Consider the following 132,215-nt stretch of genomic DNA (forward strand, 5'->3'; position numbering starts at 1 on the left):
TGGACTTTGACTGCATTGGAACATAAAAATGGGGGCCATTAATTCAAAAATCTTATATAGTAAGTCATCAAAGATAAAAACATAATTGTGAATTTATATTTAAAGCTATACTCAGAACCTTTAATTCCATTAAAAACAGTGTAGATTTTCATTATAAGTACAGCAGGTATATAAAGGTATATAATAATTAAGGCCCTGCTTCTTGCATGACTATATTTTGTTTGTTTGGTGGGGTAAACAAGCTTCCAAATAGATAACAGAACTTGTTCATTAACCAAAGGGTCGATACAAGCTGGCATCAGTTGTGCATCCCTCTCTGGGCTTGGCCTTCATTATTGGAAACCTGACTCACACACTTGTTTGATGTATTTACAGTCAGTACAAATTACTGATCTATTGCTTTTAAAATACATGTTTTAATCCACATGGCCACTGAAAAATATATACCTTTTCTCTACTTCTTTTTTGGTAGGTTTCAGGAAATTTCAAACCAGAGTGGCCCCCTAGGGCTGAACTTCTGGATTCTGAATCTGCAAATCAAAAAAGGGAAAGATTAGACTTGTGCTAATTACTTACCCCATAACAGTTTCCCCTCTGGCAGCTGATCTGGAGTATTTTGCTGTTGGGTCCTGGTACTCAATCAACAATAACTAGGTGGCATAGTCTCAGGAAATTAAATGTCAGCAGAGTGTTTGACTGGCACGGTTACAGATCGCAGAAGTGTTTCATTCATACATTAATATTGGAAAAAATTCCCTTCAAATTTTTGTCCTCTGAATACCAACATCTGCTTTACATGTTCTTCTCCTGTATATTTCCAAAATGTATTGCAGAGCTCTACATGACTAGTGACACAAGCGCATAAATGCTGTTCACCATTTTGTAAAGCATGATTATATTAACAAAATCTTATGTGCTGGTGCACATCTCAAATGACAATTGTGTCAGTTTTGCTTGTCTAGGCCTGTCTAGGCTTATCTGCTTCAGTCATCAGTTCCTGTATGACAGGAAGTTACAGCGTCTCTGTGATGGAGAAGACAGCCTTCTTGCCTTCTTCTGATATTCAATACAGAGGGTAATAGGGGTGTACTAAGGGAGAGCAGTGGAATGCTGCTATTCTTTGGTAGCTACAGTTTGGTCCATAAATATTTGGACTGTACGCCACCACAATGGATCTGAAAGGAAACAATCAAGATGTATTTCAAGTGTAGCCTTTCATCTTTCATCTGAGGGTAGTTACATCCAAATTGGGTGAACGGTGTAGGAAATACACCATTTTTATATGTGGTCCCCCCAATTTTAGGGGCTCAAAAGTATTTGGACAAACTAACATAACACTGTGTAACATTTTTTTTTGTTTTTTTGTTCCAGACTTCAGCCAGTCATTGACTGCAAAGGATTTGCAACCAAGTGTTGAAACTCACAATTTAATGAATGATTCACTATGTAACACAATTTTTGGACAGTGATACTTTGAAATTTATTTCCAATGAGAAAATGGGCGAATTTGTGTCTTTTCGTTCACATAGTCCGAAAAAAACAACATATGAATCCAAATTAATATGTATTTATACTAAAGTAATAAAAAAACAACTACAAAAGATTTAGAAGGCAGTAGTTTTTTGAGATTTATGATTATACTGTAAATTACTGTAGATTTGGATTCATATGTTGTTTTTATCTGACTTTATGTGAACTAAAAAAGAACGTAAATTTCAAAATATCACTGTCCTGGTCACAAAAGCAAAGTTTATGGGGAATAATAGCCTTTTTCTATACTTTTGAGCCATAAGCAATTAGGAAATAACACTTACTACCCAGGAACAAAAATTGTGTTACATAGTGAATCATTCATTAAATTGTGAGTTTCAACACTTGGTTACAAATCCTTTGCAGTCAATGACTGGCTGAAGTCTGGAACCCATAGACATCAACAGATGCTGGGTTTCTTCCCTGGTGATGCTCTGCCAGGCCTGCACTGCAGCTGTATTTAGTTCCTGCTTGTTCTTGGGGCATTTTGCCTTAAAATTTACCTTAGAAATCAAACCAAACCAATCAGAGAGATAGTAAAAACATTAAGTGTGGCCAAATCAACTATTTGGTACAGTCTTAAAAAGAAAGAAAACACTGGTGAGCTCAAAAACACCAAAAGGCCCATAAGACCACGGAAAACAACTGTGGTGAATGACAGAAGAATTATTTCCCTGGTGAAGAAAAACGCACAACAGTTGGCCAGCTCAAGAACACCCTCTAGGAGGTAGGCGTATCTGTGTCAAAGTCAACAATCAAGAGAAGATTTCACCAGAGTAAATACAGAGGGTTTACCACAAGATGGAAACAGGAAACAGGAAGACCAGATTAGAGTTTGCCAAAAGACATCTAAAGAACAATGCACAGTTCTGGAACAACATCCTATGGACAGATGAGACAAAAATCAACTTGTACCAGAATGATGGGAAGAGAAGAGTATGGAGAAGGGAAGGAACTGCTCATCTGTGAAGCAAGTTATAGCATTGGCATGTATGACTGCCAATGGAACTGGTTCCCTTGTATTTATTGATGATGTGACTGCTGACAAAAGTGTTTAGGGCTATATAATCTGCTCAGATTCAGCAATGCTTCAAAGTGCAGATGGACAATGACTCGAAGCATACTGTGAAAGCAACCCAAGACTTTTTTAAGGTGAAGAAGTGGAATGTTCTGCAATGACCAAGTCAGTCACCTGACTTGAATCCAATTGAGCAGCATTTCACTTGCTGAAGGCAAGAAACCCAGCATCTGGTGATGTCTATGGGTTCCAGACTTCAGGCAGTCATTGACTGCAAAGGATTTGCAACCAAGTATTGAAACTCACAAATTGATTTAATGATGATGTTAGTTTGTCCAATTATTTTTGAACCCTTAAAATGGGGGGGACCACATATAAAAATGGGTGTAATACCTACACCATTGACCCAACTTGGATGTAACTACCCTCAAATTAAAGATGAAAGTCTACGCTTAAAGCGCATTTTGCTCCATTCCTTTAAAATCCATTGTGGTGGCGTACAGTGCCAAAATGATGACAATTGTGTCACTGTCCAAATATTTATGGACCTAACAGTATGTGTGAACATAGGAAACAACATGCAAACTAAACTTGTTTTGATGTATTTATAGTGACTGATGACTGATAATTTGCTTTAAAAAAATATTTGTTTTTATCTGCATGTCCACTGGAAATATATACCTTTTTTCTTGTCTTTTGGTCCAGGTATGTCATGTGTAGAACCAGAGTGGCCCATTCGGGTGGAATTGCTGGATTTCAAACCTGCAAAACAAATAAGGAAAAAATTAGACTTGTCCTAATGACTTACCCCACTACAGTTTCCTTTCTGGCAGGTTATCTGGAGTATTATGCCATTGGGTAATAGTGCTCAATCAACAATAACCAGGTGGTGTAGTCTCAGGAAATCTCAGCAGAGTTTTTGACTGGCACGACTACATATCACAGAAGTGCGTTTCATTCACACATTAATATTGGAAAAATGTATTTCACGTATTTGTTCTTCACCCACATCTGCTTTACATTTTCTTATCCAGTAAATTTCCTTTTTTTTTGCAGAGCACTACATCACTAGTGACACAGGCACATGATAAGCATTCACCATTTCTCTGGATCTTATTTCCAAGTAACTGGTTTAATATAATCAAATCCATTTCATTTAATCAATTCATGAAGACTTACTCTGGAGATATATTTTACACATATTTTCATTGGTAAACATTTAGAGAGAGCATCTGAGAGAAACATCTGAATATCCTTCATCCCTCAAGAACCACAAGTGAACCTTGAATTAAGCTTCACTGAGCTGGACAAGTGATTCACGTACCTCCTGGGTAATTCATGTGTTGCCAGAGTTTAGAAATTGGTGCTTTAGGGTGACCTATAAACTAACTGGATTTGGTCTCTCCAGGACCAGAACTGCACTCAGCAGCCTATACCAGCACAGGCCACGTCCCACAATGGGTGCATGACAATTCATCCCCGGTAATTCGTCCCTGCGATAATTGGTCCCAGCAACAATTCATCCCCACTACAGTTCGCCCCTATAACAATTTGTCTCCGCATCAATTCGCCCCATTATTATACATTCTTCACTTGAGCATTTGTAACCATGAGTGCATTCACTTATTGTAGAGCCATAGAACACACATATGTGTATAAATAGTAGGCAGGCTATATAAATGACATTCATGACTGAAAACAAGAGACACTTCTTCATACAGAGAATTGTGACAATCTGGAACAACTCCTCAGCGATGTGGTTGAAGCTGAAAATTTGGGAACATTTAAAATCAGACTGGATAGGATCCTTGGATCACTCAGTTATTAATGGACACCAAATGAGTACGATGGGTCAAATGGCCTCCTCTCGTTTGTAAACTTTCTTATATTCTTATTTTCTTATGATTCCTGATCAATACTTGTTATTTTCTTATGTGTACATTATTATGTTTTTTTTAATATATAATTTCCTGGAGTTAAATGGTATCAGAGTAGAAATAAAAATTAGAAGACGATTAATAAGGATTTTAAATTCTAATTAGAATTGCGTTTCAATAACACGGTTCAGGGTACATGAACTAGTAGCAAATCAGACAGCAAGGCAAATTCACTCATTAATATCCAGTTAGAGTGGATCATTATTTGAATTCAGCCAAACTTAATGTAAGAAATCAATATTAATAATAATAAGACATCCACATATGCACTGAATTTAAGTGAAAAAATAACAAATTAATAATTATATTTGTCAGAAGCGGACTGACCCTCCCATATGTAAGCACTGTATTTTCAAAAGCCTTCTAATTGTTCGTTCTACTCTGATACCGTTTAACTAAGCTATTCTCAGCACCTTGGAGTATTCCAGTACATAATGTGAACTTTCATAAGTACAGCAGGTATAAACAATTAGAAAGATTCACTGACATATGGTATAAAGGATTTTCAGGAAATTTGCACAAATAAAGTTATATAATAATAAGGGCCCCTGCACTTTGCATTATTTTTTTTTCAACTGTATTTTGTTTGTTTGGTGGGGTAGACAGGCTTCCATATAGATTAAGGAACTTGATCCGAGAGGATTAATTAACTGAGGGATCGCTATAGGCTGGCAACAGATGTGCAACCCTCTCTCTCTTTCGTTGTTGCAAACCCGATTTACACACTAGATTTGATGTATTTACAGTCAGTAAAAATTACTGATCTATTGCTTTTAAAATACATTTTTGAATCCACATTGGTAGAGGCACCTTTGGCAGCAATTACACCCATGAGTCTATGTGGATAAGTCTCTACCAGTTTTGCACATCTGGACATGGCAATTTGTGCCCATTCTTCTTTGCAAAATTGCTCAAGCTCCATTATGTTGGAGCTTTCAAACCTTTCCACATATTCTCAATTGAATTGAGGTCTGGGCTTTTACTGTGACATTGACATTTTTGTTGTCTCTTGCAGACTTCAGCAGGTTTTCTTCCAGGATTTCTCTGCTGCATCCATTTTGCCCTCTATCTTTACAAGGTTTCCAGGCCCTGACGCAGAGAAGCATCCCCATACCATGATGCTGCCACCACCATGCTTCACGGTAGGGATGGTGTTCTTGCACCAAACGTAGCACTTAGTGTTGAGGCTAAGAAGCTCTATTTTGGTCTCATCAGACCATAGAATCCTTCTCCACTTGGTCTCAGAGTCTCCAACATACCTTCTGGCAAACTCTAGCCGAGATTTGATGTGAGTTTTTTTTTTTTCCAAAAAAGGCCACTTTTGTGAAGCACCTGGGCTATTGCTGTAGTCTGCACAGTGTCTCCCGGCTGAGCCATGTAAGACTGTAGCTCCTTTAGAGTTGCCAACGGCCTCTTGGTGGCCTCCCTGACTAGTGCCCTTCTCGCCTGGATACTCAGTTTTGAGGACAGTCTGATCTAGGCAGATTCACAGTTGTGCCATATTCTCTCCATTTCCATGCTCAGTGGGATATTCAATGCCTTGGAAATGTTCATATATCCTACCCCTGATTGGTGCTTTTGAAGAACCTTATTCCAGATTTGCATTGAATGTTCCTTCGTCTTCATGGTACACTGCCCAGGAAAAAATTAAGAGACCACTGAATTTTTTCTTAAAGGGGTCATGAACTGCTTTTTTTAAAATTTTGTTCTGTTCTCTGAGGTCCACTTATAATGTTATCAAGATTTTTACATCAAAAAACATCATAATTTAGTAAAGTAATAAAGTAATAGGCTATTTTCTGTGCTGTTTTGACCCCCCACATCGGAACACACCGTTTGAATAGGCGTGGCGGATTGTAGACTCTGAAGTAAATGCCCACTGGTATGATTGGCTAACAGTTTTGCATATTTAAACATTTTCAACTCCCCGTCAGTACACATGTGGAATTGTTTTGAAAAGTTCATCAATGACAAGCAAAGAAGAGCCAGGCTGAGGTTTGCAACAGACCATAAGGATTGGACCGTAGAGGACTGGAGTAAGGACATCTTCTCTGATGAGTCCAATTTTCAGCTTTGCCCAACACCTGGTCGTCTAATGGAGATGGAGACCTGGAGAAGCCTACAAGCTACAGTGTCTCACACTCACTGTGAAATTTGGTGTAGGATCGGTGATGATCTGGGGTTGCTTCAGCAAGGCTGGAATCGGGCAGTTTTGTCTCTTTGAATGACCCATAAATCAAGCCAAGTACAAGGTTGTCCTGGAAGAAAACTTGCTTCTGTTCTGTCAATGTTACCCAACTCTGAGGATTGTTTTTTCCAGCAGGACAATGCTCCATGCCATCAAAGTGTGGATGGAGGACCACCAGATCAAGACCCTGTCATGGCAAGCCCAATCTCCAGACCTGAACCCCATTGAAAACCTCTGGAATGTGATCAAGAGGAAGATGGATGGTCACAAGCCATCAAACAAAGCCGAGCTGCTTGAATTTTTGCTCCAGTAGTGGCATAAAGTCACCCAACAACAATTTGAAAGACTGGTGGAGAGCATGACAAGACGCATGAAAGCTGTGATTGAAAATCAGGGTTATTCCACCAAAAATTTATTTCTGAACTCTTTTTCAGTTAAAACATTAGTATTGTGTTGTTTAAAAATGAATATGAACTATTTTCTTTGCATTATTCTTTTTTGATATTTTGACCAGTTGTCTTTTTCTGCAAATAAATGCTCTACATGACAATATTTTTATTTGGAATTTGGGAGAAATGTTGTCAGTAGTTTATAGAATAAAACAGAAATGTTAATTTTACCCAAACACATAGGCCCTACCTATAAATAGTAAAACCAGAGAAACTGATAATTTTGCAGTGGTCTCTTAATTTATTCCAGAGCTGTAGTTTTTGTTAGAAATTGTACTGACCAACTGTGGGACCTCCCAGAGACATGTGTATTTAACCTGAAATCATGTGACACACCTTAATTGCACAGAGGTGGACTCCATTCAACTAATTATGTGACTTCTAAAGACAATTTCACCACAGCTCAATCAGGTGTGTCATAGCAAATGGGGTGATTACTTGCACATTCAAGTATTTACTGTTTTGTAATTAATTAAAAACAATTTGCAGATTATATTTTTCATTGTGATATTTTGGACATTTTCTGTGTTGATCAGTGCAAACACTGCTGATTAAATCCATTCTGATTTCAAGTTGTAACACAATGAAATGTGGAAAAGTCCAAAGAGGCAGTGGCATTTCCAGAACATTTTTAATGGGGTGGCCGAGTGGGGGTGCTGACAATGTTTCGTTCACGCTAGCGGTGGGGGCGGGTGGACGGTACTCCGTCCATGGGTGACCGCGGCGCCCTTGATCTTCGGTCGTAATTTGTTGGGGAGGCCACTGGGGGGGCCAGCCTCATTTCAGGGAGGGCCATGGTCAACCCGGGCCCACGCTAGACACACTCCTACACTCCTTTTTCCTTCTTCTTCAGTCCAGATATGTTAGGTGTCTGATCAAAGTTTTCCTTTTGGGCTGAACTGTTGGATTCCGAACCTGCAAAACAAAAAAGGAGTGTGTGGCACGGCTACTGGTCACAGAATTGCGTTTCATTCATACATTACAATTAGAAAAATGTCTTCTAATTTTCGCCCTCCACATTCAGACACCTGCTTTACATTTTCTTATCCAGTATATTTCCAAATGTACTGTATAGCTCTACATTACTAGTGGCGCGGACACATGGATTGCCTTTCACCATGTTTCTGGATATTATTTCTAAATAACTTTGTAGTACAATCAAATCCAATACATATAACCAATTCACAAACACTTGGACATATTTCATTCCCTGCAGTTCAGCAGGTGTTTTGGTAAACATTTAGAGAGCATTTGAGAGAAACACCTGAATATCCTTCAACCCTCAAGAACCACTAGTGAACCTTGAATTAAATAAGTGAGGAGTGTCCCTCCTGGGTAATTAAGGTGTTGCCAGAGTTTAGAAATTGGTACTTTAGGGTGACCTATAAACTGGATTTGGTCTCTCCAGGACCAAAATTGCACTCAGCCGCCTCTACCAGCATAGGCCACGTCCCACAACCAACCCACTACTGACAGAGAGGGGCTTCTGCTTTCCAGTAAAGTGATTTAGTATATATAACTTTAATAAAAAGGAGAAATAATATATAAAAGCACATATTTACATAGTTCCTTAGGTGTCAGTTTAAATAACCATTTAAAATTAACATTTTATACCCCAAAAGTTGGCATTTGCATGTAAAGTGACCCGAACTTTTAAAGACAAAGCAATATGTAATAATTAATTCAAATTAAATGGTGACAAATTACCTTCTGGAGGCTTTTTCTGAAACAGAGAGAAACGAGAGAAATTAACAACAGCAACACCAGGAAACAGTGACACTAGTCATACTTGTCATACACACCACTTGAACGCAGGCGGTCTATAAAGAAGTATCATCTGGCTGCTCTCGTACTATTCCTCGCTGTGTGTCCTATACTGGGCCATCTGGGTAAATTTACTACAGCCTATAATATTACATTTGATTTCAAATCAGGTGTTGTCGGTTACCTTTTTCATTTTCTAGCTTTTAGATTTGAAGGCTTTAGAACATAACACTGTCTGAGCTAGGCTTGTCTTTTGTATTTGACTCCATCACTTCTGCTCATGCATTCCTGCACTAATTGCAAAGTTTAAAAAGATGTAATAAAACACTGGAGATATTTGTTTAGAAAGACTTTGACTACATCTGTTATTCAGGATTGTAACTATTTATGAGACATAACCAATTGTACTGAAATGCAGAGTGATGCACTTATTACTACTTAATACTTTATTTTGATAAGAAAGAACAGACAATGCTTCACATGGAATAAACAGCTCAAACACTGGGCAGAACTATCAAACTACAAACATTCTACAAGTACTCTGAGAGTCCTCACCACCACCTGTAGAGAAGTCTGAAAATGTAACGGGGAGGGTTTCCATGCCAGATGCCTATGAAGACTATGGCAACATATTCAAAGCTGATTAGCTTAAAGGAGCAAAGAGGAAATTACCATTTCTAGCACTGTGTTTCACTTGAGCAAAGCCTGTAAGACCTGGCTGGCCTAGAAAAAGCATTTGTTTTTTAGGATCCTCTGCAAGACGTTTACCTTATTATGTTTTCGTAAGATGTCAGAGACCTGTTTCACAGCCTGGGTGTTGACTTCACACTGCAGTAATCCCACAGTCTCATGGAACAGACAGTCCACAGTTCCCACTATGTTTGCCCTGTTCTTCACCAGAGAGCTGCTCTCAGTCATATTGAGCTCTGGGTTTTGAGTGTGGTGCATCACCACCAGAATGGCCTTCTTATTGGCTGTGGAGAGAGAGGAAGACAATATAAACAAGACATTGGTTACTCACCATTACCAAAATGACATAATATATAGTAGTATGATCATGTTTAAATGGAAGCGCCGAACAATAGAGAAAATAAAAGGAAATTCAAATATATGTTACATGAATTCAAAAACACGTAGGCACCTTTAAATAACTGTCTGCATAAAACAAGTCTGCAAATATAAGCAAGGAGGTATGTCTTGTTTCACACTAAATCACACAATACACTGAATGGACAAACTGAACCGTTATGCATGTTGATATACACTTTGACTGTACAGTAAATAGACAGTCCTCTCATAAATTATTGTTGAAAGGAAACTCTACTTAAACACAGTATATTGAGTTGTTTTTCTCAGTTATACAGCAAATACCAAGAAAGGCAAGCATATGAAAGACAATGAACTCACCTGGAATATCCTGAATGGCTGCATCAATATCAGTCTGTATGCGAGAGGCAACAGGACAGAAGACCAGGATCACTGTGCACTCCACCATACTGCACTGTTTAAGCCTCTGATACTTTCTGATTCCCATTAAAAACTCACTCTCAGCATCATGGGTAACTCCAGTGATCTTGATATAGACTTTAACTGTGTAGGAACATAAATATTGGGGACATTCATTCAAACATTTTATAGGATAAGTCAAAGATAAAAAGCTGAAGCTATTCTCAGCACCTTGGAGTATTCCAGTACATATAGTGTGGATTTTCATTATAAGTATGACATGTATAAACAATTAGAATGATTCACTGAGGTATGATATAAATTATTTTCAAGAAAGATGCACAGATATAAAGTTATATAATTAGGGTCCTTCATTTGACTTGTTTTTGTTTTCAACTGTATTTTGTTTGTTTGGTGAGGTAAACAAGCTTCCACATAGATTAAGGAACTTGATCCGAGAGGATCCATTAACTGAGGGATTGATACCGGCTGGCAACAGATCCCTCTCTGGGCTTGTTCTTCATTTGTGGAAACCCGACTCACACTCGATTTGATGTAAAAATTACTGATCTATTGCTTTTAAAAATACATGTTTTAATGCACATGGCCACTGAAAATATGTACCTTTTTTCTTCTTTTTTGGGAGGTGTATGAGAGATTTCAAACCAGAGTGGCCCCCTAGGGCTGAACTACTGGATTCTGAATCTGCAAATCAAAAAAGGGAAAGATTAGACTTGTGCTACTAACTTACCCCAGTACAGTTTCCCCTCTGGAAGCTGATATGGAGTATTTTGCCATTGGGTCCTAGTGCTCAACCAACAACAGACAGGTGCTGTACTATCAGGAAAGTAAATCTCAGCAGAGTATTTTACTGGTATGGCTACAGATCACAGAAGTGCGTTTCATACATACAATACTACGGGAAAACATTTCCTTTCTCCTATTTTCCTATCCACTACATTTCCAAATATATTGTAGAGCTCTACATCACGTGTTGCAGATGCCTGATTAGCTTTTACATTTTTCCTGGATACAACTTTGTAGTACAATCAAATCCAATACATATCATCAATTCATAAAGACTTGAACAGCACACGCCATGTCCCACAACCAACCCACTACTGACAGAGAGGGGCTTCTGCTTTCCAGTAAAGTGATTTAGTATATATAACTTTAATAAAAAGGAGAAATAATATATAAAAGCACATATTTACATAGTTCCTTAGGTGTCAGTTTAAATAACCATTTAAAATTAACATTTTATACCCCAAAAGTTGGCATTTGCATGTAAAGTGACCCTAACTTTTAAAGACAAAGCAATATGTAATAATTAATTCAAATTAATTGGTGACAAATTACCTTCTGGAGGCTTTTTCTGAAACAGAGAGAAACGAGAGAAATTAACAACAGCAACACCAGGAAACAGTGACACTAGTCATACTTGTCATACACACCACTTGAACGCAGGCGGTCTATAAAGAAGTATCATCTGGCTGCTCTTGTACTATTCCTCGCTGTGTGTCCTATACTGGGCCATCTGGGTAAATTTACTACAGCCTATAATATTACATTTAATTTCAAATCAGGTGTTGTCGGTTACCTTTTTCATTTTCTAGCTTTTAGATTTGAAGGCTTTAGAACATAACACTGTCTGAGCTAGGCTTGTCTTTTGTATTTGACTCCATCACTTCTGCTCATGCATTCCTGCACTAATTGCAAAGTTTAAAAAGATGTAATAAAACACTGGAGATATTTGTTTAGAAAGACTTTGACTACATCTGTTATTCAGGATTGTAACTATTTATGAGACATAACCAATTGTACTGAAATGCAGAGTGATGCACTTATTACTACTTAATACTTTATTTTGATAAGAAAGAACAGACAATGCTTCACATGGAATAAACAGCTCAAACACTGGGCAGAACTATCAAACTACAAACATTCTACAAGTACTCTGAGTGTCCTCACCACCACCTGTAGAGAAGTCTGAAAATGTAACGGGGAGGGTTTCCATGCCAGATGCCTATGAAGACTATGGCAACATATTCAAAGCTGATTAGCTTAAAGGAGCAAAGAGGAAATTACCATTTCTAGCACTGTGTTTCACTTGAGCAAAGCCTGTAAGACCTGGCTGGCCTAGAAAAAGCATTTGTTTTTTAGGATCCTCTGCAAGACGTTTACCTTATTATGTTTTCGTAAGATGTCAGAGACCTGTTTCACAGCCTGGGTGTTGACTTCACACTGCAGTAATCCCACAGTCTCATGGAACAGACAGTCCACAGTTCCCACTATGTTTGCCCTGTTCTTCACCAGAGAGCTGCTCTCAGTCATATTGAGCTCTGGGTTTTGAGTGTGGTGCATCACCACCAGAATGGCCTTCTTATTGGCTGTGGAGAGAGAGGAAGACAATATAAACAAGACATTGGTTACTCACCATTACCAAAATGACAGAATATATAGTAGTATGATCATGTTTAAATGGAAGCGCTGAACAATAGAGAAAATAAAAGGAAATTCAAATATATGTTACATGAATTCAAAAACACGTAGGCACCTTTAAATAACTGTCTGCATAAAACAAGTCTGCAAATATAAGCAAGGAGGTATGTCTTGTTTCACACTAAATCACACAATACACTGAATGGACAAACTGAACCGTTATGCATGTTGATATACACTTTGACTGTACAGTAAATAGACAGTCCTCTCATAAATTATTGTTGAAAGGAAACTCTACTTAAACACAGTATATTGAGTTGTTTTTCTCAGTTATACAGCAAATACCAAGAAAGGCAAGCATATGAAAGACAATGAACTCACCTGGAATATCCTGAATGGCTGCATCAATATCAGTCTGTATGCGAGAGGCAACAGGACAGAAGACCAGGATCACTGTGCACTCCACCATACTGCACTGTTTAAGCCTCTGATACTTTCTGATTCCCATTAAAAACTCACTCTCAGCATCATGGGTAACTCCAGTGATCTTGATATAGACTTTAACTGTGTAGGAACATAAATATTGGGGACATTCATTCAAACATTTTATAGGATAAGTCAAAGATAAAAAGCTGAAGCTATTCTCAGCACCTTGGAGTATTCCAGTACATATAGTGTGGATTTTCATTATAAGTATGACATGTATAAACAATTAGAATGATTCACTGAGGTATGATATAAATTATTTTCAAGAAAGATGCACAGATATAAAGTTATATAATTAGGGTCCTTCATTTGACTTGTTTTTGTTTTCAACTGTATTTTGTTTGTTTGGTGAGGTAAACAAGCTTCCACATAGATTAAGGAACTTGATCCGAGAGGATCCATTAACTGAGGGATTGATACCGGCTGGCAACAGATCCCTCTCTGGGCTTGTTCTTCATTTGTGGAAACCCGACTCACACTCGATTTGATGTAAAAATTACTGATCTATTGCTTTTAAAAATACATGTTTTAATGCACATGGCCACTGAAAATATGTACCTTTTTTCTTCTTTTTTGGGAGGTGTATGAGAGATTTCAAACCAGAGTGGCCCCCTAGGGCTGAACTACTGGATTCTGAATCTGCAAATCAAAAAAGGGAAAGATTAGACTTGTGCTACTAACTTACCCCAGTACAGTTTCCCCTCTGGAAGCTGATATGGAGTATTTTGCCATTGGGTCCTAGTGCTCAACCAACAACAGACAGGTGCTGTACTATCAGGAAAGTAAATCTCAGCAGAGTATTTTACTGGTATGGCTACAGATCACAGAAGTGCGTTTCATACATACAATACTACGGGAAAACATTTCCTTTTTCCTATTTTCCTATCCACTACATTTCCAAATATATTGTAGAGCTCTACATCACGTGTTGCAGATGCCTGATTAGCTTTTACATTTTTTCTGGATACAACTTTGTAGTACAATCAAATCCAATACATATCATCAATTCATAAAGACTTGAACAGCACACGCCATGTCCCACAACCAACCCACTACTGACAGAGAGGGGCTTCTGCTTTCCAGTAAAGTGGCTGAATGTATAGAGCTCTAATAGAAGTAAGTAGAAATATATTGTGAGCCAGCTCACAGATCCTCCACTAGGGGGAGCTTATGGGGAGGGCTGGAAGAGACCAGGGCAAGCACTCACCCTGGAATCAGCCTTCCTTAATTAGGAGAGAACTGGGAGATTGGCTCCAGGTGTGGGTCATCAAGGGTGGGACTCAGACAGCACCTGCAGCCAATGTAATTGATTCTCTTCCCCCTCTGCTAGACCATTTAAGTGTAGTGTTCGTTTGTTTGGGAAGGGAGAGAGGAGAAGCAACCAGGGCTGCAGACTTATATTTTGGAACAGTGTTTGATTTTTGTATTTATTTTTGGTGTGTGGAGAGACTGGATATAACTTGGGACCAGTTCTTTTATTTTATTATTTCTTTTTATTTTTTTTTGTAAACCCTCCCCAGCATTTGTCATTAAAAAAAGACAAATAAAAAAATAAACCCAGCCACTGTTGCCTTCGCTCTGGTGTCTACCTCCACTGTGTCCTGCCTAGGGAGCTGTGCTTGCAGTGTGAAAGGTCACAATATAAAGAAAACATAGTTGTATAGTTTGAGTTAACTCTTTGAGTTAACATGTAAAGTGCCACTAACTGTCAAAAAGAATAAGCACTTTTTAGCACTTGGGAATACAAATAAAAAGTTGTCATATTACCTTTTGGCTGCATTAAACTTTTGGCTTAAACCTTAAACAGAAAGAAATTAGAGAAATTAACATCAGCAACACCAACACAAGATGTCATATTCTTACACCCCACTTGAATGCAGTTGGCCTATTAAAGGAGTAATTTGTATCATCTGGGTGCTTTAGTGGTATTCTTCGTCGCCTGTCCTGGTGTAGGTCAAACAGGTACATTATTTATTAAAGCCTGATTTTTCCTAATGTGTTTCTAAACTACCAGTCAATTGTTAACTTTTTCACTTTCTGTTTATTTATTTTTTTAAGATTGATTTACAGATTTTAATTCTTCAAGTATTTAAAGAATAATAGTACATTCCCATTTCTATACAGATTTAGATTAACATTAACATTTCATATCTAACTCCAAAGTATATGATACATTTATGGTGGTTAAAAAGGGTTGCTCGAAATCTATTACATATGTCTCAATGTAGACAACAAAACACCTCAGAGGGGTGAGAATGCTGAAAAACTTTCACTTTCACATCATTTCTGTTCTATAGTCCTGCATTCTACGCTTGTATTGCTTCTCAACCATTGAAAGCTTACATATTTACATGACAGAACAATGTACCTACTTGGCCCCTCTTGATTGACTGGAGTCCTGGCTTGCTTGTCTGCACTTTTCTTCTTTTGATTTGAAATTGTTGCATGAAAAACAAGACTCAGCTCCACACAGATCGCTGCTGTGTCTGTGTGAACTGCAGTGAGTCAGCCGGAACTGTATTAATGTGATACTAAGAATTAAACTGAAACCATTTTATCATGTTATTTGTTTTCTGTTTCACTAGGCTGTGTGCTGGACACATAACTTCCTGACACATTTCAAACAAATATCCTTAAAACATTTTTTTTTTTTTAAATCACCTATGTTTTAGTAATGTTGCTTCAACGTGGAAAATCAAATGACCAATTTGGATCAATTTTGCAACAATACTGCCTGCCACAACCAAACCCCAACCATACAGAAACATTCTGAATTATTGTGATAACACTGTGTTAGCTGTGATATTGTAATTTCCTATTTAGATAAAGCCCCAAAACACACCAAGAAATGTCAATATACAGTATAACTGATGGCCTCTTGTACATTATTGCTTTAATATTATTACCTAGTTTCTTAACAGACACCCTCACCCAGGGTGACTTGTTACAATTGTTACAGCATATCACATTAGTTTTACATTTGTATCCATTTATACAGCGAGGTATATACTGGAGCAATCTAGGTAAAGTACCTTGCTTAAAGGTACAATAGCTGTACCCTCCAGGACGTTGATATGGAAGGCCCATGCTGGCTCCGTCCACCTGCCTCGGACTCCACGTCCATCACAGACTGCTCCACAACCCTGCTTGGAAGCGTCTGTCGTCATAACTGCTCGGTGGTAGACTGGCCCCAGGGGCACACCGAGGATTAAACTGTGAGGGCTCCGCCACCAATGGAGCGCCTTCCAGCACGCCAGAGTAACTGTGACCTGGCATGATCGATCGCGGCAAGGATGCATCCTGAGAGACCTGAACCATCACTGCAGCGGCCTCAACTGGAGGACGCCGAGGGGGAGGGTCTGTGATGCAGCCGCTAGGAGGCCCAGCAACCTCTGGCAAAGGGACACCCTGACACAAGCTCTTAGTCGGAAGAGGGAGAGACATGTGTGTACTGAGGCAACTCTCTCTGGCATCAGTGTGGCGAGCATGGCAACGGAATCGAGGCGCAGTCCAAGGAACTGTGCCTGCTGAGTTGGCGTCAGGCGGCTCTTCTCTCGATTGACCCGAAGACCCAATTCGGAGAGGCGGCCTAATATCAGGTTTGGGTGTTCCTGAACCTGCTCCCTCGAGTGAGAACAAACCAGCCAGTCATGTAGATAGTTGAGGACGCGGACCCCCTGACAACGCAAGGGGGCTAACACGACGTCCATGCACTTGGAAAAAGTGCGTGGGGCTAGCGACAGGCCGAAGGGGAGAACAGAAAACTCGAATGCTCGGCCCTCGAAGGTGAAGCAGAGAAACTTCCTGTGCGCCTGCGCAATGGGGATGTGAAAGTAAGCATCTTTCAGATCCACCGTGGTGAACCAGTCACCGGGCTTGATGGCCTGGACATGGTGCGCAGGTTGAGCGTAACACCTTGAGGTGGTGGTCCGGTAACCTCAGATCCAAGATGGGGTGGAAACCACCATCTTTCTTGGGTACATGGAAGTATGGGGAATAAAATCCCTCGTGCTGCCCTGGCAGGGGCACTTCGCAGATTGCTCGCTTCTCCAGGATAGCGGTGATTTCAACGAGAAGCGCCGCACACTGCAACAGGTCCCTCACTCGCGTGCCTGAAACTGTAGGGAGTAGCCAACTGATATAATTTGGAGCACCCGGGGGGTGTAAGGGAGGGCCAGAGGCTGCTGGGATGCCCCAGGGCTGGGGCTCGGGTGGTGGAGGGGGTGGAGTTGGGCCGGGTCCCCTCCTACCATGACCTGCCATGGGCCGCCAGGGGCCAGGGCAGCGAGCCTGGGGGGGGCGCCTGCCTGCCATTGAGACGCTGGCGGAGATCAGCAGGTGGGCGGGGCTGTGACGTGGTCCGGCCTGTGGCCTGGACTGTGGCCTGGGAGCCACGGTTGGGGTCCTCCCCGACAGTGAGCTGCAGTAGACGGCCTGCGTTTCTGGGCTTGAGGTGCAACAGGGTACACCTGGGACAGCTGTAGGGACTGCTCCCTCTCCTGGAGGGTGCGTGTGATCATCTCCTCCACAGAGGGGCCAAAAGTGAAGCCCGGTGAAATAGGGGAGTCCATGAGGCGAGTCCTGTCCACCTCAGGGACCTGCTGTGCCTGGGACAGCCAAAGCTGATGGTGTGCCGCCACAATGGCTGCCAGGGATCGCCCTGACACCCTTGCACCCTGGTGCATCACGGTGATGACCTGGAAGTCGCGGCCAAATTACGCTAGCTGTCGGTGCCCAGACAGACGGGGCATAAGACTTCCCCACTCCAGGCCGGCAAGGTGCGCTGGCCGCAAGCGGCACAGTGGCGGGGGTGAGAGGAGCTCATCCTGAGCCGAGTGCACAACAGTAGTGTAAATGTGACTTCATGTCAAAGTGTCAGCCAGAAGTCCCGCCTTACCCAGATGCCTCATGGACTGGAAGTCCCGCCTTACCCCTGGTGGCCCTTTGAACTAGAACCCTCTCCTTCCCACCATCCCCTGGGTTTACCCTTTGACCCTCTCTAGTCAGCCATCTTGTTAGGATGACAGCCATCTTGTCAGGATGACAGCCATCTTGGTAAGGCAGTAGCCATCTTGTTAGGGTGACAGCCATTTTGGTAAGGCGGGTAGCCATCTTCTTAAGATGCCAGCCATCTTGGTAAGGCGGTAGCCATCTTGTTAGGGTGACAGACATTTTGGTAAGGGCACAGATCATCTTGACAACAGGTCGCCACTACCTCACCCTGTTGGTGTGTGTGTAATGTTTAAGAGGTTAAACTTATTATTATTTGTGTTAGGTTATATGTTTTATGAGTAGGTTTGGGTTGATACGGTGTTAGCAAAATAAAATAAATTAAATTAAAAAGAGACAATAAAAAACAATAAAGTTTTAAAAGTTTTTGTTTTTGTGACAAACAAGCATTTTACAACATGGGGCATAGTCAGAAGTAGACACCAAAAGACACCAAAAAATTGTGTACAGATATTACAGAATTGTAATCATTAATTTCTGGTTCACAACACCAACATTGGACAGAAAGAAACACTGACCTGTACTGAGTAATGTCATTCCCAGGGGCGTCGCAAGGGGGTAGGCATCCTAGGCAATTGCCTGGGGCCCCGGGCTGGTCGGGGGCCCCCAAATGGGAAAAACTCCGCCACCTCCCCCCGCTCTCACGGGAGAAAATATAATCACCGTCAGGAATTATTTTGCCTGGGGCCCCCACATACCCTAGAATCGCCTCTGGTCATTCCATATCATTTCCAACCTATTCCATATATATTCAATTAAGTCTTTCACTGTTTGCTTGAATTAATGTTCTTCTTTCAGAGTTATACCCGATTCTTGCAACAAAGGTCATCACGTATCTATTGTAAATAAAGTGAGAAACACTATAAACTTTCTATTCCTTTGGAAATACCTTATTTTTCAAACCTACAAATACATGGTGACAACTGCAAGCATGTAACACAAACAAAACACAGAAATAGGGACCACATTGCAAGGATATGATAACCAAAAATTGTATTTTACTGCAAATTTTAAATTTCATAAAATGATTGATATGACTTCTTGTTCAGATCTAGGAGTCATCTGCAAACTACAGTGACCAATGCAATCAGTCTTCAGGAAACAGCCACAGCAGACAGAAATAGGCACAACGTTGTATTTATATGACCAAAGACTGCATTTTACTAAAACCTGAAACCCTGATAAATCATGAAAAACTCTTAAGTTTTGTAAAATGGTTTATTTTACAGACACAGAAACAGATAGGCTCACCCTCAACATATTCCAACACTTACAAAAAATATGATGTAAACTTAAAGGTTTACAAGTAGCACATTATTAATCTATTAATCTATTCATGCAGCTTTTAGACACTTGTCTAATACAGAGCTAACAACTGCATTGACAGCGGGTAGCAGGGCTTAGAAAATGCTGTGCACTTTGGTTTAAAATGACTCTGTAGGCCAGGGCTTCAAAACCTTTCTCCATTTAAACATTGTCAAATTTGCCTCCAACCCCTAAAATGCTAAGGCATGTTTTTGTATCATAAACATTGTATTACTATGTACATTAATGTGGTTTATACTTTTTATTTAAGGTGTTAAACATAATTTTATCATATTTGTAATTACAAAATAATATATAAAAATAACAAATAATAATAATAATAATAATAATAATAATAATAATAATAATAATAATTCAAAGACATATTAAACAAAACTCACCCTGACTTTGTCACAACCTCAGGATGGGGAACCTCTGCTGTAGACCCTCATCCACTCTGTCAACAGTTTGTAGGTGACTTGTAACACAAAGGCAGAAACATGAAAACTCAGTCTTGGTGGGTGTTTCTGTCCAGTGGTCTGATCTGATACAACTTTCTACTACATTTCATATTCTATTAAAATAGAACAAATGAGTAGTTCATTAAAAAGTGTTAAATCTGCAACCTCTTATAAGTGTCTCTACACTACAGCCCCTCATTGCTCCCTTGCATTACAGAGCATGACACGTGCTCTTCACATTGAAATTCACATTCATGTTGATGTAGGACTCATCAACATAAAATTGTACAAAAATACATGAAATACGTAAACAATACAAACATTAAGAACAGAAACCACTTTCAATCTGACATTTCACAGTATAGAAATGAAATAATTTTGAATTACCTCCTGGCTTTCCTCAGGCTCGGAGCCAGGCCCCGTGTTGCCATCAGCGTCAGAAGCTGAGCGCTCTGTGTAAGATTCAGAGTATAGTTCAGCTGTGAGTGGTGAAGAGGGGAAATGGAGATGCAGGCAGGCAGAGTGTGTGTGAGACGGGTCTCTGTCCTGCTTGTCCTACAGAGCCTCTCTTATCTGAAATGGCACTGGACACACCCAAAGCAGCAACACCACCAGGCAACAGGTCCTTAAGAGAGGACACTGTCAAATCTAACATTCAGTAAAAAGCCACTGTTTTGACCATTTTCAGTTGAATTAATCCTCAGCATCAAATGCATTGAGACACAGCTTTCAGATGCCTTGTACTTTAAGATATGTTGTATATTTAGGATTCCCTGTTATTGCTTTAATAAAATGTTATTTTATGAGAGCAATAAGCAAAAGGGGGAACAAAGATATATAATTGAATTAATAATTTTAAGCACTCTTGCTATTAGAAATAGATCTAGTAACTGTTTAGAAAGAAATGGTTTTCTGTGAGTGTGCTAAAGAACTTCTCATATCTGTCATTACAGTGAAATAACTGGAATACATAGTATACACCTAACAATTGCTTAGAATGAAATGCTTTTCTTTATGAAATGTAAGATGAGTGCTCAAAATAATTAGACATCTATATTTCTACCTGGGCTTGATTATGTTGACAGTTTATGGCTGTGCTTTGCCATTAACCAGATTTCACCTTGTTCTCTATGGATTGGTTTCAGACCTTGATTAGCACTAGTTTAAGTACTTTACTCAGAATATGGCAATCACCATTGTTTTGTATACAGAATGATTTAGCCTGAAGGACAATAAAGCATTGGTATATAGTAGTATACTAGGCTAGCAAAAGTAATGTAGCCATGTACATAAACAACCTACAGTCTGAATTAAACCTTCTTGGATCTGTCTCACATGTACCAACTTTTAAAATCTCAATTTGACTTACTAGTAAATGACTTACAAAGTGAGAGGGATTTAACCAAAGACAAAGAACTGTCTATTTTTTTAATTAAACCTTAATCATTATCAATAAGTTGAATACCTAAACTGAGCACACTGTCACCCCCACGACAGAGCCCAGGAGATCTAGTTTATGTAGCAGGCCTACGAACCCAGTACTCAGAGTGTTTTTTTTAAATTATTATTTAAAACAGTCCTATACTTTCTCACTCTATAGTGATGTACATTAAGTAAAAAAAAAAAACACTTTGATGTATTGCATTTTTCTTCTTTTCTATGGATTATATCTGCTTAGAAATGTTCAGTCCTGATCATTTAGACAATCTCATTCTTAAACACGACCTATTCATCTAAATTGTTTATATATGGATTACCTTTAAATATATGTGTATCTCACTGTCTGTCTGTCTAAATGGAATGAGTATTTTGTACTTTATTATTTTACCATGCTACTGTAGTGTAAGGTACACTTATAAATTTCAATTAAAGAAGTGAATTTATAGTATCACCTTATCACGAATCCTGGAATCTTGTAGAGCTCAATTTCTGTAATAATTGGACGCAGACACCAATTCCAAAGATATAAATTGTCAAATTTATTCAAAACAAAGACTAAATGTAGCACTACACTAATTATACAAAAGGGAAAAACTAATTAAAATTCAACTCTAGATCAACAAATCAAAGACAAATCACTTCCGTGACCAAATCAAAGACCATGGGATCGCATATGATAACACAAATCGTTAAACAAAAAAGGTTATAAACACATTGACTACAATACCAGTTAGTAAGACGAAGGTGAGTCTCTCGTTAGTATTATTAGTCAGACATTAAATAACTACGCAGTTTAGTATTTATGTCAGGTAACTTCTCGTTATATATATATCAGTCTCATTCACGTTTAGGTGCCGAGAAAGATCCTATCATTACTTGTTACCACAATTTCCCTTAACTGATTATTATTCAATGATTAAGGATAGGCAGGGCCACCAATAATCTAATGTCTATTAACTTGTGTCAATTTCAGACTAAACAGTTAAACAGGAATGAGAAGATATTTCTCGGAGTTGACAGATTTTATTTCTAAAATTATCAACAAAACAGTTTAATGCAACACACATTAATATTTAAGAAAACTAAATGATATTACACATTCTAGAGTTATGAATCACAGATTAACATTTCTAATTGATTTCTCAAATGTCATGAATCATGAACTCCAAACTGTTAAACTTATCTGAACTTCGTCACAGAGAGGCCTCTCTGGCTTCGGGCTCAGATAACAGCACACGGCACGAGGTCCGTGTGGTTGGAACAAAGGCAGTCCGGTTCGGCTTTGTCCAAGAACTTCCACTCAGTCGATGCACCTGGAAGTTGGGGTTTCGCGAATGTAGAGTCTTTTCTAAACAGATTTTCCACTGGTTTGAAGGCTCCAAGTTTGTGCACAAAATCTTCTTTGTAAGCAGGGTTTCCACCGGAGTTACTTGAAGACAAAGTCTTTGAGGAAAGCAGGGCCCTGTTTAAATGACTGACACTTTCGTTTTCAGTCAACTTAGTTAATTGTCCAGCTGTAAAACTCCACTGATCAGGTGGGCACAGGCGGGCATGCACAGTTTCTAAAGTTCTTTATTTAATAAAGTCCTTTAAAATAATTCTTTGTACGGCTCAATCTCCTTCTCCCAGTTTAACTCTTCTGTTGCCGGCAAAGACTTGGTTGGTTTCTGGTTCCGGTTTGGGCAACAGAGCTACAGGTTGAGCTGTGGCAGCGAGTTACTGATTCAGGTGAGAGAGAAAGATAGATGCCGTGCACTACCCTTTATACGCCTGTCAGATCAATAGATGATTGGTTCTTGAGTTTGTGAGATTGGATTTTGGTTTCAGCCCCCAGTGTCCTATTGGAGGGGGGCTTGATTTATGACTGATGTCAATCCATGTCATCGTTTGGAAATGCCGGTTGGCCCGGGTTCGTAGCCCTATGTCGGGTTTCGGCTCTCGTCCATTTCAAAGAGTTTTTATTACCTACAGGCCCCCTTCCCCAGACATCTCACAGCAGGGATTCCAAACTATCTGGCCTATTCTCTGTGCCATCCTCCCAAGACTGTCACTTTGATGTAAACCAGTTCACAGCTGATGAGTTAAGGAAATCTGATAACTTTGGGGAGGAGAGGTCTTCTTTAGATCAGTTCTTCAGCTCAGAGCTAAAATGCTCTTATCAAAATACACCCAACATAACGCTACACAGTCGTTATTTTTCCTCACACAGCTGTATCATAGCAGCCGTGCATTGTCCGGGTGCTGCGGTTGCATGTAGTGCGAAATGTCTAGTGTTTCTTAAAGAAAACTGTCACAGCTACAGTGACTAGTAAATAGTGCATATTTCGGTTGCAGTTGCTTTAGTCTATGATCTCTGGTTTATTCATGATTTTTCTGGAAAACACAAAAGAAGTAAATGAAAATGCCTTACCATATTGCTCTTTACTGATCCTGTTTTCTGAGAAATGGCGGAGTGCGGGGTCTTCACAGCCAACAAAGATTCTGTGTTTAAACGAGATTAAACTCCCGCTTTTCTCCCATCTGTGAGAAGGGCTGCTCTAATACGATCCAGGTGCATCGTGTTAAAAATGCAATTGGTTTTAAAAGAGTAGACTGGAATAAAAAATGATGCAGGTTTTCCATTATGTAGAGAGGAAAAAAAAAATACACCAAAACTTCATGCAAATCCCATAATGCACCGTTTTGGGGAACACAAATGTTCCCATCTACATTAGGTGGAGTTGACTATCTAATTTACATAGAGGATATTTAGCGCCCCCTGTTGAAAAGGTCACAGTTACCAGGTCACAGTGAGCTCACGAACTCCAAATCGGATCTCCCCTTTTTCCCCCACTCTTCCTCACCTCCCCATCTCGATCCCCTTGGAATCCACCACACTCTCTCCTTCTTCTTCCACTAAAAATCTAGGAGTCACCCTCGATCCTGCGCTCTCCTACACCCAGCACATCACCACGCTGACACGCACCTGCAGATTCTTCCTGAGCAACATACACCGGATCCGTCCCTTCCTCACCGACTACTCGACTCAGCTGCTCGTCCAGTCACTGGTCCTCTCCCGCCTGGACTACTGCAACTCCCTCCTGGCCGGCCTGCCTGCATCTACTACCCGCCGCTCCAGCTCATCCAGAACTCTGCGGCTCGTCTGGTATTCTCTCTGCCACGATTCGCACACGCTACTCCACTGCTCCGCTCCCTTCACTGGCTCCCGATAGGGGCACGATTCAGTTCAAGACTTTGACCCTCACCTACCGCTGTCTCGACCACACTGCACCAAGCTACCTTCAGTCACTCGTCTCTCCATACATCCCCTCCAGACCACTGCGCTCCTCCAGTGCCAGAAATATAACTCTACCTCCTCTCCACTCTCCTTCCTCCAGAGCCACTCCTTCTCATCCCTGGCCCCTAAATGGTGGAACGACCTGCTCACTGAAGTCAAAACAGCAGAGTCCTTGACCTCATTCCGGCGCTTACTCAAGACGCATCTTTTCTTACAGTACTTGTAATAATAGTCCTTTTATCCCTGCTAGATAGCACTTCACAGTTTTTATGATGCTTCTTGCGTTCTTGATTGTTTTCCTCCTTGCTCCCTTTCCCATAACCCCTGACTGTGACCCTACATCTTGACAGCACTTTGCTTTCACCGTCCAGGATGTAGGACCTCACTTACTGTACTTGTGTAAATTGTAAATTGGAATTTGTAAAATGTATTATTTTGAATTGCTATGTTTTAGTTAAATTGAATTTGTAATGATTGATGCCTTGTACTTACTGTATTTTTGCACTTATGTTGTAAGTCGCCCTGGATAAGGGCGTCTGCCAAGAAAAAAAATTAAAATAAAAATAAAATAATAATAATAATAATAATAATAATAATAATAATAATAATAATAATAATAATAATAATTAATAATAATAATAAAAAGTCATGGACCATAATATGCATTAGATAATGAAGATGTATAAGTGTCAGCAGCTGCCTTTGTTTTTTGTTTATTCCTCTCCCCAGTACTGTGGAGAAATGTATTTAATTTCATATTACAATAATTTACTTATTTTACAGTCAAAAAGTCAGTTTTTACCATTTTGCCCAGGCACCACTAGATGCCCAGCAACAATCTGATACATCTAACCCCTTGAGCTATTCAATTTGGGTCTGTACATGGCATTTCACCCCCCATTGTCTGAGTTACAATCCTTATTTTTTTCTGGAATTGCACAAATACACCAGCCAGCAGTGAAAACGTGTATTTTCCCCTATATTTATATATTGCATATATAATGGAATAAAAATATAACTAAACAGAATAAGTAGATATGTACCGGGCACCGCAAATTATGGTTAAAAAGCAACTTAATCCTTATACTTTTATTTTAATGCGCATTCGCCGTCGTTCATCCCTCTTCGACTCCCAAAGCGCAGGTTGCGTTGTGTTGCCAGCAGATGCTGCTCACGTCACACCGGGATCCTGCCCCGCGCCTGCGCAGTGCCTCCACTCCATCACTCCCGGAGCCAAGAGAATCAGCCCAAATCAAATCGCATCCCCCGCCCCAACGCTAATCGGTGTTGTGAAACTACTGAAACATACATTATGAAAATAATAACTGAAGAAAACGTAATTAGATAGATGTTATCAAGGGAGTAGTATATACTATGTATTGTGGACTGATCAAGTTTATGTGTAAAGACTTTGACATTATCGTTTTAGCTACTTTAACTGCTGAAAAACTTTGCTTTCCACCTGTCTCCTGTCGTATCGATTTTCTGGTGGAAAATATGCCACTCATGCTCCGTTTCTCCCATCTCTCTGTATATCATATTGCTACACCAGATTGCATGAGTGTTTAATGTCAGTCATGTTTAATTGTATTTACTGGCCCTCTTAGGCGTTTACCTGTATTATAAGTGTTTTTGCCACCAGAGCACTTATCCGCCAGAGTATTTCAAAAAAGCCTTCAATAGGGGCCAAAATAGTATCCGCCGATAAACTGTTGATCATTTTGATGCGCTAAGAACAGCAGGGCGTGTCGAGCCTCCGCTGTCCTCCGTGTTGTCCGCACAGCAGCGATACAGACTCGATGTGCTGCTGCTTTGGTCTGAATCTGTGAGAAACCACGCCCATTCATTTGAATATACCAAATGGAAATGTGCCATTATGAAATAGTGCCATGAAATACTGAAATGTGCCATTATGAAATAGTGCCATGAAATACTGAAATGTGCCATTATGAAATAAAAGTGCCATGAAATACTGAAATGTGCCATTATGAAATAGTGCCATGAAATACTGAAATGTGCCATTATGAAATAGTGCCATGAAATACTGAAATGTGCCATTATGAAATAGTGCCATGAAATACTGAAATGTGCCATTATGAAATAAAAGTGCCATGAAATACTGAAATGTGCCATTATGAAATAGTGCCATGAAATACTGAAATGTGCCATTATGAAATAGTGCCATGAAATACTGAAATGTGCCATTATGAAATAGTGCCATGAAATACTGAAATGTGCCATTATGAAATAGTGCCATGAAATACTGAAATGTGCCATTACGAAATAGTGCCATGAAATACTGAAATGTGCCATTACGAAATAGTGCCATGAAATACTGAAATGTGCCATTATGAAATAGTGCCATGAAATACTGAAATGTGCCATTATGAAATAGTGCCATGAAATACTGAAATGTGCCATTATGAAATAAAAGTGCCATGAAATACTGAAATGTGCCATTATGAAATAGTGCCATGAAATACTGAAATGTGCCATTATGAAATAGTGCCATGAAATACTGAAATGTGCCATTATGAAATAAAAGTGCCATGAAATACTGAAATGTGCCATTACGAAATAGTGCCATGAAATACTGAAATGTGCCATTATGAAATAGTGCCATGAAATACTGAAATGTGCCATTATGAAATAGTGCCATGAAATACTGAAATGTGCCATTATGAAATAGTGCCATGAAATACTGAAATGTGCCATTATGAAATAGTGCCATGAAATACTGAAATGTGCCATTATGAAATAGTGCCATGAAATACTGAAATGTGCCATTATGAAATAGTGCCATGAAATACTGAAATGTGCCATTATGAAATAGTGCCATGAAATACTGAAATGTGCCATTACGAAATAGTGCCATGAAATACTGAAATGTGCCATTATGAAATAGTGCCATGAAATACTGAAATGTGCCATTATGAAATAGTGCCATGAAATACTGAAATGTGCCATTATGAAAAACATAATTAAAAAAAAATACTATTTATTTATATATTGACTCATTTATATATTTATTTTTATATTTACTTATATATTTATATATTCATTGCCTCATTTATTTATTTATTTATTTATTTCATAGCCTTATTTAATTATGTATTTAATATTTACTCAAACGGCATTCCATACTAGTTGGCTCTAATATTCTGCTGCAATATTCTATTATTATGTTGTTCAGATTGTATTCGTTTTGAATTGTTAAATTTATATGCACTTGGTTTATATACATTTTAAAGTTTATACTTTATACTTTAAATGGGGTCGTCTTAAAACCTGCCTGTAAGCGCACGGAGATCAAAGACAATAACTTTATTTTTATTTAAGTCCAGTTGGCGACAGCAAAACATGATTAATCCAGGAGATGAGCAGACACGATCAAGGACATATCAAGGTGATTTACAATACAAAGCAGTCACATCCCAGCAAACATACAACGTTGGAAATTACGTTAGCCACAACGTTATGGCAACATTGTGTGTTAGCAGGGATTTACACTGTACTTAAATGTAATTTGTGATTTCCTTTATATTATAATTGTGGGTTTGTTTTTTAAAAATACTTTGCACTGCTTGTTTGATTGTTTTATCCCTTTTTTTCTTACACGAGCCAGGATACTGATTAATAACCGTATTCTGTCTTTGCACATTAACTTGCTGCTATTATCTTGACCGGGAAAATAAAGCATTATTTTAGTAGATATGTTATATGTTAAGTAATCACGCAGACTTCCCGGCGTGTGTGTGTAATCAATAAACCTGTTATTACCGCAATTCCTTGTGTCCGAGACCGTCACAAGACCACCCGTGACATCAATACAAAGACTAATCATAATTCAACTACAGCACAGCTATGTGGTTTCTACCTATTGTCAGCATTTTAACAAATTAATTATTATGATGATTATTAATAATGAACTACTTTGCCCATGATGAAGCTGGATTGCAGATTCGCTCAGCTGTGCCACCCCAAGAATAAGAACTGGACCCCCTGGCCACCCCGTTTCACATTGTCTGGAATCGGATTCATTTTATCAAATGTAATGGGGCTAAAATAATCCCCTTACTTAAAATATGGTGTTTATATGTTTTTATTTATGTATTCTCTAATTAGTGTTATTGAAGATGTTCAATCGCTATATCTGCATATTAACCTCGCACGGGATTGTGTGCGCGGGTTTGATAAGGGAGCAGTGACTCTTGCCTACTCGAAAGACAAGTATAGAAAACCGAAATGTTTCTTTTGTGTATATGTAAAGAGGCACAGTTCATGGAAAAGTTTTTTTGGCTGTTGTAGATGGTACTATACATAAATATATATATTTTCTAGAATACGTTTTCGAGAAACAGCCTGTGGCTCAATTAGCCCATTTCTTTTTTCGATCAAATAAAAAAGGAAAAAACTGTTTGTATCTCGGTGCAGAAGGGACTGGAGACTGAAGGTGTGCCAGGATCTGGTCGCTGTTTCTGCCGAGAGGAAGAGGAAGCACGTCGCGGTCTCGGCGGTTGTTCTGGAGTTTCTCAACCCCGTCGCTGGAGCGCCAGGAGCAACAGACATGTAACTATATCTGCTAAGACACTTTATTTTGCTCAGGACATTTATTGTATTTGTATTTTCTTTAATGTAAGGGTGACATTGTGTGAACGTGATGTGTTTATCTTTGTGTTGGTGATTGGTAAACAGATATTCCACACAGGCTATATACACTGATATAGGATGACAAGAGGTACAACTGCGCAGTGAATACGAATAGTTAGGACAGAAAAAGGCGTGAAAATGGTTTAACTTGGAAAAGAGAAGTCCAAATCTCTTCAGCAAAGAAAGTTTTTTTTTCTAAGACTGTGATCAGGCTTGAAATTGTTGAGGTCTGTTAAGAGATGGAGTCGGGCCACTTCACCGTTTTGTTGGGTTTGGGGAAATAGGAGAAGATTTGTACAGGTCGCTGCCGTGTTTTCATTTTTGTTATTTTTTTATATCACAAATGTGGGATCGGAGACGGTCTCGAAGATAAAAAATCCTGTAAAACGGACTACACAAATAGTACACCGGACCAGCTCCGATTTAGAGGTACCCACTCCAGGGAGAGATTTTAAGAGCAACTGGGTTTTCTAACCTTCCCCGACATAAGTAGCGGGAATTAAATTGCTCTCGCTTATACAAAGGTGTAGAGATAATTAACACATTTATTTATTTCAATTTAGCAGCTAATTTTAAATCCCGTTCTGCCTCACAATGTCCCGGGATAGTGGGTCAGGTCAGCCCTATCAGCGCATCACAGAAGTCCTTGATAGTGTCTGCTGATCTCCCCCCTTAAGCATGTTTTGTTCTCGCCAACTGAACTTAAATCAAAATAAAGTTATTGTCTTTGATCTCCGGGCGTCACCTAGTGCCACCGGGCAGGTTTTAGGACGACTGTTTAAGGGTCAATGTTTAATAGCATTCTTTTTCATAACAAACCAATGCATTTTAAAATACACTGTGGTTAAGGTAGAGTATGATTTCATTTAATAATCGAATTAAAATTGTTTTAACACCAATCATAGTCAAACTATCGCAAACTGTTTGACATTTTTTATTTAAAGAGCTGTTTGGGAGCCAAAAGAGCCGGCTTTTTGGTGAGCTGAGCCGAACGAGCCAGCTCATTGAAAAGAGTCTGAATGCACATCACTAGTTGATAGTGAGTGAAACCACAGTGTTTACTTAACTGGTAAGAATTCCATATAACAGATTTCTAAAACATGTGCATTTTTTATTTGTTTCAGGAAATTCAGCAGCAGCAGCCTGTAGCCCAAAGCACTGCAGCGATGGATAAGATTGGCCTGGATGTGAAAAATCCACCTGCTGCTAAAGGCAAGAAGAAAACTCTGGCCAGTTTCTTCAAGGAAACCAGACACACAACACCAACAGCATCACTGTCAACCACATTTGATCCCATGGTACAGTTTAGAGAAGCAGTGGCTGCTGAACTCAACGTTTACATTTACATGCCATGTGTAGACCATGGAGAAGATCCACTGAAATGGTGGAAGTTTCACAAAATAAACTTCCCTAGGCTATGCAAACTAGCACATAAATATCTGTGCATACAAGCAACAAGCTCTGCATCAGAGAGAGCTTTTAGCACTAGTGGTAATGTATCGAATCATTGCTCCTGTCTGAAACCAGACAAGGTGGATATGCTTGTTTTTTTGGAAAAGTACCTCTCAAGTGATAAGTAGAACTTTTTAGAAAGAGAATTTGGGAGTACCAGTTGGTCATTAAAAAAACCCAAAAAAAAACAATAACAGTTGTAGTGGTTTGATTGAGTGAACCACACTTTTATGTCCAGTTTCCTTTTTAAAAGAGTTTATACAAATTATGTTACATCCTGCTTAAATGTCCCTGTTTGTTTGGACAATCTTATTTTCATGAAAATTTGTATGTTCTTATTTATTGTTCTATTTATTTTATTTAGATGTACTATTGCTACGGAGAAAATAACAAGTTTGCAGTAATGCAAAGATGTTATTGTTCTTTAATTTTGTAAAAATATTTTAATTTGAAAACACTGTGCATTTCTAGTTGTTGTTGTTGCTAGTTTGTATTTTTGAGTTGAGAAATACACATTTCAGCATTATCAGTAATCTGTGTGTGCATTTTCCTTGATAACCAAGCAAGTTGACTCATGATACCATTTGTTTATTATATCGCAATCGCAATATTGACCTCCATAATCGCAATATGACATTTTCCCCAAATTGTGCAGCCCTAGTAAATGGTTTACATGTTTTTATTATTATTATTATTTATTATTGTCAGTAAATGGCTTTAAATGTTTTTGTTTTAAATCTAAACCTTTGAAAATATTTTGTTTTAACCGAGTTGAATGTACTAAAGACACTGTTTTGTTCTGTGAAAGTTTATGAAAGACGTGTTTTTATTATAGACTTTTTTTTAGACTGTTTTTTTATTAGAGACTTGAAATAATTCTGAGACTTTATAAAGATGTTGCAAATATGTTTTTAATACAGTTGTAATACAATTTGTCTGTTTTTATACTAGACACTTCACTGTTGAAATTGTTCCACATGGAACAAAATGATTATGTGCATAATGGTTGTGTTATAGTTGAAGTAGAATAAAAAAATATGTAATCACAAAATGATCAATTTCAAACCAAACTTAACATATCAAATAAATTACGATCCATTTAGGTAATCAAAAAAATTGAGGTATGAGTATTATTTGCTTCTGTCTGTGTAGTAGAAAATTGAGACTACTTAATTTTAGTCATTCTCATCCTCTTCCTTGGGCACCCATGTGGATGCTCTTCACGTGTATTTCCATACCCCTCAATGCACACGTTGTGTAATGCTCAAGCAGCCACAATGATTTCTACAACTATGTCCACCTGAGAGTTTTGTAGTTCACGTAGCCATCACCATTTACATTTCAGCCAACCAAATGCCTGTTCAACTAATACCCTCCCTCTGCTGATCATTGCATTTCTGCACAAGTCATCATCCCTCAAGGTACCATTGTCACATTTTGGTGTGACTATGAAAGGGAAGCTGTTGCTGATGTAGGCACCGTCTCCAAGCAGTTGGTAATCCCCCAGCTTCCGTCTCCATGTAACATAGTATGGTGATACCCTGAGCATACGGGCATCATGCACTCTTCCTGGAGGCCCAGCAAAGATGTCTGTGAACCTTCCCAAGTCATCAACAATGCCCTGTAGCAGCACAGAGTAGTAGGCCTTGCGATTCATATATAATCACCCCCACTGACAGGCAGCGGCATCGCCAGGGATTTTTGCCCGGGCTGTAGCCCCAAACCTTTTGAGTGTAGCCCTGAATATAATTTTAATTTCTCGACAAAAAAAAATGTAATGTGTGTGAATGTGTGAAAGTTTTCGTAACATGCTGTAACAGTCTGTCAAAATAAATGCAGTGTCTCTAGCATGTCAGTGAACGGCTCTAGCTCTAACTAACTCTGTCTGAGTGGGTGTGGGTTTGATGAGGTCCGTGCTGAGTGACACTAGTCAGTGACAGCAGGAAGAGACTAGAGAAGAAATGGCAGAACGTAGACAAAAACAACTGGGTATTTTTGGATTTTCCCTTGGGCAGTGCTTCCGATTTGAATTGACTGGATTCATGTACATATTTGTTAAATTACTTGTGTTGCTGCATTTCCTTTCAATTTCAAAACAAGGGATTATGGGACATCATTGTTCATCAGGAAGCATTTAAAACCCTATAGCAGAGCTGCCAATAGAACTCCGAGGAGACATGGAGTTGACCAGGCCTGGGTAAGTGAAGACTACAAGGCTGAAGTGCTTGAATGACTAATATACTGTGGGAGAGAGAGCAGAAGCTGGGCTGAGCACCAAACACATTGGGGCTACTGTGCAGCTGCAAAGCAGATCATGCTCATGGTCACAAAAAACACACACCACACAGAAACATGGAAGCCTAAGGGAGACAGACAGAGGCCTATCAGAATTCCACACACACTGACAGTACGCAGACACAGACCCACAGCTGCAGACTTGGGTTGGATGGTGTGCCTCCTCTTGCCCTCAGAACAACCTAAATTTGTTGGCGAATGAACTCAACAAGGTGTCGAAGAAGTGAAGTGAAGAACACTGATATCTCGATATCATGGCACCTGTCAGTGGGTGGGATATATTAGGCAGCAAGTGAACATTTTGTCCTCAATGTTGATGTGTTAGAAGCAGGAAAAATGGGATCTGAGCAACTTTGACAAGGGCCAAATTGTGATGGCTAGACGACTGGGTCAGAGCATCTCCAAAACTGCAGCTCTTGTGGGTTGTTCCTGGTCTGCAGTGGTCAGTACCTATCAAAAGTGGTCCAAGGAAGGAAAAGCGGTGAACCAGTGACAGGGTCATGGGCGGCCAAGGCTCATTGATGCACGTGGGGAGCGAAGGCTGGCCCGTGTGGTCCGATCCAACAGATGAGCTACTGTAGCTCAAATTGCTGAAAAAGTGAATGCTGGTTCTGATAAAAAGGTATCAGAACACACAGTGCATCGCAGTTTGTTGTGTATGAGGCTGCGTAGCCACAGACCAGTCAGGGTGCCCATGCTGACCCCTGTCCACTGCCAAAAGTGCCTACAATGGGCACGTGAGCATCAGAACTGGACCACGGAGCAATGGAAGAAGGTGGCCTGGTCTACTGAATGGCTTGGCCTCCAAATTCCCCAGATCTCAATCCAATCAAACATCTGTGGGATGTGCTGGACAAACAAGTCCGATCCATGGAGGCCCCACCTCGCAACTTACAGGACTTAAAGGATCTGCTGCTAACGTCTTGGTGCCAGATACCTCAGCACACCTTCAGAGGTCTAGTGGAGTCCATGCTTCGACAGGTCAGGGCTGTTTTGGGACCTACACAATATTAGGCAGGTGATCATAATGATATGGCTGATCGGTGTGAGATTTTATATGTGCATATTGTTCTAAATTAATTACAAATACAAAACACACCTGATTCAGCTGTGGTGAAACCAATTGTCTTTAGAAGTCACAAAATTAGTTGAATGGTGTCCACCTCTGTGCAATTAAGGTGTGATTTCAGGTTAAATACACCTGTCTCTGGGAGGTCCCAAAGTTGATTAGTACAAGTCCTAACAAAAACCACATCATGAAGACAAAGGAACTGTGACAAAGCGGTTCTTTAAGAACATGCTGGAGACCAGTCTTCAAACAAAAATACTTTTAATAACTATCCAACCAAACAAAAGAAACAAGGCTCAAGGGCCTAAGCCAACCTAAGGAAAATAACTCCACCACCCAACTCAGCTACTCACACTTCACTGCCTTTCTCAATTCTACTGCCTTTCCCCAGATTCTTCCCTTTTATACCTGGTGGATGACTTGTAGATTACCACCAGGTGGACTCATTAAGGGGGAAATGGCTGGCTGAGGGTTCTGGGACATGTAGTTTTTCTGTGGGTGGCTATTTTGTTATCTGTAGTCCAATAGTTTTTAAGCAGCCACCTTTCCACAGGACACATTCCCATTAACACCTCTGCCCTCACACATCTCCCATTGAGCACCCTGCCCCTTGGATTATCACAGAACATTCAAATCAAATCTGGAATAAGGTTCTTCAAAAGCACCATTCAGGGGTAGGATATAAGAACATTTCCAAGGCATTGAATATCCCCCAGAGCACAGTAAAGACCATTATTAAGAAATGGAGAGAATATAACACAACTGTGAAGGCCATCAGGCTGTCCTCAAAAACGGCGAGAAGGGCACTAGTCAGGAAGGCCACTAAGAGGCCTATGGCAACTCTAAAGGAGTTACAGTCTTCCACAGCTGAGCTGGGAGACACTGTGCAGACTGCAGCAATAGCCCAGGTGATTTGCAAAAGTGGCTTTTATGGGAGAGTGGCAAAAAGAAGGCCATTGTTGAAAAAACCTACATCATATCTCAGCTAGAGTTTGCCAGAAGGCATGTGGGAGACACTGAGACCTAGTGGAGGAAGATTCTATGGTCTGATGAGAGCAAAGTGCTACATTTGGTGCAAGCCTAACACAGCACATCCTCCTGAGAACACCATCCCTACCATGAAGCATGGTGGTGGCAGCATCATGCTATGGGGATGCTTCTCTGCATCAGGGCCTGGAAACCTTGTAAAGATAGAAGGCAAAATGGATGCAGCAAAGTACAGAGAAATCCTGGAAGAAAACCTCCTGATGTCTGCAAGAGATCTTTAGTCTTAATTGCTGCCAAAGGTGCCTCAACCAAATATTGACTGAAGGGGGTGATTACTAATGCATTCAAGTATTTTCTGTTTTGTATTTGGAATTCATTTAGAACAAAATGCAGATTTTATTTAGCACTTTGATATTATGGACATTTTCTGTGTTGATCAGTGGCAAAAACACCTTTTAAATCCATTCTGATTTCATGTTGTAACACAATGAAATGTTGAAAAGTCCAAGGGGGTGAATACTTTTGAGAGCCACTGTAAATACAAACAAGAGGGTATTCATTTGTTTATAGTAATTTAAAAAAACATGTAGCCAAACATTTGTCACTACACCATGCAGTTACTCACATTTTTAATCCATTGAGTTGAGCTTTTTCTTTTCAAAAATCTATTCTGGATGTAGAATCACAGCTGTATTCTTCAATCTTGGTGGAATGCATGTTTGGAATCAGGTGATGGAGGGACTGGTTTGTCTGGGATATAGCTGTCGCTTTAGCATTCATACTGATAATTGATATAGGTATGTGTTTCTATTTAGGGCAAGCTATAGAGAACTACACTTCATGGTTTACTTGCACACATTCCCTTATATATTCTGTAGCTGCCTGCTCCTGGTTCCCTGCTGAAGTGGTGAAAGGGATTGTTATCTCCAAGGATTGGCAAAGGGCCCTTGCTCCTCCTGTAAGAGAGATCTATACTACGGGTCAAATGTTTTAGAACACCTCCATTTTTCCAGTTTTTGTTGAAATTTACGCAGTTTACTTTCTCAATGTACTCCAAAATTAAAGCATAGAACAAATAAACAATTGTAGATAAAAAGGAAGTCATCGAATAATTTTGTTTAACAAAATCTAACCCCTTAAGATGACAGACCCCTCTGGTTCCCTCGGAAGAGCACCAAATCCATGTGCTTCTATTTAATCCCTCTGTTTACAGTGTAATACACAACGATTTCACATAATTGGATCTGAACTTCCCTGTGTTTGATATCAAATAATATATACTGGATTAATTGTTAAGGTTGTTCTGAACAAAACAAGCCTGTTTGCAAAGAAATGTGATTGAAACTGAGTGATCTGTGACCGTCTGAATAAGACCCTCTCTCACCCCCCCCAGCCACCCCCCCCCAAGCAGACTGCTCGTTTACCTTCCCAGGCAGAGTGTGAAATATACAATGACAGCCGGGGGGTCAGCGGAACTGTAAATCGGATGTGTTTGAGAATGAAACGTGCTGGTAGCCAAGAGAATAAGCTTTCAAACTATGTGCGTATTGTAGAAATACAGTGTAACTTCTATGCACAGGACCAGCGTTGGAGGGACTCCCCATTAACACTCTTCTGGGTGTCCTCGTCTGAGGCCTCTTGATTATGTTAAAATATTACATGTTGAATATTCAGGTGGGAACTCCTTGCTTAATCTCTGCTGATACTTCTTTATATTTCCATTCCACTGATGATCATTCATGATTTCTCCTCAAGCCTTTTCAATGCTTTCAAGTTTCAATCCACAGGCAGGAGCAGTACACATAATGGGTCTGTGTATCACTTGGGAACTACTGACTACATGTTGTCATCCTCACACGGCCTTATGACAACAACAACTGACCGTTGCTACACAAATGTTGCTTCTTGACTTCATTGCCCACATACATGTTTGGCCCACAGATGTGCCCTGCAAACCAACAATGTGACTTCAGGTGAATGAATGACACACTGGTATTTGGAGACCCGGGTGCATCCTGAACAGTCTGGTGACCGCACATTAGTGACTTGGGCCATTAGCAAAAGATAGACAATACACCTGTTGCCCTCGCACATAGACTGCGTGCTGACAATTTAATGACTCTTCCTGACTCCTTGCATGGACAATATGAGGTCCAGCTGGGGTCTGGAGGGAGTGGGGAGGGAAGTCTGCATTTGATAATTTGGAGGGACTGTTGTTAATATTTCTGCTGCTCTTATGTCTCTTGTAGTGTTTCTGCTTTCTATATATTTATTGTTGTTATGTCCAATGTCTTATATTCTCAGCACCAAGAATCCAGTGTGTCTCCTGTCATAGTGTCCCAGAAATGCATACAGTTAAACCAGACTGTAAGAAATAATGATACAACCACACCCTATTATAACCCTCTACTCACACATTTTCCATTATTATATTATAGCCAATCAACACCAATCAAGCACCCACTTACACTCTGCCAAACATATCAGGTAACTGCATACGCATAGCTGATATCCACCCTATCTCAGGGATAGAGTAATGTGGAGTAGTGGTTAGGACTCTGGAGTAGAGGATTGTGGGTTCAATCACTGCTGTTGTACCCTTGAGCAACGTACTTTACCTAGAATGCTCCAGTAAATGTCCAGGTGTATAAATGGGTAAAATGTAAAATAATGTGATATGTTGTAACAATTGTAAGTCACCCTGGATAAGGGTGTCTGTTAAGAAATTGAGTAATAATAGCGATAGACAATACATAACAGGAGGGGAGGCAGATTTTTGGTTTTCGCTCATTTCTTTCGCTGTACAGACAGGAGGGACTGAAGAACTGCATTTCTTTTCCTGTGTGTTTGTGTGAACAAGGTCACTGTCTCACAGTCCTAGTCTCACAGTACTGTGCTATAGATACCTAGAAGAACAGAGTCTGATAAGAACCAGTTTTCACCAGGGTACATCACTTGATACATCATAAAAGCCCCACTTATATTAAACATTATGTATGCCTTCATTTTTCCCTGTGGGTGTTCCTGAGCAGTTGTTATATGGGTGTTCCTGAGCAGTTGGTATATGGGTGTTCTAGAGCAGTTGCAGTTCTAGGCAGAAACCGAGCTTCCACTGATCACACGACAGACATGTGGGCCCTGTTACATTTCTCTCCTGTCTGGTCTGTATAAAAATACCTTTACTTTGTAACTTATCTAAGACTGTTCTTGAGATCACGTCTCGAACACCTCTTCCATAAATTCCTCTTCATTGAAAATCTCTCTCTCAATTATTTGGACTCTTCACAAGCAAACACAAACATCTACAATCCAGCATTGACAAATGTGCTCCAATTAGCACTAGAGCACATGGTCATGCATTGCATTGCACTAGAATCAGTATATGTACTTGAGGTCTGTGAATCCAGGTATTTATTTCTATGAACTGGTGCCTTTTATTGGTAGTGAAGTTAGCTTATGTTTATTCGATTATTTTTAAATCCAGATTGTTGTTGTAGTTTAATTTATTATATAAAATATGATCCTACTTGCCATTGTCTAGTGTGTTGTTGTAGGACTGTACTTTGAGGCTGCAGTGGGGAACATTGGATGTGTGCTCTCCTCCAAATAATAAAAAATAAATCAGGTAGCATAGTCACTCTACCTTTTTTTTGGTCCACATGATTAGACGATCTGTTTTGGTACTTCCAACTGAAAAGTGATAAATTAACTATAATGCCTTTATATCACACGTAATGCCACTGAACCCTAAAATCTTCCCATTTTAATAAAATATAGCACTCTAGTCTATCTGGTGTGGTTTAATCTGCAGGGTGATGAGCTGAGAAGTACTGACTATTATTTTTCTAAAATACACAATGGTTCAGTTACAATAAACACAGTTTATAACAACACTTGATAAAACTTTCAAAGTACATATTGACAAGTACTCTGAATATTCTGAAATGATGTCTGAATATGAAGTAGGTCTAGGTTGTTGGTTAGATGCCTATTTAGTCTTTAATTAGAGCTGACATTCTGGGAATACCCACTTACATTAAAAACATTGATCACTTGCTAAAATATTATATATATTGTTAGTCTATGTGTGTAAGCTATCAGAGACCCGTTTCACAGCCTGGGTGTTGACTCCACACTGCAGTAATCCCACAGTCTCATGGAACAGACAGTTCACAGTTCCCACTATGTTTGCCCTGTTCTTCACCAGAGAGCTGCTCTCAGCCAAATCAAGCTCCGGGTTGTGAGTGTGGTGCATCACCACCAGAATGGCCTGCTTACTGACTGTGGAGAGATTAAAAGAAAATATATAGAATGGTTTACCTTTAGGAAGCAAGAGTTGGTTTCTCACAAATAACAAAATTGCAACTATCAATTATCATCAAGTTTAAGCACAGAGGAAATTCAAAAGTACATATGGGGCACCTTTATTAACAGGTCTATAAATATGTCCATAGGTATGACTTGTTTCATGGTAAATTACATGCATGATACCCATAGAATAGAAATGTTTCCCAATAAATAACAGGAAAATATATAAATAAATGCCTTCTTCCAGAAATGCAGGAACTCCAAGCTACGACAAAAAATATAGCTTTTCGAGTCCCAAGTCAGTTCTATTTGTTTCAAAGTTAAACACTGCACTGTACAAATTTGCTGTGAATTCACCAGTATATTACTGCACTTTCTACAGTAAAAACCTTAGTAATGTTACTGTAAATTTCCTGAATTTTTTGGATGCCCATTCTCTGGTTAGTAAGCAGCATTTAGCAGAAATATTTGGACATGCTATGACATTTTATACTGAAATGAAGTGTGATGCCCTGATAACTTCTGTAATTGTTTATAAAAATGGAGAATGGAAAAAGGTTATAATAAACACATCTCAAAACACTGGGCAGAACTATGAAACTACATATTGACAAGAAATCTGAATATCTTCAACAGCACCTGTAGAAATGTGTGAATATTTAAAGGGGCAGGCTTTGTAGCGCACATTACATTGAATACTATGGCAAAATATTCACAGCTGATTGGTTGAAAAGAGTGAAAAGCTGGCCAGCATAGAAAAACAAACTTACTTTGGAAAAGGCTGCTTCAATATACTGTGGAGTATATGGTTTTAAGATGTCAGAGACCCGTTTCACAGCCTGGGTGTTGACTCCACACTGCAGTAATCCCACAGTCTCATGGAACAGACAGTCCACAGTTCCCACTATGTTTGCCCTGTTCTTCACCAGAGAGCTGCTCTCAGCCAAAATGAGATCTGGGTTGTGAGTGTGATGCATTACCACCAGAATGGCCTCCTTACTGACTGTGGAGAGAGTGAGAGAAAACAACAAGAATGGTTTACCTTTTAAGTAATATTTCTGAAACAAGATATTTTCTCACCATTACCAAAATGATTGAACTTGTAGAAATTATGATGAAGTTTAAACAGTAAGCACTAACCACCGGAGAAACTTTTACCGAAAATTAGATGTCTGTTTCATGAGAAAAATTATATATATGTGTGTATGTATATATATATATATATATATATATATATATATATATATATACAGTATATATACACCGATCAGGCATAACATTATGACCACTGACAGGTGAAGTGAATAACACTGATAATCTCGTTATCATGGCACCTGTCAGTGGGTGGGATATATTAGGCAGCAAGTGAACATTTTGTCCTCAAAGTTGATGTGTTAGAAGTAGGAAAAATGGGCAAGCGTAAGGATCTGAGTGACTTTGACAAGGGCCAAATTGTGATGGCTAGACGACTAGGTCAGAGCATCTCCAAAACTACAGCTCTTGTGGGGTGTTCCTGGTCTGCAGTGGTCAGTACCTATCAAAAGTGGTCCAAGGAAGGAAAAGCGGTGAACCAGCGACAGGGTCATGGGCGGCCAATGCTCATTGATGAACATGGAGAACAAAGGCTGGCCCGTGTGGTCCGATCCAACAGACGAGCTACTGTAGCTCAAATTGCTGAAAAAGTGAATGCTGGTTCTGATAGAAAGGTGTCAGAACACACAGTGCATCGCAGTTTGTTGCGTATGGGGCTGCGTAGCCGCAGACCAGTTAAGGTGCCCATGCTGACCCCTGTCCACTGCCGAAAGCACCTACAATGGGCACTTACAGGACTTATATATATATAATCACACACACAATATACTGGTTTGGCAATATGAACAGAACAGATGTGACTATGCACTATATGACTGTAAATCCAGTGACTGGGAGTCCTCTTAGTAATTATTATAAAATGGAAACACTTTATTTATCCAACAGTGTATTGAGTTGTGTTTCTCATACTCAGCAGAGAACCCAATAAGGGAAAATGTATAAAATAAACGGAACTCACCTGGAATATCCCGAATGGCATTATCAATATCAGTCTGTATGCGAGAGGCAACAGGACAGAAGACCAGGATCACTAAGCACTCCACAATACTGCACAGTTCAATCCGTTGATATTGAGGGAGTCTGTTTATAAACTGTCACTCGGCACCCAGGGTTTTTCCAGTGACCATGGTATGGATTTTAACTGGAAAGGAACATAAAGATTGGGGACATTGAAGCAAACATCTTATACAGTAAGTCATTAAGGATTAAGAAAATAAATGCATTTATATTTAAAGCTGTTATCAGCACTTTGTATTATTCCATAGATAGAGCACATATAAACAATCAGAGCAATAAATTGAGGTATGTTATACAAGATTTCAGTAAAGATACACAGATATAAAAACATACATAGTCATTTGGTCTTTTTCAAATGTATTTCAGCCATGCAAAATGCATGGCATAATAATAATCAATAGGAATAATACATACGTTTTCTGTCCATGTGTATCTTGATATCAGATACTGATACTTTCTGAAGGATAATGCCATACATTTTGAAACATCACTAAGGACTCTAATCCTGTCTACATGAATTTGATGTTGTTTCTATATGTATACTTCTTATAGCACATCATCATTTTGATTTATTCAAATTAAGCATGCTCCATACATTAATAGGGTTTCAAGGATCACCCTTCTAATTTTCTATCTTTTCAATACACACACTGGCTTTATATTGACTTATTCACTATATTTACAGATGTAATGCAAGAATATCTATTACTAGTCCCCCAGGCTCCTAATACCATTTATCTGGATTGTGTTATTTGTGAGTGGCTTATTTAATATGGGCAGAGCCAGTTTGTATCATCAATTCAAAGAGGCTGCATAATATTTAATTCTGACCAATTCAACAGGTGTTTTGGTAAATACTATCATTTAGAATGGAAGAATTGAACTGAACAAGTGGTCGGCTTCACTCATCAGTAATTTATGTGTCCAGAGTCTTTAGAAATTGGTGGTTTAGGGTGACCTATATAACTAACTGGATTTGGTCTCTCCAGGACCAGAAATGCACTCAGCAGCCTCTACCAGCTGTGAGGTCTTCCCCCCACACTTCCTCAGTGCCCCACCAGTGACCATCATCCCCCAAATTATTAACCCAGCTTCTGACATTCCACTGCAACTTGTGCTATCATCCAATTAACATCCTCGTCACCAAGTGCACTTGTTCCATTAAGCCTCTTCCCCCATTGGTCAACACTCCCTCCTCTGTCTCCTGCCTCCCTCGGGTTCTCCAATATGTATCCCTTTGCAGCACCCAACCTGTACAAAGTCTTATTCAGTTTTAGTGTCTTTTCTGGGAATCATTGGCTCTCTAGTGTTATTCACCAGTGCCTGTTTGTATCAACCTTTGATTCCTGGATTGCCCTCTATGAACTGTTTGCCCAATTGTCTGACCCTTTGCCTGCCTCATTAACATCTCTCCTGCCTTCTCTCCATTGTTACCATTGCTGGCTCTTCCGCCCCTTGTTTGCCTGACCACTCTTTACAGCTCTGGACCTGGGTTCACCTTTCCTGTGCAATGCCTGACATCACACCAGGACAGGCCATGTCCAACAACCAACCCATTACTGACAGAGAGGGGCTTCTCCTGTCAAGTTAAGTGGCTGAGTGTATTCTGCTTTAATTTAATGTAATTTAAATGTGTATATATATAAACATAGTTACATGGTTCCACATTTTTTTTTTTTAATTCTATCATTTTATAACCAAACATGGAGATTCACATGTAAAGTTCTGCAAACTCTCAAAGAACAATGACTACTCTTTAGGAATAATGAATTCAATGAAAAAGTTGGCAAATTACCTTTTGGCCACATGACCCTACACAGAAGGAAGAGAGAAATGAACATCAGCAACACCAGTACAAGATGTCATTCTTACACCCCACTTGAATGCAGTTGCCCTATTAAACCACAAGTGATTTGTTAACATTGTCACTTTCTGGATCTTAGGTTTTAGGTAGTAAGTGTCTTTCCATGTTGACTAGACTAGGTTTATCATTCGGATATGACTATATAACTTCTGCTTATACATTCCTGCAAGAAATGCAAAGTTAAAATATATAGTTTCATTCCCATTACTATATCTATGATCTTTGTTATTTTTTATTTAGTCTTTCTCCAGGAGGAATTTTATTTTATTTTATTTTTTGATAAAATGGCAATTGACATTACTTAATATAGACATTACAGTGTACTTGCCATGTGTATTTTGTTCTGTTTTGCAGAGTCTCAGCTTGTTTCTCACTCTTTATATGAAAAACAAAAGTGCAGAAAGACTTTCACTTGCAGATCATTTCATAGTCCTGCTTTCCACCCATATTTATTGCTTCTGCATCTCAACCAATGAAATCTGAAACATTTACTTCATAGGGCACTGTTTTTACCTGGCCTTTATTCCTCTCTCTTACTGGAGTCTTGGCTTGCTGCAATTGTCTTCTTTTGCTTTGAAATGGTTTGAAAAACAAGACTGCTCTCTTCCCAGATCGTTGCTTTGTCTGTGAGTCAGCTAGACTGTATACTAATGTCATGGTCAGAATGAAACTGTAATAATTGTTATCTTTTTATTAGTAAAACACAGTACATTTTGTTTATTTTCTTATTTTGATGTTGGTTTCCACTTCACTGGAAAGATTTGTGTAAATACTGTCTGAAAAATGTTTTTTTTTAATATATATTCTATATATATCTTTTAAAAAAGGCTTTAGATGCAACTTTCACTTTCATGGCATTTATGAGAAATAGAAGCCCTTCTTGCAATGCATCAGGTAAGACTGATAACCTCTGAATCTGGGTTCAGTGTGCGAAAGGCTAAGCCTCACAAGCTGTCCCAGACATGTAGGATCTGTTACACCAACCTGTATTTTGCTCAGGACAGCTCTAGTGCCTTCCTCTGCAGCCATATAACCCGGAGAGGTGATGACACTGCGGTGACATGTAGAAACTATGTAGGCAGGTATATACCTCACATTTTGTGAAAGAAGGATTCAGTGGCTGAAAATATTCATCCCCATTGGACTTCTTCCAAATTGTGTTACATCCTGAATGTGATGCATTTAAATCTCCATGGCCTGATGTACACAACCTACCCAACACTGTTGAAGAGGTAAAATTATTTTTATTGTGAAACAACATCCATTATTCTTGGCAAAATTGTTCAAGCTCTGTCAAGTTGGATAGGGATAATTGGTGGACTGCAATCTTCAAGTCTTGCCAGAGATTCCCAAACAGATTTAAGTTCAGGATTTGACTATGCCACTGGAGGACATTCACTTTCTTATTTTGAAGCTACTAAGGTGTCGCTTTGGCAGTGTGTTTGGGGTCATTGTCCTGCTGAAAGGTGAAACTCCTTCTCCGTCTTGGGTCTTTTGCAGACTGAAGCGGGGTTTCCTCAAAGATTTGACTGTATTTAGCTTCATCCAGTTTGCCATCTACCCTTACAATCTTCCCAGTCCCTGCTGCTGCAAACTATCCCCATAACATGATGCTGCCACCACCATGCTTCACAGTAGGCTTGGTGTTACCTGGGTGAACGTTTTTTAGAAATTGCTTCCTTCTTGCCACAAAGGGCTTAATTAATATGCATATGATCATGCAAATAAATACCAATATACACAAATCAAAACATCCAAATTATAATGGAATAATTCATATCAATAAACACCAATAAACAGAGATAAAACACAAACAATTGAAAACAATCAATTACACAATTGATAGGAATAATGTACCCCTGTCACCTCCTGAGATAAATTTCTTTCCAGATTTAATCTATTTACAGGGCATTTTAGCAAAATGTGTTCTGAGGTGCAGGGTCACAGGCTGAGAACTACTGACTTTACTTTTCTAAAATAATCGACTGACAAAATATGAAATGCTGTTTGGATGAAAAGACTGAGGAGGGGACAATACAAAATCTGCATTTTAGTTGAGTAAGCCTGTTATTTTTTAAACAAGTTAAGCAAATGACATATTGGTCTCAAACAAAAACAACCTATCCGAAATAATAATTTAATGCAAATGTATGTATAATAATATTTCGGAGTGTAGGTTTGTAAGATGTGAGAGACTTGTTTCACAGCCTGGGTGTTGACTCCACACTGCAGTAATCCCACAGTCTCATGGAACAGACAGTCCACAGTTCCCACTATGTTTGCCCTGTTCTTCACCAGAGAGCTGCTCTCAGTCAAAATGAGCTCCGGGTTGTGAGTGTGGTGCATCACCACCAGAATGACCTCTTTATTGACTGTGGAGAGAGTGGAAGAAATATAAAGAATGCTTTACCTTTAATTAACATTTCTCAAAAAAACATTGGTTTCTCAATATTACAAAAAATATTGTACTTGTAGAAATTATGATCAAGTTTATATAAGTACAATAATTCACATCTGTTCATATTGCCAATCCAGTAGATTGTGTGTGATGTATATTGAAATATATGGAATGTGATGTATATATATATATATGGGACACATGTTTCAATATACATCACACACAATCTACTGGATTGGCAATATGAACAGATGTGAATATGCACTATATAACTGTAACTCCAGCGACTGAGAGTCCTCTTATTAATTCAGGTTACATGTAAACACTTTATGTATCCTACAGTATGTTGCATTGTGTTCCACATACAGATCAGAGAACCCAATAAGGGCATAAAATGTGTAAAAGAAACTAAACTCACCTGGGATATCATGAATGGCATTATCAATATCAGTTTGTATCCGAGAGGCAACTGGACAGAAGACCAGGATCACTGCACACTCCTCTATACTGCACTGTTTAATCAGCCGATACTCAGGGAGTCTCTTTAAAAACTCACGCTCAGACCCCAGGGTAACTCCAGTGGACATGATGTGAACTTTAATGGTATAGAAATGTAGACATTTGGAACATTAATCCAAACATACAGTAAGCCATTAAAGGTGAAAAACAAATGAGAATTTACACCGATAAGCCATAACATTATGACCACCTGCCTAATACTGTGTAGGTCCCCCTTTTGCCACCAAAACAGCTTTGACCCGTCAAGGCATGCACTCCACTAGACCTCTGAAGGTGTGCTGTGGTATCTGGCACCAAGATGTTAGCAGCAGATCCTTTAAGTCCTGTAAGTTACGAGGTGGGGCCTCCATGGATCGGACTTGTTTGTCCAGCACATCCCACAGATGCTCAATTGGATTGAGATCTGGGGAATTTGGAGGCCAAGTCAACACCTTGAACTCGTGATTCATCAGACCAGGCCACCTTCTTCCATTGCTCCGTGGTCCAGTTCTGATGCTCACGTGCCCATTGTAGGCGCTTTCGGCAGTGGACAGTGGTCAGCATGGGCACCCTGCAGGGGTGGCACCAGGGAGGGGCTTGGGGGTGCTGGAGCTACCCCTAGGATAGCCATAGCAACCCCCTAGCACCCCCAAGAAAATTCTGTGGTATATTTAGATTATTTGCGATGAACCACAACAACAGACGCATCATCTTCTTATGAAGACGTCTATCGGTAAGTTCATGATATTTTTAATACATTTGGCGGTTGAGGCACATATTCTGACTCCATATAGGTATCTCTATGCGATGCTCATTCATATAAAATTGTCAAAAAAAACACAGAATGGCATTGCAACTGTCGCAGAGTGGGTACTGCGTAGGCCTATGTCCGCGCGCGTGTGTATCGGTTAAATTAAAACTATGGCGACCGGCACATCAATGGGAAACCGTAAATTTTCAAAGCACCCTCGCTGACAAGTCAAGCTACCCCATAGCACCGACAAAACAAAACCTTTTGCACCGCCCCTGGCACCCTGACTGGTCTGCGGCTACGCAGCCCCATACGCAACAAACTGCGATGCACTGTGTGTTCTGACACCTTTCTGTCAGAACCAGCATTAACTTTTTCAGCAATTTGAGCTACAGTAGCTCGTCTGTTGGATCGGACCACACGGGCCAGCCTTCGCTCCCCACATGCATCAATGAGCCTTGGCCGCCCATGACCCTGTCGCCGGTTCATCGCTTTTCCTTCCTTGGACCACTTTTGACAGGTACTGACCACTGCAGACCGGGGACACCCCACAAGAGCTGCAGTTTTGGAGATGCTCTGACGCGGACGTCTAGCCATCACAATTTGGCCCTTGTCAAAGTCACTCAGATCCTTATGGTTGCCCATTTTTCCTGCTTCTAACATATCAATATTGAGGACAAAATGTTCACTTGCTGCCTAATATATCCCACCGACTGACAGGTGCCATGATAACGAGATTATCAGTGTTATTCACTTTACCTGTCAGTGGTCATAATGTTACGGCTGATCAATGTATATTTGAAGTTATTCTCAGCACTTTGAATTATGGCTGTAGGACACTAGACATACATACAGCACATATAACCAATTAGAGAGAGTAACTGAGGTATGCTGTACAAGATTTCAGTAAATATGCAGAATTAAAAAATATATATGTAATGATTTGGGCTTTTTCAACTATTTCCTGCAAAATGCAGTGCCTAATAAGAATATATAGGAATGTTTATCTTTATCAGATACTGGTACTTTCTGAAGGATAATGTCTTACATTTTGAAACATCACTAAGGACTGTAAATAATCCTGCCTGCAGGTATTTTATGTTGTTTCTATGTGTATGTCTATGTTTCTTATAGCACATCATCATTTTGAATTATTCGAATGATATGTGCGTCATACACTAATAAGATTTCAAGGATCCCCCCCTATAATTGTATTTCCAAATGTTGGAGATTTGCATATATAGTGACCCTAAATGTCAAAGAAGAGAGAAAAAAACGTAGTAATAACAAATTAAAATAAAATGTTATCAAATTACCTTCTGGTAGCAGACCCTTAAACAAAGAAATGAAAGATATTAACAGCAGCAACACCAGAACAAGATACAACATGTCATGCATTTCACACACACAGCTTGAATGCAGGTGGTTTGTTGAAGTTTTACTATATATCAAGACCATTTATATAATCATTATTGAAGAATAGTACTGTTAGCAACATACAAAGTACATTCAAAACAGGAAGAGAGTTGAGTGATCAATGTGCAAAATAAATATATATTTTGCTAGTACTTAATTGAGATATTTCCCAATAAACATTACAGACTTTTATCTTTTTTAATTATTTAAAAATAGAAGCCTGTGATAATACGTTGTCTGGCCTGCTAAAAAAAAACACTTACGCATTTCTGCAGTAGATTTAGAATACATCTTTGTAAGATGTAAAAGGCCCGTATCAACCATAACATCTCCACGCTGCTGTAATCCCTCAGTTTCAGAGCAGGCAGTCCACACCCACTGTGTTCCCTGTTCACAGGTATGCTGCTTTCAACCAAATCAAAATATTTGTTTAGAGTGTGCTGCATCACCACCGGAATGGACTCCTTATTGGCTGCTGAGAAAGTGGAAGAAAATATAAAAAGTTTTACCTTTAAGTGGTAATTCTCAAACAAGACAAATAGAACAATTTAAAGAAAGATGTATAATAATTAGGGTCCTGCATTTTATATGACTTGGCCTTATCAACTGTGTTTCAGTCATGCAAAATGCAGGGTCCTGGTTCCAATCAGTAGGAATAATACATACTTTCCTACCATGTGTATTATGTTTCAATAAACTGATACTTTCGAAGGATAATGAACATCAGTAAGTAGTGTGCTCTATGTACAGGTATTTTAGAAAATATATTAAACACATTTTGACATTATACTATTTCTAAATATATTCTGGGTAAAATATATTTGACAAAATATATTAACAATATATATATATATATATATATATATATATACAGTGAGGGAAAAAAGTATTTGATCCCCTGCTGATTTTGTACGTTTGCCCACTGACAAAGAAATGATCAGTCTATAATTTTAATGGTAGGTGTATTTTAACAGTGAGAGACAGAATAACAACAAAATCCAGAAAAACGCATTTCAAAAAAGTTATAAATTGATTTGCATGTTAATGAGGGAAATAAGTATTTGACCCCTTTGACTTAGTACTTGGTGGCAAAACCCTTGTTGGCAATCACAGAGGTCAGACGTTTCTTGTAGTTGGCCACCAGGTTTGCACACATCTCAGGAGGGATTTTGTCCCACTCCTCTTTGCAGATCCTCTCCAAGTCATTAAGGTTTCGAGGCTGACGTTTGGCAACTCGAACCTTCAGCTCCCTCCACAGATTTTCTATGGGATTAAGGTCTGGAGACTGGCTAGGCCACTCCAGGACCTTAATGTGCTTCTTCTGGAGCCACTCCTTTGGTGCCTTGGCTGTGTGTTTTGGGTCATTGTCATGCTGGAATACCCATCCACGACCCATTTTCAATGCCATGGCTGAGGGAAGGAGGTTCTCACCCAACATTTGACGGTACATGGCCCCGTCCATCGTCCCTTTGATGCGGTGCAGTTGTCCTGTCCCCTTAGCAGAAAAACACCCCCAAAGCATAATGTTTCCACCTCCATGTTTGACGGTGGGGATGGTGTTCTTGGGGTCATAGGCAGCATTCCTCCTCCTCCTCCAAACACGGCGAGTTGAGTTGATGCCAAAGAGCTTGATTTTGGTCTCATCTGACCACAACACTTTCACCCAGTTCTCCTCTGAATCATTCAGATGTTCATTAACAAGCTTCAGACAAGCCTGTACATGTGCTTTCTTGAGCAGGGGGACCTTGCGGGCGCTGCAGGATTTCAGTCCTTCACGGCGTAGTGTGTTACCAATTGTTTTCTTGGTGACTATGGTCCCAGCTGCCTTGAGATCATTAACAAGATCCTCCCGTGTAGTTCTGGGCTGATTCCTCATCGTTCTCATGATCATTGAAACTCCACGAGGTGAGATCTTGCTTGGAGCCCCAGACCGAGGGAGACTGACAGTTATTTTGTGTTTCTTCCATTTGCGAATAATCGCACCAACTGTCTTGTAGCCCATTCCAGCCTTGTGTAGGTCTACAATCTTGTCCCTGACATCCTTGGACAGCTCTTTGGTCTTGGCCATGGTGGAGAGTTTGGAATCTGATTGATTGATTGATTGCTTCCGTGGACAGGTGTCTTTTATACAGGTAACGAGCTGAGATTAGGAGCACTCCCTTTAAGAGAGTGCTCCTAATCTCAGCTCGTTACCTGTATAAAAGACACCTGGGAGCCAGAAATCTTGCTGATTGATAGGGGATCAAATACTTATTTCCCTCATTAATATGCAAATCAATTTATAACTTTTTTTAAATTAGTTTTTCTGGATTTTTTTGTTGTTATTCTGTCTCTCATTGTTAAAATACACCTACCATTAAAATTATAGACTGATCATTTCTTTGTCAGTGGGCAAACATACAAAATCAGCAGGGGATCAAAAACTTTTTTACCTCACTGTATATATATGTACATACAGGTGACAAAGGAAAAACCAACATAAAGTGTCTCAGTAAGGTGTTGGGAACCACAAGCCACCAGAACACTTTCAATGCTCTTGGTACAGATTCTACGAGTCTCTGGACTCTACTGGAGGGATGAACACCATTCTTCCAAAAGATATTCCCTCATTTGGGGTTTTGATGATGGTGGTAGAGGGCGCTGTCTAACACGTTGGTCCAAAATCTCCCATAGGTGTTCAAATGGGTTGAGATCTGGTGACTGCAAAGGCCATAGAATATGAGTCACATCATTTTCATACTCATCAAACCATTCAGTGAGCCCTCGTGCCCTGTGGATGGGGGCATTGTCATCCTGGTAGAGACCACTCCCATTTGAATGGAAATATTTCACCATAGGATAAAGTTGATCACTCAGAATAACTTTGTAATGATTTGCAATGACCCTTCCCTCTAAGGGTACAAGTGGACCCAAACCATGCCAGGAAAATGCCCCCCCAGCATAACAGAGCCTCCGGACCTCCTCACTGTAGGGGTCAAGCAGTCAGGCCTGTACCGTTCTCTTGGTGTCCCACACATGCACTCGCCCACTTGTCAAGAATATGGTGAAGGATGACTCATCTGACCATACCACTTTTTCCACATCTCTGTAGACCAGTGCCTATGGTTTTTGTACCACTGAACTCTCAAATGTGCATTTGTCTTTGTAATGAGGGGTTTATGCACTACAGGCCTACTATAATATCCTCTCTGTGTCGTTCTCGACGGACTGTTTTTGCTGACAGTCTGAACACGTCCTGCATTGACATTCTCAGTCACCTGGGAAAGAGTTGCTCTTCTGTTTGCCCTTACATATCACAGTAAAGCACGAGCATCACGGTCATTGTATGTGTGCTTTCAACCATAATTTCCAACCCTATTTACTGATGTCTTTCCCATAGATCTAAATGCAGATGTAACTTTAGCCACTGTTCCTACTGGAACACTAGCCAGTTGAGCATCTGTGACTGAAGCTCCTGCCATTCATGCCCCAATAATGACCCCTCTTTCAAAGTCACTTAGATCCTTTCCTCTTGCCATCTTCATCCAAAATCGAGGTCAACTGGGCCTGCTCAGCATTTGTATACATGCCACAGAGCATGATAGGTTGTTTATTGCTTAATTGTATCATGCAGTACACCTGCACCGGTTTCAGTTTTTATATACAAATAGAGCATTTAAAAATAATAGTCTTGTCTATATAGTGTCTTATATATTACGACTGCTTGCTGTGTTAGTTTTTTGTCCACAGGGATTTTTCCTCCATAGCAGAAGCGCTAGCAGTGGCATTAAAATCCGAGGCCCAGCTGCCTGGCCTAAGCCACGGTGTGTCATAAGAGATCTCACCCGCATGAGGGGCTCCTCCGCCGGCTTGCGCCCACACTACAGGCTGCGGCTCTAAGAGATCTTGCTCTCTCAGCTTGCTGGGATCGAGCTCTGCTATGCCTCCTCGTCCGTGTGTGCAGGCCCTGGTTTTAGGCCCTGCTTCGGCTGGTGGCCTACTACCCTCTGCTCCCTTGGACCCCAGACCCCATGCCACCCGGTGTCCCGGGGAACCCCGGCACACACAGAGTGGTTAAGCCTACGGGCTTACGCGGCACTTGTATCCTACACCCCTGTGTTTGGATACACAATGTTCTGTCCAGCAACAGCAAGGATGCGTCCGGTTGGTGTTGCAGTTCCCTCGTGTCCTTAACGTTGCCGTGTTGCAAACACCCTACCTAGGGGTACACCCCTGGTGCAAACACTGACACTGACGTTTCTTGGTTCATGTGTGTGTGCGCTTGGCCATGAGCTCCTCTTGCCCACGCCATTGCGCTGCTTGTGGCCGATACACCTTGCCCTCCTGGAGTGGGGAGGTCCTCTGCCCCGTCTGTCTGGGCACCGACATTGTGCCTTCCATTGGGAACCCGATATCGGCTTCAGTCGAGCCCCAGTAGCCCACGGGCTCTGACTCCTGGATGGAGGTATTTGAACTGTGTCTTTCCCTTCCACCGGACTATGCCTTCCAGTCAAGTACCCACGCAAGCTGCTCCTGGTCTTGCTGACAGCCTGTCGATGTGTTACCAGAGCAAAAGATCACTGCTGCTGTCCTCAGTGGTAATCACTTGAGCGAGCTATCGTGCTCCGCTGTGTACATAGTTCATTTGTTAAAAAATGTGTAGAGCTAATGTTGCCCTGCGCTAGCTGGTCTAATCAGCAGGCGTCAACTACTCCTGTGTTCCGCATGTGGTGGAGTTGGTTCCTGCACCCTGTGGTGTATATAGTTAGTTTGTATGACATTTTAAGTTGTCAGCACAGTGGAGTGCTCCACTCTGTACAGTTCAGTTGAGTAGGATGCTCTTGTGCTGCACGGAGGCAGCATGAATGTTCCTATTGCCACGCTATACATGTTGTTTTTCAGCCCAGCTACTCCAATTGATTAGCCGACTGTGTATTATGTTGATTTTCAGTTGGTCTGCAGCCCCGCTCCTGTTGGATCAGGGGTCCACTGCCATGATAATGTGCAGATGGCACACAAGTTGCTTGATTGCCTGGGCCATATATTGTGCAAGTAGATTATAGCCTTGCTCCTAGCTGTATTAGTAGAGCAGCCGGCCTGTAGCAGAGAGTGTAAGAGTTAACCTCTGTAGCCCCACTTTGTATATACTGTACTGATTGTAGACAGTTCCCTGTAAGAGCGAGACTGCGGTCCTCACTTCTGGGTGGCTCAGGTGCAGCCCTATGGGGCCCCTGAGGTTACTGTCTGGAGTTGTGTTGCCGAGGCCCCCTAGCGGTACACGTCAGGGCAGGCTCCCTTATCAGCTCACTGCCTCCACCTTTGCGACGGTTTTGTTATACAGTAACTCCTCCCCCTTGGGCAGTGCTTCCTTTTTCAGATAACCAGGGTTGCATTTGCAACCTATCGTTGCCTATCCTGTTGTAAGTCGCCTGGGTAAATTATTCACTAAAGCCTAATTGTCCTGATTTCTTTTAAAACCACCAGTCAATTGTTAACATTTTCTCATTATGGATCTTCACTTTTACGGCTTTAGAAAATAACATTCTTTCCATGTTGACTAGTTGAGGCTTATCATTTGTATATGACTATATCAATTCTGCTCAGATATACCTGCAATAAATGCAAAGATACAAAATGTATGGTTCCTTTCCCAAGACTTTGTTTATGATCTTTGTTACATTTCATTAATTTGTTTTTGTCCAGGAATTATTAACATGTTAAATATATTTTATATTAATAGATGGTTTTATTTACAAAAGTATTGAACAAACAGTAAATATGCAATCTGTAGATGTGTGAATGTGTAATATTACCAGTTGATATGTATTGCTTCTCCATTTTACCTAATGAAAGCTGAAACATTGCATTGATAAAACAGCTATTGACACGACTTAATATAGACATTACAGTGAACTTACCTCCTGGAGTTTTGGTTTGTTTCTCTGCAAAGACTCTTTCACTTTCAGGGCATTTCATATGCATTGCTTCTGCATCTCAACTAATGAAAGCTCAAACATTTACTTGTTAGGGCACTGTTCTTACCTGGTCTTTATTCCTCTTTCTCCCCTCGCTTACTGGAGTCTTGGCTTGTGGCAGATTTTCTCTTTTGGGTTGAATTGGTTTGAAAAACAAGACTTGGCTCCTCACAGATCTCTGCTGTGTCTGTGTGAATTGCAGTGAGTCACTATGTACTATGTACTAATGTCATAGTTAAAATGAATGTGAAACTGAAATTTCAATATGTTATCATGTTGTTAGGAGAAGGGTGTGTGTTTTTTAATGTTTTTAAAATTATATATTTAAAGAAAGATACACCGATCAGCCATAACATTATGATCACTGACAGGTGAAGTGAATAACACTGATAATCTCGTTATCATGGCACCTGTCAGTGGGTGGGATATATTAGGCAGCAAGTGAACATTTTGTCCTCAAAGTTAATGTGTTAGAAGTAGGAAAAATGGGCAAGCCTAAGGATCTGAGCGACTTTGACAAGGGCCAAACTGTGATGACTAGACAACTGGGTCAGGGCATCTCCTAAACTGCAGCTCTTGTGGGGTGTTCCCGGTCTGCAGTGGTCATTACCTATCAAAAGTGGTCCAAGGAAGGAAAAGCGGTGAACCAGCGAAAGGGTCATGGGCGGCCAAGGCTCATTGATGCACGTGGGGAGCGAAGGCTGGCCCGTGTGGTCCGATCCAACAAATGAGCTACTGTAGCTCAAATTGTTGAAAAAGTTAATGCTGGTTCTGATAGAAAGGTGTCAGAACACACAGGGCATCACAGTTTGTTGCGTATGGGGCTGCATAGCCGCAGACCAGTCAGGGTGCCAATGCTGACCCCTGTCCACTGCCGAAAGCCCCTACAATGGGCACGTGAGCATCAGAACTGGACCACGGAGCAATGGAAGAAGGTGGCCTGGTCTGATGAATCACGAGTTCAAGGTGTTGACTTGGCCTCCAAATTCCCCAGATCTCAATCCAATCGAGCATCTGTGGGATGTGCCGGACAAACAAGTCCGATCCATGGAGGCCCCACCTCGCAACTTACAGGATCTGCTGCTAACATGTTGGTGCCAGATACCACAGCACACCTTCAGAGGTCTAGTGGAGTCCATGCCTCGACGGGTCAGGGCTGTTTTGGTGGCAAAATGGGGACCTACACAATATTAGGCAGGTGGTCATAAAATTATGGCTGATCGGTATATATATATATATATATATATATATATATATATATATATATATATATTTGATCACAATATTAATAATATTTAAGTTTCTCCCTCTACACGGGCTCCTAACCTCGGAGTTGTATTTGACACCACCTGACATTTGAAACTCACATAAAGAACATAACTAGACATCCTTTTTTCATCTGCGAAACATTGCCAGGCTTGGGCACTGAATTCGTCATAACATCTGTTCTGTAGCAAGGTGGGCATATGCCTTGCATTTTATTTGAGGTATATTACAAGTGTGTGTATGTGTAGGACCCCAGGAACTAATGCTCTGTGAAAGAAAGATACAGTTGTGTTACAACCAGAAAAGTTTATGCATTTTAATCATATTTTTTCCCCACTTTGATTTACATAACCTACTCAACACTGTGAAGAGGTAAGATCATTTTTATTGTGAAACAACTAATTAAAAAATAATAATAATGAAATGTCTTGGTTAGAAAAGTATTCACCTCCCTCAATACTTTGTAGAAATATCTTTGGCAACAAATAGTGTTATGTCTCTACCACATTTGCACATCTGGATTGTGCTTTTGTCAAAGACCTGTATTTAGCTCCATTCAGTTTGCCATCTACTCTGACGGGCTTCCCAGTCCCTGCTGCTGCAAAGTATCCCCATAACATGATGCTGCCACCACCATGCTTCACAGTAGGTATGGTGTTACCTGGGTGAACTTTTTTTAGACATTGCTTCCTTCTTGCCACAAAGGGCTTAATTAAATAATGTGCATATAATCATGCAATTAAATACCAATATGCACAAATAATGAAGACATCCATATTGTAACAAACTGCATTCTTCGTTAGTAATGCTGCAAATAATTGGAGGGACTGCAGGGTTCAATCCCATGGAACTTTATTACAGATCACAGAAAAGCTTGGCTGGAGCAATACTAAGGCCACTGCATTGCACTACCAGACCGCCCCAACATGAAAGGAAGGCTTGTTGGGGCCCATCGTGTCGGTGTCACTATATTCTACGTGAGCATTTATAATCATGAGTGTATTAACTTATTGTACAGCCATAGAACAAACACACACATATATAGACAGGATATATAAAAATATTTTAAAATACACACAAAAATATTATTTATTATAATATATGTTTTTGAATTATACATTCATTTGAGACTATAACTCCAATAATTCAGTGGTATACAATTAATCATGACACCTGGCAGCGGCGGCTAGACGCTACTTAAAACAGGTTTCAGATTAAATTTGTATCTCTGTTGGTATAGTGGTTAATGAACAGTGCTGCAAACCTGAAGATCCATGTTCAGTCCTGATCAGAATTTGTTTTCTTATGTGTTGGTTATTATATATATATATATATATATATATATATATATAAAATGTATAATTTCCTGGAGTTAAATGGTATCAGAGTACAACAAACAATTATTAGATAATAATTAGAATTGCGTTTCAATAACACGGTTCAGGGAACATCCACTAGTAGCAAATCAGACAGAGCAAGGCAAATTCTGTCATTGATATCCAGTTAGAGTGGATCATTATTCAAATTCTGCCAAACATAATCTGAGAAATCAATAATAATAATAATAATAATAATAATAATAATAATAATAATAATAATAATAATAATAATGCATCCACATAGGCTATGCACTGAATTTAACGCTTACATGAAAAAATAACAAATGAATAAATTAGATTTGTCAGAAGGACTGACACTCCATGTGTAAACACTGTATTTTCAAAAGGTAAAAATAAAATCACTTTTTCCATCGTTTCTGTTTATGAACTGTATCATATACGTTTATTTCTGTATAATGTTGTTCATGTGCCAGGAATAAATCATATGAGCAATACATCAATAGGCAATACAGAAAATGGAAAACAACCAATAAAGCAATTGATAATAATGATCAACTTTCACCTCATGTGGATAATATATTTGTTTTTCAAGATTTAATCTATTTACAGGGCATGTAACGAAAATGTGTTCTGAAGTGCAGGGTCATATTGATAACTACTGACTTAACTTTTCTAAAATAAGTTTTTTCTAAACAAGTTAAGCAAATAACGTACTGATCTCCCACAAATATAACATAAGACTACATTAATGAAAATGCATGTACAATAATATGATTTTGGATTATATCTTTGTAAGATGTCAGAGACCCGTTTCACAGCCTGGGTGTTGACTCCACACTGCAGTAATCCCACAGTCTCATGGAACAGACAGTCCACAGTTCCCACTATGTTTGCCCTGTTCTTCACCAGAGAGCTGCTCTCAGCCAAAACGAGCTCCGGGTTGTGAGTGTGGTGCATCATCACCAGAATGGCCTTCTTATTGACTGTGGAGAGAGAGGAAGACAATATAAAGAATGCTTTCCCATTAAGTAACATTTCTCAAACAAGACATTGGTTTCTCAATATTACTACAATTAATACATGTTTAAATAGTAAGGTCTGAATAGAAGAGAGATTAACTGAAGGAACTCAAATGTATGATTAAATAAATTAATACAATAAATATGAAGCACACATTTCATTATACATGTTCACACACACAATGTACTGGTTTACCGATATGAACAGATGTGAATATACACTATATGACTATAAACCCAGTGAATGGGAGTCCTCTTAGTAATTATTGCTAAATGGAAACACTATTTATCCAACAGTATATTGAGTTGTGTTTTTCATACTCAGACAAGAACCCAACAAGAGAAAATGTATTAAAGAAACTGAACTCACCTGGAATATCCTGAATGGAATTATCAATATCAGTCTGTATGCGAGAGGCAACAGGACAGAAGACCAGGATCACTGTGCACTCCACCATACTAAACCTTTTAAGCCTCCGATAACCTGGGAGTCTCTGTAAAAACTCATGCTCTGCATCATGGGTAACACCAGTGACCAAGATATGGGTTTTAACTGGATAGAAATGTAAACATTAGGGACATGAATTCAAACAACTTATACAGTAAGTCATTAAAGGTGAAAAAATTATTTATATTTAAAGCTATTCTCAGCACTTTGTATTATTCCAGTTAGACACTGGAGATAGATACAGTACATATAAACAATTATTATTATTTGAGGTATGTTGTACAAGTAATTTCAGTAAATATGCTGAATTTAAAACAAATGAAATAATGTGTGCATTTTCAGCAGTATTTCAGTCATCAAATAATGTATTTAGTTCTATAATTTTATATCAAAATTTTGGGGGATTTGCATATAAAGTGGCCCTAACCATCAAGGGAAAAAAATTAAAAGGAAATGTTATGAAATTACCTTTTGATAGCAAACCCTTAAACAGAAAGAAATGAGAGATATTAACAGCAGCAACCAATACAAGATGCAACATGTCATGCATTTAACACACAGCTTGAATGCAGGTGGTCTGTAGAAGAAGTTTTTTTTTTTTACTAATTATATATCAAGATCTATATATAATCATTATTGAAGAACAGTAATGTTAGAAACATACAAAGTACATTCAAAACAGGAAGAGAGTTGAGTGATCAATGAGCAACTATATAAAAAATAAATGTACAGCAATCAGCCATAACATTATGACCACCTGCCTAATATTGTGTAGGTCCCAAAACAGTCCTGACCCGTCGTATGGACTCCACTAGACCTCTGAAGGTGTGCTGTGGTATCTGGCACCAAGACGTTAGCAGCAGATCCTTTAAGTCAGTGGTTCCCAAACCGGTCCTGGGGGACCCCCTACCCTGCTGGTTTTTGTTCCAACCAAGCTCTCAATTACTTAATTGAACCTTAATTGAAGTAACAATCTGCTTTAAATTGTGTAAGAAAATAGTTGTTTCTTCAATACGTTTTTTAATATAATTCTATACTTAACTTAAAACCCCTACTGTTAAAAATAATTAAAAGTCTCTGATTTAGGAAATTAATAGTCCAATTAAGTAATTGAGAGCTCGGTTGGAACAAAAACATTGGCTGCTCATGACCCTGTTGCCGGTTCACCGCTTTTCCTTCCTTGGACCACTTTTGATAGGTACTGACCACTGCAGACCGGGAACACCCCACAAGAGCTGCAGTTTTGGAGATGCTCTGACCCAGTCGTCTAGCCATCACAATTTGGCCCTTGTCAAAGTCACTCAGATCCTTACACTTGCCCATTTTTCCTACTTCTAACACATCAACTTTGAGGACAAAATGTTCACTTGCTGCCTAATATATCCCACCCACTGACAGGTGCCATGATAATGAGATTATCAGTGTTATTCACTCCACCTGTCAGTGGTCATAATGTTCTGGCTGATCAGTGTATATTTTGATAGTATTTTGAGGTACTTCCTTTTTTCTTCTTCTTCTTCAAAAGTCTTGTTTGAGAAATGGGTGTTAATTATTTAAAAATAGAAGCCTGTAATAATAAATTGTCTGGCTTCCTAAAGAAAACACTTACACATTTCTGCAGTTGATTTGGAAAAAATGTGAACCAGTACAATATCTTCACAATGCAGTCATCCTTCAGTCTCATGGTACAGACAGTCCACAGAGTCACACTATATTTGCCCAGTTCACTGTTATGCTGCTTTCAACCAAATAGAACTATTTGTTGTGAGTGTAGTGCATCACCACTGGAATGGCCTCCTTATTGGCTGTTGAGAGAGTGGAAGAAAATATATTTTAAAAAAAATTACCTTAAGTGATAATTCTCAAATAAGACAACAATAGATAGAAAGATTTAAAGAATTATATATATATATATATATATATATATATATATATATATATATATATATATATATATATAATTAGGGTCCTGCTTTTTGTATGATTTGGCCTTATCAACTCATGCAAAATGCAGGGTCCTGGTTACAATCAGTAGGAATAATACATACTTTCCTACCATGTGTATTATGTTTCAATAAACTGATACTTTCGCAGGATAATGAACATCAGTAAGCAGTGTGCTCTATGTACAGGTATTTTAGAAAATATATTTTTTTACATTTTGACAATATATTATTTCTAAATATATTTGGGGTACAATATATTTGACAAAATATATTAACAATATGTTTCCTTTCTGGAATTTTTTATCTATGTACAGGTATTTTATGGACTTGTTATGTGTATATTGCTAATACATCATCTTCATTTTGATTTATGAACATAATGTGTCCTTCCTACATTAATAGCGTTTGGAGGGCTCTACATTACTAGTTGCTCATGTGCCTTAATTGCCTTTTATTCTTTAATCCTTCTTTAATATGACCACTGGTGTCATCCATTAATAGGATTAATAAGGACTTCATATTGTATAATTCTGATCAATTCATCAGGGGTTTGAGTAAACATCATCCTTTAGAGAGCAATTGGAAGAAACACCTAAATATTCTTCATCCCTGCAGAGCCACACTTCCCTGAACTGAACAAGTGATGGGCTTCACTCATCAATAACTCATGTGTCCAGAGTCTTTAGAAATTGGTGCTTTAATGTGACCTATAAAACTTAAAACTAACTGGATTTGGTCTCTCCAGGACAAGAACTTCACTCTGCCACTTCTACCAGCACAGGCCACGTCCCACAACCAAGCCATTACTGACAGAGTGGGAAGAAATTGTTTTTGGTCTATCATTTTTAGAAAATAATATTGTCTTTCTGTGTTGACAAGGCTAGGCTTATCATTTGGATATGACTACAACAATTCTGCTCAGATGTTCCTGCAGTAAATGCAGAGATACAAAATGCACAGTTTTCTTCCGAAGACTTTGTACATTGTAATTGTTAACATGTTAAATAGATTTAATATTAAGAAGCTGTTTTAATTGACAAAAGTATTGAACAAACAGTAAATATGTAATCTGTAGATGTGTGAATGTGCAATATTACCAGTTGAGATGGAGAAGCAATACATACCAATTAATGACAGCTGAAGCATTGATAAAACAACTGTTGACGTTACTTAATATAGACATTACAGTGTACTTACCTTGTGTTTTTTTTGCTCTCTGTTTGCTGGAGTTTCATCTTGTTTCTGCACACTCTTTATATGAAAAACAAAAGGAAGAAAAACTTTCACTTTCAGGGCATTTCGGAGCTACAGTCCTCCATTGCACCCATTTATATTGCTCCTGCATCTCAACTAATGAAAGCTGAAACATTTACTTCATAGGGCACTGTTCTTACCTGGCCTTTATTCCTCTCTCTCCTCTACTACTGGAGTCTTCACTTGCTGCAGTTTTCCTCTCCTGGTTTGAAATGGTTTGAAAAACAAGACTAGGCTCCCCACAGACTGCTGCTGTGTCTGTGTGAATTGCAATGAGTCAGCCTGTGCTATGTACTATAGTCAGAATGAAAGTGAAACTGAAATTTCATTATGGTATTGTGGTATTAGGAGAAGGGTTTGGGGTTGGAGGGGGGAGGGGGTCAAAGCACAGTGCATGTGTTTGATGCTTTTTTATTTTAACTTTTTTTAATATTGGTTTCCAGTTCATCCACCACTTCACTGGTGGATGCTTGTGGTGGATAAATACATTTTCCTGTATATACAGTACTGTGCAAAAGTTTTAGGCAGGTGTGAAAAAATGCTGTAAAGTAAGAATGCTTTCAAAAATAGGCATATTAATAGATTATATTTATCAATTAACTAAATGCAAAGTGAGTGAACAGAAGAAAAATCTAAATCAATCAATATTTGGTGTGACCACGCTTTGCCTTCAACATAGTATCAATTCTTCTAGGTACACTTGCACACAGTTTTTGAAGGAAATCGGCAGGTAGGTTGGCCCAAACATCTTGGAGAACTAACCACAGTTCTTCTGTGGATTTAGGCAGCCTCAGTTGCTTCTCTCTCTTCATGTAATCCCAGACAGACTCGATGATGTTGAGATCAGGGCTCTGTGGGGCCATACCATCACTTCCAGGACTCAAGTTAGTTCTTAATGACTGTCGCTGTATGTTTGGGGTCGTTGTCATGCTGCAGAATACATTTGGAGACAATCAGATGCCTCCCTGATTGCATGGTATTGCATGATGGATAAGTATCTGCCTGTACTTCTCAGCATTGAGGAGACCATTCATTCTGACCAAATCCCCAACTCCATTTGCAGAAATGCAGCCCCAAACTTGTAAGGAACCTCCTGCAGACACTCATTTATTTACCGTTCTCCAGCCCTTTGGTGAACAAACTGCCTTCTGCTACAGCCAAATATTTCCAGTCCAGAGCACCTGCTGCCATTTTTCTGCACCCCAGTGCATAGTTGAGTCACTTGGCCTTGTTTCCACGTCAGAGGTATGGCTTTTTGGCCACAAGTCTTCCATGAAGGCCACTTCTGACCAGACTTCTCCAGACAGTAGCTGGGTGTACCAGAGTCCCACTGTTTTCTGCCAATTCTGAGCTGATGGCACTGCTGGACATCTTTGCGATTGCGAAGGGAAGTAAGCATGATGTTTCTTTCATCTGCTGCAGTAAGTTTCCTTGGCTGACCACTGCGTCTACAGTCCTCAACGTTGCCCGTTTCTTTGTGCTTCTTCAAAAGGACAGCACATCTGCCTGTACTTCTCAGCATTGAGGAGATCATTAATTCTGACAAAATCCCCAACTCCATTTGCAGAAATGCAGCTGCAAATTTGCTCCACCATGCTTCACTGTTGCCTGCAGACACTCAATTGTGTACTGCTCTCCAGCCCTTTGGCAACCTGCCTTCTGCTACAGCCATCCATCTTCAAAAGGGTGAGGGTCATGGGGAAGCCAGAGCCAATCCTAGCAGGCATAGGGCACAAGGCAGGAATAGACCCAGGACAGGACACCAGTCCATTACTGGGCAACACACAAGGCAATTCAGAGTGGCTAATCAACCTAACCCACATGTATTTGGACAGTACCCAGAGAAAACCCACACAGACACAGGGAGAACATGCAAACTCCACACAGACAGGCCACCTGCATCCTACCATTGCCAGTATGCATTTTTACAATTCTTCAATGTAAATGTGCAAAGTTCAATCTAGAAAATCAGGAACTCACAGCTTTAAGGATGCATTGTTTAATGCAATTAGTGCTATGGAGAGAGAATGAGGGAAGCAGCAATGTGGGAGATCCCAGCCAGCCAGATTGAAATGACATTTATTTATTAGTAGTAAAAACAATTAAAATACTGTGACAGTGTATTGGATGTCCCCACTGTCAGGGCTCGCATGGTTTAAGCGACACAGACACTGGAATGTGGGGAAATAAGTTTGTTTATTATTTATAGTGCTTGGTGTGCAAAACAAAACAACCAAAACAAAACCTAACTCCTTATCGAGCCTAACTAAACACAAAACGAGTCCCTCTCTATAAGCTAAACAAATAAACATGCACATACACAGCAACCAAGTTAAAGTCCATAATCCAAATTTGTTGTCAATGGTCAAAGCCATCTTCATTACTGTCAGTTTCTCTCCAAAGCTCTCCCCTACCTCCACACCACACACCCATGAAGTGGATCTGAGTTCAGTTTTATGGAGGAGGGAAGCCAGTAGATTTGTTGCATAGTGGTGACTGGTGACATAGCTCGCCTGATCACTGACTGGGTTAGGAAGAACTGTCACTCAAACCTAGTGGACCAATGGAGAGCCATGACCTACGTCTCCCTCTAAGCCGCACCCTCACGACAAAACAGTGCCAAAACTCGTAATCGAAAAAAAATAAAAGCAAAGAAACTGGCAGCGAAAGCAAAGATCGCAGCATCGCAAAGACAGGGACTCCAGTGCTCTCGCTTTAACATTATTTCCTTTCAATTATTATTTTTTTGCTTTTGATATAACTATTTTTGTTTACAATTCTGTACATTTTGCTTTCGATTGTATTATTTTTGATCTCAACATCAATTTTTTCTCAACTTTATTTTTTTGTTTACAATATTTTTAATTTTTAATTAATTACTTATGGCGATAATTTGAGCCCATAAGCTTTCACTTTCAGGTAATTTCTAAGAAACAGAAACCCTTCTTGTAAAACAGCAAGTAAGACTGGTGTCGTTTGCATTTGGGCTTAGTGCTTGAAGTGCTAAACTACAAAAGCTGAGGGAGGAGTGCAAAGTTAAAGCAAATCTGTTAATGATTTGCTTTAACTTTACACTCCACGTCTTCCGTACTAAACATCACAAGCTGTCCCAGACATGTAGGACCTGTTACACAAACCAGTATTTTGCTTAGGACAGCTCTTGTGCATTCCTCTGCAGCCATATAACCTTGGGAGGTGATGATACTGCTGTGACATTGCTTACCAAAAATAAGCTTCTCATAAATAGAAATAATACATTCTCGTAAACCATTCTGAAATGTATATACTGAAACACACATGGTATTACAAGCTGATAGAAACTAAGATTTAACACTGAACAGAGATTACAAGCTACATTATAAAACATACTATATATATTCTGAGAATATACTGTACTGAAACATATATGATGTACAAAAATTACAAGCTCATACACTGATCCAAGATATACTATCAGCTTCCTACTGTTTTAACATGATTTCGATAGGTTGCGAATGCAGCCCTGGTTATCTGACAAAGGAAGCACTGCCCAACGGGGGGGGGTAGATCTGTGCACTTCCATAGGAACCCAATCAAAACATGACTCCGTCAAAGCTGCCACTGGCCCCTGTCCCATCACTCAAACAGGTCCCTTCCCACTTCCTGTTTGTATAAAAGGTGACGCCTGCACAGGAACTTCCTCTTTTGCCAGGAGCGAGGACTCACAATCTTGCAACCCTTGGGCAAGTCGGAAGCACTGCCCCAGGGGGAGGGGTTACTGTAGAACAAAACTGTCACAAGGGAGGAGGCAGTGAGCTGATAAGGGAGCCTGCCCCGAGGCGTACCGCTAGGGGGCCTCGTCAACACAACTCCAGACAGGAGCCACAGGGGTCCCTTGGGACCACACCTGGGCTGTCCAGAAGCAAGGACTGCAGTCACGCTCTACTGGGAACTGTATACAACCAGCATGTACAAAGCGGGGCTAGAGAGGGCAACTCTTATGCCCTTCGCTTACAGTAGCAAGGCTGGCTACGCTTCTAGCGCAGCTAGGAGCGAGGCCGTAGATCTACTAATCAGAACAACTCTTGTGCCCTCTGCGTATTAACATGGCATTGGACCCTGAGCGGGGCCACAGACCCACTGTATAACTCAAATATAAATACACATCTTTTCAGTCAGAACACTGGAGTAGCCACAGCTGAACAGAACAGTAAATACAGCGCTGGCAGCAGGAACTTTCATGCCACCTCCGCACAGCACAGGAGCAAGTCGCTCAACTGGACAGTATAGAGCAGTCACTGTGCTGTAAAAAACAAACTATATACATCACGGGGTGCAGGAGGCAGTTCATGCACCTCCCGCGTAACACAGAAGCAGTTGTCACCTGCTATTGCAGCTAGATGCAGGACAAAAGCAGGCTCTACCATGCCGTGACAAATGAACTAAATACACCGGGAAAACATGGTTCAATATAGCTCAATCCAGGATGTGCTAACATGGACAGACTGGGAATAGAGGTCAGGAGCCTGAGCCCATAGGCTACTGCAGCTCGATTGAAGCCAACAACAGGTTCCCAATGGAAGGGACCGGTCCCGTAACGTAAAAACTATAGAATCGGACCAATGTGATTGGCGAGGTCCAAGCTGCAGCTGCAAAGAAGTCTGCCAAGTCTGTATATATACACTCACCTAAAGGATTATTAGGAACACCTGTTCAATTTCTCATTAATGCAATTATCTAACCAACCAATCACATGGCAGTTGCTTTAATGCATTTAGGGGTGTGGTCCTGGTCAAGACAATCTCCTGAACTCCAAACTGAATGTCTGAATGGGAAAGAAAGGTGATTTAAGCAATTTTGAGCATGGCATGGTTGTTGGTGCCAGACGGGCCGGTCTGAGTATTTCACAATCTGCTCAGTTACTGGGATTTTCACGCACAACCATTTCTAGGGTTTACAAAGAATGGTGTGAAAAGGGAAAAACATCCAGTATGCGGCAGTCCTGTGGGCGAAAATGCCTTGTTGATGCTAGAGGTCAGAGGAGAATGGGCCGACTGATTCAAGCTGATAGAAGAGCAACTTTGACTGAAATAACCACTCGTTACAACTGAGGTATGCAGCAAAGCATTTGTGAAGCCACAACACGTACAACCTTGAGGCGGATGGGCTACAACAGCAGAAGACCCCACCGGGTACCACTCATCTCCACTACAAATAGGAAAAAGAGGCTACAATTTGCACAAGCTCACCAAAATTGGACAGTTGAAGACTGGAAAAATGTTGCCTGGTCTGATGAGTCTCGATTTCTGTTGAGACATTCAGATGGTAGAGTCAGAATTTGGCGTAAACAGAATGAGAACATGGATCCATCATGCCTTGTTACCACTGTGCAGGCTGGTGGTGGTGGTGGTGTAATGGTGTGGGGGATGTTTTCTTCGCACACTTTAGGCCCCTTAGTGCCAATTGGGCATTGTTTAAATGCCACGGCCTACCTGAGCATTGTTTCTGACCATGTCCATCCCTTTATGACCACCATGTACCCATCCTCTGATGGCTACTTCCAGCAGGATAATGCACCATGTCACAAAGGTCGAATCATTTCAAATTGGTTTCTTGAACATGACAATGAGTTCACTGTACTAAACTGGCCCACACAGTCACCAGATCTCAACCCAATAGAGCATCTTTGGGATGTGGTGGAACGGGAGCTTCGTGCCCTGGATGTGCATCCCACAAATCTCCATCAACTGCAAGATGCTATCCTATCAATATGGGCCAACATTTCTAAAGAATGCTTTCAGCAACTTGTTGAATCAATGCCACGTAGAATTAAGGCAGTTCTGAAGGCGAAAGGGGGTCAAACACAGTATTAGTATGGTGTTCCTAATAATCCTTTAGGTGAGTGTATATATATATATATATATATATATATATATATATGACAGAGAGGGAGAGAGAGAGGGAGAGAGAGAGAGAGAGAGCAGTGTCCTGCACTGTTCCCTTTAATAACAATAATAGTAGCCTTTGTTACACAGAGAGGAGGAACTAACAACTATATTAATTGTTTGCCCATTTGTTTATTTCAGAGCTTCAATAAATGACAGAACAGTTTTGGAAAATTGTTGGTTCAGCTTAATGTTTATGACCACATTCCTGGGTCTGAGGTGTTACATAAGGCAAACTAAGTAAGCTATTGCACCACATTATTAATTGGGGCCTTTATCAAAAATCATTAAGCAGAAAGCTGCTAAGGTCCAACTTCAGGGACTGGCTACTTACCTCCCATCGTGGGAAATTTACAGGTCATCAGATGAAGACCTCAAACAAACTGGCCACACAGAGATGTCGGACGGAGAGATACAGGAGATCTCCTATCACCTGTATGTGCAGACTACTAAATGATAATGGATTTTAGATTTGGGATATTGGATTTTAGTCTAAATAATAATGGATTTTAGAGTTAAAATTTTAAAATTGTATATGCACTTTATTGTAACAGCAAAGTAATTCAGTGATTTTAATTACAACTGTTTTTAAGAACTTGTAATCATGCTGAAAGATCAATAAACAAACAATAAAATGGGTTTTAGCCCAAAAGTTAATTATTGTTTCAAATCTGATGTGGTGTTTCATAGTCAAATACTGGATTTTAATTTTTGAGAGAGACTACATTTGTTTTTCTTCTGTATTGCATCTACTAACAGGGCATGTCATGAAAGTTTGTTATGACATGCAGGGTCATATATTGGTAACTACTGACTTTACTTTTATAAAATAAAGAATAGACAGTGACAACATTTTTCAAGCTGATTGGCTGAGAAGAGTGCATTTCTTTATTTTTAAACAAATGATACAAATAACACAAGTATCACAAGAAGGATAAGTAACAGAATGGCTAGACATATTGACTATTTATTGGGTGAAAATAGTGAAGAGGAAACAACAAAAATAAAGTATTGCGTTTTGTTATTTTCAAAACACGTTAATCGAATAACCAAAAAATGGTTGCATTATGGTTCTGAGTATGTCTTGGAGTATAGGTTTGTAAGATGTGAGAGACCAGTTTCACAGCCTGGGTGTTGACTTCACACTGCAGTAATCCCACAGTCTCATGGAACAGACAGTCCACAGTTCCCACTATGTTTGCCCTGTTCTTCAGTTGCAAGGAGTTCCGGTGGTGCTTTTCTCCCTAACTATATAACTGAAAAACTGAAAACAATTGTAGTTTTTAAAACGATTCACCTGGATTGTATTAGAGACACTTCTCCTTAACATACTTATTATTTCAACCAGCAATTTTTTCACATGGCCTGACAAGAAGGCTTTATCTCCGAAGTGTTGTCTCTAGTAGCAGCTTCATGAATATTAATTTAACACCCCGCCCCACCCCTGCCCTTGTCCTGTGCACTTCTGTGCTGCTAAACCTGAATGTGTGTTGACATTGACCCACAGAGTCTGTGATTGCTGAGTTACACTGGTAGGAGAGACGAACAGCACTGACAGTAACACAAATATTGATTGTTGCCCATTTGCTTAATTCAGAGGTTCAATAAACTGCGACCACATTCCTGGGTCTGAGGTGTTATGTATCGCAAATGAATAATTGATTGCACCAAACTTATTTGAGGCAAATATCTGGGAATATTTGTTTATCGGGGTTGAACTTTGGCACAGTACAGTAGCAGAGTAAGACAGTGCCTCATTCACAGACACATGGAAAGACATGTAGCTCTTCATGGCATAGGCACCGACTACGCGGGGGCTCAAGGGCTTCAGCTGAGTCCCCCCTGGGATTTTGATGAGTTAGTTAATCATTCAAGGAATTAAATACTCCCCCCCCCCCCCGCCACTCTTACCAGAGAAAACAGCATCAGCATCCCTCAACTGTGGTCATAGTGGGTTTGAGTTTATAACTCAGCCCCCGCCGGGAATTTCAAAACTCAGCGCCTATGCTTCAAGGAATATATATATTTTTTTAAGACTTAGTTTTTTTGTATTGAATCTACTAACAGGGCATGTCATGAAAGTTGGTTCTGACATGCAGGGTCATATGCTGATAATTACTGACTTTACTTTTCTAAAATAAAGAATAGACAGTGATAACATATTTTAAACTGATTGGCTGAGAAGAGTGAAGAGGAAACTTTTTTTTTTTTTTTCAAAACAAATGTTCCAAATAACATATAAGTATGAAAAGAAGGATACCAAACAGAATGACTGCAATTAATGACACAAGTATAATTTTAAAGGTTGAATGATGACATATTGGAGCATAACTAGGAATATATGTTTGTAAAATTTCAGAAACCTGTTCCACAGCCTGTGTGTTGACTCCACACCGCAGCAATCCTAAAATCTCATGGTACAGACAGTCCACAGTTCCCACTATGTTTGCACTGTTCACCAGAGTACTGCTCGCAATCAAAACGAGCTCTGGGTCCTGGGTGTAGTGCATCACCACCAGAATGGCCTTCATATGGTCTGTTGAGTGGAAGAAAACATAAATAATCGTTAACTTTTAATTAACATTTCTCAAACAAGACATTGGTTTCTCACCTTTACCAAAATGATTGAACTTGTGATTGAAATGATGATGAAGTATAAATAGTTAGAGATATCAACTGAAGGAAAATAAATGTTATGCTTTATTACTAAAATGGTATATATGGGGTACATTATAAATCACACACACAATATACTGGAGTGGCATTATGAACAGATCGGAATATGGACTGTAAACTTGAAGACTGGGAGTCCTCTTAATTCTAATTAAATGCAAACTGTATTTGTCCTACAGTACTATTGTTAGTATTATTTCTTTCTTTGAAGACGCCTTTGTCCAGGGTGACTTACAAAATAGTATATTAAGTTGTGTTTCTCATACAGATCAGAGAACCCAGTAAGAGAAAATGTATAAAAAACTGAACTCACCTGGAATTTCCCGAATGGCATTATCAATATCAGTCTGTATGCGAGAGGCAACAGGACAGAAGACCAGGATCAGTGCACACTCCACAATAGTGAACCTTTTAAGCCGCCGATACTCTGGGAGTCTCTGTAAAAACTCACGCTCAGCATCATGGGTTTCTCCAGTGACCAAGATATGGCCCTCGACTGTAAAAAAATGTAACCATTGGGGACATTAATTCAAATATCTTACACAGTAAGCCATTGAATGAAAAGTCCCACTAGTTCTATAATCACAGTTGAATGCATTATTATGTGTTGTGTATATAACCAAGATACATAACACCCTTATAGATCGAGTCCATTATAAAGCAACTTAAATAACATAAATAAATAAATAATGTTTGACATCCACCATTATTTGGCAAGTTTTACATTTTAAAGTTGTTTATATGATGGACTTCATCTGGAAGAGTGCTGCGTATCTTACTTATACAGTATAACACACAAAGACACACAAAACTTATTTTAGAAATAGTGGGACCAATAGTGGGGGGGCTAGTGAAGTTATTTAATTATTTTATTCTAGTTGTATTACAGATATTGTGTTCAGGTTATTCAATCAGCTGCTGTCTTTAGGATATTAAATCAGCTGAGACCGTATAAATCTTGTGTGTTTTGGGACACAGGTATTCAGTTGAGGACTTAAAACAATGTATTTGATAACATCTCCTGCCTGAAGAACACTGACCAGCACCAATCAACACATGAAACAACAACAGTAATAAACTCAGGCATGTTAATTATCTAATTATAGGCCTAATGTATTAGGCATGTGGTTAATCTATTTGTACAACTGTATTTTAACAAGATATTTATATTCACTTCAGATAGATAGGACTGCAACCCATTGTCTGAATATCTGAAGATATAAAAAGGCTTCTCCAACTTGCATCCTTTCTTTTCTTCATTTCATGTGAGAGGAAAGCTCCAGTTTAACCTGTATTTATTTTTCTATAATTAATGTATTCTTCATCAGGGTGACTTCTTTAATATGGTCATAACTAACCAGTGTCATCAAGTCATAGAGATTTTAGAATATTTAGTTCAACAGGTGTTTTGATAAATGCAATAATTTAACCTGAGTATCCTTCAGCCACGAAGAGTCACATTTCCCTGAACTGAATAATTGACTGGCTTCACTCATCAGTAACTCATGTATCCAGGGTCTTTAGAAATTGGTGCTTTAGAGTGACCTATAAACCTATAAAGTAAAGTGGCTGAGTGTACGCAGCTTTAATAGAACATATATAATTAATTCCACACACAGATATAGTTACATAGTTCCATTTAATTGTTTTAGGTCTATACATTTATTGCCAAAACAATGAGATTTGCATGTAAAGCACAGCAAACTTAAAAAGACCAATAAGTATTTTTTAGGAATAATAAAATGAAATTCAAAGGTGGCATATTACCTCTAGGGTGAACACGTTGCATGTCCTGAATGGAACGAAATTAGAGAAATTAACATCAGCAACACCAGTACAAGATGTCATATTCTTAAACCCTATTAAAGGAGAAAATCATATAATCTGGCTGCTCTACTGGTATTAGTTGTTGCCTATCCAAAAAAAGTTGTTATTTCCTAAGACTATCTTTGTTATATTTCATTAATTAGTTTGTCCAGGAGTAATTAACATGTTAAATTGATTTTATTTTAAGCTGTTTCAATTGACAAAAGTATTGAACAAACAGTAAATATGTAATCTGTAGCTGTGTGAATGTGCAATATTACCAGTTGATATGTATTGCTTCTCCATGGCAATGGAGAACCAATGACAGCTGACACATTGCATTGATAGAACTGTTATTCACATTACTTAATAGACATTACAGTGTACTTACCTTCTGTTTTTAAATCTCTGTTTCCTGGAATTTTGGTTTGTTCCTCTGCACTGTTTATATGAAAATCAAAAGAAAGAAAGACTTTCACTTTCAGGGCATTTTGGATATACAGGCCTACATTCTAGCCATATGCATTGCTTCTGCATCTCAACTAATAAAACCTGAAACATTTACTTCATAGGGCACTGTTCTTACCTCACCTTTATTCCTCTCTCTTCTTTCTCTTACTGGAGTCTTGGCTTACTGCAGTATTGCCTGTGTCTACATGGATTGAAGTGACTGTGTATTAATATCATAGTCAGAATGAAAGTGAAACTGCATTTTTATTATGTTGTTGTTAGGAGAAGGGTTTGTGTGTGGGGGGGGGGTTGGGGTTGGGGTCATTGAAGCACTAACAGTTTTCTTAGTTTTGTTTAATTTCACTTATTTTAATGTTGATATCTATTTCACTGTTGGATTTGTGTGGTGTAAAGATATAGAAAACGTATTTAGGTACAGCTTTCACTTTCAGGTCATTTCTGAGAAACAGAAACCCTTCTTGTAAAACAGCACGTAAGACTGGTGCCGAGGGAGGAGTGCAAAGTTAAAGCAAATCTGTTAATGAAGCCTTAACAGCTTCCGTACTAAACATCACAATCTGTCCCAGACATGTAGAACCTGTTACATAAACCAGTATTTTGCTCAGGACAGCTCTTGTGCATTCCTCTGCAGCCATATAACCCTGGGAGGTGAAGACATTGCTGTGACATTGCTTACCAAAAATAAGCTTCTCATAAATAGAAATAAAACATTCGCATACACCATACTGAAATGTATACACTGAAACACACATACTATAATTACAAGCTGATAGAAATTAAGATACACTCAACACTGAACAGAGATTACAAGCTACACTACAAAACATACTATATACACCAATCAGCCATAACATTATGACCACCTGCCTAATGTTGTGTAGGTCCCACTTTTTCCACCAAAACAGCCCTGACCCATCGAGGCATGGACTCCACTAGACTTCTGAAGGTGTGCTGTGGTATCTGGAACCAAGATGTTAGCAGCAGATCCTTTAAGTCCTGTAAGTTGCGAGGTGGGGCCTCCATGGATTTGACTCGTTTGTCCAGCACATCCCACAGATGCTCGATTGGATTGAGATCTGGGGAATTTGGAGGCCAAGTCAACACCTTGAACTTGTGATTCATCAGACCAGGCCACCTTCTTCCATTGCTCCGTGGTCCAGTTCTGATGCTCATGTGCCCATTGTAGGCGCTTTCGGCAGTGGACAGGGGTCAGCATGGGCACCCTGACTGGTCTGCGGCTACGCAGCCCCATACGCAACAAACTGCGATGCACTGTGTGTTCTGACACCTTTCTATCAGAACCAGCATTCACTTTTTCAGCAATTTGAGCTACAGTAGCTCGTCTGTTGGATCGGACCACACGGGCCAGCCTTCGCTCCCCACGTGCATCAATGAGCCTTGGCCGCCCTGTCGCCAGTTAACCGCTTTTCCTTCCTTGCACCACTTTTGATAGGTAATGACCACTGCAGACCGGGAAAACACCACAAGAGCTGCAGTTTTGGAGATGCTCTGACCCAGTCGTCTAGCCATCACTATGTGGCCCTTGTGAAAGTTGCTCAGATCCTCACGCTTGCCCATTTTTACTGCTTCTAACACATCAACTTTGAGGACAAAATGTTCACTTGCTGCCTAATATATCCCACCCACTGACAGGTGCCATGAGAATGAGATTATCAGTGTTATTCACTTCACCTGTCAGTGGTCATGTTATGGCTGATCGGTGTATATTCTGAGAATATACTGTACTGAAACATATATGATGTACAAAAAGTACAAGCTCATACACTGATCCAAGATATACTATTGGCTTCCTACTGTTTTAACATGATTTCAATAAGTTGCGAATGGTTATCTGAAAAAGGAAGCACTGCCCAACGGGGAGGGTAGATCTGCACACTTCCGTAGGAACCCAATCAAAACGTGACTCTTATCAAAGCTGCCACTGGCCCCTGTCCCGTTACTCAAACAGGTCCCTTCTCACTTCCTGTTTGTATTATTATTATTATTATTATTATTATTTATTTATTGATTTATTTATTTATTTATTGATTGATTTATTTATTTATTTATTTATTTTTTAGCAGAGGCCCTTATCCAGGGCGACTTACAAAATATAAGCGCAATACACAGTGCAAGAAATACAGTGCAATTCAAACCATAATACATTTTACAAATTCCAATTTACTCAAGTGTATACAATATATGAGGTCTTACATCCTGGATTGTAAAAGCAGAGTGCAGACAAGATGTTAGGTCACAGCCATGGGAAAGGGAGCATAGGGGAAATCAAAATAACAATATGAGTACTAGTAATGCAAGGCAAGTAGTATGATAAAACATTGTAAAGTGCAATCTTACAGGAGAATGAATGACTAAATTACAAGTAGAGTCTGAAAAGATGCGTCTTGAGCAATCGCTGGAAGGAGGTCAGAGACTCTGCTGTTTTCACTTCAGTGGGAATGTCGTTCCACCACTTAGGGGCCAGAAATGAGAAGGAGCGGCTCTAGAGGAAGGGGAGTGGAGAGGAGGCAGGGTTAGTTTTCTGGCACCAGAATAATGGATTTTAGAATTAAAATATAAGATGTTAACTTTGACAATTGCAGCTTTTTAAATTGTATATGCACTTTATTGTAACAGCAAAGTAATTCAGTGATTTTAATTACAACTGTTAAGAACTTGTAATCATGCTGAAAGATCAATAAACAAACAATATAATGGGTTTTAGCCCAAAAGTTATTATAAAATTATTGTTTCAAATCTGATGTGGTGTTTCATAGTCAAATACTGGATTTTAATTTTTGAGAGAGACTACATTTGTTCTTTCTGTATTGAATCTACTAACAGGGCATTTAATTTGTTTCTGACATGCAGGGTCATATTTTGATAACTACTGACTTTACTTTTCTAAAATAAAGAATAGACAGTGACAACATTTTTCAAGCTGTCACAAGTATCACAAGAAGGATAACTAACAGAATAGTATAAAGTATAATTTTAAAGGTTGGATAATGACACGTTGATTATTTGAAGCTGATTGGGTGAAAAGAGTGAAGAGGAAACAACAAAAATAAAGTACTGCGTTTTAGTTGAGTAAAGCCTGTTATTTGCAAAACACATTAATCAAAGAACCACAAATCAGAACTATCAGAACTAATGTAAACAAAGCTAGAATGTTAAAGCTTGCATTATGGTTCTAAGTATGTCTTGGAGTATAGGTTTGTAAGATGTTAGAGACCCGTTTCACAGCCTGGGTGTTGACTCCACACTGCAGTAATCCCACAGTCTCATGGAACAGACAGTCCACAGTTCCCACTATGTTTGCCCTGTTCTTCACCAGAGAGCTGCTCTCAGCCAAAATGAGCTCCGGGTTGTGAGTATGGTGCATCACCACCAGAATGGCCTTCTTATTGGCTGTGGAGAGAGAGGAAGACAATATAAAGAATGGTTTACCTTTAAGTAACATTTCTCAAACAAGACATTGGTTTCTCAATATTACTAAAATTATTGTACTTGTAGAAATTATGATCAATTTTAAATAGTAAGGTCTGAAGAGCAGAGAGATTAACTGAAGAAAAATCAATGTATGGTTCATTTATAAAATAGTATATATGGGGCACACATGTTTCATTATACATCACACACAATATACTGGATTGGCAATAACAACAGATGTGACTATGCATGTCACAGTTCACAACACTCCAGTTCCCCACTAGATGTCACCATCACTCTTCCTTAACAGTCACTTCTCCCAGGTCCTTTCATCCTATCATTCAATTAACATTCCTGAAACCCATGTGCACTTGTTCAATCACTCTCTGCTCCCATTCACCCTGCACCTCCCAACTTGGTTTTCTGTGTCACATATAAACCCCTCACTAACCCTCTTTCCTTGTGAAGTTTTGTCTGTTTTCCCCACTACATCTCTGAGTGTTACTTCCCATGCCTTGTTATTGCCCTATTCCCTGCATCCCTTGCCTGACCTCCCGACCATGACATTGGACTTTCCTCATTACTCTGTTTGCCTGATCACCCTGTCCCACATTATAGTGATTGATTACCTCATTGTGCATTGTTAAAGAAATGTGAGATTGGGCAGTTTGTATGCCACAACAGGAAAACACCTGCTTCCATGATGGCTCCCACTGCTCAGGAAGACCACCACAAACATTCAGAAACCTGATCTCAAGACAACACTTTGGGAAATCTGTCTGTGCCCCTGCCCACAGACCTACATGTAATGCATTGTATAAAAGGCTGTCCACTTCTGCTGTTCAATAAGTCTCTGCTGAGGTAGAGTGCTTCTATGTCGGGCCCCTTCCAGGCCTGGCATGTTAACTAAATACATTTATCATCTATGCATCCAGACTGGGTTCTTCAACTATGTACTAATATCATAGTAAGACCGATAGTGAAACCATTTGGTCATGTTATAATGTTGTAGATCAGTGCAGCTGTGCTCTTTGCTGATTTTAGCCTCTACAGTTGCAGTGGTGTGTATCTGTCAAGGATCCCCTCCAAAATAAATAAATATAGCTATAGGTTGGAGCTGGGGTAGTAAAGTGACAATGGATGCACCCTTATTACCACTGTCATTCTTTAGCAAATGCTAAATATAAAAAATGCCCCCATTTACATCATCTTACCTCATCTCTTAATGAAAATTTCTGCTTCCCAGCTGAAGAGCACAAATCATGCTGCATGTGTTACTTATATTATGTAGCGAAACCCATCTTAATTCTATTAAGACAGGTTAGCCAAGAGACCCATCGTAATGCTGCAGGATTTTTTCCCTTACTGTCAACATAACAAAAATAAATGTATCCATATTTCCCATAAAGGTAAAGTATTTCTGATGCCAGATATTTGAAAAATGACAGAGGATTTTGTCGTTTTAACCTGGCTGTACACAACTCATAACTAGAGACAGAGCAAATTAAAGAGTAAAGAAAAATACAGCAGAATAAAGTTGCTGATATCTTGTAACTGTAAAAAACACACACAATTTGTATCAATTATATATGTGCTTTAAAAACATTGCACAGAGATTAAAATTAAATGAATCACAACAATTAGACATGCATTGATCGTTCATGGAGGAAAACACTGTAAAGCCTTTGCAAGCCTATATCTCTGGATACAGCTTTCACTTTCAGAGCATTTTTGAGAAGTAGAAACCTGTTGTGTGTCTCTGAAGGATCCCAGGAACTGATATATAGAGATATAGGTTATAGCTGGGGTAGTAGAGTCAAAAAGAAAAAATGAATGCAACCCTTTTACAGTTGTCCTATATATATATATATATATATATATATATATATATATATATATATTACAAACATGGCAGAGGTCCCTGTTCAATAACTAAATGCATTAGCAAGTGCATTCATAAAGAACACGAGTCTTGCTGCTATAGGAGACTGAGCACTTGTTCCAGCTTTTCCAGATGCAATTTATTTTTGAAGTACTGTGTAAAAAAAAACATGAATTTAAGAATCATATAGTTACACATAAAACAGGTCAAATACAGTTTATATGCCATTGTGTGCTTCTATGAAACCATCTAAGTTACTGTATCAACAATGACTCCTAGCAGGAACAACTAGTTTCTAGAATGATAATCTATAGGCTCTCCAGCATTCATCTCTCAAGCAATGTGATTTATTTAATTGATCAGATGGTTTAACCTCAGAAACTTAATTTGTTAAAGCACTGCAATAGTGTATACATTTTATGATTTCACTCAACACAAAGGAGTAAAAACCCTTAAAAAGTGAGTAATCCTGTTAAATGTGTCCAAAAGCATTTCATGAAGCCTGTCGAAAGCTTGCTGACGAAGAGGACAGGTTTGAATTGTGAATGTTTAAACTGAAAAACTAAAGAAAATGTGGACAGAGTATTATACTCAGGTATAATACAAGCTTCATGTCCAGAAGCTTGTGTCTACCTTAAAAATCATGAAACATTATATGATTCAAATAATCATCCAGAACAGTGTCACAGGCATGTGATTTGGTACAGCTTTTGTTTAAAATAGGAAAATGCAACAATACACGTGAAATACACACACAATTCCTTTGCATGAATAGACTGTATTTAAAATTCAATCATAGTGGTAAATGAAAGGGTGCTTTGAACATGTTAAATAATTGTGTTATTCCTGAAAACCAAAGACTTATGAAATGACATAAAACTGTTTCAAAACAGTATGAAGTAGGCTTCATTCAACAATTTTCCAATTTTGCAGTCATGTATGATATTCACCACCAGGGGCCTCACTGGCATCTAAAAATACATTATTATTATTATTATTATTATTATTATTATTATTATTATTATTATTATTATTATTATTATTATTTTATTATTATTTTTTTATTATTAATATTTTTATTTCTTGGCAGACATGGGAACATACATGGGAAAGACGTGTTGCTTTGATACATGTTTGGTGTTTAAAAACGGTTAATATAACCTTTCAGTATGCTTTATGGGAACTATGCTTTGAGCACATTTCATGTTTAAACAATGAACAGCAAAAATCTAGATAAAATGAATTAGCTAATTCACAAAACTGTGACTCCCGAGGATTGCAGTTGTGAACTCTCATGCTCTAAATACTTTTAAATGTATAAAATAGAAGACAGGAGTTTTTAGGATGTAATATTATATCTGCCCATCCTTCACATTGAGAAGAGACAGTGGTCTATATATCAAGTCAAAGAATAACCTCATAGAAACAAATCTTTAGTCCCATGAATGATTAATAAAAAAGTAAATTGCCTCCAAGAACTTATGAAGGAGGTGTCTGAAACTGGCTGGTATTACACTGCATTATAGAACTTGATTGTTTAGGCAGTATTTCTAAACTTTTAACAAAGACACATGTACAAGAAACTCACATTTAAAAAATGTTGTCCAATAATAGTAATAAAAATAAAAAGTAAGAATGTTTTCAGATGCATTCCAATAAAACAATCTCTCTTGCACAGTTTGATGCGTTTCAGCAGGGGGGTGCACAGGGCCCCTGCCCTTTACCATGGCACTAGGAATAGATGGACCAGTAGATGATGTTGAAGAGGATGTAGGCACCAGGGAAGATAACACGGGAGTACTTGTCAATGGCGTGTGTGTCGATCCACATGCTCACGTAGCCCCGTGAGTTTTTCCTTCTGCCTGTGGTCCGCTCATCTCCCAGTGCCAGCTGCACTAAAATCCTCTCCTGCTTATCCCCGTTCTCCGGCATGCCGTAGGTCCCAGTGGTGTTGACATCCATGTCGCTGTAGCTGGTGTCCAGCATCATTTGCCGGGGGTGTGCGATGCCACAGGTGCAGGGAAGCTGTGCCAGGAAACAGTGGAGTGTGTTACCAAGGACTGGGCAGCTCAATCAGACTACATTGATGGTACAGTTACAGGAAATTACTGAGATCTCAGTCTGTTAACCTTTAAGAACTGCTATGTATTATTTACAGATTAGGGACTTTGCAGTCTAAATGACAATTATTTTTTATTTTGTATTTAATTTTAGGTGACATCCCTGTTTTTAAGTTTTTGAGACACCCCTAAACGGCTAGTCAAGCAATTCCAAAAATCACAGTTTTATGTGTTTACAGTGAGGGAAAAAAGTATTTGATCCCCTGCTGATTTTGTACGTTTGCCCACTGACAAATAAATGATCAGTCTATAATTTTAATGGTAGGTGTATTTTAACAGTGAGAGACAGAATAACAACAAAAAAATCCAGAAAAACGCATTTCAAAAAAGTTATAAATTGATTTGCATGTTAATGAGGGAAATAAGTATTTAACCCCTTCGATTTAGTACTTGGAGGCAAAACCCTTGTTGGCAATCACAGAGGTCAGACGTTTCTTGTAGTTGGCCACCAGGTTTGCACACATCTCAGGAGGGATTTTGTCCCACTCCTCTTTGCAGATCCTCTCCAAGTCATTAAGGTTTCGAGGCTGACGTTTGGCAACTCGAACCTTCAGCTCCCTCCACAGATTTTCTATGGGATTAAGGTCTGGAGACTGGCTAGGCCACTCCAGGACCTTAATGTGCTTCTTCTTGAGCCACTCCTTTGTTGCCTTGGCTGTGTGTTTTGGGTCATTGTCATGCTGGAATACCCATCCACAACCCATTTTCAATGCCCTGGCTGAGGGAAGGAGGTTCTCACCCAAGATTTGACGGTACATGGCCCCGTCCATCGTCCCTTTGATGCGGTGCAGTTGTCCTGTCCCCTTAGCAGAAAAACACCCCCAAAGCATAATGTTTCCACCTCCATGTTTGACGGTGGGGATGGTGTTCTTGGGGTCATTCCTCCTCCTCCAAACACGGCGAGTTGAGTTGATGCCAAAGAGCTCGATTTTGGTCTCATCTGACCACAACACTTTCACCCAGTTCTCCTCTGAATCATTCAGATGTTGATTGGCAAACTTCAGACAGGCCTGTACATGTGCTTTCTTGAGCAGGGGGACCTTACGGGCGCTGAAGGATTTCAGTCCTTCACGGCGTAGTGTGTTACCAATTGTTTTCTTGGTGACTATGGTCCCAGCTGCCTTGAGATCATTAACAAGATCCTCCCATGTAGTTCTGGGCTGATTCCTCACCGTTCTCATGATTATTGAAACTCCACGAGGTGAGATCTTGCATGGAGCCCCAGACCGAGGGAGACTGACTGTTATTTTGTGTTTCTTCCATTTGTGAATAGTCGCACCAACTGTTGTCACCTTCTCACCAAGCTGCTTGGCGATGGTCTTGTAGCCCATTCCAGCCTTGTGTAGGTCTACAATCTTGTCCCTGACATCCTTGGACAGCTCTTTGGTCTTGGCCATGGTGGAGAGTTTGGAATCTGATTGATTGATAGCTTCTGTGGACAGGTGTCTTTTATACAGGTAACGAGCTGAGATTAGGAGCACTCTCTTACCTGTATAAAAGACACCTGGGAGCCAGAAATCTTGCTGATTGATAGGGTATCAAATACTTTTTTCCCTCATTAACATGCAAATCAATTTATAACTTTTTTGAAATGCGTTTTTCTGGATTGTTTTGTTGTTATTCTGTCTCTCACTGTTAAAATACACCTACCATTACAATTATAGACTGATCATTTCTTTGTCAGTGGGCAAACGTACAAAATCAGCAGGGGATCAAATACTTTTTTCCCTCAATGTATATGTGTTATGGTGTATAAGTAAAATACAGTCTATCATATAAGCAACTTTGAAAAATTAAAAATTTAAAAGTTACCAAATAATGGCAAACTTCAGCATGTAAGCTCTCCCAGTTAATTTGTGTGTGTCATATCATAACATCCTGGAAAGCTTGTCTTCCCCAGGACAACTATTATCAAGTCAATGCAGTGTATGTGTTCACAAGGTTAATACTAACTCCCATTCCAGTACAATCTACACAAATTAATTTGTTTTGTCTTTTGCAATAACAAGGGTTGTTTAAGATAAATGGCCACCTACAAGAAAAACTAATTGTATGTAGATTTGTGTAGATTGTAACGGAACTGGAGATATTATTTACCTTGCAAATATACACACTGTGTTGACACATCTGAATGAACTGAGATAGGGTACATGCTGAAGTTTGACGTCTGCCATTATTTGATAAATTTAACTTTTACATTTTTAAAAGTGGCGTATATGATAGATTTAATCTAGAAAAGTTGTATGCATACACTATAATATCACATAAAGATGCATAAAACCCACATTTTTGGTTTTGCGTGCACGTTTCCCTTCAAATCTGAGCAAACCATGCTTGTTGGGGGAAAATGGTATCTAACATGGAGGAAAAAAAATCTTTTGCGTTTGCCCTTCCCTAATGAAATTAAATTAATTGTAACTGAACTGATACCTTAGTAATAGCAATCTGTAATAGCGGAGAGCATAATCTTGTATTGTCCATAAACATTGCTTTTGGCTAAACTTAAATATGATCTAAGCTATGTTCACTCCAAGTAAATCACCTTCATTCACGTTACACCCCTGGATTACAAAAAAATGAACTTCTATGACAATCAATAGAGAGTTACGGCTGTTACTGGTACACTCTAGACTTGGGGGTCACTGGTGTACAAAATAAACATTAAAAAACATTATTGATGCCAATTAAATTACTACAATGATAGATCGATAGAATAAGCTTTTTCAGACTCTGAGCAATAACCATACCGGTGGTAGAACAACTGCAATCAAGAGAGATTCCTTCTCAGGGGAGGAGTGTAATTCAGCACTCGCACACAGCAAAACAAATGCATGAAACAAAAACACACATACAAAAAAAAAAACTTCTGAAATGATTACTTAATTTAACCCCAGCACAACAAAATAATCTGTCCACTACAAAGTATGTACTAAATGTAATTTTAATTGGGCAGGGGTAGGAATCAGTGACAGTTTTCAGTAATGCTTCTGTGTGTGAAATTCCTTAGCGTGGAATCTAAAAAATATCAACAATTTCTCGGGTATGTAGAAGATTGTGTTTCGTATTCAATTGTGATAATGTGTAATTCCTTGAAAAAAGGATGCTGCTGTAAAAAATTATCTGCTTTTGAGAGAAATATTGTATTCAGTTATTTAATACAGTGTTGTAATTTTATAGTTTGTTATTTAGGTTTTTCTACCCAGTTAACAGCATATTGTTCAGTGTTTGTAAAATAAAGCCCAGCTGTTATTCTGTGACTTTGGTGAATACATGAAAAAAAAAGTGTTTTTCTATCAATCGCCGTTTCGGTATCGAGTAGTGTGATACTAAACCCAGTTTCCATATCAAAGTCATAAATTTAGTATCGGGACAAAACACTACTTCCCTCACACTTGATTGTCCCTCCTAGTGCTCATCTCTCATAGACCTACCCGGTCTCGTAACTTCCTCTCCTTGCGCTCCTGCACGGTGGTCAGGTAGTTGACAGCCGCGTACTCCAGCACAGAGAGGAACACGAAGACAAAGCTGACCCAGAGGTAAACGTCCACAGCTTTGATGTAGGAGACCCTTGGCATGGAGGCGTTGACCCCAGTGATGATAGTGGACATGGTCAGCACCGTGGTGATACCTGCACACAGCCAGGATGCAGCAATCATTTACACGGGGCCTCTGTGGCACACATGAGCTTGTGACCAGTCAAACATGGAGAGTGATTTTATGTTCTTAATTCCCCATCAGCTACAATGAGGTGGCTCTCAATCTGTTCACTTTAATACTTATTTTTAAGACATTAACTAGGAAAAGGACAGTATACACACTATACTTCAATGACTAGAAATGGGGGAGCAAATTTGATTCCTTATTTGCCAGAACACCGTCATTAAACTGCTCCATCTCACTGAGATGTGACGTAGCTCCAGCTTCGGGGGGAGGCTTTAACTGCTGCACTATATGCCCTAAAACTCTCATCTTAAAGTGTGTCTCACCTAGTGGGACTCTAGCAGGCACAGCCCTGCGGTCGATCCAGAAGGACACCCAGGACAGCATGACCATCAGAGTGGCAGGGAAGTAGGTCTGGAGCAGGAAGAAGAAGATGTGGCGCCGCAGAGTGAAGGTAATGTACAACCGATTGTACCAGCCTGAGGGGAAACCAGGAGAAGACACATATACTTCCAATATGAGCAGGTTCCTTTTCATTATTATTTCTAGATGTGGAGAATTGATTTGTTGTTTCTTGGGGGAAATATTTCGTAGATCTTTGAGCAGCTTGCAAAACTTTTGTACAAAAGAAACTACCATATTTGTCCTGTTCCCTTTTTATAATAAGTGTAAAAGGTTCAGGTGATTAATTATGAAAATATTGCCTTTTTACAATGAGGATGTCTTGAGCATTCCTTTATATTCTTCTCAGAACTGTTCACATTTTATCTCATGTGGTAACTTCACTATTTATGAATGTATTTTACTTCGAAGAGATCCTCTGTGTTGTTATCCTAACAACAAATTATACCCGTGCTGCTGTAAAAGGCCAGCTTCGTGGTTGTGTGGAACTTCTGAATGAGGAACTGGGACAATGATATCCTCTCGTCCGTTTTGAGAGACTCATTCCCTTTCTTCCAGTACAGCATTAGATCATCGTCAGTGTAGGCATCTGCAACAAACAATGTGTTTCAGATTTCACTTCAGGTGGCAAATCTCACTTCATAAATAATTTATAAACAGACCTATTAGCACAGAATTATAAATACAAAAAATGGAAGTTATGATTATGAAGTGGGAACAAACATGTTTGTATATAAGTTCTTAATGACATACTAGTTAATCAGTCATTCATTGATTAATTAATCAAGTCAGTTAATAGCTGGTTATTCACAATCTATTCATACTTTATAATCATGCTTCAAGTTATAAAAAAATTATACATGTTATTTGCAGCTTTGATCTAAAGTGTTACCAAAATCGCTTTATTAATTTCAAAAGGCATTCATTAGTTAATATTTATGTTAAAATAATAGCAGCACCATTAACAACAATAATAATAATACAAAATATTTGAAAGTAAGGCACATGAAACACAGTGAACTCTTACAGCTCTCAATCTCTAAGGAACAGGTCTGGGTGTCCAAAGGGAAGCGGCTCAGGTCCATGCTGCACATTGCAGTGACTGTAACCCTGGGTGAACAGAGCAGTGTTAATGTGGCCACAAAGAGAGGACTTTACAAAGGATCGTAGCAGGGCAGCAACACGAAGAATGTTGTGTCACTGAAGTTGAATATACTCACCACTGTGCTGATCTGGCTGCAGTTAGGTTTACGTTCTCGAAACCACATAGACTTCTATTTGCCACATTGCAAGACATATTGCCACATTATCCATAGTGTCCTGAATGATTTCAACATTACAACAAAATGACCAAAGAATTGCTGTGAGACACCTTGAGAACAGGTCAGTGCCTTGGCTCCCCACCAGAGGGGCGGAGACTGAGCTCATCTAGAGGTGGGTCCACATATCCACTGCGAGATTAGAGACCGTGTTTACCAGTTGAGGATTCAATGTCCAGTCCCCACGTCCCAATACGCCTACAGTTACTGACATGTAGTTCTTTTAAATGGAAATGACTTGGGTGGAAGCAACTAACATTTCAAACATGAATTCATGATCACAGATGCAGGTAAATGTAGATCCAGTGCACCAGGTGGCAAAACATCCCATATTGTTTCCCAACAGTCATTGCTCCTACTACACTGAAATATGATTCACCCTCCCCATAAAAAAATACACAGGAGACAGCTGGTATGCACTGATTGGTCCCACAAAGTATCACCAAGAAGTAAATCTAGTCCTTTTTAGTGAAAATATCAATCAGCTACTCCTTATGCCAGTGCAAAGGCCCAAGGCACCCATTTAAGAAGAGCAGGGATTAGTTTTTGATTGAATAAAATGCTTGGGGTAATCTCTTAAAGCTAATTAAGTCATGGTCCTCCCTGGAGAATGTGTTGTAGTAAGACAAGGCCTTCCACTAGATTTGTGGACACTCGGGCATGCCAGCTGAGAAGTCGCTCAAGTCGCCACAGCTAAGTATCACTTTTTCTCTCGCATTTCCTAGTTCAGTTAAGTTACATTGATTGTTTACGTGGTTTGTTGTTTAGCTACGAATTGCATATCTTGCACCTGTTTTGTAGTAAGAGCAGCGACTGTTTGTTAGTGAATTTAGCCAGTTACTTAGCGCACTCGACACGCCCTGTATGCAATCAGAAGCGTTACACTGTAGGCTGTGATTTGTTTAGGAGTGACCACACTGCACCAAGCTACCTTCAGTCACTCGTCTCTCCATACATCCCCTCCAGACCACTGCGCAGAGTCAAAACAGCAGAGTCCTTGACCTCATTCCAGCACTTACTCAAGACGCATCTTTTCTGACAGTACTTGTAATATTAGTCCTTTTATCCCTGCTAGATAGCACTTCACAGTTTTATTATTATGCTCCTTGCGTTTGCTCCCTTTCCCGTAGCCTTTGACTGTGACCCTACATCTTGACAGCACTTAGCTTTCACTGTCCAGGATGTAGGACCTCACTTACTGTACTTGTGTAAATTGTAAATTGGAATTCGTAAAATGTATTTCTAATTACTATGTTTTAGTTAAATTGAATTTGTAATGATTGATGCCTTGTACTTAACTGTATTTTTGCACTTTGTTTTGCACTTATGTTGTAAGTCGCCCTGGATAAGGGCATCTGCCAAGAAATAAAAATAATAATAATAATAATAATAATAATAATTTGAATATGAGTGTCAGTTGATATATCTGTATATTAGTATCAGGGACGGCTTGCATTGATGGTTATAAGTGTCCCTTGTTAGAAAATATAAACACATAAAAAGGTGTTTTCTTGTGGACTGTGCAAGTATTTCACACCTAAATGTCCTAATAACATGACAGCCATGCAACAGTATCATATCAGATTACAGATATGACACTTTAATGGCATTCCAGTGCTGTCCTCCCTTGTTCAAAAAGGACACCACTGGTTGGGTTGAGCCTTTTCAAGTAGGTTTAGTTTAGTTATATGAGGGTATTGTTTCGAACCGTTGCAGCATCACTTAAATGAGATATCTGGGTATTGGTCAATCGCTCCCAGCAAAGTCAATTTGTACAGTTCAACCTTTTCAGATGTCTGACACACATTTGATTTCTGTTGACAAAACCCCTTCGTCTGCTAAGTATGTCTTAGAAGATTTTTCAAAATGTGTTTCACTGCACAGGTCAACAGGTCAGGCAGGAGAAAGGTAATTACACATTTTATGTAACCAGAGAATTGTGGGTGCTTGCCTTAAGTCCCTGGAACATTGTAGCACTGTTGTTAATTGCTTTGATTAAAAAACACCCAAATGTAATTGCAGCAGGACACACTTCTGTTCAGGATTGTATTATATTCAGCTCTGACAGCACTGCTGTTTCTTTCTACTGAACGCATATTCTGTATACAAAAATAAAATGATCAGAGAGGTTCAATTTAATATGCACTAGTTTCAGATAATGGTGAACAATTTAGAAGTAGTAGACATTTAACTTGTAATAAAGAGTTATAAAAGCAGGTATAAATTCATGTTAAGCACTAACAGGCCTATTCGTACTGTCAAATAGCTTTCACCATGAATAGTGTCTTTAGAACATAAGCCTAAACACTGCGGAGGGGAAAAAAACACTGTATGGAAGTATTATGAATGACAGTAGGTATGATCAAAGATAAGTGGACCTCATCAGTACAGTCATCTAGCCTCCAAGCTCTTAGATTAAATGTATATATGATAAATATGATAAACATATTTTATACTAAAACCAGTTTTCAGGTATTGGTTTCATACACTGTTCATTGCATGGTAGGCAATATCAAATTTCTTTTTCAAAGCACTGTGGATTGCTGTTAATAATTGCCATACATACAGCTCTGGAAAAAATTAAGAGACCACTCCAAGTTCAGAAATCAATGTTAAGTGGTCTCTTCACTTTTTCCAGAGCTGTATTTTGCTGATGTAATATAATTTCCCCCGTAACCCAGTTCTATTCCATACAGTTTTATTTTGATGGGTCAATTAGAATAAAGGCATGTTCATTTTATTCCCCCTTGGGTGGTAGTTATTGCCAGTTTTATGTATGAAAATGTATGGCCTACAGTCTTTCAAGACATATCATGTTGAAGTCTTAAAACAACAAGCAAGCAAGCACCCCAGAAATAAAATTAAAAGATCACCTCAGGCTGTAGAGCACCTTGCCGTCTGGGTACACTCGCAGCATCACGTTGTCTGTGGTGGTGTCATGGATGAAGGATCTTTTGGAATGTACAAAGAACATGTCTGGTACCCAGATCTTCTTGACCAGCCTGCCATCAAAAGTCATGCTCTGGTTGTTGCTGCTCGGGAAGGATAGCCGCTCGTCCTTCCAGTAGTGCCTCAAGTACAAGGTCATCGTGAAGTCCTGCAACAAGCAACCACCATTTAACTTCGGCACTCGGCTGGACAGTGCAATCATTACCGTCCAATGCAGCATACATTATGTACACGTATTAAGATTTCAGAAAGGGAGTCTTCTGAGATAAACCACCTGCCCACCCAGGCCTTTAATTTTACTTGCAAAACCGAGCCTCAAGTTTTCTCTATCCGCTTCTTGTTTTTCCATAAAACAAAAAACTAACTAATCCCGAGAGAAGCACTGTGTCTCTGTGAGGATCTGTATATACTTTTCTTTTTTCATCACTGGACACTGTACTACATACACTTCAGGATTTATATGACATGCATATTCAAAACATCATGAGAACAATAGTCACTTGTGCAATCTTTTTGTTTGTTATTAAACTATCAGAGTATTAATGGGGATTAAGAGTTCAGGTAAATGTACTCAGACTAAATGAAATATTACTTTGTGGTCCATTTAAGCTGTGGGCATGAGGAGGTAGGTCATGGTCACTTTATCACTTTAGATTTATTAGGTATAGTCTAGAAGGGTATAGTAGGCAATATATAGCAATTTTTTAACTACTGCCAGAAACCTAAACAACTGCTATGCATGTATTTTAATTCAAATTGCTTTACCATATCAACTTCAGAGATGGTATCAAGGCTTTCAACTTGGACATCCACTCCAACAGGGATTGCAGGTCCTGTAATAAAAATAATATAATAAAAACACAAAAACAAAATGTATGTGTATTAATAATAGGAACACTGTACATAAGTGGCCAGGACTCCTCATAAATGAATTTATCATCTCACACCTTTGAGCTCTGGTGTTGATGAGGTAACTTAAATCAGATGATGTCAGAAAGTTTTTTAATTGTATAGCCATAAGATCCTGTGTTGTTTCATAAGATTAATTTAGGAACATAAACAGCTCATAGGATTGTGCACAAATAATTATGTTTTTATAAGCAGTATAATAGCTTAAAGAAAGCATGACAAGAAAAAATAGGATTTTATCTAAACTGCTGAATGATGCAACATGCTTTTGTGTTCAGGAGGACCCTGGTGTTTTCTGCTGAAGATTTGGTTGGAACAATCAATCTGCTAAAAATATTTCTGTACACGTCAGCACTAAACTGTTTCTCAAACAGATGGTGTAATTATTTGTTGCTCAGAGAAAATAAGCACTCATAAGTAAGTAAACAAGCATGGAGCTCACTTCTTAAAAGCCTCTTTAAGTCACTTCTTAAAAGCACTCAATCATCACTAACAATCGGTTCATTATCATCTTGCACTTTTTACAATTCAATTATATGTGTATAGATTTCTAGCTGCCCAGTAAGAACTTGATTTCATTGAAGAAAGTGGCTCTGAAATTTGTCACTTAAGTTTGTGAACAAAACTATATTTCATGGCTGTGTTTATTTTTAAATGTATTCCTGTCATCCTCAGTGGGTCAGTATGGATCATAAACTCTTTACGGTTTCCTAGAAATGGGATGATTTCCAAACAGTTTTTGTATCTATTCGCTTGTTTATAGTTTTTGTTTCTCTTTTCCCTACAAGCTCATCAGGGTAGATGTAAAAGAGGTCACCAGGGTTATTTTGTTGGGATGACAACAGCAGAACGATGGGTATTCCATACAGTACATAGTGCACATTTGATTATAAACTGCAGATTTGTACTTTCACCCATGTTTTTTTTGCTCAGTCTTCCAAGATCACTTTTGTGTGTTTCAAGACTGTGCTGGATTTGCAAACATCTTTCAATCTGTAAAGTAAAACACATTACTGTGTTCACTAATCCACCAGATCATAAGGAACCATATTTCCAATAATCCTACTCTGCACAAAACTACTCCCCAATCCCTAAATAATAAAAATCATCATAGTGGAATTAATTAAACACAAAAAACTGTACAATCCATGTCTTTTAATACTAAATTAAAAGTGTAAGATATGTGGAAAACAAGACTGTTTTCCTATCTGTGAATCAGCATTGCAAAAGAACAGGCACCCAGATTGTCTAACAGTCCTCGTTCTCTTGGGTTCACAGCTTCCAGAATCTTTTGATTAGGCTCGTAGATTAAGCAACTGTCTTGGGGATTGGAGTAGAGGACAGTGAGTGATCATGTGATCAGAGCAATGAGGTCATGTTAGCAGAGCTTTCCAGAAATGTAGGAGTTGCTTTATATACACACAGTGGTACTACCGTTGAAATATTAAAGTACGGTAGTTTAATAATGAACTTTTGCTATAAGAAGGTAGCAAAAAAAGAATGACATTCAGTCTCTTGTATTGTGGAAAAGCAGTGGAAGGATAGAAACTCTGGAGACTATGGCTTTGGGTCTCAGAAATGTTCCACTAAGTATGGTGACTCTATAGAGATGTTATTAATGGATTTATTTCACTGTGTAATACCATAGAAAACACAAACTATTTAAGATTCATCCAGGAGAAAGCAATAAAGACAACCACAACGATGGCAGCACACAATCTTTCATGTAAGCGGCTGTATTACCTCCAAAACCGGGTCTCATTGTAAAGTCATGGTCATCTATTCGTAGCAGTTGTTCAGATTTTGTCAGCGGAGATTTTGTGATATCTGGACTTCTTTTCAGGATGGGGCTGCAATGAGAAAAATGCCTATATTTTGTGGTGCTGTTATAATAGTGTTTCTTCAGCCAGTAAATAATGTATTTTTTTAATCCTTCAGCATAGCTCTAAATTAGTGGTTTTCATTTTAAGTATCTAAACCATTTCCAGTTATGAATATTTCATTATTGTTGATTTCCAAAAGCTTGCCAAAACAGCTTAGAGCTCCAGAAAGTGCTACAACTCTATACAGGAGAGCCAAACTAACCTGCTTAGAAGATAATATTCACCAGGGTTGAGCGAGTTAGTGATCGTAGTATCGAACATGTACACAAATGTGTCACTGCCCTAGTATCATGGCCAAGCTGTCCAAATTGTCCTTAATATTTTATTTAGATAAATGTAGGGTTAATTAATAAAATATGTTTCTGTTCTGAATTAGGAGCTTTGTCTTATGACCTTTTCAACCTCAAGAATCATTAAAATCCATGGTCCTAAAGCTGAATATATTAAAATTCAACATGCTGCGTTAAATAATTTAGATATGTCCTGGCTTGCAAAAAAAAACTTTATTTAAAAAAACTTGACCTTAAAATATTGTCACTCACCTTCCTGGTTTATGAGACCCTCCTTCGTGTTTTGGAGTTTCTCTCCTGGACCTGTGTCCACTGTGGACAGACAGGGACAACAGCAAGTAAGTGAAAAATCACCTCCCTATTTTGACTCCAGTGTCACCTAGCTGATAGTTTGTATACATTCCAAAGACAAAGTTAAAAAGCTTGTATTTTTTCCTATACAAACTTAATTTAAAGTGGTAAGATCCTAGAAGTATATTATAATATATCATGGTTTAACCAAAGTCAAGAGAAGGAAGTCACAGTGAAGTCATAGTGAGGTATGAAGTTATAGTGAACAATATATCACACCATGGACAAACACAGTGTAGCATATGAAATATAAGGTATAACTCTAATGAAAAGCATAAGGAAATTATCACCAAATTACTCTGCACATTTAGCATGGTAAACTGAAGGGGAGGGTGGGCATTGCATAATTGACTCCCTCTTCCAACCTTATCTGTAGGTGTGATGCCATTGTCCTCCAAGGCCTCTTTGGGATTATAATAGTTCTCCTGTTGGAACAGAGATTGCTTAACATCAAGAAATAAACTTTCATCCAGATGCAATAGTAGGTATACAGGGATATTTACCATTTACCACTTTAGAAACCATTTTCAGCTTTTATGATAGGCCAGTATATGTATATGTGCTCTTATATTCTGTAAGTCGCCCTGGACAAGGGCATCTGCTACGAAATACAAAATAATAATAATGTATTAATTAGTAAGTATCATTCAAATATTTAAAAGTTCATTATAGTCCATATGAAAGGAAGCAATGGGGCTTGTGCAACTGCAATTCGTGGCTTGTGTTAACTCGTGTGTTTAAGGGGTTACTTTGGTATTTTGGCATTTAAGGCTGATTTCTTACTCGCCCAGAGTCATACGAATCAGTGGAAATCTTTTTTAATTCTGTCAGTCCATTTTATTAAGTTTCGTTAGCTTAGCTCAATAGATAGGAGCTAATGTTTGCAAAACGTTCACTCTCACAAATCAGCAAACAGACCTTTGAAATACTCAAAAGCTTGGCCATTTGTCATATGTAGTCTTACAATAGTATAAATAGTAAATTAATAGTTCAATAAATTCGTTAATTTACTAGTAATAGTAAGAAATTAGTTTCCACATATTTCCTAATTGACGGACTACTTTTGGATCTGCCTGTGCTCTCTGTTTTCATTCGTGCACATAGAGCAGATCCTTGTGCCACCTCATCACAGTTGATGACATGTGTAGTTCGTCAAGATAGTTCCAACAGAAAAATACTTTTAAACGTATTCATTAAATCGCTTTTGATTTTGTAGAGAAAACTTAATATACAAATGCAGTGGCGAATCATGACTATTGAAGCTAGGCCCTCAGTTGCGGAAAACGATCTGACGTCATACATATAGATAGGGAACTCGGTTGCCTGTGTACAGAGCATGACTTGAGACCTTTCTTTTGCAGACCTGTGTAGGAGAAGCAGTTCTTTGATGACAGAGTCAAACGGTCCTAAGCCACGCCTCGCTGTGGCTCACAGAAGCAGCACACGTACACAACGGTTGCAAATATCGATAGCAAGAACCATACGGTTGCGTCGTTTCAAAGAAACATTTGCAAAAACAGACAGTCACTCAAATAGTGGCGGAATAAATTCAGCTACACAACTACTCGCATTGTTCAAGACCACGGACAGTACATGCTGTCAGAGAAAAAAAAAGTTGCACTGTCGATGTTCTATCTCCAGCATGCAACAATAAACAAATGTGAAATGTCATGTACCTAGTACTTCCAACTGCAACATTATTACCTTTGTTTTTACCACACAACCAGTGATCTAAAGTTGAAATAATATTTTACACAATATTTTGTATTCAAAATGATATGAACGAGATAGCAACAAAAAGCAAGCTGTAGATGAAAACAAAAAGTCAACTCAACATTATGATTATAAATTTGGAAAGTCAATTCTCCTGTCCTTCTTTATGAAATGGCAATGGCAGGCTCATATAGCTTGTCTTTTGATTTTCAATCCAAAAGAAGTACTTTTTTGATTGAGATCAAAGCCAGGGCTGACAGTCGGGCCTGTCCAGTGGTGTTCCTGGAATATGTCTTGATCCTTTTTAGTGCAGAAAATGTTCTTTCTACTGATGCTAACAATGTAGCCTCCACATCGTCCTTGATTACTCTCTGCAGCTGCCATCACCATCGCTACATACACTGACTGCACAGCTAGCGGCTCCAGCGAAAGAAAACAAGAAGGCTCGCTGTTGGCTCTGAATTATACTTGGACCCTCTAGAGGGCCTTGAGGCATCATACAATTGTACCGCCTATTACAAGACAAATTGTGATTGGTTGATTCTACTGTCATTCCAAAATGCTGCTCTAATTGAAGTCAATGTCAATGACGTTGGCTGGTGCCTTCTATTCAAAGCCTGGGGGCCTTGCCAATGAGCACTGAGCCCAGCTAGATTATTTCTACCAAGAGACTACCAAAGAACAATTCTGATTGGATATTTTTTTCTCTTTGTTATTAACCCTTCTTTTTCCAACAAAAACTGAAGAAATTCAATAGGAAGATCATTACAATTAAGACAAAAAAGATTAAACCAATGAAAACAAAATTACAAATTATAATATATAAAAATATATACAGATTTGTATCTATCCTTATGCCCTCTCTGAGGGCGTAGAGGGCCCTGACGGTTCCCCACTGTACAAATGTGCTGTCCACCCAGCTTTTGTATTTAAATTTCCAGCTTTGAGTATTTTAAAGGTGTATTAACTGTTTTTTGAGAGTCAGCGTTTTGCGACCATTGACTTAAAGCAATCATGATCAGCTAACAAAACAATAAATTCAAATTTCTTCATACTGGGCGCACAGAATTAAAAAAAGGTTTCCACTGATTCGTATGACTCTGGGTGACCAAGAAATCAGAATAAAATGCCAAAATACCAAAGTATTCCTTTAAGGAACAAATCCAACTAGCTTTATTGGTGTGATTTATGTTTTTGTATTCTCCAGGTATAACCAATTAAAAATCAGCCTTGGAAAGGATTAATTTAAATAGTCTTGATCTGGACAGAAAGTGGCAGCAAGAACAAATGCATCATTGGTAGAATCAGTGGCTCTTGTCTGGCAAAGCAATAAGATAGCATGAAGTTCCACCAATGTCTGAAAGCTGTATTTCAGACCTCCAAATTAATTTGCTGATAACACTATGTAACACAATTTTTGTTCCTGGGTAGTAACTGTTATTTCCTAATTGCTTATACCTCAAAAGTATAGAAAATGGTTATTATTCCCCACAACTTTTGTGACCACGACAATGATATTTTGAAATGTACCTATTTCCAATGAGAAAACGGGCGAATGTGTGTCTTTTCATTCATAATGTATACTGTATACTGTAAATACAGTATAATCATAAATCTCAAAAAACTACTCACTTCTAATCTTTTGTGGTCGTTTTTGTATTACTTTAGTATAAATACATGTTCATTTGGATTCATATGTTATTTTTTTTTTACTTTTTTCTGACGAAAAGACACAAATTAGCTCGTTTTCTCATTGGAAATAGGTACATTTCAAAATATCACTGTCCTGGTCACAAAAGCAAAGTTTGTGGGGAATAATAGCCATTTTCTATACTTTTGAGGCATAACCAATTAGGAAATAACACTTACTTCCCAGGAACAAAACAAACAAAAAAAAAATGTTACATGGTGTAACTTACTAACACTACTAATAAGGATTCAATATATTGTTTTAATATCTTATAAAAATGTATAAATCTTATTTTTTATATGCCCTTTATGTAAACTTAAATTATATAGTCTGTTGTCCACATTTTAACGTTATATGTTGCATATATATTGTATAAATTAACCTCACCATATATATTCAACATATAAAATAAATATATGTTAAATATATCTACTTCATATGTTTTAAAATATACAAAATGGGCCTAAGGAAAAAAAAAAAGGATCACACATTTCTGCCATAGTGGCTTAATCCTACTTCAGTTCTAAAGCTTCGTAAATCTGTCTATTCCTTTGTTTAAGATTTCAATCCCCTTATTTAATTAGTTTTTTTATTTTATTTTGTAAAAGTTATATTAAATGTATTCTTAGTATTGGACTGCTATCCCTGTCCTGAGTAACCCCTTAATTATTATTTCATAATAGACTCTCTAGCAAAAATTAAAACCCTCACAACCAATTACGTCAACATTTTTCTAAGAACATGTAACTGAAAAGCAATAAGTAATAAGTTTAGCCATGTTTTAAAGAATATGTTTTTGTGCTCTCAGATTGAGGAAGGGTTACACATAGCATATGGACACACAAATAAACACACTGAATACAAATTAAACCTGCATGTTTTGTGATTAGGTATTGTCTATGCATTTTTCATCCTTTCATCAAAAATCTCTCAAGACTTTACAGTTCATATCAGGAGACACAGATCTAAAGAATTAAATATTATACAATAGGCAACCTCACAATACTCACAGCAAGATTAGATTCCTGATTTAAATATTACACTGACAACAAGGAAATCATATCTTTATGAATATGGTTTGCATTTAGGAGCGTCTAAAACCAAAAAGCGATAGGAATACACCGATCAGCCATAACATTATGATCACCTGCCTAATATTGTGTAGGTCCCAAAACAGCCCTGACCCGTCGAGGCATGGACTCCACTAGACCTCTGAATGTGTGCTGTGGTATCTGGCACCAAGACGTTAGCAGCAGATCCTTTAAGTCCTGTAAGTTGCGAGGTGGTGCCTCCATGGATCGGACTTGTTTGTCCAGCACATCCCACAGATGCTCGATTGGATTGAGATCTGGGGAATTTGGAGGTCAACACCTTGAACTTGTGATTCATCAGACCATGCCACCTTCTTCCATTGCTCTGTGGTCCAGTTCTGATGCTCATGTGCCCATTGTAGGCGCTTTTGGCAGTGGACAGGGTTCAGCATGGGCACCCTGACTGGTCTGCAGCTACGCAGCCCCATACGCAACAAACTGCGATGCACTGTGTGTTCTGACACCTTTCTATCAGAACCAGCATTAACTTTTTCAGCAATCTGAGCTACATTAGCTCGTCTCACACGGATCGGAACACATGGGCCAGCCTTCACTCCCCACGTGCATCAATGAGCCTTGTCCTTCCTTGGACCACTTTTGATAGGTACTGACCACTGCAGACCGGGAACACCCCACAAGAGCTGCAGTTTTGGAGATGCTCTGACCCAGTCGTCTAGCCAGTAGTCGTCACAATTTGGCCCTTGTCAAAGTCGCTCAGATCCTTACGCTTGCCCATTTTTCCTACTTCTAACACATCAACTTTGAGGACAAAATGTTCACTTGCTGCCTAATATATTCCACCCACTGGCAGGTGCCATGATAACGAGATTATCAGTGTTATTCACTTCACCTGTCAGTGGTCATAATGTTATGGCTGATTGATGTACATTCAAAATGCAGCACATAAATGTTCAGGAGGCTGCGAACTATTCACATCATCTCCATGCAGATATTGTATTTCTCTCTAGCAGGCAAATGTTACAATATACATTTAAATCCAAACCATTCACTTCACAGCAAGAACAGGTATTCTTTCATTTCAAGGTCACTGTAGATTACCCTTGTGAAAGTGAGTTTGGTCCATTAATCAGTTAACCTGCACAGATTATGAATAGAGGGTTATAAAACCATCTGTGTAGGTATCATGAGGGAGTGCATCTCTGTACTGAACAATATTAGAAGATCACAGATTTAATTAGAGATGTTGCACATGCTGCAATATAACACCTTAGTGAGCCATACATAGTTTATTATTATTATTATTATTATTATTATTATTATTATTATTATTATTATTATTATTATTATTATTATTATTAATATTATTATGGATTTAAGAACTCTGGCTTTTATTCCACATGACACATTCAAATGAAATTGAATTTAAAAATGTAGTTCTATACTGTCAGATTTATAATAAAGAAAATGGACATGCACATAAAAACACTGATACAAATTAAACCAGTTATACAACAGGAATAACATGTGTATAACAAGGTAAGGGTCCAGGTTAGGTATAGCATTACAGACTAGATTTGGGAACTCAGAACTCAGTGGAAGTACATGAGGCATTTATACGATATTCCTGTTGGATTCATGCATTCATTCATTAAATAATTGGTTCCCATTTTTGTGAAGTGTTACCATTATATAAATTGTATTATTATTATTAATAATATTATTACCTTATCTGTCCTAATAGACGAAGACAAGATGCCTTGCATGCACATCTATTAAGTACGAAATCCCCAAAATTGCATATTCCCAAGAATGTCATAATTTTGCCACATTTATGTATAGTTTGTCATTTCAACATTATGACAATATTCGTCCGTTCTCGGAAACCTTTGAGTTTTACCAATCACGAAAATGTGACACATGCATATGTGCATTCATCCGTGACCATGTTATACCAGAAAATCAATAATTGGCACCACATTTGAGTTTATTTCTTCTGTATGAGGATATCACATTTACAAAACATGTGAACTGGGAATCAGAAAATGGTTAAATACGTAAATGTTAAATACATTCATTTTAGTCTGTGACTTTTTTTTCTAGTCCATTTAATGTGCTGATATATGTAGTTCATGGATTGATAGTCCTGATATAGTGGGTGACATAGTCAGTGATTAAGTATTACTGTTTATTTCATGTCAGTAAAACTTATTTTAGCAAGTAGGCTATATTGTGTTTATTCATTACTTGAGCAACAATAACCTTGGGCCATAGACCCAAAAACTAGGAAATCACAAAGAAACATTTAAACAAAATTGGATAACAGGGATTTTTTTCCTGAAATGGGGGGTATGCTTCTATTATTGCATGCTCGTCTATTAGGATAACTACAGTATTATTATTATTATTATTATTATTATTATTATTATTATTATTATTATTATTATTATTATTATTGTTATTATTATTATTATTAGTAGTAGTAGTAGTAGTAGTAGTAGTAGTAGTAGTAGTATATAATGGACAGAAATACTTGCTCTTTTCCATTTTCTGTTTCTGGGATGTTAAATGTTTTTAATTTCCAGCTTCACCGTACTGGCCCTCTAGGCCAAGGTGCTATTGTGACTATGTGGTGCATTATTCTATACATTTACTTGCCTAGTTCCTATGGAAAAGAGAACATAAGAAAAAAAATGATAAGAAAGTGTTCAAACGAGAAGTGGCCATTCAACCCATCATGCTCGTCTGGTGTCCATTAATAACTAAGTGATCCAAGGATCCTAACCAAAAGTCTGATTTTAAATGTTCCCAAATTTTCAGCTTCAACCGCATAGCTGGGGAGTTTGTTCCAGATTGTGACGACTCTCTGTGTGAAGAAGTGTCTCCTGTATTCCGTTTTGAATGCCTTGAAGCCCAATTTCCATTTGTGTCCCCGGGTGCGTGTGTCCCTGCTGATCTGGAAAAGCTCCTCTGGTTTGATGTGGTTGATGCCTTTCATGATTTTGAAGACTTGGATCAAGTCCACACGTAGTCTCCTCTGTTCCAGGGTGAAAAGGTTCAGTTCCTCAGTCTCTCAGTAGGACATTCCCTTCAGACCTGGAATAAGTCTGGTTGCTCTCCTCTGAACTGCCTCTAGAGCAGCGATATCTTTCTTGAAGTGTGGAGCCCAGAACTGTACACAGTATCCAGATGAGCTCTAACTAGTGCATTGTACAGTCTGAACATTACTGCCCTTGTTCTCAATTCTACACTTTTGACAATATACCCTAACATCCTGTTAGCCTTTTTTATTACTTTCCCACATTGTTTGGATGGAGAAAGTGAGGAGTCCACATAGACTCCTAGGTCTTTCTCATGCGTTACTTCATCTAGTTCTATTCCTCCCATAGTGTAATTATAGTGGACATTTTTGTTACCTGCATGTAATACCTTGCATTTGTCCACATTGAATTTCATCTGCCAGGTGTCGGCCCACAACTGAATTTTATCTAAGTTCCTTTGAATAGCCTGTGCTGCCGAGATTGTATCTGCTGAGCCACCTATTTTAGTATCATCTGCAAATTTGACAAGTTTGCTAACTATCCCAGGGTCCAGATCATTAATATAGATTAGAAAAAGCAAAGGCCCTAGTACTGATCCCTGTGGAACTCCACTAACAACCTTGCTCCAGTTAGAAGCAACTCCTCTAATCGACACCCTCTGTTTCTATACATCAACCAGTTCATGATCCATCTACTTACATTACCCTGAATGCCTACAGCTTCCAATTTGAGGATCAGTCTTTGGTGTGGAACTTTATCAAAAGCTTTACGAAAATCTAAGTATATCATATCATATGCTTTCACATGATCTACAGCTGGAGTTGCATGTTACAAAAATTCCAATAAATTAATAAGACATGATCTGCTTTGTCTAAACCCATGTTGACTATCTCCAAGAATATGGTTTTCATTAAGATGTTCCTCTATTTTCTGTCTAATATTTTTTCCCTACATTTTACAAGTAATTCATGTGAGACTTATTGGTCTGTAATATACTGGCTCAGTTTTGTCCCCTTTCTTGTGGATTGGTATGACATTTGCTGTCTTCCAGTCAGTTGGCACATCCCCTGTTCTAAGTGTCATTTGGAATATTTGAGGTAGCGGCCTATAAATAATTTCCCTCATTTCTTTAAGTACTGTTGGAAATATCCCATCTGACCCAGGTGATTTGTTTGTTTTTAATTCTGCTAGTCCCTTTAGTACCTCCTCCTCATTTATCCTGATCTCTCTTAGGGTTTGACTGGACTGGTTCTTAACCTGTGGCATGTTATCTGTTTTTTGTTTTGTAAAAACCTCTGTAAAATACTAATTTAGAACATTTGCCACATCTAATTCATTTTCCAAGATTCTTCCATATTTGCCCTTTAGCTGTTTCACTTCTTCCTTCATTGACCTCTTGCTGTAGTATTGAAAAAAGCTCCAAGTTTTAGCTCCAAGAGCTATGTGTCTTTCTATTTCCCTTTTTGATTTCCTGATCCCTTTCTTAAGACCTCTTTGCAGCTCAGCATATTCTTTGTATTCTGATTAATCTCTATCCCTTTTGTATGTGCTATACAGTATTTTCATTCACTTGATATTTTTTTGCATACTTCTATTAAGCCATTTTGGCCAGTGTTTTTTGGTCCTCAATTTGCTAAGTGTTGGTACAAAAGAGGAGGTATTGATCGGTCCCCATAGGAAAGAGGAGGTATTGATCAGGTTCCCTTATAAAATATTGTTAATTGTCATTCACTTCTGCTGCTGTGGATAATAATAATAATAATAATAATAATAATAATAATAATAATAATAATAATAATAATAATAATAATAATAATATGGTGGGGGATTATGTAATCAAATCAGTCACTTTTCTGAGCTGGTCTAAACTGTTTTCAGTCAGGATTTTAAGACCAACATCAAACCTGAAGTAGTGCTGCCTTCTGTGATGAGTGGATATCACACACTGTCAAAAAGTGAGGGAGACAGACATGGATAGAAAATGGCTAATGCCACTCACATTATTCTAATTAGGGAGATAGATCACTGGCCCCTGCCCTGACTGGGGACACAGTGACAGAGATTCACAGCAGCTGTTTTCAGGCCTAAAACCAGCACTGTCTTCTGGAAGCTCTTTCACACAGACTAGAATTATCCAACTAACCTTCAAATAATCACAAACTCATGGCGTAAGTCCAGAACTGACACTTCAACTGGCTAAGTTAATTTAAACCAAACCAAAATGTATATTATTATTATTATTATTATTATTATTATTATTATTATTATTATTATTATTATTATTATTATTATTGATGGTGTTGTCACTACTAATACTAAAAATAATACATTATGAATACAACACATTGTTATGCAATGAAATATATTAATTTGCAATAGTTCACATACAGTTAAATATTTGTAAATATATTGCAGTTATATATGTCTAACATATTTAATGTTAATAAGGACAATGAATCTTATAAAGTACATCAAATGATGCATAGGAATATGGGTAATGCTTATTTGATAGTTGCTTTATAACATCTTTATAAATGTTTCATAACACCTTCATAATGGCTTTATAATATGATATTAACATATTCATAAAGGTCACTCTGTTTCTACTGTTGATTGAGACAAAAACTATAATAAAGAAATTGCTAAATTAATCCCAAGCATTAACCAAATTAGCCAAAGGTTATATCCACTGACTAAAGTAATTCTTTCACAATGTATTTGTAATGGTGCAATATATTTTGAAATGGATTTCTGTGAATATTATGTTATGTATTTATCTATATTTTATGTATAAATGTCCACCAACAGGCAAAAACATCAGAAAGCACAAAACACTTTTAAGAATACATAGAAAGATATACTCTTCTACCCCAATATAATGAGGTCCCTGGTAGCCAAACAATCATATAGAGTTATAAGTGAAACCATGTTATATCAAACTTGCTTCCAGTTTTATTATTCAGCAAATCATTTTTGTTATAACTAACAAGGTGTATGCAGTACATAAATCTGCTCTAGAATGGTTAAATTGTATTTCCTGTCATTAATTAACAGCAAACATTTTATAAGCTTTACTGTGTTATATCCGAATTTGCATTATATCGGGGAGAGGTAATTGGATGTATAACTAACATCAAATAAAAAATGATTATATTTTGTGAATATATTGCATACATTGCATATAGTCATCAACAAATATTTTGTGCTGTGTTATGAATATATTCAGAATATTTTTTATATATGTTATCAATATTTTTTTTTAATGTGTAACTTTTTCCCCACATACATGGGTGGCTATGCAAAGGAATTATTGTATTGTTTACATGACCCAAAATATCTAGAATTAGAGTAGCAACTTCTGGTGTCATTTAAATGGATGAAAGTGCACCAAATGGTTACAGATTACCAGTAGTATAAAAGGCCACACTGGGAGTAGGAAAGTAGGAAAGTTTGTGTTATGCAGTGACAGGGTAAACTCGGGTAACTGCAGACCAGCTGGATGATAATCTGAACTTGCCTGCAGATTCTACTCTCCATAAGAAAACAGACGGCCTGCATGTTCAGATTAGGAATCGCATTGTGCCTCTAAGCTGATTTTTTTGGAATGAGGCCGCACAGGCCGGTTCACATTGTGCCTCGAACACCCCCTCAACATGCTTTTCTCTCACTCTGCTGGAGCACCGAATAATCTCTTGCCTTGCTGTTGAAAAACCCATGGAAATAAATCAAGTGCTGAAGTTTATCCAGATAAATGTTACACAATTGGAGGAATATGATACTTTTTTTTTTTTTTTCATTTCTTGATTCTGCAAAATGTAGTAGTGCTGTTGAGAGCCTGGCAAGGAATCAACAGGTTTTTGTATTATGGTCTGATGCAGGTTTTCAGGGTTGTCACATCAGCAGGACTTGCAGGTTCCACTGTACATCATTCAAGTCCAATGCTCAAATTACGGTTTCCCAAGGCAGCAAGATATTTTCTATGTTATAATTCAATTTGGAACACAAAGTGCAAGAACCAGAGACTGTATTTGTCAAAGTTCCTAGCAGGCACTTAAGACAATACTCCGTTCAAAAGGATTGGACACCATAGTGATGTGAATTTACAGAAAGCATTTGGATGAAGAAAGAAATAAGCCAACAATTAATGTTTCTAAACCAAGCAGTGTAGAGTGCCGAAATGTGAATGAATGTTATAGTGAAGTCCTTCTGCAATTATCAACAGTGACAGCCTGCAGTGATCATTTAATGAATATGTATGAGTTTTGCATTAATTTATATAATATGTTTTTATTTGTAATTAATTATTTATTTCACAAAGGAGGGGCAGTCTTTAAATAAAAATAATAATTAAAAACTGGATATAAGTTACAGTTAATTAGCTTGTCTCATTTGCTTCTATCTGATCCACATTCTTATTGTAGGGTTGAAGACAAACAATCAGCATAGAAATTATGTCTGTCACTTTTGTATAACTATGTATATCTGTAATTGGGAACCCCTAAATTCAAACAACCTGAACTTTCAAGGCTTTAGTGTTCATCTTTAAGTAACTTAATGAGTTTGATGTTGTCACAGGAACAACTACTACATAACTGGGTAAAAGTACATTTACATTTTGCAATTAGTTTGGAGGTTTAGAATTGGAGGTAGAGTTATGCGTAGATTAAGCAAAAGGGTTTGGGTTAGTGAAGTTGGAATACAGAAATATGCTAATATTGCAAATCAGGTACTTGCTTATTCATCAGCTATATTTTGTAACTTAACTAATAAATAGCATTTTTTTTTCCGACTGAATTAACAGGCCTATGTTTTAAGACTGCAGGAATAGAGCAAAAACCAAAACCAACCATTTGATGTATATTTGAATTAGGGCTTTCAGTGACAATCAGACAGCGAGCTAAAATAAAGAAATGTTGTTAACTAAGACAAAAGATAGAGCCCTGAGATACTGAGGCTCTGAGATTCGACAAAGTTGATTTCCAGCCATCACCTAACATGGCACGACTGATAGAGTATCTTGGAGATCCACTACAAGAAACTGCTGCCACTGAATGTTTATACACTAGTGACTTTTCTTTTCCAGAGACTGAACAGGATACCATGGACTTTCTCTCAATGCACAAGGCAGTGCTGTTTGGACTATATTATTATCAAAAGCATTCCTTAAAGTCAAAAACAATGAGATCATCACTACTGACTGAAAACTGCTGAAAACTGAAACTGAAATTAATTACACATGGTTCCAGTCATAATGGCAATGTGTGGGATAGGATGAATATAAAGATGACATATTTACTTTACTAAACCGCTACTCCTATATAATACTGTCCGATATAATGTGAATTCGGATGTTACGTGGGAAAGCATTAACAGCATTTTTAAACTTTCACTCCAATCTTCATTGCATTAAAACTAATTAAAGTTATAACGTTGACTTTGTTAATTACTTTAAAAAATGTAGCTTCATTTGAACCTTTTCACATCTTTCATTACATTTCATAACAATCTATGTATAACATAGTTTGGATATGTGACAAAGTAGCCCATGCTCCTATTTGCTAAAATACCCAAATCCTTTTTCACAACAATGTGTAAGGATTTGTAATTAAAAGCGTTTTCTAATATTTTGTGTGAATTTTGCATTTTCCTAAGTATCACACCTAGACCAAAAATGATTGATGTATGAAACTGGTAGCATTTAGCAGTATTTAGTACCAGTGTTGTAAATACACTGTATGTTAAAAGTAACTTATAAAATATGTTTTGTAATTAAAGAAAAGGAGATATAATTGAACCATTGTAGACCAAATGTATTTACTGCATACAAAGAGTGAGCTCTAACAAAAATTATTTACAAAATGTATAAAAACAAAACGTTGTCTGGAAGAATTCCTATTTAATTCCTTTTAAACTTGATATAATATTCTTTATTTTGGTTTGGATATGTTTTTAATTGTTTGACATATGAGCAGAAGACTTCACACATGTTTAAGTTGCCTTGCTGAATCTATATGATTTGAAAGTGTACTGTTTAGAGGAAACCAAGGCAGGAAGTCATCTGGTCTGAGAGATTGTTGTGCTTAATAAATGCACTCATTGACCTGTTTCAAGCTCATGAAAAATCTCCATTACCGGCAAGGATCAGAAATTGCCACCAACATATCTTGCTTTGTGGTACACTTATGAAACAGCATGGTTTCCAAAGAGCCAGCTTGTTTGCTTTGACTCTTTCAAAAAATAACAATAATGCACAAAATTTGTTTATAAACTCATGTTGATCGTTTTCAGCTGTAGGGCATGTTATTATTATTATCCATCAGGAAGGAATACACCCAGGACAGGATGCCAGGGCTGGGCAACATACACACACGCAGGGCAATTTACAGAGACCAATCAACCTAACCCACATGTCTTTGGATGGTGGGAGGAAACCGGAGTGCCTGGAGAAAACCCACGCAGACACGGGGAGAACATGCAAACTTCACACAGACAGGCACCCCGTGCCGAGACCCTGGAACTGTGAGGCAGCAGCGCTAACCACTGCGTCACCATGCCGCCCATTATTATTATTATTATTATTATTATTATTATTATTATTATTATTATTATTATTATTATTATTATTATTATTATTATTTTAATTAGCTGAGACAATACTCTCATCTTCAATCTAGAGTAATTGGAAATCTGTTTAAATGCTATTTGGATTTTATCTTGCTTTCCAATCAGCTTAATCTTCCAAAGCAATAATAAAATGTCACCTGTTCCCTAACTCCTAATTGATGGTGACACTGAAAAATTAATAATTCAAATAACACCAGCCCTCAGATTAGGGTTACATAATCTCTCTAAGTGGATTCAGGCTGCCCTCCACCAGCTATTGTATTAGCAGAGCAAAACACTCTGTTACCACATAATAGCCAAAGGATAGTGCAGTAAAGCAAGCATTTGCCTACCAGATATACAAAAGAAAGGCTTCATGAAGCATTGAGTCTCTAAGTGCTTTATGGATTATTAAGGGGAACATTTCATATTATTATTAGTAGTAGTAGTAGTAGTACTCAAATATATATCTTGTATTAACAAATAAAAGATAAAGTAGTTAAACATCCGTGAATAATGATATACCAACAGTTTCCCAACTATCTGGTTAATATCATGTGATTCTTTCAGATTTGTGTGATTTCTGGGTAAGTTGGCCTATTGTGAGAATGATCCTACTATGATGTTGTCCCTCCTTGGGACCTGGCCAGAAGGTTCAAACCGCCCATGTCAGGGGACCCGTCTTTTGGTTAAACTTTGGTTGTCGCTGGTTTGGGGATGTATTGATTGGAAGGTATGTTGATCCAAGCAGGGTCTGACCACACGTGTTACGATGAGGCTGTGACCTAGATTGATGCGAAAGTAGCAGGAGTCATTATACACATGAGCCTGCTTTGCTGATGTCACAGCCCTAGGCTTGGAAGATCACGCCCTGTGTGAGTTGCTTTACCAGGTTTGTTACCTTGTTTTGGGGTGGTGTAAATGAAGAGCTTGATAGTTCAAATCACAGTGGGTTCACATGCCAACTAAATCATTATTGTTGCCACTGTGGCAGGGTAGTAATCACCTAGTAACTCACAATGACTCCACATGGACACTGCAAATTCATGGATTCACTGTGGTGTTTGAAATTAGAACACAAATATCTTAAAATATACGGAATTCTAACAGAATTGTGTTCAAATAATTACCACCCAGCCACACGCTCACCCACTCAGAGAACGCAAACCAGAGCAGAAGTGACAATAGACATTTCATGACCTGACTCTATAGTGCCACAAGATTGTAGTCCTGCAGACGTCAATGCATTTTCATATCTATTCATCTTTCAAAACCACACACAGAATGTAAATTACAGAATAGACCTGACATACTAAATCATGTGCAGACTGACATTGTTTTCATATAGGATTTTACATAATGACCTGGCCTATTTTGAAAGAGAGAAATCAAACCTCTTTTTATCAATCAAGAGTGAGCAGAGGCATAACCATATTAAACAATGGTGTCTGTTGATAATTCTATCTTCTACATTATTTGTAGTGTACCCATATGTACACGGTTGAGCAATTCGGCTCAATCTAATTTCTGCTATTAAGCAAACAGGAGCCAACAAATTCAATCCCCTTTCCCTTGGAAATGCAAAACAAAAACAATACTGCTTGAAAACAGATGAGGGAAATTGCATTCCTATTGTTCCCTTGGGATGACCTTGACCAATCTGTCAGATTGTAACCATCTGGCTGTTTATTAAATATTGCTGTGAAATTAAAAAATACTGTATAGTGCTTGAAAATTGTATTTTCCTAGGCCTATATACTTAGCCCTCTTTTTCTGTTATGGTGGAAAATAAGATAGTTTGGGCCCACCCAAATGTGTGACTTGAGTACCTTATGAACTCAAATTCAGTTTCAGAGATGGTCTAAATCACATACTTAAATTCAGGCATTGCTATAATGGCTATTTTCTGTTTGTTGTATTTCTTTAAATAATGTGTATTTGATACACATTAATAACAATGATTTTTGAAAACTGCAAACCCTTTCTTGTTTCTAATCATTTGAAGGGAAATATATTTGTGTACATCCTATGGCACTTTTTCTTCAATTGCTGCAATGTTTCATTGTTCCTTTTGCAAATACACAACACAAAATCAGACAAGACGAGCTCACAGTGGAACGGAAAGGAATACAATACAGTACCATCTGTGGCAGACTTTTATTTCTGTATTTTTAAATATCCAAAAGCCCCTACAAACACAAGGCATACCTCATCAGAAGTAAAATCAAAGATGTCTGAATACCCCCTGGAGATCTTCTTACAGTACAGTAGATCTTCTTACCTGGCTTTCCTGTGCATTCCATGTGTCTGGTCGCTCTGCTGAATAGACCTTCCAGCTGCTCCCAGCATCCAGAAGCAAACCAGGATCAAAACATCAACCTGCATGGTGTAAAGACCCCAAACAAGTAGGAGCCAGGGGGGATAGGCAAATCCAAAAGTGAAATTCCCAAAGAGCAAAGGTTAAAAAATCAAAACTTCACCTTTCCGAGACATTCTCGTTTGCTTTAACGGGAAAACAATGTGCCGTTCTACACACACACAAAAATCAGCCCACGGTATTTAATCTCCACAGTGGGAAAAGCAATTTCGTCTAAATCTATAAATCCTTCAACGTCAGATGGCAGGGATTTTCTTTCAGACTCCAATACGTGCATCTCCCAGAGCAATTCTCATGGTGTCTGTTTTGCTTCACTTGTGCAGGTTAAGGTGACGTATACATTAGGGGTCACCTCTTGGATGAAAGACTTTTAAGTCTTGTTAATGTTCTTTGCTCTTGCCTCCAATAGCTGCAGCTTTCCCTTTGACTAGAATGGCAGGTGGCTCAATTCTCCCCTCTGTCACAATTCCACACTTTGGATGGTTATAAGTGGATGGTTATAACAAAAGCTTAATGGTACACTTGAGTCTCTGCTAGTGAAAAACAGCTGTGCTAAACTGGATGTGAAAGATAAGGTAAAGTTGACAGAAGCTGATTTTTTTTTCTATATATATATATGCATATCTGAAATATCTACAAATATTTTTACTGAAAATAAACACATCACTTTCGGAAGATACAACAGAGAGAAGAAAGTGTGATATCCATTTAAGGAGCTATCTGTAAGCTGAGCTTGTACATTGTTTCTGTTATATGTAAAACTATTTAAAGCTGTGCCCTACTTATCTGTCTACCAGGTTCAGCTAAAACAGTATGACAACCTAGCAGCTTCCCTTTCAGTACTCTCAATACCAGTAGAGTCTGATGTAGTCGCTGAATTTTGTGAAAGATGGTTTCCCTTCACTGCACAAGGGGCTCATGGTTATTAAAATTAACAATCCTATCTGAACATATACATATAAATGTGTATAGGACTATTTGCACTTTGACTTAGAATGTTCTGGTAGCTTTCCTTGCTTTCTCTACCATGGGGTTACATTGGGTTAACATACACAACTCTTATATTGTCATTGTCTAGTATAGCAAGGCACCACACAAGCATGGAAAAGTCATGTAAAGACAGTACAGCACCATCATTTCTACAATGTTGTGCCTAAGCTTTCTGCCTCAAGAATGAAAACTGTTCTTTCCCAGAATTCCCATTGAATACTTTGACAGGAAGGTACACCAACCATTGTGTGACATGATGTTCAATCTGACTGCATTTCCTGCCATTGCTAATAGGCTGTGGAGAGTATCGGTTATTTTTGGGTTGCCCTGGATATTAGATTAGAAAGAGATCAAGTTGACCAACCAATAATAATAATAATAATAATAATAATAATAATAATAATAATAATAATAATAATAATAATAATAACCAAAAACCTATCTGGATGAAAATGTGTAGATAATGGATGTGAGGTTTGGGTTTTCATACCATTAGGAACTGAAGCCTCTTTATGCTAAAGCACAGAAATGCTCCATAGGGGATTTTGGATTACATTTTTTTCACACAGTGTTTGCATCAATATGGAAAAATACTTTATGAAAGCACACATACAGATTAAGTAAAGCTAGAATATATTATGGCCATTTCAGAGTGTGTGTGTTTGAATGTGTGTTTCTTAAATATGAAATTCAGTCTGATGAACAAAAATAATTAAGATTTAAGATTGCTCTGTGCTTCTGATTGACCCACAGTAATCTGTTATCGAAATCTGTGCAGTGCTCTCTCAGTGATGCACTGGACTGTACCCATCTTATATATTTAATTGTCACACTTCCTCATTAATTAATATAATACCACAGGATAAACACATGAATATGTCATGCACTTCATCTGAGTTCTTATGTTAACCACATGTATAACAAGGTTAGGGTTAGGTTTAAGGGTAAGGGTTTGGGTTAGTGTGGGTTCATGTGCTCAACATCAGAACTCAGACGATGTTCATGATGTATCGATGTTCAAATCCTATGATATTCATGTATTAATTCATGAGGAATTATGGTACCTTATTGTAACATGTTACCCATTTAACAAAATACACAATTTATCTATCTATCTATCTACAGTGGCTCTCAAAAGTATTCACCCCTTGGACTTTTCCACATTTCATTGTGTTACAACATGAAATCAGAATACATTTAATCAGGAGTTTTACCACTGATCAACAGAATATGTCTATAATGTTAAAGTGAAAAATATAATCAGCAAATTGTTCTAAATTAATTACAAATACAAAACTGAAAATACTTGAATGCATAAGTAATCACCCTATTTGCTATGACACACCTGATTGAGCATTGGTGAAACCAATTGTCTTTAGAAGTCACGTAATTAGTTTAATGGATTCCACCGCAATTAAGGTGTGTCACATGATTTCAGGTTAAATACACCTGTCTCTGGAGGTCCCACAGTTGGTTAGTATAATTCCTAACAGAAACAATATCAGGAAGTAGAAGGAACATTCAATGCAAATCCAGAATAAGGTTCTTCAAAAGCACCAATCAGGGGTAGGATATAAGAACATTTCCAAGGCATTGAATATCCCCCAGAGCACAGTAAAGTCCATTATTAAGAAATGGAGAGAATATGGCACAACTATGAATCTGCCTAGATCAGGCCGTCCTCAAAAACTGAGTATTCGGGTGAGAAGGGCACTAGTCAGGGAGGCCACCAAGAGGCCTATAGCAACTCTGAAGGAGTTACAGTCTTCCTTGGCTGAGCTTGGAGACACTGTACATACTGCAACAATAGCCCGGGTGCTTCACAAAAGTGGCCTTTATGGGAGAGTGGCAAAACTCGCATCAAATCTCGGCTAGCATTTGTCAGGAGGCATGTGGGAGACTCTGAGACCAAGTGGAGCAAGATTCTATGGTCTGATGAGACCAAAATAGAGCTTTTTGGTCTCAACGCTAAGCGCTATGTTTGGCGCAAGCCTAACACTGCACATCATCATGAGAACACCATCCCTACCCTGAAGAATGGTGGTGGCAGCATCATGCAATGGGGATACTTCTCTGCATCAGGACCTTAATGATAGAGGGCAAAATGGATGCACAAAAAAACAGAGAAACCCTGTAAGAAAATCTGCTGAAGTCTGGGAGACAATTCATCTTCCAGCAGGGCAATGACCCCAAACATACAGCCAAAGCCACACTGTAGTGACTTAAAAACAACAAGGTCAATGTCCTGGAGTGGCCCAGTCAAAGCCCGGACCTATATCCAATTAAGAATATGTGGAAAGAGTTGAAAATTGCTGTTGACCAAAGGTCCCCATCCAACTTGATGGAGCTTGAGCAATTGTGCAAAGGAGAATGGGCAAAAATTGCCGTATCCAGATGTGCAAAGCTGGTAGAGACTTATCCACATAGACTCATGGCTGTAATTGCTGCCAAAGGTGCCTCTACCAAATATTGACTGAAGGGGGTAATAATGTATGCATTTAATTATGTTCTGTTTTGTATTTGTAATTAATTTAGAACAATTTGCAGATTATATTTTTCTCTTTGACATTATGGACATTTTCTGTGTTGATCAGTGGCAAAAAACCCTGATTAAATCCATTCTGATTTCATGTTAAACACAATGAAATGTGGAAAAGTCCAAGGGGGGGGTGAATATGTACACTCACCTAAAGGATTATTAGGAACACCATACTAATACTGTGTTTGACCCCCATTCGCCTTCAAAACTGCCTTAATTCTACGTGGCATTGATTCAAAAAGGTGCTGAAAGCATTCTTTACAAATGTTGGCCCATATTGATAGGATAGCATCTTGCAGTTGATGGAGAAGTGTGGGAAGCACATCCAGGGCACGAAGCTCCCGTTCCACCACATCCCAAAGATGCTCTATTGGGTTGAGATCTGGTGACTGTGGGGGCCAGTTTAGTACATTGAACTCATTGTCATGTTCAAGAAACCAATTTGAAATGATTCGACCATTGTGACATGGTGCATTATCCTGCTGGAAGTAGCCATCAGAGGATGGGTACATGGTGGTCATAAAGGGATGGACATGGTCAGAAACAATGCTCAGGTAGGCCGTGGCATTTAAACGATGCCCAATTGGCACTAAGGGGCCTAAAGTGTGCCAAGAAAACATCCCCCACACCATTACACCACCACCACCAGCCTGCAAAGTGGTAACAAGGCATGATGGATCCATGTTCTCATTCTGTTTACGCCAAATTCTGACCATCTGAATGTCTCAACAGAAATCGAGACTCATCAGACCAGGCAACATTTTTCCAGTCTTCAACTGTCCAATTTTGGTGAGCTTGTGCAAATTGTAGCCTCTTTTTCCTATTTGTAGTGGAGATGAGTGGTACCCGGTGGGGTCTTCTGCTGTTGTAGCCCATCCGCCTCAAGGTTGTACGTGTTGTGGCTTCACAAATGCTTTGCTGCATACCTCGGTTGTAACGAGTGGTTATTTCAGTCAAAGTTGCTCTTCTATCAGCTTGAATCAGTCGGCCCATTCTCCTCTGACCTCTAGCATCAACAAGGCATTTTCGCCCACAGGACTGCCGCATACTGGATGTTTTTCCCTTTTCACACCATTCTTTGTAAACCCTAGAAATGGTTGTGAGTGAAAATCCCAGTAACTGAGCAGATTGTGAAATACTCAGACCGACCCGTCTGGCACCAACAACCATGCCACGCTCAAAATTGCTTAAATCACCTTTCTTTCCCATTCAGACATTCAGTTTGGAGTTCAGGAGATTGTCTTGACCAGGACCACACCCCTAAATGCATGGAAGCAACTGCCATGTGATTGGTTGGTTAGATAATTGCATTAATGAGAAATTGAACAGGTGTTCCTAATAATCCTTTAGGTGAGTGTATATTCCCATGCATACAATGGTGTTATTGGCAGTGGTCCTTGGATCAAACCCAGGAGTGAAAGCAATACTATGGCATCTGATTACAAATCCAGACAACATAATGAACATAAAGTAGTTGTGACAGATAAGTGTCATTGGGTTAAAATAGTTTTTCTGATGATTAGATAGATTATTCCTGTGCTGTTACAAGCACTGGAATCAGAAGAAAATCACAGAACCAGCACAGGGATGCCAAGCTCAGTAAATAAAAAATGAGCAGATTTCAGAGGGATCAACATGAGATAGCTAATCATTGTGTTTTAAATTCTGTAAATCTGTTATTTCCACAATTCAGAATTACAAAAACAAATTAAGTCAGTGCATAAACCATATAGTCCTTTCCTTAGCAGCAAGGAACAACACACATTTGATTCATATTATGTAGACACGGGAATTGTGAACTCTGGATACATACTATTTCTTCAAAAAAGTTGATATTTGAAAAGATAAAAATATTGAGCAAACTTTTTGGAATAAATTCTCAAAGGTTGTGCTTCAGCTGATTCGGCTTTGCTTTCTAACATACTTTATTTGGTGATTAATATTGTGGACATTCATCAAGATGATTGAGTCTCTTTCTTTAAATAGCTTTTGCTTCTTCTAAACTATGTGTATAGGTCTTAGTGAGCCCATGGATTATTTGCAAAGTTGTTTATGAAGAGGGGTTTATGTAAAACACAATAAAGCAACAGTAGCACACAGCAGGTTAAAGTGTCTTTAGCAATCGCCTCAGCCTTCTCTCCAAGTCTTGACATCACAGTCTGAAACTCCCCTGACAGTGTAGCTGAGGCCCCTCCCCCTATGGGGAGGCCAGGCCTTTTTGAGCACTCATCCTCCTTTCCTGGCTCTGTGCCTGGGCAATCCACTTCTCTGGAAGCCAGCATGGACAGATCAGGCATACTATGTTTGTTTAGCACAATTAAAGCACACCCAAAAGCACCAAACACACACACGTACACAAACACACACACACACACACACACACACACACGCACACAGACATGTAACACACAATCATGATTCCACAGTGCAAGACCAGCACAAACACAGATACTTATATACACATGAACCCCTCTTCCCTTCCTCCACCCCTTCCAACTGATATGCTACAGTAACAAAGAGAGACACAATAGGTCCAGTAAATAGGATTGGTTTCTGCACAGTTGAAATGTTAAGTAAAGAATGCATTAAATTCTGTGCCAGACAGAAAGCTCAGATTAACACATATAACGAGAAACGTTGCTCCTAAAATCCTGTATCTGGCAACTGAGGCCTTCTGCTTGAAAGCTTAATGTGCTTTCTTACCCAACTGGCTCTCATTGGAGCCCAGCTTTAACGTCACGAAGAAAGAGCTGGGGCTTATACAACAGATATTAAATATGGCACTAGTACAGTATTCACCCCCCTTGGCATTTTTCCTATTTTGTTGCCTTACTACCTGGAATTAAAATAGATTTTTTGGGGTTTTGTATCATTTGATTTACACAACATGCCTAACACTTTGAAGATGCAAAATTTGTATTGTGAAACACACAAGAAATAAGACAAAAAAACAGAAAACTTGAGCGTGCATAACTATTCACCCCCCCAAAGTCAATACTTTGTAGAGCCACCTTTTGCAGCAATTACAGCTGTAAGTCTCTTGGGTTACGTCTCTATAAGCTTGGCACATCTAGTAACTGGGATTGTTGCCCATTCTTCAAGGCAAAACTGCTCCAGCTCCTTCAAGTTCGATGGGTTCTGCTGGTGTACAGCAATCTTTAAGTCATACCACAGATTCTCAATTGGATTGAAGTCTGGGCTTTGACTAGGCCATTCCAAGACATTTAAATGTTTCCCCTTAAACCACTCGAGTATTGCTTTAGCAGGATGCTTAGGGTCATTGTCCTGCTGGAAGGTGAACCTCCATCCCAGTTTCAAATGTCTGGAAGACTGAAACTTTCCCTCAAGAATTTCCCTGTATTTAGCGACATCCATCATTCCTTCAATGCTGACCAGTTTCCCAGTCCCTGCCAATGAAAAACATCCCCACAGCATGATGCTGCCACCACCATGCATGGGATGGTGTTCTCGGGGTGATGAGAGGTGTTGGGTTTGCACCAGACATAGCGTTTTCCTTGATGGCCAAAAAGCTCAGTTTTAGTCTCATCTGACCAGAGTACCTTCTTCCATATGTTTGAGAGTCTCCCACATGCCTTTTGGTGAACAGCAAACATGTTGCTCCACCACATTCCTGTCCTCCACCCCTGCTTGGCTGGTCTGCACTTCACTGTGGCTCCCTCTGCATTGCTCCCCTGCTGCTCCCCTAGTTCCCACTGCCCCTGGTTTCTTGGGGGGAGTCTGAGATGAAAGTGACAAATAAAACTTGTTCAAGCATTTCAGAGTAATCCTTATATCAAAAGCACACTAATACTCAGGGGTGGATCAACCACTAGGGACGCTAGGGCACCATCTCACCAAAGCAGAACACAAGAAACAAATGAAGTGCATAAAAACATCTTTAATTCTCACATTCTTAGTTGTCTTTATTCACAGGAAATGTGAAGAGCATCTCAGTGACCACTGGAGAAGGGACAAGAAGGGCGAAAAAGAGAGAAACAAACTGAAGTAGACAAATACACCGTCTTAAGAACCCCCACTTTGGCAATAACACCTGAACATTAATTTGACCCTGATTGTGTGAGAACCCCACCCAAAGAAAAAATAACCTTTGGCTTATGGACTGTTAATATTCTTTTGGATTTGCAATTTTGACCTGTTTGCTGTTCTGTCTTTTGTTGTTTTGAGAGGGATCTGTTTACTCTGTGTAGGTAGGCTCAACAAGGAGTTAGGATTTTGTTTTGTTTATTTAACGAATACAACTCCTGTTGTATAGCATGACTAACTGTAAGAATGTTCACTAGAGCTGTTACCAGATAATTTAATGTTAATGTCTCTACCATAAGCCGCATCCAAATGTTTTAGAGAATTTGGCAGTGTATGCACTGCCACAGACCGCAGACCATGTGTACCACGCCAGCCCAGGACCTCCACATCCGGCTTCTTTGTTTGAGACCAGCCACCCAGAGCGCTGATGAAACTGGGTTTGTACAACTGAAGAATTTCTGCACAAACTATCAGAAAGCGTCTCAAGGAAGCTCCTCTGTGGGAGGGCGCTGTTGAGTACAGGTATGTGAGGACGCAATTTTCTCGAGCTCGGCAAACATCATCCTTTTATTTATAATTAATTGAAAAACAGTTTTTTTTTATACTACCCCATTTCATTTAGTTTTAAGTTTATTTTGGGAGTTGATTTCTACCATTAGTGATTATATTTAATCCATTGCAATGCCAGGACCCCAAAGCAAAAAAGACTCTCATGCAGAGGCCCGTGCGCCCTCGCCCTCTGTTACTACCGACTCCCCGTCAGCAAGTGGATCGAGCGGCGGTTCGGCTGACCTTCACAACGCGAGCGGTGCGGCTATTATGATGGCCATAAAATCCATGGAAGAAGGACTTCATTTAAAAATAGATGCACTATCCTCTTCTCTGCGAGAGGAGATTGTCGCCGTTTATGAGGAGCTGCATTCATCTGTCTCTGCTTTTCAAAATTGCACCGATGCTCAAGACAAACGTCTTGGGGCCCTGGAGACTGCTGCAACGGAGTGGTCATCTTCTGTACTCTCGCTGGAGATAAAAATAAGTGCGCTGTCAAAGGAAGTGACCAGCCTTCGTGCCAAATGCATTGATTTGGAGGGAAGATCACGGCGAAATAACATATGCCTGGTTGGGATTGCAGAGGGCTTGGAAGGTCCTCGCCCCAGCGAATTCATTGCGAAAGCTCTGGTGGAAATCCTTGGCCTGGAGGAGACACCGCTGCTGGACAGAGCACACCGTTCCCTGCAACCCAAACCCTGAGAGGGAGAGAGGCCATGTCACTTTATTATACGGGTCCATCAGTTTGATGTGAAGAAGAAGATTCTCCGTCTTGCCAGACAGAACCAACTCCGATTTTGGGGGGTGAGGGTGTTTGTCTTCCCTGATTTTGCACCTGAGATTGCAAGGAAGCAATCTGCCTATGGGGAGGCTAAGCGCATTTTAATCAATCTCCCTGATGTAAGGTATGGCTTGCTTTTTCCCTCTCGTTTCAAGATTTCGTTTGGGGGAACCTAGCACATCTTTGAAAACCCTGAGGACGCGATGACATTTGTCAAGCGGAGTGTCCTGCCTGGGGTGGGTTCCCTCCCTGCTTGAGCGCTCTATCAGGCGGGGAACTGCGGGGCTGTAATAGCCTTCTGTGTTTCACCTTACTGTGGCTTAACTTGCTTACATAGTTATGGTTGGACAAGAACTTTGACATCGTTAAATTGTAGTGCTTTACTACTACTCATTTGCTGTTTATTACTCCTCTTTTATAACTGACTAAGACTTTAGATAATAATGATAATAAATACAAAAAACATGTTTAGGGGTTCCACTGTTACAAGATTAGGTGAGTTTTATTTTTATTGTTTTCAATGGAAGCTTTTGACATGCCTACATGGTAATACAGTAGATATTTTCACATACAGTGAGGGAAAAAAGTATTTGATCCCCTGCTGATTTTGTATGTTTGCCCAATGACAAAGAAATGATCAGTCTATAATTTTAATGGTAGGTGTATTTTAACAGTGAGAGACAGAATAACAACAAAAAAATCCAGTTAAACGCATTTCAAAAAAGTTATTAATTGATTTGCATGTTAATGAGGGAAATAAGTATTTGACCCCTTCGACTTAGTACTTGGTGGCAAAACCCTTGTTGGCAATCACAGAGGTCAGACGTTTCTTATAGTTGGCCACCAGGTTTGCACACCTTCAGCTCCCTCCACAGATTTTCTATGGGATTAAGGTCTGGAGACTGGCTAGGCCACTCCAGGACCTAAATGTGCTTCTTCTTGAGCCACTCCTTTGTTGCCTTGGCTGTGTGTTTTGGGTCATTGTCATGCTGGAATACCCATCCATGACCCATTTTCAATGCCCTGGCTGAGTGAAGGATGTTCTCACCCAAAATGTGACAGTACATGGCCCCGTCCATCGTCCCTTTGATGCGGTGCAGTTGTCCTGTCACCTTAGCAGAAAAACACCCCCAAAGCATAATGTTTCCACCTCCATGTTTGACGGTGGGGATGGTGTTCTTGGGGTCATTCCTCCTCCTCCAAACACGGCGAGTTGAGTTGATGCCAAAGAGCTCGATTTTGGTCTCATCTGACCACAACACTTTCACCCAGTTCTCCTCTGAATCATTCAGATGTTCATTGGCAAACTTCAGACGGGCCTGTACATGTGCTTTCTTGAGCAGGGGGACCTTGCGGGCGCTGCAGGATTTCAGTCCTTCACGACGTAGTGTGTTACCAATTGTTTACTAACTTCTATGTTTTTAGACGCTTTTAATTCCTCAACCCTACCCCCTACTCTTCGTCAAGCCTCAATATCCTTATTGCTTAAGAAGAATAAACCGTCCATCAACTGCAGCTCATATCGTCCCATATCACTTTTAAATGTGGATGTTAAAATCCTTGCTAAACTTTTAGCCCTGCGTCTTGAGTCTGTCTTGCCATCAATAATTGCTCCAGATCAAACTGGATTTATTCGAAACAGGCATTCCTTTTTTAACCTCAGACGGCTTTTTAATATTATTTACACAGCCTCAGTTATACCTCTGCCTGAGGTGCTTGTGTCTCTTGATGCTGAGAAAGCTTTTGATCGTGTCGAATGGGACTACCTTTTTGATATGTTACAACGGTTTGGCTTTGGCCCTACATTCATTTCTTGGATTAAATTGCTGTACTCTTCCCCTCTTGCTTCTGTCCGAACTAATAGTACCCAGTCTAAATATTTTCCTCTTCAGCATGGAACCAGACAAGGGTGTACACTTTCCCCTCTCCTCTTTGCCTTAGCTATTGAGCCCCTTGCCATTGCACTTCGTGATAATCAGCAGGTGCAGGGCATAGAATGGGGAGGTCACACTCAGAAGGTTTCCCTGTATGCTGATGACCTATTACTTTATATTTCTGAACCGGCTGCCTCTCTTCCACACGCAATATCCATTTTGGAACAGTTCGGGAAGTTCTCAGGATATAAATTGAACCTTGATAAAAGTGAACTTTTTCCCATTAATAAAGTTGCCGCCCAATATCCGCTTCACACTTTACCCTTTAAAATTGCCCATGATAATTTCACATATCTGGAAATTTCAGTTACGCGTTCTCATGCTAATCTTCTTAAATCCAATTTTACCCCACTTTTAGAACGTACTAAGCAAGACCTTATCCATTGGTCCACCATACCATTGTCACTCGCTGGCCGAATAAACTCTGTTAAAATGAATATACTCCCCAAGTTTTTGTATCTCTTTCAATGCATCCCAATTTTTATCCCTACATTGTTCTTCACTAAGCTTAATCAAGTGATCTCCTCCTTTATATGGAACAAAAAATCCCCTCGCATACGGGGAGTTTTCCTTCAAAGACCAAAGGCAATGGGGGACATGGTGCTACCTGATTTTCAAATATATTACTGGGCAGTATATATCCGGAATCTGTTATATTGGCGCCAGCCCCAATCACAAGAAACTACCTCAGCTTGGCTACAAATAGAAATGAATTCCTGTAAATCCTCATCTCTTCCTGTCCTACTGTGTTCATCTCTGCTGATATCGATTTCAAACTATAGTCAAAATCCCATAGTTAGACACACTCTGAAAATGTGGACTCAATTTAGAACTCAATTTGGCCTGATGTCACTTTCTATACTTTCCCCTATTGACAGTAACCACCTGTTCCCTCCCTCTCTGGTATACCAGGCATTTCGTGTTTGGCACAGACATGGGATAATAGCCATTCAGGATTTATACAAAGATAGGATTTTTATGTCATTTGAACAGTTCGCAAATAAGTTTAATTTACCTCAGTCCCATTTTTTTCGATACCTGCAAGTTAGGCATTTTATACGTTCTCAATTACCTCCATTTCCTTCACTTCCCCCGAAAACTGATACAGATTCCATATTCTGTGTTTTACCAAGTAACAAGGGTCTAATATCCCAGATTTATTCCACTATCTTTCTCTTACACTGTCCCTCCCTGTCCGTATTAAAAACTTTATGAGAGCAAGACTTGGGCCTAACTTTCCATGACGAGCAGTGGACGGCTATTTTATCTCGGGTGCACTCCTCGTCTGTGTGTCCTAGGCATGGGCTTATACAATTCAAGATTTTACATCATACCCATATATCTAAAACCAAACTGGCTAGGATTTTTCCAGGTTTGGACTCAATGTGTGACAGGTGCAATCAGGCTCCAGCCACTCTTATACATATGTTTTGGACATGTCCCAACTTGATTCCTTTCTGGTCCTCAATATTTGAGACTTTTTCTCAGATTACAGGGTTCAAAATTAATCCTACACCACTCATAGCTCTTTTTGGTGTTTCGCCAGATGAAGTCCCACTGTCCGCAAGTCAGTCAAATTGCTTGGCCTTTGCCACTCTCCTGGCTAGATGCCTTATACTTCTCAATTGGAAGCGGGCTGCCCCACCTTCATTTGTTCACTGGATCAGAGACACTATGCAATTTCTCAAATTAGAAAAAATCAGATACACACTCCAAGGGTCCACTGAGAAGGTTTATTCAATTTGGCAACCCTTTTTGTCTGTTTTTGATAAATTGAGCCTCCCTTCCCTATGTTAGCTGGAGGTTGAGATACCCAAATCCCTTTTTGGTTGCCTTTCATTCCACTTGTTGCTGGCTGTGCATGATAGTTATCTTTTCTTTTTCAGTTAATATTATTATTACTATTTTTTTTCTTTAATATTATTTATTATATGGGTGTATGTATGCATTTGTATATATGTATAATTATTATGATTTTTTTTATTTTTATTTTTTATTTTTTTTAAGATTGTTAGGGGGATATAATGTATATACATCCCATACTTAATCTTTTGTCCTTCTGAGCTTGGCAAGTTTATGATGTTTCTGCATTTTATATTATATTCATGTATCCTTGCTTGGCACTGTGTGAACTATTGCATGAACTCAATAAAAAGATTCATGAAAAAAGAAGCTCCTCTGTTGCTCTTTGTCCTCACTGGGGTCTTGACCTGACAGCAGCTCAGCAGGCCAATCGCACTCTCCATCAAAACCTATGAAATCCATAGATTAGGGCCTAATGAATTTATTTCAAATGACTGATTTCCTTATATGATCTGTAACTCAGGAAAATCTTTGATATCGTGCAATGTTGCATTTATATTTTTTTGTTCAGTATAACTTTTTTATTTTTTAAATGTTGCTGTATTCAACGTTGGCGAGAAAGAAATCTAAATACATCACCAATTTAATTTAATTAAAGATCCCTGCACAGTAATGTTTCATCATAAAAATAAACTCTGTAGTGTCATAATTGTGTCTAAACTAAATATGCATTGTACATGGTCTGGTTAATTTAATACAACATCTTTGGTTATGTATTAGCATATTAGTATTTACAAGCTTACTGTATGTTAACCATCTTATCCTTTTAGAAGAGGTGTTTGCTTCTTGCACTTCAGTGTAAGGGATTTGTTAAAAAAGAAAGAAAAGACACACAAATATGTTACCCATGAATAACCATGTGTCCTCTTTTACTCTTGTGATTTTGCCGACTACAGTTGGATTATAAGATCATGAATTTGGGTTAGCTCCATGAACGTCTATTTAAAAATTGATGCAAGCAATGCAGGGCATTGTTTACTTTTGATATATTTGGCTTATTACTTGAATTCATGTTCTTGGTGACCCATTTGCGAGAAATGGAAAATTATATTGATCACGTGAAGAATGCTGTTTCAATCAACTTAAGATATTCATCTCACACTCTGACTGTGTTCTGCTGCTGCAGCTGCACAGACCCATAAAAATAGACATAATGTAGGTCAGCAACACAACGGCCTTTGCTGCTACAGAGGATAATGCAATTCTTTTTTATTTATTTTTCTCCTGCCGCTTCCGTATTAATGTTGAAAATGTGATATTGTATGCATAACGCACAGCAGGCTGTGGGGCAAGATGGCTTTCTGGGATTTTGACATGACCAATAAAACATATTTAGACAAATTGTAATACACTTCAATCTAGTTACAAGCAACTAATGAAGTCTAAGTGAACAGCTCTAATAATTTCAACATTAAATACCACTGAAATTGTACCATGCTATAGAATTCTCAAATACAATTACTTTCACTGGAACAAAGTGTGAAAATACTATTTTATTGCGATATTTATATTTAGTACTATGAATGTATGTTGCTTTACTGTAATAATGACAAATTAAATGCCCTGAGAGGATGTATACCATTATCTACAATCAGTCATTGTGAGCTTTTATTTACTATTATTTTGAGTGTACTGTTATCCTTTCTCTGTTTGATTATATGACTTTTAAGTTTGCTTGGAACTTAAGCTATGAGCTATGAATTTTGATTAGCACGGAAATGTTCCCTTGTTTGTAACAATTCATTTTATGTAGAAAAATATTGAATTAAATAAACATGCCCTTTCTTTGCTCAATTGGCTTTTAGTTACTATTTATCAGGGGCAGGAAAGCAAATTAAGTTAGTTTCCCTTTGTACTGTCCAAGTTGTATTTGGACATTTAATATTCTACGACAAGACAGACAGACAAGAAAGGTGTTTTTCACAGATGCAGCTGGGATGTGTTGGAATAGAAGATTCACTGGTATGAAAACCATTCACTCATGTGAAACTGACAGGGCAAACACTGGCTTCTTATAATCTTTTGACTCCCCTCTTATATCATCCTTAAGCCTGGTTGCTATTGGGTAAATGCCAGTAGGTTCAGCCAACAGCCATCATATTTTTTGTGTGATGCCTGTCTCCGTGGGAAGACTCAACATATGGGGTTGGCTGATGAATAAAAGGCGAGATGGCATCACACACATCACAACCAGATGGCAGCTGTAATGTTGGAAGCCTGTTCTTTCAGGGGGTTATTATTCATGTGCTTTCTAACTCTGGAAGGGTAAAATGTTTGGCCTATCAATCAAAAAAAATAGGTCCAACCATGTACAATATTAGCGCTGTTGATTTTTGTAATGGAGTTCATGGTTTAATTACTGTAAGATGACAGAAATATATTTAAATATATATCTCTAATGTTTGAATTGTTTTTGCAGCAGAATTGTAATCATTAAATACACCTGAAGGACAGAAGCTGCAGTTGAATTTTGTTCCCCTTGCTCTCACCTTCTCCTGGATTGTTTTGTGTTGGTTTCCCATCATTTGCATCCACTGTGCAGGATGGAGAAAAAATATATCTTCAAAACCCCTTGAGAAAGGCACAGATCTCACAGATTAGAGAGGAGGGTCAAATTTGTATTAGCTGCTGAGATTCATTTGCTGGTTTGTTCACTATATCAAGCCATATGACAGTATGGCTGAGATGATAAAGCACTTCAAATATCACAAAAACGTGTCTGATTTGCACCACCATATAAAAGCACAGACAATAATCCACATTTTCTTGAGGTGATACCTGCTTGTTATTTTTGGAAAAACCTGCCAACTGACCACACCATAATATGCACATACTCATCTGTCATCTGTGCCTGCTTTATTCACTACAGGGCATTTTCCAGACTCATTAAAGCATTAAATCCCAAACTGGTCAGACAGACTAACAGGTTAAATGCTGCAGAACAGACCTACATAAAATACAATTTAAACAATAAATAAATATGGCCTTGCAATCTGTACTTTGCTATTGAGCAGTCCACATATGCACTCTGCAAGCTGCCCTGGTGGTTTAACCCCTCACTGGGGACCTCTTACAGTCTGCAGACAGACTCCTCTGAAACATATAATGTGATTGTCTTTGGTGGTAGAGACACCAAAGAAGGGGGATATTAGAACAGAACCAGTCAGAGAGATAGCAGGAGAAAAAGGGAGACTATTAGTTTCTTGTTTTAATGCTCTCTTGCAAACACACACAATTTCCTTGATGTTCGGACATAATATGATTGTTTTTGGCACAGCATGAAAAATTAGAAAGAGATACAGGGAAGCCCGACCATGCTTGTTCTGGGGTCACTCAGCGTGCTGTGCAGGGGAGGATTACTGAGGAGCGGACTCAGCATTGAAAATGTTAAGAAATTAAAAGTATTCAATTTAAACCTAGATCCCCATGCTCCATATACGGATGCTCAGAATTGAAGACAAAATAACTTGCACTAGTTACTTATTCTGAAACCCTTTCCACCCCCAGTTTTATTGGTATATGTTTTATATTGATTATTTTGGTATTGATTTATTGTAAAATTAATGCATTTCTTATATTTGTAATATATAAATTATAATTTGTGATTAACTAGAACACAGTATCAATAACCCTATTTCTCTGGTGGCTCATTGGTAATTTACAAAATGTGGACTGTGGTTTTCTAAATTTAAAAGCGACGGCATGGAGACATAACATTAACATTTACGTAATGAATAAAAATATCTATCTATCTATCTATCTATCTATCTATCTATCTATCTATCTATCTATCTATGTATCTATCTAATCCACACATTTATTCTGCTATCCCAGTATATAGCAAATACTTCTGGTTCTAATTTAAAACCCAAACCGGTTTCCTGCCCTACAACAGCAATCCTACTCAATCCCAGTCCGTGGATCGTTCTTGTAAACAGAGAAACACGTTTTGTGTCAGAGCTCCATCTCCTGTCTGATGTGGAGAAGGACATGGCAGACACTAACTCCGCTTCTGAAAATTAAATGCTCAGAAATACTCACTTACAGTTTATGTAGAGATGATTTAAAGCTCCTTGTTGAATACCAACCATTTAATAACCTTATTATATTTTATATGTGTGTGTTGTCTTGATTTGTGGACAAAGTAGTGCAAGTGGTTGGATTTAAGTCTCTCTGCATGGATAAGGGCATTGTTCTGTCAAAGTCGCTGGCTTATTTTCAGCGGGGGTTAGAATCTTAAACCTTTATACAAAATATCATATATATATATATACACTCACCTAAAGGATTATTAGGAACACCATACTAATACTGTGTTTGACCCCCTTTCGCCTTCAGAACTGCCTTAATTCTACGTGGCATTGATTCAACAAGGTGCTGAAAGCATTCTTTAGAAATGTTGGTCCATATTGATAGGATAGCATCTTGCAGTTGATGGAGATTTGTGGGATGCACATCCAGGGCACGAAGCTCCCGTTCCACCACATCCCAAAGATGCTCTATTGGGTTGAGATCTGGTGACTGTGGGGGCCAGTTTAGTACAGTGAACTCATTGTCATGTTCAAGAAACCAATTTGAAATGATTCGACCTTTGTGACATGGTGCATTATCCTGCTGGAAGTAGCCATCAGAGGATGGGTACATGGTGGTCATAAAGGGATGGACATGGTCAGAAACAATGCTCAGGTAGGCCGTGGCATTTAAACGATGCCCAATTGGCACTAAGGGGCCTAAAGTGTGCCAAGAAAACATCCCCCACACCATTACACCACCACCATCACCAGCCTGCACAGTGGTAACAAGGCATGATGGATCCATGTTCTCATTCTGTTTACGCCAAATTCTGACTCTACCATCTGAATGTCTCAACAGAAATCGAGACTCATCAGACCAGGCAACATTTTTCCAGTCTTCAACTGTCCAATTTTGGTGAGCTTGTGCAAATTGTAGCCTCTTTTTCCTATTTGTAGTGGAGATGAGTGGTACCCGGTGGGGTCTTCTGCTGTTGTAGCCCATCCGCCTCAAGGTTGTACGTGTTGTGGCTTCACAAATGCTTTGCTGCATACCTCGGTTGTAACGAGTGGTTATTTCAGTCAAAGTTGCTCTTCTATCAGCTTGAATCAGTCGGCCCATTCTCCTCTGACCTCTAGCATCAACAAGGCATTTTCGCCCACAGGACTGCCGCATACTGGATGTTTTTCCCTTTTCACACCATTCTTTGTAAACCCTAGAAATGGTTGTGCGTGAAAATCCCAGTAACTGAGCAGATTGTGAAATACTCAGACCGGCCCGTCTGGCACCAACAACCATGCCACGCTCAAAATTGCTTAAATCACCTTTCTTTCCCATTCAGACATTCAGTTTGGAGTTCAGGAGATTGTCTTGACCAGGACCACACCCCTAAATGCATTGAAGCAACTGCCATGTGATTGGTTGGTTAGATAATTGCATTAATGAGAAATTGAACAGGTGTTCCTAATAATCCTTTAGGCGAGTGTATATATATAATCCATGGCATTCATTAGTAATCCATTTGAAGAACTTTTAAAAAGCATGTGTGTGAACTGGTAAACCATCTGCACGAATAAGTAAATTGTTTGCACAGATTCATCTCATATATTTATTAATATATTTATTTTCTCAGCTTTGTCAGTCCCCGGGCTTCTTATAATACATTGATCTTTAGTATTTGGAAGATAAGACGGATAAGAGTGTACTGAGATTGATCAGGTTGGAACAAGCACTGGTAGTGTGCAAATATATTACTGCTGCTAGTTGTGAGTACATGTGGTCAACAGAGGGCATTTTCACAGCATTTTATATCGGATTATTTATTCATTTTGCATCAAAATAATTTATTTAATTATTTTTATTTTATTTTCAGAAAATATTTTTTAAGAGGTAGTTGCTCAGGTGAACTCTAAGTTAGTTTTAAACAGCTGTTTCATGATAAACAATACAATAAAATTGGTCAAAGTTCTTTATTTCATTTTTTACTGTTTGTCATTTAAAAGAAATATGTGTTAAGTCCTTCCTACGTGAAGTCATCAGGGCCAGCTATACACATTCCCGCTGAGCAGCTTGTTTTAATTATTAAGAAATCTCATTCTTCCGTAATCAAACATGTCAAACCTCTCACTGATCAGTGTCAAATTTGTTATACCTTGGGCCGTATTTTTAACTGACAACCCCCCACCCCACCCCCCATCAGCATTAATCCGGATTCTGTGGTGAGCTGTGGGTGGAAGATTGCAGTACTTGATGCCAAGCCAAATGCATTACATTACATAAAGGTTTTTCCCCCCTCCATTCATTAGGAGTTAATCTGTACTAACCAACTGTCAGCTGATGATGACAGTCTTACAGAATATGGCAGAGAGGAGGTTAGTTTAATATACTGCCTCATGATTATTAAAACAAAGAACATCAGCAGGAAAGTGTGATAAATGTGTGGTAAACGTGTGGTTTACACAAGACTGGTTTTGCATGTGTTTTAGAATTACATTATTTCATCCATTTTTATTTTGGCTATAAATCTTCCAGAGGGTGATTCTTCCACAAATTTTTAAAAAGTTGAGATTCTGTCTTTGGACAAGTCATAGATTATTGATGTGCTTTACAGGGTGGATATAGAGTGGAACACAGTCAGAAGAATTAAAACCCAATTGACTGTCACCATAAGAATATTTTGTATTGATTTGTACAAATCTGAATGTGGTGAACCTACAGCAACATGTCACTGGGGATTTGTTTCCTATGTCCTGAATGGTGGTCACATCACTGGAAATTTTCAGTTAACTGGTTGACCTAAAAGGCTCTCTGCGACCCTCCTGTAATTAAACTCAGAATTTCAGATTGAAGAATAATCTCTTCAGGGTAACTGTATATAGTTGATACATAGATTAGCAAGGTATTGGGTGATGCATTCATGAGTTTTGAAAACTGTTACAATTCTTACTGCTCTATTTTATTTTTTATACCAGTTAGAGACTGTGGATGTACATTATTTTGGAGATTGGAGAGGAATGAATGCACGGTAGAGGAGACAGAACTATTAAAGCCAAACCCTCTGTCCAAGTCAAGTACTTAGTGAAGAGAATGGTTACCATGGCCAGCTTCCAGTTTGAGGCATGCTTTAAGAGGTTTTGAAGCCCACCAATACAATTCCAGATGGAGAAAGATCCTGGCATCCACTCTGCTGACAAAAATGTATTAAGCTTAGTGACAATACTTCTGGATTTTCACCTCTCACCTTTTCTTTATGCTTGAAACCCCTGATTTTGAGAATGGAATCCAAGGCTTGTGCAAAACATAGGGGGGGGGGGAAGAGAAATTGCGCTAAAATGCATTTTAATTAAATCGCTGCTTTAAAGGAGAAATAATTATGCCAGAAGTATAATAAACAGATTCTCAGAAATATGGATCACATGAGGCTTTATGGGTTATATATAGACCTTAGGAATTCATTCTGTTAGCCACTCTGTTACAGCATACAGCCACACCAACTCGGTCATTTCCTGTAGAGCTCACACAGGGCAGATTTGTGGTCATCATGGCAGTCACCCATCTGTATGTAGATTATACAAGAGCAGTAAGCATGTTGCGTAAGTGTTAATTTACAACACCCATGGTGGACTCAAGGTCTAGACTGAAGTCAGTGAAATTTACTTGGAAATCAGGACTGTGCATTAAGAAAAAAATGTATACAGCCACTTTTTTATCTTTTGGTGTTGTAAGACAGGGTAGAAGTGTTTATAATTTAAATTCCTCAAAACAATTCTGTCAGGATAGATGGTAGAAAGTGGAAACATCTTGGGGAGGCCTTCATCCAAAAGCGGATTGATATAGGTTTATATATATATATATATATATATATATATATATATATGCATACAGGCACATGCTTGGGGGGGCATAAGAGGCGACGCCCTGCCACACTCAGAAGTGCCCTCCAGTACTGCTTCCCCAGTCGACAATTCGTCAGCACGCACTCTCCCCGCGGTCAAGACCCTGTCTTCTCAATGTCCACTGCACGGTCCTATATACATATATAAATATATTACCTGGAGAAATGCATAACATTTGGAGGGATACATCCACCCTATGTTTTTATTTTCAATGTATTTTTCTTTCTTTATAAATGTATTATTATTATTATTATTATTATTATTATTATTATTATTATTATTATTGTGAACTGTTACAGATAGATTTTTATTTTAAATCATTTTGTGTTCATGGTTAATGGCAAGTGTCGATGGATGTCATTATTATGTGTAAGCAAAGGTCACGCAAATGTTTTATGTATAGGGGCAACATCTGTTAACCATGGCTCTGACATAACATAATAAATGTCAAAGTGAAAAATATAATCTGCAAATTGTTCAAAATTTATTACAAATACAAAACAGAAAATACTTGAATGCATAAGTAATCACCCCCTTCAGTCAATATTTGATATTGGATATTTGATATTGAAAAGGTAGAGGTACCTTTTGCAGCAATTACAGCCATGAGTCTCTACCAGCTTTGCACATCTGGACACAGCAATTGTTGCCCATTCTTTTTTGCAAAACTTCTCAAGCTCCATCAAGTTGAATGGGGACCTTTGGTGAACAGCAATGTTCAACTCTTTCTACATATTCTTAATTGAAATGAAGTCTAGGCTTCGACTGGGCCACTCCAGGAAATGTACCTTTTTGTTTTAAGCCACTCCGGTGTGGCTTTGGCTGTATGTTTGGGGTCATTGTCCTGCTGGAAGATGAATCTTCTCCCCAGTCCCAGGTCTCTTGCAGGATTTCTCTGACTTTGCTGGATCCATTTTGCCCTCTATCTTTACAAGGCTTCCAGGCCCTGACACAGAGAAGCACCCCCATAGCATGATGCTGCCTTCACCATGCTTCAAAGTATCAATGGTGTTCTCAGGATGATGTGCGGTGTTAGGCTTGCGTCAAGCATAGCGCTTAGCGTTGGGACTTAGAAGCTCTATCTTGGTCTCAGACCATAGAATCTTCCTCCACTTGGTCTCAGAGTCTCCCACATGCCTTCTGGCAAACTCTAACAAAGTTATTGTTATGGCTATTGTTGCAGTATGTACAGCATCTCCCAGCTCTGCCATGGAAGACTGTAACTTCTTGGTGGCCTCCTCAGTTTTAGGGGACGGCCTGATCTAGACAGATTCAGAGTTGTGCCATATTCTATCCTTTCTTAATAATGGACTTTACTGTCCTCTGGGGGATATTCAATGTTCTTATATCCTACCTGATGCTTTTGAAGAACCTTATTCCGGATTTGAATTGAAAGTTCCTTTGTCTTCATGATGTAGTTTTTGTTAGGAATTGTACTTACCAACTGTGGGACCTCCCAGAGAGAGGTGTAATTAACCTGAAATCATGTGACACACCTTAATTGCACAGAGGTGGACTCCATTCAACTACTTACGTGACTTCTAAAGACAATTGGTTTCACCAATGCTCAATCAGGTGTGTCATAGCAATGGGGGTGATTACTTATGCATTCAAGTATTTTCTCTTTTGTATTTGTAATACATTTAGAACAATATGCAGATTATATTTACACTTTGACATTATGGACATTTACTGTGTTGATCAGTGGCAAAACTGCTGATTAAATCCATTCTGACTTCATGTTTCATGTTCAAGTTGTAACCTAATGAAAGGGGGGTGAATACTTTTGAGAGCCACTGTATAACCAGGGTTTTACCACTTACATTTTGAACATTATTTGTTACCATGGTAATTCTATTCCTATTTCTGATAATTGCAGGAAAGCCATTTGAGTGAACCAGTGGAAACAAATTTAGGGCCGGATTAAATCAAAACTTTGACCCACGCACTAATAGCAAACTACAAACCTGTACATCATAGCAGTTACATTTATGATTAGAAGAAAGTGGCATCTTACTAAAAATGATGCCGCAACTGAGTACAGTTCTGTAGTTTTCTATTAGTGGGTGGGTCAAAGTTTTGATTTAATCCCAGCCTTAGTCCCGTTGTTTAGCTAGTGGCCAAATAGCAATGCAATCCCATAACCCTTTTAGTACAAAACTATACAAAAAAAATATCAATCATATTTATTTAACTTCAAAGCCATGGATTCAGCCTACTATGAGCTCTTAAGTCATTTAATGATCAAATTGTTGTTAGTATGTCTTTGGACATCTAACCAATTGTTTTGAACCATACATTCATTGCTAATCCCAATTCACCAGACACTTGGATAAACCCACTTAGATGAATGACCATTGAAAAGGATGTTTTGTCAATTTGAGTTAGTGAGGCAACAATAATTGGTCAAAGTATGAAACCACTATCACTGAAGGTAATGTTCTTCAGAGAAAGCTGGAGCCCCACAAACCCTTTAGAAGTAGAACTAATGTTATTTGTACTCCTGTAAAATGATCATCTCAATTGTATTTTCCCATATCTTATATGTATTATGAATTGCAATTACTCTGTTCTAAAGATGAAAACATAAGGAATGAAGAAAGAAAACATGCTAAAAGAGCTTTATCCTGTTTGGCAGTCCATTGACATGAATAGAAACCTGCTTTTAGTGCCACAGTGCCTCCAAAAACTCCAGATGAATTCACCTGACATCTTAACCACTGACCCAGCCTTCATAGAAGACTGCAGATTTAGAGGAGACACATGATAATAAATGTGAAAGGCACACTGATTTTCCTAACAGGATTTTCTCAGAGAGCAGTTTAATTGCATCCAGCTAGCAACACGAATCCTCCTGTGAAAGACATTGTAAAAGCTTTATATAATAGAAAAGCAATTATATTAGATTAACACAGAAGAATAAAAAATAAATGGGAATAGGATAAGCAATGGCTTGTTTTGTAGTGGCTCTACATTGATCTCAGAACAAGAACAAATCTTACCAACAGTGGATACTAAACATGAAGTCAAACTAAGTTTCTATTTTATTATTATCTTTTTAGTAATGATGAGATAATTCAGAAAATTGTTATTATACTACTGACTTGGGCTAATTGGCTTTTCAAGTGATTTTCTAAAGCAAATACATTTTCTATAGTTTCCTTCGAGTGCTGTATAGTTCAAATGTTTTTTGGCAATCCTCAATTTATGTATAGAGATTGTTTATGTGTGTATGATGGCCTAGAGCAAAAACAATTATACATAAAATGCAACTAATTTGTTATATA

At 38.8% G+C, this 132,215-nt stretch overlaps 2 protein-coding genes and 4 long non-coding RNA genes across 7 annotated transcripts; 1 reads left to right on the plus strand and 5 right to left on the minus strand.

Annotated features, from left to right (window-relative positions):
• Positions 1 to 7,051: 7,051 nt before the first annotated feature.
• On the minus strand, positions 7,052 to 15,774 carry LOC136713105 (uncharacterized). The gene is made up of 11 exons (XM_066690093.1): positions 15,633 to 15,774; positions 15,028 to 15,058; positions 13,819 to 13,899; positions 13,156 to 13,338; positions 12,517 to 12,722; positions 11,692 to 11,707; positions 10,957 to 11,037; positions 10,294 to 10,476; positions 9,655 to 9,860; positions 8,830 to 8,845; positions 7,052 to 8,037 (listed from the first exon to the last, which is right to left on the minus strand). Exons 2-11 carry the CDS (start codon positions 15,038 to 15,040, stop codon positions 7,949 to 7,951), a joined length of 1,074 nt encoding a protein of 357 aa, XP_066546190.1. The 5' UTR covers positions 15,041 to 15,058; positions 15,633 to 15,774; the 3' UTR covers positions 7,052 to 7,948.
• Positions 15,775 to 29,127: 13,353 nt separating this feature from the next.
• On the plus strand, positions 29,128 to 31,786 carry LOC136712521 (uncharacterized). The gene is made up of 2 exons (XR_010804845.1): positions 29,128 to 29,322; positions 30,528 to 31,786. It is a non-coding gene; the product is annotated as an uncharacterized LOC136712521 (long non-coding RNA).
• A 12,938-nt stretch (positions 31,787 to 44,724) lies between these two features.
• LOC136759783 (uncharacterized) lies at positions 44,725 to 54,715 on the minus strand. The gene is made up of 5 exons (XR_010820112.1): positions 54,572 to 54,715; positions 48,814 to 49,025; positions 48,451 to 48,466; positions 46,304 to 46,480; positions 44,725 to 45,859 (listed from the first exon to the last, which is right to left on the minus strand). It is a non-coding gene; the product is annotated as an uncharacterized LOC136759783 (long non-coding RNA).
• A 1,890-nt stretch (positions 54,716 to 56,605) lies between these two features.
• On the minus strand, positions 56,606 to 62,066 carry LOC136713167 (uncharacterized). Its single transcript, XR_010804913.1, has 6 exons — positions 61,918 to 62,066; positions 61,721 to 61,774; positions 60,187 to 60,382; positions 59,046 to 59,061; positions 58,500 to 58,682; positions 56,606 to 58,093 (listed from the first exon to the last, which is right to left on the minus strand). It is a non-coding gene; the product is annotated as an uncharacterized LOC136713167 (long non-coding RNA).
• A 6,487-nt stretch (positions 62,067 to 68,553) lies between these two features.
• LOC136713211 (uncharacterized) lies at positions 68,554 to 72,869 on the minus strand. 2 transcript variants are annotated; one of them, XR_010804926.1, is made up of 5 exons: positions 72,772 to 72,869; positions 72,572 to 72,621; positions 72,142 to 72,166; positions 70,688 to 70,870; positions 68,554 to 70,237 (listed from the first exon to the last, which is right to left on the minus strand). It is a non-coding gene; the product is annotated as an uncharacterized LOC136713211 (long non-coding RNA). The 2 variants fall into 2 exon arrangements; XR_010804918.1 differs by having other exon boundaries at positions 72,767 to 72,861.
• A 5,195-nt stretch (positions 72,870 to 78,064) lies between these two features.
• LOC136713284 (gamma-aminobutyric acid receptor subunit rho-1-like) lies at positions 78,065 to 108,483 on the minus strand. Its single transcript, XM_066690399.1, has 11 exons — positions 108,226 to 108,483; positions 92,214 to 92,273; positions 91,750 to 91,809; positions 91,068 to 91,174; positions 89,181 to 89,248; positions 88,340 to 88,563; positions 85,175 to 85,257; positions 84,596 to 84,736; positions 84,072 to 84,224; positions 83,517 to 83,713; positions 78,065 to 79,990 (listed from the first exon to the last, which is right to left on the minus strand). Exons 1-11 carry the CDS (start codon positions 108,327 to 108,329, stop codon positions 79,697 to 79,699), a joined length of 1,491 nt encoding a protein of 496 aa, XP_066546496.1. The 5' UTR covers positions 108,330 to 108,483; the 3' UTR covers positions 78,065 to 79,696.
• Positions 108,484 to 132,215: the final 23,732 nt, after the last annotated feature.

This window comes from Amia ocellicauda, chromosome 1 (assembly GCF_036373705.1).
Source record: "Amia ocellicauda isolate fAmiCal2 chromosome 1, fAmiCal2.hap1, whole genome shotgun sequence".
Classification (NCBI taxonomy): domain Eukaryota; kingdom Metazoa; phylum Chordata; class Actinopteri; order Amiiformes; family Amiidae; genus Amia; species Amia ocellicauda.

Bases quoted from the DNA above. Each gene is read 5' to 3' on its own strand.
- LOC136713105 (XM_066690093.1), bottom strand. The intron at 13,339-13,818 runs GTACATATTTTC...GTTCCTACACAG, and splicing joins CCCAAAAAAGAAGAAAAAAG to TTAAAGTCTATATCAAGATC. The intron at 9,861-10,293 runs GTGAGTTCATTG...CTCTCTCCACAG, and splicing joins AGCCATTCAGGATATTCCAG to CCAATAAGAAGGCCATTCTG.
- LOC136713284 (XM_066690399.1), bottom strand. From the start codon at position 108,329: ATGCAGGTTGATGTTTTGATCCTGGTTTGCTTCTGGATGCTGGGAGCA. The intron at 85,258-88,339 runs GTGATCTTTTAA...CTGTTCACCCAG, and splicing joins AAGGTGCTCTACAGCCTGAG to GGTTACAGTCACTGCAATGT. The intron at 84,225-84,595 runs GTATAATTTGTT...GTTTCCCCTCAG, and splicing joins GGCCTTTTACAGCAGCACGG to GCTGGTACAATCGGTTGTAC.